We start from the raw sequence: 143089 nt of genomic DNA on the forward strand, positions 1-143089 counted from the left end.
AAGGGCATCAGCAAGTGCTGTTGGCTTTGCCTTCGAAGCATTTCCATAGTTAACCACTTTCTTTTATTCCTATTACTGTAGCCAAAAACATTGCCACATCATCCTATCACTACAGACAACTGTTTCCCTTCTTTTTAAAAAAAAAAAATCCGTTTTAGTTTTATAAGCTTTTACTTTTATTTTTTTTTATTGTATATAGGGGAGGGCATCTTGCCTGCGTGTATCTCTGTGTCCTGTGTGTATGCCTGGTGTCCCAGGAGGCCAGAAGATGGATTCAGGTCCTCTGGGGTTAGAGTTACAGATGGTTGTAAGCTGCCATGTGGGTGCTAGGGACTGAACCTTAGTCCTCTGATTCAGTTAAAGTTAAGACTGGTGCTCTTAACTGTTGAGCCATCTCTCTAACCCCATATTTATAATAAATTACAGGTGTATGTGTGCCTGTTGGTGGTAGTGGGTTCTGTCCACATAAATGCAGTACCCACAGACACAGAGGCCGGAAGAGAGCATTGGATCCCGTGGAGCTGGAGTTATGGGTGGCTGTGAGGTATTTGACATGGGTGCTGGGAACAGAACTCAGATCCTCTGGAAGAGTGGAAATCACTCCTAACCACTGAGCCATCTCTCCAGCCTCAGATACCTGCTTCTTAATACTCAAACTCCTTTTTTCTCTTCCCAGGTCAGACGGTGCTTGTTCTGGTCTACTTCTGGATATCTCCACAGAGTCCTGCCTCGCGTGTTTGTTCACAGCCTTGTTCTGGGAGGCTTCGGGAGATGGGGAAAGCTGAGGGAAGTAGTCCGGGTAAACCTATGCAAAGCCCTGATTCCCCATTGTTTTGCTTCCTCCTAAAATCCTCCTAAAATTCCCCCCTAAATCATGAGCCAAAGTAAATCTTGCCTCTCATGCATCATCAGGTGTTGTGGTAGCAATGACAGGAATGCTCACTAATACGTTGTTTCTTCTAAAGTTGAAGTAAATTTGAAAATGACCAATATGCATGACCAATATGTTTTTGTGTTTTCTGTATTGCCCTATTTAAATAAACCTTTTTTTACTTTACATCCAGATCAAAGCTTCCCTCCCCCCTCTCCTCCTAGTCCCTCCTTCTCACCTCCATCTTCCCACTCCCCCTTTCCCCTTCCCCCTTCCATTTCTCCTCAGGGAAGGGGAGACCTCCCATAGATATCAACCTGCCTTGGCATATCAAGTTGCAGGAAGTTGCAACTGAAATGTAAATTAATTGATTGATTGATTGACTGATTGATTGACTAGTTAATTAATTAATGGAAAAACATTTTAAATTATTTTTTTGAGACAGCCTCATGTAGCCAAGACTGACTTCAAACTCACTACATACTCAAGGATGATCTTTGAGCTTCCTATTTCCTGCCTCTACTCCCTAAGGGCTGGGTTACAGAATCATGCTATGCAGGAGATCGAACCCAGGGTATCAGTGGGAGAGAGTGACTGCATGAAGGGGGTGGGTGGATGGGTAGGCAGGCATATGGAGGGATGCATGCATGGTATTATAGGTGGGTTGGCGGGTGGGTAGATGAGTGAGTGGATGGATGGATAAGTAGATAGATGAGTGGACAGGTGAGTAGGTGAATAGATAATGGATGGATAGATGGGTGAATGGGTAGATGAATATGTGGATGAATATATGAGTGGCATAGGTGAATGGGCGGGTGTGTGGATGGATGGATGGATGGATGGATGGATGGATGGATGGATGGATGGATGGATGGAAGGATGGATGATTATGAGTGGAAAGCTATGGGTGGTTTGTGTCCATAAAGATACACACATATCATATGGTCGTGTGTGGGGTGTTACTATGTCTGATCATCACAGGAATGTGGAATATCTCCCACAAGAGAGCACTTGGAACTACTGAGCAGAGAAGTCATTCCAGGCTGAGGAATGAAATGTAAGAACTCACTGGGATCCTCAGGGTAACATTTATAATAAAGGAAATAATCCCTATACACACCTGAGAATCCTCTGACTCCTCATCTTCCTCCACTGAGCTCCACTCCTGAGAAAGCCCAGTCTCTTGAGAAGACAGATCTGTGAGGCAAAAGAGCAGAGAAGAAAAGGGCTGTGGATGAGCAACCAGACTCGGGGGTCAGCTCACCAAGCTCTCTCCATGGCGTCCAACGACCTGACGCGTTTAAACACACACACACACACACACACACACACACACACACACAGACACACACACACACCAGAGAGAGACAGAGAGAGAGACAGAGAGAGAGAGAGAGAGAGAGAGAGTACTTGTGTGGCTAATAACATTATCATGATTTGTTCTGATCCTACAGCTGACTATATGACTAAAACTGGGCCATCTGATGGGCTCCTCCGTTCACCTGTCCGGAAGGTAAAAGTTCCCTAATGGGCTTCCAGCTAAGATCTGAGTGAGGCAACAAAGAGAAATTATTCCAGGATCTTCCCTACCTTCCACAAGAGAAACTTCCAGGGAAGAACTCCTCACACAGTTACTACCCATGCATCCTTCTCAATCCTGAGCTGAATGAGGTTAGCAGAGATTGTTTTGTTTTATGAAACTCAGGTTGGCCTGGAAACCTCTCTCTGAGCCAGGTGAGCCTCACACGCATGAGCAATTCTCCTGCCTCAGCCTCCTAAGTACTGGATTACAAGAGTCAGTCACCATGCCCAACTTAGAGTCTACTTTTTTTTTTCTGTTAACACTTTGAGGGGTGAGTGGAGGCACACACCATAGCACACGTGTGTAGGTCAGTGGGAATCAGTTATCTCCTACCGTGTGGAGGTCAAACTCAGCCCGTCAGCCTTAATAGCCAGCATCTTTATCCACTGATCCAGCATGTTGGCCCAGGGGTCTGTCTTAACTGATCTCTTACCTTTCACCTTTGACTTCCTAAGCCAACCTGTGTTCTAGAAAGCAGCTAAAAACAGGCTTGATGCCCTCAATCCATCTGACATTTAAGCTGCATAATTATTAGAATAAGGGCCTGAATCATTTGTTGTGGGTTTAACAACACGTTGGCCTCTGCCCATTCATGTTCTTGTTAGTAACTTCATTTGTGGGTTCCCTATCTGAGATAAGTAGGTAAGGGTGCGTGTGTGTGTATGTGTGTGTGTATGTGTCTGTCTGTGCGTGTGTGTGTGTGTGTGTCTGTCTGTCTGTCTGTGTCTCTGTGTGTGTCACTGTGTGTGTTTTTCTGTGTGTGTCTCAGTGTGTGTGTGTGTGAGTGTGTGTGTGTGTGTGTCTGTCTATCTGTCTGTCTGTGGGGGGGTGTCTCTGTGTGTGTCACTGTGTGTTTCTCTGTGTGTGCCTCTGTGTGGGGTGTGTGTGTGAGAGTGTGTATGTGTCTGTCTGTGCGTGTGTGTGTGTCTGTCTGTCTGTCTGTGTGTGGGGGTGTCTCTGTGTATGTCACTGTGTGTGTTTCTCTGTATGTGTCTCTGTGTGTGGGGTGTGTGTGAGAGTGTGTGTGTGAGTATGTGTGTATCTGTGTGTGTGTCTGTGTGTGTCTGTGTGTCTCTAAGTGTGTGGGGGGATGAGTGTGTGTGGGTGCACGCATGCACGCAGGCACGCACGCACGCGCACATGCATGTGTGTTGTATCTCCACGTGGAGTTTCATACAATCACATAGGATCATCAAGCTGCTAGCAAAGGCTTAAAAGTGCCTAGGAGGGCTGGAGAGATGCTCAGTGGTTAGAAGGGCTTGAGGGATGCTCAGTGCCTAGGAGGGATGTGAGGATGGATGAATGGAGAGATTCTCGATGGTTAAAAGCAACCACATCAAACATAAATGCCTTTAACTCCAGCTACAGAAGACCTTGCGCCTTCTTCTGGCCTCTGTGGGTACTTGCATACACTTGCTCATAGACACACACACACACACACACACACAATTATTTTTAAGTTTAAGTGTTTGGGTATCCCAGCATTCCCTGTTCCTCACTACTCTCCAAGGACCCGTGAGAACAAACCTCTTGGAGACACAAGGCTCGAGTATTCCAGATAGTCAACCAAGCTGTGTGTGAAGAAAGCCATCTAAGAAACAGCTCTGCCGGCTCCCTATGACCCCACAGGCACATGCAAAAACAGACAACAGGAGAAATGTCCCCTGAGGTCACGTCAAACTGTTGACCTACAGAAGTATAAACCCATAGATGCGTGTTGCATAATGTGACTAAATGTTATGCAGAGAAAAAAATGACCAGTTCAACATTCCACAAGTCAGTGAGTGACGAATGGATGTTCAGCTCCTCCTAAGCTCTGCCGAGAGCATCTCCCTTGCCCAGCTCCCACAGGACCCCTCACCTTTCTCATCACTGTCACAGCTGGAGGCCCCGACCTCCACAGCCTCCCAGTCCTTGGGGAAGGTGGAGTGGCATGGCTTCTCCCAGGCCTTGCTGTCCCGAGGCAGTAGTCCCTGTGTCTGCTCAGTCCTGAGGCTCTGCATCTCCTCAGGAGGAGGCGTGGCTTTTTTCTTTTTACTTCTCCTGCTTCAGTGTCCTGTGGGTGTCTTCAGGTACAGGATTCAAAACCTAAGGACTGAGGGACAGTGGTCAGACAGTGAAGGGTGCTAGGCAAGGTGCTGAATGTTAGAAAGACAGCAGGGGCCCAGAGAGATGGTTCAGTGGTTAAAAAGGAAGGGTTTATTTTTGACTCACAGTTTGAAGAAGCAAGCTACCACTGGGTGTGGGGAGGGGCATGCTGCAGGAGCATGAAGCAGCAGGGAGCATTGCGTGCACAATCAGGAAGCAGAAAAATGTCGGATGCTAGTGCTGGCTCACTTTCTCCTCTTTACTCAGCCCTGTACCCCACTCCCTGGACTGCAGGTGTCATTCATGGTGAGGTTTCCTAATCTGTTAAACCAGTCTGGAAACATCTTCATAGATATAGCCAGAGGGTTTCCATGGTGATTCTAAATTGCCATCATAGCTGGTGATTTAGATGACAAGATTAACCATCTTGGTGGCAGATTCCAAGCAGTGTGCTATGAAACAAAACAATACTTATTGAAGAAAAATCTAGAAAGTGTATGTGGGCTTGGGATTTGATTAAACCCAGTGTACGTCACAGACATACATTGATTGTAGGGGAGGCATACAGAAATGTAAAAAGATGTCTGCCTGCCTATTGGTTTGTCTGTCTGTCTGTCTGTCTGTCTGTCTGTCTATGACAAGGTCTTGTTATATAGAGCAGGCTAGCCACAACTTACTGTATAGCCAAGTCTTGACTCCAAATCACAATTCTCGCATCTCAGCCCACAAAGTGCTGTGATTACAAGTGTTTGTCACCACACCAGGAATACCCAACTTTGTTTTATTAAAGGTGTTCTTGAAGTAGCTAGGGGAAAATTGGTGTGATGGCTACAGAAACACTTTTGCAAAGATAGACACCTCATGATAACACTTATACACTGGGATGGTCAGCTTTATTAGCTTGACACGACATAGAACCGCCCGGGGATAGAGTACTAGCGAGGGATGGTCTGCGTTGGGTTGGCCTGTGTGCATGTCAGTAGGGGATCATCTTCGTTAACTGAGTGGGAAGATCTAGCCCACTGTAGGTGACACCATTCCCTAGGCAAGGATACCAAACTGTGTAAGAATGGAGAAACTGAGCTGAGCATCATCAAGCAAGTGAGCACGCAATGCACTCATTTCTCTCTGCCTCTCCACTATAAATCTGATGGACCACAAGTCTCACGTTCCCGTCAGCGTGACTTCTCTGTAGCATGGGATTGTGTTCTATAGTAAACTCTCCAAGAAGCTGCCTGTTGTTAAGATATCCTGTTGCAGTAACAGAAATGAAACTAGAACATATGTGGAAGCTAAAAAGCTGATGTCGTGGAAGGGCATTGTTATATTGGTGTGAGGTAGTATCTGGAGCCTGGGGAGAGTGCAGGGGAAGGAGACAAAGTAAGAGGATGAAAAACAGACTAAAGTGCTTGGTTTTTTATTAATACAAATAGCTGTTGGGTAACTGTAGTTGACCTCAGTTAGTTAAATGATTAATGCAATTAATTAATACTTCAATTAATTAAAAACAAATAGGATTTTGAACATTCTTGTATAAAGAAATAGCCAGTATCTGAGGGGATAGACAACCAATGACCCTGATCTGGTTGGTCATAATATGCCTATTGTAATGCATTTAACCCCTCGAGTGTGTTCAACAACCATGTATATGTTTAAAAAATACTTCTGAAACAAAAAGGAAATAAACGGCCACCAAGCTGGCTCAGTGGGTAGAGATGACTGCCAACCAAGTCAAATGACCCGCATTTGATTCCCAGGGTTGTGTGACAGGAGAGCACTGACTCCTGTGAGCTGTTGTCTAGCTACCAGCTGTGCCTGCCAACATGCTTGCAGGATACATACACACAGATAAATAAAACACAATACAGCTAAATAAATAAAATATAACAGAACATTTAAAATTTGCACTTAAGGGGGGAAAGGAAAGGAAAGGGCAGAAGCATGAAAATAAAGCAATGACTCTGGGCATTAATACCTGAAAACTTTTCATAAGTGAGATATGTGTCCCAGGGAAGATGGCTCAGTCAGGAAAATGTTTGCTATCCAAGAATGGGGGCCTCACACCCAGGAAGGAGGCTCTCTGGGACTCACTGGCTATCCCTAACCAACAAGGCCCAGGCTTCAGAGAGACCCACAGTGGAACCTGAGAAATGACTCCCAAAGTTGTCCTCTGACCTTCATACCCCCCAACACACAAACATGCACACCCCCACACACATGTGCACTACATGCGCGCGCGCACACACACACACACACACACACAGCATACAATTTACACTAAATTATCTCTATATTAAATAAATGATATAAGAACACATATTTATGTTAAATTGTGTATACTGGCTGTGTGAACCATATATTTTCTATCTGTATGACCAGTTATCACTGAGGTTGTTTGAATAGGAAGAGTCCCCATAGACTCATGTGTTGGTAACCTTGGCTCCATAGGGAGTGGCCTTGTTGGAGGAAATGTGTCACTGTGGGAGCATGCTTTGAAGTTTCACTTGCTCAAGATACTCCCGGTGTGTCTTACAGTCTTTCTCTGCTGCCTGAGGATCAAGATGTAGAACTCTCAGTTCCTTCTCTAACACCATGTCTGCCTACACAATGCCATGATGATAACGATCTAAGACTCTGAAACTGTAAGCAAACCCCAAGTTTTCCTTTATAAAAGTGGTTTGGGGTCATGGTATCTCTTCACAGAAATAAAACCCAAACTATGACAACTACTTAAAGAGCTTTGTTTAATTTTTAAATTATATGTATGCCTGGGTGTCTTTGCGTATGTGTGCCTGAGTGCAGTGCCCTTGGAAGCCAGAAGAGGGTGTCAGATTCTTCAGGAGCTGCAGTTAGAAGAGGTTGTGAGTTGCCCAACATGGGTTCTGGAAGAGCCACGTGCTCTCCTAACCGCTGAGCCATCTGCCCACCAACCACTCTGTTTCTCTTGGAAATGTCTCAACGGCCTCTGAAACCTACAACTAAACGCATCATTTTCCAAGGAAACTCAGCTCTCTGTACCTCCAGCCCATTCTCCTCCCACCCCCTCCACTCTTGCTCAGGACCCCTCCACCCTTCTAGAAGCCTTTTCTTTGCCTCATGCTGCACACAGCCAGTCAGCAAGCCCGCCTGCTGTTCTGTTAAAAAACGCTCTGCTCTCTGCCTGCTGTCCCGGCCTTCACCCTTGTCTGAGACTTTGGTCCTTAGATCCAGAAGCTTCTGTCATGATTTTCCTATCTCCTGGGATTCGCTCACTGCTTCGCCTTGATGATGCCAACCATTAAACCTACTCCCCAGTTCACTCAATAGCTTTGTGCTGGCAAGATTGGTTCAGCGAGCAAAGATGGCGGCTGCCAAGCCGGATGCTCTGAGTTTGATCCCTGGAACACTTGGTGGAAGGAGAGAACCGCCTCCCTTAAGTTGATCTGTGACCTCCATATGTGTACCGTGACCCATCCCACCCCACTCCACCCTCCACACACAAAAGTAAACAGCTAAGTATAAAATACCTACCAGCTTTGTCCTTCTCTATTCTGGTTGGTTGCAATGGCATAGGCTTGGGCAAAGGGTACCATCTCTTTACCCTAACATCCAAAGATAAACAGGCAAAGATTTTAGACCCCCACCCCAAGAATTCCTGAAAGAAAAACACCTGCTCTCAACTGGGACCAGGAAGAATGCCTCAGCTTGGTGACAATGTATATGCTCTCTGTTTAGTTGGTTGGTTTTAAGATTTGTGTGTGTGTGTGTGTGTGTGTGTGTGTGTGTGTGTGTGTGTGTACGCACATGCACATACACATGTGTGTGTGAATCAGAGGACAGCATTCAGGAATCAGCTCTGTCCTTTTTCCATCGGACCAAGGAGTAGAACTCAGGTCACCAGGCTTGTGCAGCATATACTTTTACTCCCCAAATCATCTCGGCACACCTTGTTTTATTTTGTTTTTAAATGCTGCCTAGGTAGCTCAGGGTAGCCATGCACTCACAACATATCCCCCAGCTGGCCTCAAACTCCCGATCCTCTTGCTGCTGCCTCCTGGACACTGAGGCTGCAGGTATGAGATGTCACGCTCTGCGGCTCTGTCACCAGTCTCTTTCCTGTTGGGGTGCCCCTCGGTTAGGAAGCAGGGAGCAACTTCAGCTGCCAATGGGGCAGCCTTAGCAGGAATGCTCAGAACACAGTCTGGTATCTGCTTACTTTTGCTGTGTTTGTTTGCATTATTATTCTCAAGAACTATAAAAAACTAAAGATGAAAAGAAGCTGCCTGGCGCTCCTCCCACTGTGATAGAAAGTCTTCCTGGGAAATCCCCAGAGGTAGCTTTTAAAAGCAAGCTGACTCACAAGCTCTGGTGGGAGTGTCTGTAGCCCAACAATCACTTAGTAAAACCCCACAGCACCATCTGCTAAGGCTGATTATAGGCCTACCCTCCTGAAAGCGATGTTCCCATCCTGGGCTCTTACAGAAAACAGAGAGAAACCCGCGGATCCCGGCCCGCAGCAGCTCTCTGCTCCCAAACCCCGTGGGAGAGAGACCTCACCGCCTGATCAGGTGGGCACTCCTGAGGCTGCAGAGCGGAGGAGACCACCAATACTGCCCACCCCTGCCCACATCCCTTGCCAAAGAGGAAACTGTATAAGGCCTCTGGGTTCCCGTAGGGGAGGGCCCAGGAGCAGCAGGACCCCTGCGCCTGAGACACCGCCAGAACCTGAAGGAAACAGACCGGATAAACAGTTCTCTGCACCCAAATCCCGTGGGAGGGAGAGCTAAACCTTCAGAGAGGCAGACACGCCTGGGAAAGCAGAAGAGACTGCACTCTGCGCACATCCAGACGCCAGAGGAAAGCACCAAACGCCATCTGGAACCCTGGTGCACGGAGGCTCCCGGAAAGAGCGGCGCAGATCTTCCCGGTTGCTGCCGCCGCGGAGAGGACTTAGGCAGTACCCCACGAGCAAACTTGAGCCTTGGAACCACAGGTAGGACCAACTTTTCCCCTGCGGGAAACCTGCCTGGTGAACTCAAGACACAGGCCCACAGGAACAGCTGAAGACCTGTAGAGAGGAAAAACTACACGCCCGAAAGCAGAACACTCTGTCCCCATAACTGGCTGAAAGAAAACAGGAAAACAGGTCTACAGCACTCCTGACACACAGGCTTATAGGACAGTCTAGCCACTGTCAGAAATAGCAGAACAAAGTAACACTAGAGTTAATCTGATGGCGAGAGGCAAGCGCAGGAACCCAAGTAACAGAAACCAAGACTACATGGCATCATCGGAGCCCAATTCTCCCACCAAAATAAACATGGAATATCCAAACACACCAGAAAAGCAAGATCTAGTTTCAAAATCGTATTTGATCATGACGCTGGAGGACTTCAAGAAAGACGTGGAGAACTCCCTTAGAGAACAAGTAGAAGCCTACAGAGAGGAATCGCAAAAAAGCCTGAAAGAATTCCAGGAAAACATAAATAAACAAGTAGAAACCCATAGAGAGGAGACACAAAAATCCCTGAAAGAATTCCAGGAAAACACAATCAAACAGTTGAAGGAATTAAAAATGGAAATAGAAGCAATCAAGAAAGAACACATGGAAACAACCCTGGACATAGAAAATCAAAAGAAAAGACAAGGAGCTGTAGATACAAGCTTCACCAACAGAATACAAGAGATGGAAGAGAGAATCTCGGGAGCAGAAGATTCCATAGAAATCATTGACTCAACTGTCAAAGATAATGTAAAGCAGAAAAAGCTACTGGTCCAAAACATACAGGAAATCCAGGACTCAATGAGAAGATTAAACCTAAGGATAATAGGTATAGAAGAGAGTGAAGACTCCCAGCTCAAAGGACCAGTAAATATCTTCAACAAAATCATAGAAGAAAACTTCCCTAACCTAAAAAAAGAGATACCCATAGGCATACAAGAAGCCTACAGAACTCCAAATAGATTGGACCAGAAAAGAAACACCTCCCGTCACATAATAGTCAAAACACCAAACGCACAAAATAAAGAAAGAATATTAAAAGCAGTAAGGGAAAAAGGTCAAGTAACATATAAAGGCAGACCTATCAGAATCACACCAGACTTTTCGCCAGAAACTATGAAGGCCAGAAGATCCTGGACAGATGTCATACAGACCCTAAGAGAACACAAATGCCAGCCCAGGTTACTGTATCCTGCAAAACTCTCAATTAACATAGATGGAGAAACCAAGATATTCCATGACAAAACCAAATTTACACAATATCTTTCTACAAATCCAGCACTACAAAGGATAATAAAGGGTAAAGCCCAACATAAGGAGGCAAGCTATACCCTAGAAGAAGCAAGAAACTAATCATCTTGGCAACAAAACAAAGAGAAGAAAAGCACACAAACATAACCTCACATCCAAATATGAATATAACAGGAAGCAATAATCACTATTCCTTAATATCTCTCAACATCAATGGCCTCAACTCCCCAATAAAAAGACATAGATTAACAAACTGGATACGCAATGAGGACCCTACATTCTGCTGCCTACAGGAAACACACCTCAGAGACAAAGACAGACACTACCTCAGAGTGAAAGGCTGGAAAACAACTTTCCAAGCAAATGGTAGGAAGAAGCAAGCTGGAGTAGCCATTCTAATATCAAATAAAATCAATTTTCAATTAAAAGTCATCAAAAAAGATAAGGAAGGACACCTCATATTCATCAAAGGAAAAATCCACAAAGATGAACTCTCAATCCTCATCTTTGGTCGGTTTATATACAAGTGTGCAATTTCTAGGCTTGAAAGTAAAATGATGCTATCTGGTGCTGGATAGAGGAGCCTTATTTTTTATTATGGCAGCTTGCTATTTTTGTAACATGGTGATTTGGTTGAACACAATAAAGTACAGTAGTAACTGATCTCCCCTTCTTCCTGGATGAGTGAGGAGATGATTAAATGTTGATGTCAGCATCCTTGAGCATATTCAGATGAGCTTCTGCTTCTGTTGAAAAGGATGCTGTGTTTGATTGTGGTCCGAAGCTTTGAAGCACTACTTGGCATCTCCTTCCTTGGAGGTCTCACTGTTTAAACATAACAGATTTGATTGCTTGTTGGTAAGGTGAGGTCCAGCTTGTCTCCACTAGGTCATATTCATGTGAATTCGGTGGTTATACGGTTTTGTTTTAGGGATATTTCATTTTTTTAATAACGGTTTTAGCTGACATTCATGGAGAGAATGAATCCTTAGAACTGTGCCACTAGTGAAAGGAAATCCTGTCTAGAGTATGTTTCTTTACAAAGCTGTGTCACACCATCCTTTGGGCCCTCTGCTGGAAAAGTAGAATCAAGTCTCAAATAATGCCTTTTAAATTGTATCCTGTAGTATTATAGATGTAGGACAGTACTGTATCATACCTCTGTGGATGTAAAATAGCTTGTACCTGCTTTATGATACGTAGTAGTGACCGTGCTTTATCAGAGCTGTTTTTAATGATGTTGCTCAGAATGTTTTCTTTCCAGATGATGATTGAGAAGCTAATTTAAAAAAAATGGTGCCAGGTACCACAAGAGTAACAGAACTGTGCTGTTTTCTCGGGTTTTGTTTTTTTACTTTTTTTTTTTAATGGAGTGTGCTGGATGTCTCTACAGTTTTGTTCAGATGACTGCAGAACCTGGAAAAGCTGTTGCTGCTGTTGATGCATAACACACTGCTATTATTGGTCTTTTTATATAAATATAAATATATATATACAGATATATAATTTGAATTTTTTGAAACTTTAGCTGTGCTGTCAACTTTGGAAAAAAGTATCCCCGTTTACTGTGTTGAGTTGGCACTGTACAGAAATTAACAGCCATATTGGTCTAGAAATGTTGAACTTAAGTTTTTTCCATTTGTACAGGGGTAACACACTGTATTAAATATGTAAGGTCTTATCTACGTGGGTTTGATTACAAAAACTAATAACGTATTCTCTAAATTAAAAAAAAAGAAGAAGACAGAGGGAAAATTATCCTTTGTCCGCTTGTTTGTGGAAGCCATCACGCCTCTGTCTATGTTAAAAGACAAAGCTGTCTAGGCACACGGCTCAGTGGGCAGAGCATGCTGCGCAAGCATGAAGACTTGAGTTCAAATCCCAAGCACCCATATTTTAAAAACAAAAGTCAGGCAGCACGAATCTGTAACCTCGGCGCTAGTGGAGGAGCAGAGACAAAATTTCAGGAGCCTGCTGGCCAGCAATGCAACCAAACAGCGAGCATTCACCAGGCTCGGCAGTTTTGAAACTCTGGTTCAGTTCCCAGCACCCACATCGTACAGCTCGTGACATTCTCTAACTCCATTTCCAGGAGATCTAACATTTTCTTCTGGCCTCTGAGGGTACTTCCGTGCAAATACACGTACATACTGATTTTAAATTAAGTAACATTAAAGAAAAGGAATTGAGGAAAACAGCCTTTGGTTTTTGTGTGCCAACATGGGCTACTGTGTGTGCACATTTGCATATGCTATACACAGAAGAACAACACAAGAGTATTTGTATTCAGAATTGGAGCTACAGCTTTATAGCTAACTGGAAAAAATGGTTCAGTGGTTACAAGCACTGGCTGCTCTTGCAGAGGACCCCGGTTCAGTTCCCAGCACCCACATCCGACAGCTCACGACATTCTGTAACTATTTTCAGGGAATCTAACATCCTCTTTTGGCCTCTGAGGGTACTTGCATGCACACAGATACGCAAACAAATACAATTTTTAAAATGCAAACATTTTAAAAATATTACCTGCTGGGGCTGGGCAGTGGGCACTTGCCTGGCATGCTCAAAGCCCCAGGATCACTCTCCAGTTCTACAAAGTGGGCACAAGCTGCGGTGGTGCAGTCCTCTAATCCCAAATTTCAGAGAGTGGAGGTAGCAGGAAAAGAAGTTCGGCTACATAGCCTGTTCATTATACCAGCCTGGGCTACATGCGACCAAAACAAATCTTAACAACCACTGGATGCAGCCAGAACATCTGTAATATCAGCATCCCGAAGACCAACACAGGATCTCAAATTTGAGGCCAGATTAGACTGTGTAGTGTCTCTCAAGAAGTTAAAGCATTATAACTTAGATGTCTATCAACAGGAAGTGGGTAAATAAACTCTTATTCATATATACAATGGAAACCAGTGTGGATTAACTTGAAATATATATTTGCCTGCATATTACCTGCATTACCTACACATATGTATGTATACGTGTGAATACATGTTATATATTTAAATATATAAAGACCCAAGTTCAAATCCCAAGCACTCATGTTTTTAAAAACTGCCAGTACAGTGGGAAGAGAGTGGCTACAACTTTCTGGCTGCTGACCATCACCGGTGGCAGGTAAAGCCCAGGGATAACTTGTGCCCTTGAATGTAACCTCCACCATGCACTTGCTGTGTGTCCTGGGACACACAACCTCTCTGAACTTCAACCCCCTCATCCATGAAAGACGCCGGTGGCAACAGCAGCCAACCTCGTGCAGGCATTTTGAGATTTCTGCAGGGACAGATCACCCACTGATCAAAAGTTTAAAGGGCACGTTCCTTCTCCTGACATAGTGGGCTGCACCCTGCCTTCAAGGCTAACTGTCTTAGAGTTTCCATCACTGTGAAGAGGCACTGTGACCAGGGCAACTCTTGCGAAGGAAAACATTTAATTGGGGCTGGCTTAGAGCTTCCAAGATTCAGTCCATTATCACCATGGGGGAAGCATTGGGAGCATCCAGGCAGACATGGTGCTGGAGGAGGAGCTGAGCGCTCTACATCTAGAGCTGCGGGCAGCAAGGAGGAGACTGTGTCCTACACTGGGCAAAATTTGAACAAGAGAGACCGACCTCAAAGCCCGTCCCAACAGAGACACACTTTCTCCAAGGCCACACCAACTCCAATAAGGCCACACTTCCTAATAGTGTCATTCCCATTGAACTGATCATTCAAACATATGAGTCTATGGGGAGGGGAGGATACCTATTTAAACCACCACACTACCCTTAATTTAAACATCACCTCTCCTTAATTAAATACTTGCACCCATTTTGAAATTTCCCAAAGATTTCTCAACAGAACTTTGGGTCAGGCCCCTGTGGAATCTTGAGAGCCTATGGATGCACCGGTTGCACACTGGATAGCTCCAGACTTCCTGGAGGTGAGCGGGCAGGACCATCCAGGGCAGCCCATGTGTCTGTGCAGCAGATGGAAATGCTGTCCCCAAGGATCAGAACACAAGCACCTCCGGAGCACATCAGAAACGGAGCAGGAATAAAATAAATCAACCAACAACCTCCCTGTGGCTTTCACTTCCACAACTGAAAAACAAAATGCAAACCCAGAGGAATACGTCACAGAACAAATAAGAATGAACAGGCACGTCGTGGCGTGGGAGGAACAACTGAGGATGGTAGGAGACCAATCAAGTGTCCTTTTGGGAGGGGCTGCCCTGCCTCTGCAGCCTAGCAAACACAAGAGACACATGGCTGCCACCTGATTTCTCAGGAGACCGGAAAACAATCTCAGATGACATCGTTTGCACTTTTAAATTGTTTCAACAACAACAACAACCAAAAAAAACGTTTTTTTTCTAATGAACTCACAAATAAAAGCATTGCAAGGTCAGGTTAATGAAGCCACTCAAATACATGCCCAGCCCCCCAACTATGTTGGTTGGTTGGTTATTTATGTCATGGTTCTTATTGCTTCAGTATCCAGAAAGTCGAATTCACTTATACACCATTTAAAAAACAAAACTAAGCAAAACAAAACAAAAAACTAAAAAAAAAAAAATCTTTTTAACATCTTTCTAACTCATGTCCTTTTGCCTACATTCCACCCTTCCCTTCCTCATCTTCATATTACCCTCTTGTGGTCTTCTTTCTTCTGACTTTCATTTATTCATTCATTCATTCATTCATTCATTCACTCTTTTAGAGACAGAGCCTGCAGTTTATAATATCCATTTTTTCAAATGACATCTCATGAAACAAATAGCAATGTCTGACTTACAGTAGACCCTAGGGCTGACAGTTTGCAACCTCAGTGAGAGTTGGGGTGTATGTGGTGGGGAGGGTGAAAAGATAAGACTGTTGGTGTGGACATAACAGGGATAGGGATGTAGCTGGATGGCAGAGTGCTTGCCTAGAACTCCGTCCCCAGCACTGTGTTGGTAAACACAGCACAACTCCCCAGCAGCTCCAGCACTTAGGAGGTAGAGGCAGGGGGTCAGGCCAAGATCATCCTCACCTACATACATAGAGACTTTTGAAACCAAATTAAGATACAAAAGTGCGAATGTGAACAATGGTTTCTCACAGGTTCAGGCTGAGAAGCAGGAGCTGAAGAAGAAAACTACAGGTGTGGGCAAGGGAGAGTGGCAATATGGCTCAGCCAATAAGAGGCACTTGCTGCCAAGTCTGACAGCGTGAGTTCAATTACCAGGAGAACCAACTCCCATGAGTTGTCCTCTGAATTCTGTGTCCCATACAAATAAATGTTACTTTAAAAAAAAAAATAAGAAAAGGCAGGTAGGAGCCAGTGGCACATGGGGAAACCTGGGGGAAAGATTAGACCCTGCAAGTACAGTGTGTGGAAGGGGCAGAGAGCGAGGAAGTGAGAGGGAACCAGGGGGTTCATGTCGCACTATCTGTTGGATTCTTTGTGAATTAGAAAACGTATCACCTGCAGATGGATAAGGATGAGAGGCGTGAGATCGAGGAAAAGCCTCATGATAGTGGTGATGATGATGACGATGACGACGACAATGACAACAGTAACAGAGCACTGTTTCCTGGGGTAAACGTTCTGATTGTAGGCCCTACTTAGTAGTTACAGTTACGGTTCCATTGCACGGATGGGCAAGGGGGCTCCATTACAGCCTCAGAGCTCTGGAGAGTTGAGATTGTCTCTTAAACCCTGCACCTGTGGTACTTCACGACCCATGTTCCTGGCCTGTTGCAGGATACCACACAAAGAGCTCAGGGCAGACACAATGCATGCATGCAATCAGATACCCAGGTGCAGCAAGCCCAACAGAAAAATGGGAACCTCCCTTAGGGGACGGAGAGACAATGTGCACGTGCACAGACCCACGAAGGACCACAGACGCCAGAGTGTAAGCTCCCTGTAGGATCCCTTCTCCCTGGTTGCTGAAATTCCTGTTCGATGTTCAGACACCGAGTAAACGACCAGGTTAGCAGAAAAGAGGACCCAATCTAGTTAGGCGCCCCTCCCCGCCACCTTCTCCCACATGGACCCTCCATTCCCATACCCCAGACCTAGAGCAACTCTACTATGAACCCGCCCACCCCAGAAACACGCATGCACACGCATGCACAGTCACACGTGAATGCACCTCCCCGGATCACTGCCCACGCCCCCAGCCCAATCTCCCGCCCCCTTCCCGCCTGCGGGGTCCCTCTAAGGACTCACCCTCCCCAATCAGACCCTTCCAGGCACTGCAGAACTGGAGCTGCAAGGACTGCGGCTGCGCAGACGCGGAAGCTGCGGGTGGGAGGTGGGACGTCGGGGGAAGAGAAGGAGGCGGCCTCCTTTCTTCCTCCTCCTCCCTGCTGAGAGCCTGCGTTTGAAGAAAACTGGAGACAGAACGCAGTAGTGACAGAGGCCGCTGGCCTGTGGTATAGTTGCCGGGAGAACGGATGTAGTGCAGGTCCTGAGAGTCTAGCCAAGGTGGAGTTTGCCCTCCATCCCCAATTAAGTTATGTCACAGTCCAGCGTGCAGACACCTGCTATGCTCAACATTTTTGCACATGCCTTTTCTAGGTTCTCTCCTCTAAAAACCCCCGGCTCTAGGATGAGAGAAGACTGGAAGGAACTAGGGCAAGGGCCTGGCAGCCCGGAGACCCTGAGGTTCCAAAGCTGGAGTTAGGAACTGTCATCTAGGGATATTACTTAAATTTCTATGCCTCGGTTTTCCATTCTGCTAAGTGGTAATAATAGGAATAACTACCACCACTCTCAGGATTTCTGTGAAGGTAAAAATAAGAAAATAATACATGCAGAGTTGTTAATTGTTGTTCTGTTTTCTCCGAGGTCAGATCTATAGCCCAAACTCTGAACTCAGTATGTGGCCTTGAACTTCTGATCCTCCAGCCTCTACCACCCTATCGTTGGGGTTATTAGGGATGTACCACCAAGCCCCATTTAACATTCAGAGTTCTTAGAAAGTGTCCAATAACTGTTAGTGGTATCGTAATCACCATCATTCGAATTTTACAACAGAGACCATTGCCAAGTTGCTCTCAGAAAAGTCACATCAAAAATATTTTAATTCAGGTGGATGGAGAGATGGCTCAGCAGTTAAGAGCACACACTGGGGCTGGAGAGATGGCTCAGAGGTTAAGAGCACTGACTGCTCTTCCAGAGGTCCTGAGTTCAACTCCCAGCAACCACATGGTGGCTCACAACCATCTGCAATGAGATCTGATGCCCTCTTCTGGTGTGTCTGAAGACAGCTACAATGTACTTATATATAATAAGTAAACAAATTTAATAAAACGAGCACCCACACACAACCATCCATAACTCCAGCTCCAGGGGATTTGACACGTGAGCAAATGAGCTCATATGAATATAATTTTTAAATAAATGTTTAGGGTTATAACTGAGCTGTAGACAAGGAAACTTATTTTCTTTTTCCCCCTTTTTTCAAGGTCCCTGCAGTTGTTTATTATATATTTCCAATACTTTAAACTGGAATGTAACCACATAACTAATAGTCATAATTCTCAAATAGCCCCAGGATTATATTGAAAGGACAAACTGCCCCTGACTTCTTTTATTTTTTAAATACTTTTTATTAGATATATTTCTTTATTTACATCTCTCTCTTTTTTTTTTTTACTGTGTGGAGAAGTTTATTAGGGCACTATAAATAAGATAGAATTGATCTAGGAGCCCACCAAGGACACAATGAAAAAGATAACAAGTGTGGCAGGTAGGGGGTTGATCTGTACTCAAATTAGAATATATATGAACGGTTGTACAGCATCCTTTTACTCACAGATAAACTTGAATTGGAGAGCATTTTACTAAGTGAAACGAACTGAGCAAATTGAGACAGTGCTGTCTTTGTCTCTTACGTGGAAACTTTGAATTGGAAAACTGGGCGTAGAACAGTAAATACTTTACTTACATTTCAAATGTTATTCCCTTTCCCGGTTTCCTGTCCATAAGTCCCCAACCCCTCCCCATCCCCCATACAGGTGTTCCCCTCCATTCATTCCCCTTACTGCCCCCTCATTCCCCTGCACTGGGGAAGGGGGGTCCAACCTTGGCAGGACCAAGGGCTTCCCCTTCCACTGGTGCCCCAATAAGGCTATTCTCTGCAACATGTGCAGTTGGAGCTCTGGGTCAGTCCGTGTATAGTCTTTCGGTAGTGGTTTAGTCCCAGGAAGCTCTGGTTGGTTGGCATTGTTGTTCATATGGGGTTGCAAGCCCCTTCAGCTCTTTCGATCCTTCCTCTAATCCCCCCCCCAAGGGGTCCTGTTCTCAGTTCAGTGGTTTGCTGCTAGCATTAACCTCTGTATTAGACATGCTCTGGGTGTGTCTCTCAGTGTCAACGAGGTTGCAGAGGGTACCTGGAAGAGAATGGGGGACAAGAGATGCAAAGAAGGACGCCAAGACAAGAGTCTGATCAAGGTGACAATTTTATTTTTTCCCAAGACTGAATTTATACCATAACAGGGGTAACAGAGAGATGGGGGAAATGGGAAACATTTATGCTGGCCAAGGACATAGCTCTCTTGTGGTCAGGCAATCGGCTGACGTTAACAGGATGTTAGAAAGGTCACAGGTTTGTCATATCTATTAGTCAGCAGGATGTTAGTATTTCAGAAAGGTTACAGGTCATCACGTTGGGCATCTTGTCATCAGATGTATTTCTCAGCAAGGTCACAACTTTATCATATCATTATTCATCCTGACCACCAGATTTGTATTAGTCTTCTGCAGCTGGCTGGGGATTTTCCATGAACCCAGTCATACTTAACTCTAACCATACTATTAACATCAATAATGGAGGGTTTTAAGGGCGTCGCTCCCAACATCTCAGGAAAGATCTATATCCCGTCCCTTTCAGCATGCACTTTTTAGCTTCATCAATCTTATCTAGTTTTGGTGGCTGTATATATATGGGCCACATGTGGGGCAGGCTCTGAATGGCCGAGGAAACTTATTTTCACTTATGTCCCTGGAAAATGTATTATCACCTCTCTAATTTGTAGTAAAATAGAGCAAATGTGACCATCAATCAGATTAATTTTCTCTAAGAACAAAAACACTCTAGCCAAATCCAGGTGACAGGAAGAAAGGATTTGTTTGGCTTACAGTTCCAGGTCACAGGCCATCAGTGAGGAAGGCTAGGACAGGAATCTAAAGCAGTAACTGTAGAACACTGCCTGCTGGTTCACCCTCAGGCTCATCTCAGCTAGCTTCCTTACACAGCCCAAGGTCACCTGCCCACGGAATAACAGAATAACGATGCCCACATTGGGTTAGCCCCTCCCAAGTCAGTTAACAATTAAGGCAATCCTCCCACAGACACGCCCACAGATTAACAGAACCTCTAGTGGTGGTTCTCAATCTGTGGGTCTCAAACCACTTGAGGAGCAAAAGACCTTCTCGTGGGGGTCACATATCAGATACCCTTCCTATCAGATATTTACATTTTGATTCATAACTAGCAAAACGACAGTTATGAAGTAGCAACAAAAATAATTTTATGGTTGGGGGTCACCACAACATGAGGAACTGTGTTAAAAGGTGGCAGCATTAGGAAGGTGGAGAGCCGTTGCCTCTAGATAATTCCTCAATCAAAGCTTTCCTCTCTAGGCTGTGTCAAGTTGATGAGTTAAAGATGACCAGGACACCTAGGAAACAAGGGTCTGGGCATGCCTGTGAGAGATTATCTAGATCAGGTTAGCTGTGGTGGTAACAGTGGTCAGTAACATCCCATGCTCTAGGGTTCCAGACAAAATGAAAAGGGAGACGTGAGCTGGGCACAAGCATCCATCACTCCCTGCCTCTGAGTGTAGATGCAGTGTGACTAGCTGTTCTAAGCTCCTCCTCCTGTGGCTGTCCACACCCTCAAAGGGTGGAGCCAAAATAAACCCTTTCTTCCTTTACTCGTTTTTTTTTTAATTTATTCATTTATTATATATAAGTACACTGTAGCTGTCTTCAGATACACCAGAAGAGGGCATTGGATCTCTTACAGATGGTTGTGAGCCACCATGTGGCTGCTGGGAATTGAACTCAGGACCTCTGGAAGAGTAGTCGGGTGCTCTTAACCACTGAGCCATCTCTCCAGCCCCCTTTATTCATTTTTGTTGGCTATTTTGTCATGGCACCATTGAAAGTAACTAAAAGAGGTATGCGTTCTCATTGGAAGATGATCCAAATGGAAGATTTTATCAAGTACATAGCAAACAAAAGAAAAAGAAAGAATGAATGAACAAATGAATGAATGACAAATAGCAGACAGACAGCAAGACACATCAGGTGTTTCCAACACCCAGTGGGCAACTGAAGTCACCTGACAGAGGGAGCAAAGGTGGCTTCAAGCTGACAGTTCTAACATTCAGCAGAAGTGACACATAAAGGCTTTAACAGGGCTTAACTACTAATTGCTTTAACTGTGGTCACTGATTGAGAGTCCCAGGAAGAGTTCAGTTTACTCACTACACGACCTTCCAACATCTCTTTCCCACCATGGGCATTTGTTTGGTTTGGTTTGGTTTGGTTTGGTTTGGTTTGGTTTATACCACAGAATAAACAACAGTAATGTCTATTACTAATGGTTTACCTGCTGGCTTTTCTCCAGGACAGTGTGGTTGGCTGGCTGGCTGGCTGGCTGGCTGGCTGGCTGGCTGGCTGGCTGGCTGGCTGGTTGGTTTGGTTTGCTTTTGGTTTTTCATGACAGCGTTTGTATGTGTAGCTTTGCCTGTCCTGGACCTTGCTCTGTAGACTAGGCTCGCCTCGAACTTTCAAACATATGCCTGCCTCTGCCTCCTGAGTGATGGAATTAAAGGGTGTGGCACCACTGCCTGGTAAACAGTGTGTTTTTGTAACACCCTTAGCTGTTTACCATTCTCTGTCTTCCCTGTTACAGAGCCAGGGGGCCAGGCTGCCTCCGGTCTGAAAGCCTTGGAGGACATTGAAATAAATAGGATGGAGTACGGGACACGCTGCTCTTTAGCTCCGAGTCTGGTTTTAACAAGCACAGACAGCATGTGTTGGATGGAGAAGGGACACAGGGGTGGTTCTACCTCTCACTGCTTCACTGTTACTCTGTCTGATATATTCAGAGAACAGGAAAGCTACTGCCCCCTGTTCCTCCCGATGACCCCCTCCCAGGATCCAGGGGATAGGGCCCTGGTTAAAATAGCAAAACAAAATATCACAAAACAAAGCCAAAAGTCATGAACCTGCAAATTGTTGGGTCTGGGGTAGGGATTGATAATCACAGGAGGGAGATAAGAGACTGTAAGGGGGACAGAGTCATGGAATAAATATATGTATGTACGAAATGGTCAAAAATCAAAGTAATGTTTTTAAATACAAGACAATTTGCCAATATTTACCATTTATATTTCATTGTTCCATGGTTGTTGGGAGACACTTTGTGTTTTGAAAATTAGGAGATGAGCCTCCAAATGTGAACTGGAGGAAGATGAACGGCAAACCAAAACACTCCAGTCAGGTCTCACCATCTCCTTTAGTACCAAGAGGTTAGGGAAATGGCAGATTAGCTTGTGATGTTGTGAGGAATTAACAAGCCAGGATCCTGAATGGAGATTCAAGTGTGTAGTAGTGTAAAATTAAGATGTTGATTAACTGGATCCCAGTTTCTTTGCCTGAAATGAAAAATGAGGATAAGAATATTTCCTGCCTCAGAGGGTTATTCTGAGGGTTAAATGAATTAGTACTCATTTCTTATGCAAAGTGAGTGTTTAGTAAAGCATTCTACAACCAGGGACCAGGGAGGTGACTTAACAAGAAAAAGCACTTGCTACTGAGACCTGAGTACAATCTCCAGGACCCACATGGTGAAAGGAAAAATCCTCTGACCCTGAATACAAGCACCATGACACATGTGTGTGGGGACACACACACACACTAAACAAACATACTAATTAAGCAAATGAGTTTCTATCAGATTATTATTTTAGTTTTTTTCTTTGTACATGTGGTGTATGTAGGTATAGAGGGAGGAACCCTCATTTATACATGTGCTTGTGGAGAGTAAGTCCCTGGAATCCATCTGTCTCCCAAACCTCTCACTGCTAGCACTGGAGTCACAGGTATATGCCACCACCCCTGGCTTTTATACAGGTGCTGAGGACCTGAACTCGGGACATCAAGAGTTTAACCCACTGAGCCATCTCTCTAGTCCCTATTATAACTACTGAACATAGGGTCATAGCACAGGAAAGAACTCTAGTTTTGATCTTGAGAGTTCTTCGAAAATGGGCCTGGGAAAAATGATGTCACAAACAAATTCCTTGGGACAGTTTCTCTTTCAGAAAGATAAAAGGACTGAAGAGATGGCTCAGTGGTTAAGAGCACTGGCTGCTCTTCCAGAGGACCCGGGTTCAATTTCCACAACTCCCATGGCAGCTCACAACTGTCTGTAGCTCTAGCTCTGGGGTGGGCAGGTGGTGGGGGGAGAGGGAGAGGGAGAGGGAGAGGGAGAGAAGGAGGGAGGCAGACGGACATGAAGAGGGTATCTGGAACTTAAGCTAATATTTCAACTTTACTCAGACTCCAGTCTCCTGCCCGCAGGGCAGTCAGTGGAGGTTGGGGACCACCTAGGAGAGAATGGGGTACAAGCGACGAGAAGAAGGACGCCAAGACAAGAGTCTGATCAAGGCGACAATTTTATTTTTTCCCAAGGCTGATTTATACCATGACAGGGGTAACAAAGGGAGGGGGGAAGTGTGAAACATTTACGTAGGCCAAGGACACAGAGCTCTTGTGGTCAGCTGATGTCAGCAGGATATTGGTTTCTCAGAAAGATCACAGTTTTGTCATATCACTGGGCATCCTGACCACCAGATTTGTATTAGTCTTCTGCAGCTGGCTGGGGATTTTCCATGAACCCAGCCATACTTAACTCTAACTATAATATTAACATAATGGAGGGTTTTAAGGGCATCGCTCCCAACAGTCTCCCAGGCTCCCTTCCTCACCTTGGGTCCTGTTTCTCCATTAGTGAGAGATACATTCTTCATGGATGCTTACACTTCTATGTAACACAACAATACTATTTGTTTCCATTTATTTTTCTTTTGGTTTTTCTTGAGACAAGGTCTCATATAGCCAAATTAACCTCAAACTTGCAATATGACTGAAGGTAACCTTGAACTATCTATCACCCTGCCTTCACCTCCCAGGAGCTGGGATGAGAGGTAGGTGCCACTATTTGTAACTTACTTAGCATTTTTATTTTAAAGTAATTCACTTTCCAAAAACCCTTTTCAGAAGTGTAGTGGTTTGAATAAGATTGGCCCCTACAGGCTCATATATTTGAATGCTTGGGGGGGGACATCAGGAGGTGTGGCCTTCTTAGAGTAGGTGTGGCCCTGCTGGAAGAAGTGTGTCAGTGGGAGTGGGTTTTGAGGTTTCAAGTGCTCAAGGCATGCTCAGTGTCACTCTCTCTTCATGCTGCCTAGAGATCCAGATGTAGAACTTTCAGCTCCTCCTTCAGCACAATGTCTACCTGCATGCTGCCATGCTTCCTGCCAGGATGACAATGGACTAAACCTCTGAACTACATAAGCCAGCCCCAATTAAACTGTTTTCTTTATAAGAGTTGCTGTGGTCATGGTATCTCTTTAAACAATAGAAATTAAGACAAGAAATAAGTTTATTTATTTTACTTGAAGTTCTGGGGATTGAACCTAGGGTCTCAGGCATGATGGCTGCATAGTAGGCAAGTACTTTCCTATGAAGTTAGAAGCTTTCCTATGAAGTCAGCCGCTTTCTAGAAAGTGGGCTTCTAACTTGTTGAGACGTGGTGTCTTAGGGTTTTATTGCTGTGAAGAGACATCATGACCAAGGCAACTCTTGTGAAGACAACATTTAATTGGGGCTGGCTTACAGGTTCAGAGGTTCAGTCATTATCACCATAGTGGGAAGAATGTCAGAATGTAGTCAGACACGATACTGAAGAGCCAATAGTTTTACATCTTGATCTGAAGGCAGCCAGAAGGAGATTGTCTTCTACAGGCAGAAAGGAAGAAGCTGGAATTCTGTACTGGGTAGAGCTTAAGCATAAGAGACCTCAGAGCCCATGCCCACAGTGACCACTTCCTCCAATAAGGCCACACTACTTCAACAAGGCCACACCTCCTAATAATGCCACACCCTGTGGGCCAAGCATTCAAACGCATCAGTCTATGGGAGCCAAACCTATTCAAACCCCTACACATAGTCTCACCAAGTTTCCCAGACTAGCTTGGTACTAACTTTGCAGCCCAGCAGGGTTTGAACCTGTGATCTTCCTGCCTCAGTGCTGCAATTATCTTCCATTGCAGACATCTCCCACCAGGACCAGTCAAAAATGCCTTTAATGGGAAATTGAACGCATTGCAGTGTGCAGAAAGGGATTTTCATGTGCTATGGTCTAAATGGAAATGAAAGGAAAATGGATTAACCAAAGCTGTGTGCCACTAATTGGGGTGATAGATTCTATTATTGGGGTCTCTCTCTTTTTTTGCTTACTTTCCATCCCCCTTCTTTCTGAGACAGTGACTCTCCAAGATGCCTTGGCTAGCCTGAAAGTCATCATGTAGACCAGGCTGGCCCCAAACACACACATTAGCTTACCTCTGCCTCTCAAGTGCTTGAGAGGGTTAAAGTGGGTTAAAGATGTATGCCACCATGCCTAGCTCTGTTCTGTATTCCTCATTACCCTGCTGTTACATAATGTACCATGAATGGCAACACAAATTACCAAGAAACAAAGCAACAATATTTTACTCCCATGAGTCTTTTCCTTTTGATGACCGTATTGTAATTTTTCCCCACTGTGATAAATCATCGCTCAGAGTATGGTGACTATAAGATGAGGAGTTCTTAAGTCTTCCCAGTGAATTATCAAGTCAGGAGGATGGGTTGATCTTGAAAATCACAACAAGATCCCCAAGCCTTGGGCCATGACTCAACAAAGCAATGAGGCCTGTAAGTATCTTGTTGGGGTTCCATGATTAACTGACAAAAGGCTGATCAATGTGAGGCTAGAATTTCATTCAATCACTCATTTAAAACATTTGTTCAGCAAATACTTATTAGACAATTGATATGTAGTAGGTCTTGGTGATTGGGACAATGACTATCTATGGTCCACCAATAAAATGTATATCCTTTAAAATACACATAGCATGTCCTTCTAGTATGAACCAATGCCCCGAGCAGACCGTGGGCTCTGTCTGTACACCTGGTCCCACAAGGGGGAGCCCAACTCTGAAGCGCCCAGGATCATAAAAGAGGCCACATTATCTGCCCCAACACCCGGAGTAACTGGGTCCCACAGGAGCAAGAGACACAGGAACCACAACCCCTGGCCCATTGCCCAGCCAGTGGCACAGATCCCTCTGGTCTGAACCAATGCCCTAAGCAAACCTTGGGCACTGGTTCTATACCCAGTCCCACAACACCTAGAGGAAGCCCAACTCCCAGGTGTTTTAACATGCCCAAGGATCACAGTGGCACAGGTTCCGTCCCATTTGAACCTGCACCCAGAGGAGAATCTGAAATGCCCAGGATCACAGTTAAGGCTACAACATCTTTCCCAACACCCAGCAGAACTGGGACCCCACAGGAACCAGGGAAACCCAAACCCCATCAGCCAGGGGCACAGGTTACTTCCAGCTTGCAGACTCAGAGCTCTGTTTTCCAACTCACTCCTGCAACACCCAAAGAAAGCTTTACTCCTAGGACCTCTGACACAACAGGATCTCAGGAGCTGGACCACATCAGGATTTCAGGATCCTAGAGGAAGCTAGACTCCCAGGAACTCTGACACACCCAAGATCTCAGGATCACAGGATCCCTGAATCATAGGATCAGAGAGACAGCTGAACTCTGAGGAGTTCTGACACAAACAGGATCACAGGAGGAAAGGCTCCAGTCAAACACAGCAAGGGCAGGTAGCACTAGAAATAACCAGATGGCAAGAGGCAAGCACAAGAAGAAAAGCAACAGAAAGCAAGGTTACTTGGCATTGTCAGAATCCAGTTCTCCCACCACAGCAAATCCCAGATACCCCAACACACCAGAAAAACAAGATTTGGATTTAAAACCACATCTCATGATGATGATAGAGGACTTTAGGAAGGATACAAATAACTCCCTCAAAGAAATACAGGAGAACACAGATAAACAGGTAGAAGCCCTTAGATAGAAAACACAAAAAGCCCTTAAATAATTACAAGAAAACACAACAAAACAGGTGAAGGAATTGAACAAAACCACCCAGGATCTAAAAAATGGAAATAGAAACAATAAAGAAAGCTCAACAGGAGACAACCCTAAAGATAGAAAATGTAGGAAAGAGATCATGAGTCATAGATGAAAGCATCAGCAACAGAATACAAGAGGTAGAAGAGAGACTCTCAGGGGCAGAAGATACCAGAGAAAACACTGACACAACAGGCAACAAAAATGCAAAATGCAAAACCCCCTAACCCAAAACATCCAGGACACAAAGAAAAGACCAAACCTAAGGATAATAGGTACAGAAGAGAGTGAATATTCTCAAATTAAAGGGCCAGGAAATATCTTCAACAAAATAACAGGAGAAAACTTCCCTAACCTAAAGAAAGAGATGCCCAAAAACATACAAGAAGCCTACAGAACTCCAAATAGACTGGACCAGAAAAGAAATTCCTCCTGTCACATAATAATCAAAACACCAAATGCACAAAACAACAAAAGAATATTAAAAGCAGTAAGGGAAAAGGGTCAAGTAACATATAAAGACAGACCTAACAGAATTACACCAAACTTCTTACCAGAGACTATGAAAGCCAGAAGATCCTGAACAGATGCTGTACAGACCCTAAAAAAACACAAATGCCATTCCAGGCTACTATATCCAGCAAAACTCTCATAGAAAGTTTTCTTAGACTTCTCTCATAGAGAACTACAAAAGCCTACATTCAACAAAACTAGAAAATCTGGAAGAAATGGACAATTTTCTAGACAGATATCAGGCAAACTTATGAGACACAATGAAAGCAGTGGTAAGAGGAAAACTCATAGCTCTGAGTGCCTCCAAAAGGAAACTGGAAAAAAGCTTATATGAGCAGCCTGACAGCACACCTGAAATCTCTAGAACAAAAAGAAGCAAATACACCCCAGAGGAGTAGACAGCAGGAAATAGTCAAACTGAGGACTAAAATCAACCAACTAGGAACAAAAAGAGCTATACAAAAAAATCAACAAAACCAGGAGCTGGTTCTTTGAGAAAATCAATAAGGTAGATAAACCCTTAGCCAGACTAATGAGAGGGCACAGAGACAGTACCCAAATTAACAAAATCAGAAATGAAAAGGGAGACATAACAACAGAAACCAAGGAAATATAAAATATCATCAGATCCTACTCAACAATGTTGTTGTAAAAATATAAAAAGTAAAAGAAATATGGGTTGTCTTTTACCCTGCTAGGTCCTGCACTGTGGTGCCCCAAGATATCTGCTAGATAGCTTGGCAGAAACACGTCCCAACTCCTCGGCAGCCCAGTGTCTCCTGATGCCACACACTTTCCTACACTCAAATCGTCACATAAAAGAACACATAACACAATAATCTTTGACCCAATTGATAAGATATAATTGCCCACCTAAACATACAAAGCCCGGTACCATCCATCCCTTAGGAACATTAATAACAACCTGTAAATACACAGAGCAGAATCTTAACGTCAGCCTCCATTGTCCTGTTATGGCTTCTCTCTCTCCTCTTTCTCTCTCTCTCCTGTCTCTTCCTTTCTCTTCTAGTCTCCTCCTCTTCCTTCAAAATTCTCTCCTGCCCATCCTTCCTTCTCCTCCAATGACAGGCCTCCTTCTATCCTGTACCTGCCCCTCACCTGTACTTTACAAATTCAATGGAGAGAAGGTTCTGGTGAAGTCACCTGATTGCTGAGTATGTGACTAGGCAGCTGTCCTTGGGGCACTGGAATTAGCAGCAAAATACAGATAACTTCAGGGCAAACCACAACACGACAAAACTAGAAAAAGGACAATTTTCTAGACAAATACCAGGCACCAAAGACCTAATACCAATACTCTCCAGACTATTCCACAAAATAAAAACAGAAGGAACCCTACCCAATTCTTTCCATGAGTTTCCACAATGAAACTTATACCTAAACCTCACAAAGACCCAACAAAGAAAGAGAACTTCAGACTAATTTCCCTTATGAATATCAATGCAAAAATACTCAATAAAATTCTCTCAAACAGAATCCAAGAACACATCAAAACGATCACCCATCATAATCAAGTAGGCTTCACCCCAGTGATGCAGGGATGGTTAAATATACAGAAATCTATCAACATAATCCTCTATATAAAAATACTCATAGAAAAAAATCTCATAATCATCTTATAAAATATGAAGACAGCATTTGACAAAACTCAACACTCCTTCATGATAAAAGTCTTGGGGATCAGGAAGTCAAGGCCCATATACCTAAACATAGTAAAAGCCATATACAGCAAACCAGTAGCCAATATCAAACTAAATGGAGAGAAACTTGAAGCAATCCTACTAAAATCAGGGACTAGACAAGGAGGCCCACTTTCTCCCTACCTATTCAATATACTACTCAAAGTCTTAGCCAGAGCAATTAGACAACAAAAGGAGATCAAATGAATACAAATTAGAAAGGAAGAAGTCAAAATATCACAATTTACAGATGATATGATAGTATACTTAAGTGACTACAAAAATTCTACCAGAGAACTCCCAGCAAAGTGGCTGGGGATAAAATTAACTCAAACAAATCAGTAGCCTTCCTCTACTCAAAGTATAAATAGGCCGAGAATGAAATTAGGGAAATAACACACTTCATAACAGCCACAAATAATATAGAATACCTTGGTATGACTATAAGCAAGCAAGTGAAAGATCTGTATGACAAGAACTTCAAGTCTCTGAAGAAACAAAGATCTCAAGATGGAAAAATCTCCCATGCTCATGGATTGGCAGGACTACTATAGTAAAAATGGCCATTTTCACCAAAAGCAACCTACAGATTAAGTGCAATCCCCATCAAAGTTCCAACTCAATTCTTCATAGAGTTAGAAAGAGCAATTTGCAAATTCATTTAGAATAACAAAAATAGAATAGCGAAAACTATACTCAACAATAAAAGAACTTCTGGAGGAATCACCATCCCTGACTTCAGGCAGTATTATAGAGCAATAGTCATAAAAACTGCATGGTATTGGTACAGAGACAGACAGATAGATCAGTGGAACAGAATTGAAAACCCAGAAATGAACCTACACACCTATGGTCACTTGATCTTTGACAAAAGAGCTAAAACCATCCAATGAAGAAATTTTGATTTTCAACAAATGGTGCTGGTTCAACTAGAGGTCAGCATGTAGAAGAATGCAAATCAATCCATTCTTATCACCCTGTACAAAGTTTAAGTCCAAGTGGATCAAGGACCTTCACATTAAACCAGATACACTCAACCTAATAGAAGAAAAAGTGGGGGAAAGCCTTGAACACATCGGCACGGGGAAAATTTTTCTGAACAGAACATGAGTGGCTTATACTATAAGAGCAACAATAAACAAATGGGATGTCATAAAATTACAAAGCTTCTGTAAGGCAAAGGACACTGTCAATAGAACAAAATGGCCAACAACAGATTGGGGAAAGGTCTTTACCAATCCCACATCCAATAGAGGGCTAATATGAAATATATACAAAGAACTCAAAAAGTTAGACTCCAGAGAATTAAATAACCCTATCAAAAAATGGGGTACAGAGCTAAACAAAGAATTCTCAACTGAATAATATCTAATGGCTGAGAAGTACATAAAGAAATGTTCAACATCCTTATTTATGAGGGAAATGTAAATCAAAACAATCCTGAGATTCTACCTCACACCAGTCAGAATGGCTAAGATCAAGATCTTAGGAGACAGCAGATGCTGGTGAGGATGTGGAGAAAGAGGAACACTCCTGCATTGTTGGTGGGATTGCAAGCTGGTTCAACCACTCTGGAAATCAATCTGGAGATTCCTCAGAAAATTGCACATAGTATTATTACCTGAGGACCCAGCTATACCACTGCTGGGCATATACCCAAAAGATGCCAACATATAATACAGACACATGCTCCACTATGTTCACAGCAGCCTTATTTGTAATAGTCAAAAGCTGGAAAGAACCTAGATGTCCTTCAATAGAGGAATGTACACAGAACATGTAGTACATTTACATATAAAGTACTAGTCAGTTATCAAAAAACAATGACTTCATGAAATTCTTAAGCAAATGGATGGAACTAGAAAATATTCTGAATGAGGTAACCCAAACATAAAAGAACACACATGATATGCACTCACTGATGAGTAGATATTAGCCCAAAAGCTCAGAATACCCAAGATACAATTCCCAGACCACATGAAGCTCAAGAAGAATAAAGACCAAAATGTGGATGCCTAAGTACTTCTTAGAAGGACAAAATACTCACAGGAGGAAATACGGAGACAAAGTGTATAGCAGAGACTAAAGGAAAGGCCATCCAGAGATTACCACCCATGAGGATCCATCCTACATGCCGTCACCAAACCCAGATACTATTGGGAATGCCAAGAAGTGCATGCTGACAGGAGTCTGATATGGATGTCTCCTGAGAGGCTCTGCCAGAGCCTGGCAAATAGAGTGGTAGATGCTCCCAGACAACCATTGGACTGAGAATGGGGTCCCCAATGGAGGAGTTATAGAAAGGTAGCTGAGGGGGTTTGAAACCCCTTAGGAAGAACAATATGAACCAACCAGATTCCCCAGAATTCCCAGGGACTAAAACACCAACCAAAGAGTAAACATGGAGAGACCCATGGCACCAGGCGCATATGTAGCAGAGAATGGCCTTGTCAGGCATCAATGGGAGGATAGGACCTTGGTCCTGTGACAGCTTGATTCCTCCATTGTAGGGGAATGCCAAGGTGGGGAAGTGGGAGGGATTAGATGGGTGGGAGCACCCTCATGGAGGCAGGGGGTGGGAGTATGGGATAGGGGGTTTCCAGAGGGGAAACAGGGAAGGGAGATAACATTTGAAATGTAGATTAAGAAAATATCCAATAAAAAATGAAAAAAATACACATAGCATTTATTTTATTTATTGAGTGTGTGCATTACACATGTGCATGAAATGGTATGCTTGTGAGAGGCAGAGGGCAACTTGCTGGAATTCGTTCTTTCTCTCCACCATGTAGGACACCAAGCTTGGCAGCAATAACCTTTACCCACTGAGTCATGAAAGTACAAAGAGACACACAAAACAATAAAATGTAACTCATACTAAAGCCTATGAGATGGTTCAGTGTGGTAGTGACTCCAAGAGTCTGTCTACCTACTCATCTACATATCTATCATCTGTCATCTTTCTATCAGTGAGGGGGGGCTACTGGAAATAGAACTAAGGTCTCATGCATGATAGACAAGTGTTCTTACACTGAGCTACCAGAGCCCAGAGAAGACCTACGTGGCACTTGTACTAAGACCTAAAAGATGGGATGGAGCTAGTTAAATAAGAACCCATGGCAGAATGAATCAATAAAGCCACAAAGGAATAAAGAGAACAATGTGGGTAGTGAAGCTAGACAAGGGACAGAAGTGAGATATAAATTCTGAAAGGCATCCAGGGACTTGAAAGCACAAGAAGGTTGTTGGGTTTGATTGTGGGTTGCTTGGGAAGCAGTAGCAGAGAACTGAGGAGTGTTGGGATGAACTCTAATTTACATTATGAAAGTGTGCCCAAAATCTCTGTGTGGGGAATGCAACAGAAGGGAGCATGATGGAAAGACTGTATAAGAGGGTCCTGCAGTGACAGTTGTGAGAGGAAATGGTGGCCTGAAGTGCAGTGGTCATTAGATGACAAATGTGGATATATTTGACACTCACCATATCTAGCCTCACTACCCACATTGTTCTCTTTATTCCTTTGTGGCTTTATTGATTCATTCTGCCATGGGTTCTTATTTAACTAGCTCCATCCCATCTTTTAGGTCTTAGTACAAGTGCCACTTAGGTCTTCTCTGGGCTCTGGTAGCTCAGTGTAAGAACACTTGTCTATCATGCATGAGACCCTAGTTCTATTTGGTCTTGGAGCTAAGAAGGCTGATAAGCAGATTGCTTTGATGTATAAAAGCAAGGGATGAATCTAGGAAGACCTGGGCCACGAGTCCATGCAACTGAATGCCATGTAGTATATTGAGTGGTATCAGTGTTTGTTTGTTTGTTTGTTTGCAGTGAAAACCCAGACCTGTGTTTCTGTGGGTGAGGTCCAAGACATCCTTGAAGGAAACAAATATCCCCAAGCAGAAACTCTACGATTCAGAGATTGGAGAAGTAGGCTTAGGATACTGCTAAAAAATAAAAATAAAAAAGCTGCAATTTGATCTCTGATGCTGGAAGTTCCCTTTGAGCAGCATGCTGTGCTAAGCCAGTGGAATATGTCTGACCTGCTGAACCATTTGTAGGTGAGTTGTCTCTGGTCCTAACCAGTTTGGGGGTGGAAGGGAAGAGCCAGAAACTGCAGAAACCACTCACCTACTCAACCACTGCAGAAACTGCTTTCCTTCAGTGTTGGTCAGAGCTAAACAGCTTTGGGGACTGTCTGCAGTTCTGAAACCAAGAAAGTATGCTGTCCGTGGTGCTGAACCACGGTCCGTAACGCACCAGACAGCGACTACGCTATCCGTGGTGCTGAACCACAGAGCAATGTATGCGGACTAAAACGACTGCAGCTATGCGCTGTCCGCGGTGCTGACTCACAGCACCACGAATTGCCCCAACCTAGGACCAGTTACTACATGACCTATATTGGTGCTGATTTTATGCAGTATAACAGAGAGATCTCCTTAACCTCCAATACAGACACCTCAAGTAACTACCTGAGTAGGAAAAAACCCCGCTGTTGGGGCTGGGGATTTAGCTCAGTGGTAGAGCGCTTACCTAGGAAGCGCAAGGCCCTGGGTTCGGTCCCCAGCTCTGAAAAAAAAAAAAACCCGCTGTTGCTGGGAAACACAGTTCTCTGGAGACTGTGGAGAGCACAGGACAGAAGCTAATTAAGACAAAAACTGCAGAGTCACTTTAAAGAGGCAGCTTTAGTCCTCAGTAGAGTACGGTCAGATGTCTCCTTCAAGTACTCTCCACCTTCATATATAAAGGTGGAGATATATTTAAATTTTATTACACCCTCTATACATTTTTTTAACTGAATTTCTAAAACATCCTTGGAAGGCAATGCAGGAAAAAAAACTGGAATGACCTGCCTCTGGTTCAGGCTGCTGATTTTCAGTATAGTAAAGTGTGATCCTGAGTTCTTATGGTTATTTTTATGTTGTAGGGTGGGGTCATAAGAAAGGTGTAGATACTGGGAGCTAAGGAAGTAGCCCAATAAATAAAAACACCTGCCATGACAGTGTGAGGACTGCTATTCAGATCCCCAGCACCAATGTGAATGCCATGTGAGTATGGAAGCCTTCCTGTATTCCCAGCGGTGTGGGAAGCAGAGACAAGGATAACCCAGAGCAAGCAGGCTAGCCTATCTATCCAAAATGGTGATCTCCGGGTTCAGTGAGAGGCCCTTCCTTGATATATGAAGGTGAAGAGTGCTTGAGGAAGACATCTGACATCAACTTTGGTCTCCCACATGCATGTGCACCTTCATACATGCATGCACCCATGTACAGTCAAAAACATGCATACACTAAAGGTTTGCATCTGTGCGCTGTCCACGGTGCTGACACATGGCCCCTAACCTCAAACCAGTAACTAAATTCGAAAAAGAGAGGGGTGTGATTGCTAATTTATAAAGGTATATCATTACTACATATTACTTTGAACACTTGAAAAGATGAACTTTGAATGGTATTTTATTTTTTTCTAAGTTTTATTTATTTGTTACATAAGAGTACACTGTAGCTGTCTTCAGACACGCAGAAGAGGGCATCAGATCCCTGTATGGATGGTTGGGAGCCACCATGTGGTTGCTGGGAACTGAACTCAGGACCCCTGGAAGAGCAGTCAGGGCTCTTAACCACTGAGCCACTTCTCCAGCTCAAGTGGTATTTTCTTAATGATAAAAAGGTTTGCAATTTAAAAATGCTTCAGGTACCTGTACTTTAAAATGTAACCAAACCTATCTTGTAAAGTAGTAAGTACCTTTGTTGTCTTTTGTATCCCCTTAAGTGAAGAATAGGCATATCTATTACTGTCTGTCAGAATTAGCTTTGAGTTATGTGTGTTTTGAATTATGCAGGCTCTTTAAAGAAAAAGTCACTGGAATAAAATCCACTTCCTAAAAACATGAATTAATTAATTAATTAATACACACATACATACATACATACATACATACATACATACATACATACATACATACCTAAATAAATGAAGATTTGGTCACCAGGGAGAGGTACATCATCAAAGATATGAGGAACCTTTGTCCTAAAATGGCCTCACAGATCAGAACCCACTTGTAATGCAGCGTTAATGTTTTTAACTTATTTTTAACTTACATTGTGGCACTCAGAGGACAGCTTGAGGGAACCGGTTCTCTTCTTCCACTATATGGGTCCCAGGACTGAACTCAAGTTATCAGGATTGGCAGTAGATGTTAAGATATCTCACCATGCCTTGAAGCATTTTCTTCTCCTGTCTAATCCTTCTTCAAACTGCTAAGTGTCTCTCATTCTTTTGTTTCTAGAATGAGGAACTAGAGGGACAAGGGGGTCAAATAAAACTTGCTTGGAGCTACTCAACTGGGCTCCGATTCTTCTCCCTCTTGCTTCTTCTCCAACAGCACTTCAAATTTGCACACCTTGTCATAACATCTTCTGCATGGCAATGGGAGCTCCAATCGTGATGAGTTTATAAACCCTACTGTGCCTGGACCTCCACACAGCTGCCCTTGGTATCGCTGCTTTCTGTAGAACGAGCAAAGATGGAGGTTCTCTTCCTACAAGCTTTTAACAATTATAGCAGTTCTCAAAGGACTAGCAATGCTAGAGATGCTTATTAAAATATTACTCGGGATATTGACTCCAGGCCACAGATTCTCTGGGACACACCACCAGGAATCATAGAATCATAGCAGGAGTCTCAAGGTGGCAGGGACCTAAACCAGCTGGCCACATCACATCTACAGTCAAGAGTAGAACAGGATGGCTGTCAGCATACCTAATCCAGCTCTCTTTCTCTAAACTTAAGCGATCTAGGGCCCAAGCTCAGAAAATGGTGCCACCCACAGTGGGCTAAGTCTTTCCACATCAATTAATACAATTAAGAATCCCCAACATACATACACTGGGATGACCTGTGAACCAACCCAATGTAGCCAGCCAGTGTCTCTTCAAGACACTCTTCTCGGGTAGTTCAAGATTGTATCAAGTTGAATAAAGCCATCCCACCTACCTTTGTATACTTTCTAAAGAATTCTAATTCAAATGGCTTATAATGTAGTAGCATAAATAACCAACATTTTTTAAATTCTTATTTTTCATGAAGTCACTAATAACTGAAGATTGTCATATCTCTAAAATTGAAGTTGAATTTGTTGGGGGGGATATATATCATCACTCTAACATGCATTTCCTTGATTACCAGCAAATTATCATTTCCAGGAAATAATCCTGGAAATTTCCCACTAATTGCTTATATTTCCCATGTCAGTTGCCAATGTTGCTGCTAGGCCTTAGCACAGGGCCTTGCCCAACCTAGACAAGTACACTACAGGTAAGCTCATCCCCAGCCCTGTAATATGACTTTGAATATCAAGGGCCATACCCCTTTGCCACCCACATTTGTTTCTTCAGAGTGGTCTTTGTCTTGTGTGTGTGTGAGAGAGAGAAAGACAGACAGACATACAGACAGATCTTGCATCAATTTCAAAGAAACCAATGTCATCTTCTGGGTTACCTGTAATGCTTAATTACAGCCTTGTCAATTTCCCTTGTACTTCTTTTACATTTAAGTCTTCAGTCTCTTAGGCTTTCCTGTGTGAAACCACAAATCTGTGTTTTTCTAGAGAGGTAAGTGCCCCAATAACACTTGGTTAGCCCATCTCTTCCCTACTCCAAGTGAAAACCCTAAAATTAAGCATAGGAAATCTGAAAGTTCTACACACAATCTGAGTAAAACTTCCCGTATCATAGACAATTTGGGCTGGTGAGATGGCTCAGCAGATAAAAATGTCTGTGCAAATGCCCTGACAAACCTGAGGTTAATCCTGGATCTCACAGCAGCAGCAGAGAACCAATGCCTGAGAGTTGTCCTCTTACCTTCCACATGTGCTATATCACATGTTCATACATATGCACATATAACATACACACACCCGAATGCATGCACACCTAGCACACACACCTTCATACATGCACATGTTCATACATACATACACACACATCACACACACACACACACACACACACACACACACACACACACACACACAATTTAGAAACTAAACCCTACCTTCAGTTCTTTTTTTTTTAAGATTTTTTTAAAGGTTTATTTTATGTATGTGAGTACACTGTAGCTGTCTTCGGACACACCAGAAGAGGGCATTGGATCCCATTAAGATGGTTGTGAGCTGCCATGTGGTTGCTGGGAATTAAACTCAGGACCTCTGGAAGAGCAGCCAGTGCTCTTAGGTGCTGAGCCATCTGTCCAGCCCACTTACAGGTCTTTAAGCACCATGACCAACAACATTCTCATGGTCCTGCTTAGGTCACAGATTCTCCAGTAGACACTCATACCATGACTATTTACCATGAGCCTGTCATGCTCTCACCGCACCTTGGTTTTGATGGCTCTAGCTACTCCCTCGTCCTCTGCCTCCAATGTCATTCAAGGTTTCCCACACCCAGCACTCCCTACAGCCTCCTTCAAATTTATCTTTATGGCACACAGTATGTATTTATCGCACAGCACTGTGGTGTGTGTCTTCTCCCAACCAATCTGAAACCATGTCCATTTTGTACCATGTTCTATCCCCAGCACCCAAAACTCTACCTGATCATTACTAAATGTTCACTGTCACCAGAATGAGTACAGCAGTCATGAACAGTAAACTACAACCCTTCCTATAATCACAAATGTGTACAGTCAGACTCAGGCTGTCCACTGCAAAGTACATTGGAGTTATTGCACTATCAATGACTATTTAACTTGAGAAACATGTTCACCCAACTATTTCTGTGAGACACATCTCGCTTCCCTAATACTTGCTTTGAAAAGGGTCTCCACTGTGTAGACCAGGCTGGCCTCAAACCCACAGAGATCCATCTCTGTCTTTTAGGCACAGGGATCAAAGGCGTTCGCCACCACACCCAGCTGCATCCATGCTATTTTAGAGGTTAAAGCACTGAGCCACACGTTCAGTTGACGCGGTACAGCTATTCACCTGTTGAAGCTTTCTCATTTGTTTTTAATACTGTCCCCTGGGAAACCTTTCACAGTAACAACAACAGGATGCTATTCTAATTGACTGATTCTGTCAGGTGAGGAGGACTCATCATCAACAGTGTTATCTGTGATACTGACATTCTACACAAAGAGTGGTAAACCATTATTTTACTTCCTGGGGCAACTTTACTGCCACCTGTGAGAGCAAAGGCTTCTCTCTGTTCCAAGACTGTAGGTTTCCTAGTTTTGGTCCACCATCTTTTTCTTACAGCTCCTTGTAAAGCAAGGTTTCACTGCATAGCCCTGGAACCCACTATATAGACCAGGCGGGCCCTGAACTCCCAGACATTGTCCTGTCTCTGGCCCTCTGCCTTGAGAATGGTAGAGTTAAAGGCATGTACCACCACAGCAAGCTGAGGAAGCATTTACTCCAATAGCTAACGTTCATTTAGCACTAACTATATACCCAGGATTGCATAGTAAGCCTTTAATATTTGCCTATTTTATGTTAAAAATGTATTTTAAATGGAAAACAAACATCATCATATATTTTTATTTTTTAAAGATAAAACTGCACTTATTAGATGGTGTTAGAGAAGCGCAAGATGGACAATAGCTTCACATTATCACAGAAACACAGATGACAAGGTTGTATCTTGCACTACAATGATATAATGTGGATTTGAAAGGGGCATTTAGAAGGCTGAAACTACAGGCCTTGGTGGCAGGTGGTGAGAAAGAAATGCCCCAGGATGACCCTTCAGGTTGAGTGCGCTGATGGTGTGCAAGACAGGCACTCTGCCTGAAGGCTTTTCCACATCCATATCCCTAGGGCTGTCCTGTGTGCATTCTCTGATGCTAAGCAGAACGGAACCCTGACTAAAGGCTTACCTACAGTCAACACATTCATAGGACTTCTCTCCAGTACGGGTTCTCTGATGAAGAGGAAGGGTTGATATTCTGTTAAATGTTTCTCACAACCACTAAATTTTATCTGTTTTTCTCCAAAGTCTGTATGTATTTGTTCATGACAATGTGTGTTCTTATCTGTATTGAAATTAGGCATTCTCTTAGGTAAGATAATGTCGTGGTCCCTTTTCATAAGGGCTTCTCTATGAGTGAGCATCTCATGCCTAAGAAGTGCTCTCTGACCAACTGATTACATTTCACGAAGTCTTCACATCACCAGTTTCCACCTAATGCACCAGTCCAGGGCACACTTTGTAAGTCTCTCCACCATTCTCGCCTTGGAATATGTGTCCTGATTTGAATGTAATTCTTTAGTCACCCACATGTACTCCAGGTCTGAAAGATAGTGGCAGACAATTCCTCTAGTAGGTGTTAGAAAGAAACCCCGCCAATCAAATGGTTATTGGAACCCAGAAGAGGCCTGTGGCTTTTACCGTCTCTTAAGTGAAGTCAGATGCCACAACCATCCATGCATACCTGGAATGAACCAGCACTGGCCACAAGACAATATTATATACAGCCTTTCCTTTGCACCGATATTAGTATTTGGAATTTATCTACAACTTACATTTTTGGTGGTTTTGGTAAACTCTGTTGTCAAAGAGCCTGCTGTCTTTATCAACAATGATTTTGGTAAGCTTTCTTTTTCATTTTATATTAAAATAATTTTTAAAGCTTTATGTGCATGAGTTTTCCCTGCCTGTAGGTGTATGTACCACATACGTGCCTGGTACACGAAGAGGCCAGAATTGTACATCAGAACTGGAGTGACAAATGTCTGTGAGCCACCGACTTGGTGCTGAGAACCAAACGCGGGTCCTTCGCAAGAGCAGCAAGTGCTCTTAACCACTGAGCCAGCTCTCTGACCACAGCTTGCTTTCTTACTATTTACCCCAAGTTTCATTCTAAGTAATGTGGAGGGCATTTTCCCTTTAAGGGTTTATGGATTTGTGAAGCCATTTAGATTGTGGCTTATCCTCTTTTGGTGGGAGGTGGCAGCTCAGAAACAACTTCCTGTGTTGCTTTCTGATCTCTCTTGGATTTGCTGTGCTCCTCTGTGGTCTCCTACAATACCACCCTTTCCACCTAGGTTTTCAGCTTAGTGACACATGTTTATGATTTTGTTTTATTTATTTAAACTTGGGGAGGGGTAGTCACTGAGGGTCAAATCCAAGGCCTGGCATAGGTAAACCCACACCCTAACTCTTCATACGCTTCTTTTAAGTCCTTTGTGTCTGTGGATTTGTACATTTCCACTCACTTGTCCTCAAGTTACATGTTTTATTGCTTTTCTTAAAGACAAGCATACTTGATTTCATTAGATACAGTTTCCCCATTCATTTATTCCTACTCTGATCTCTACAAACACCAATGAGTATTGATAACTTATTTTGGCTTAATTCATTCTGTTCTTTATCTCGAATTAGATGCTTATTTGTCCCACTTTTCAGCTGCTGTGACAAAACACTCTAAACTTAGAAAAGAAAGGGATTTATCTCAGCTTACACTTCCAGGTCACAGTCCATCAGCAAGGGAAATCAGGGCAAGACCCAGGCAGGAGGTGAAGTAAAGCTGAGGAAGAATACGGCCCCTGACCCGCTCACCCGCTCAAGCTCAGCTCCATTCCTTGTACGACTCAAGGCCACCTGATCAGAACTATGGGAACATCAGTGGAACAGAAGTCAAGAAACAGACTTTGGTATGCATAGGAAATAAATAAACGTAAATGTGGTAGGTTGTATCAGTGGAGAAGAAACACAAGAACTTCTACTGTAACCAGTAAAGAGAGAGTCGGAGAGGAATCTGGCAACAAACAGCAAAGGGAAGAAGCTCCTGAGTATGACTTCTCCAGCTTTAATCACCGTGCGCTTGCCTGGCCACAGACCTCTGAACAGCTCTCCTTCTATTTCCCACAGCTCCTTCTCTTGCTCCAGGAAAATCACATCTGGTTTAGAAATGCAGAAGACCTCGGACTGGAGAGATGGCTCAGATGGTTAAGAGCACTGACTGCTCTTCCAGAGGACCCAGGTTCTATCCCAGGACCCACCTGGAAGCTCACAGTCCTTCATAACTCCAGTTCTAGGGTATCCAATGCCCCCATCTGACCTCTATGCACTCACAGATGCAAAAAATAAAATAAAATAAATCTTTTTTAAAAAAAAGAAATACAGAGACATGCACATAAAATATGAAAGTTGACTGTGAAGTTTGTAAGCAAGGGCTACTGTTGGTCTAAAGAGGGATAGTGTCAGAAACTGATAGAGACCTAAGAAGATCCGGAGTCACGGTGAGTGCCAGTGCTACCCTTACCCACGGCAACTGGGTTCCTGTGGTTGTCCAGCATCACCTTCCTGTACAGACTCCTCTGCACAAGATTCAGCCATTCCCACTCATCTTGGGAGAAATTTATGGCCACATCTGTGGGAGTTATTAAGCCCTAAAATGACACAAACAAAATCTTAGCCGAGGTCCCTGGGGTCATTGGCACTAGGGCAAAGAGTCGCACTGTTCTCATTTACGGGATAAAAGAATGTGCAAGTCTATGGCCATACCACCCTGAATGCGCCCGATCTCGTCTGATCTCAGAAGAATGTGCAAGCAATCCCAAAGGTCTGAAGGACCCAGGTGAGATACTCTCTCCGCTGCAGCCTTGGCTGTGTAACTTGTGTACTTTGCTGTGTGGATGTTGCTACACCACACAGTGCCAACAAAGGCTTTGTTCCAGGTACAGCTCAGGAATTGCAAGTCCTTTGACCACTTTCCCCTCCCAGCAGCGAGTCAAACTCGGCTGTTACATCCCCTACAAAGATCCGTCACCAAGGAGGCACGGAGTTAAGTGAAATGGACTTCCTGGTGGTTTGAATGACAAATGTTCCCCACAGACTCAGGTACTGGAACACTTGATTCTGAAGTTGGCAGAACTGTCTGGAGAGGCTGTGGACATCTTAGGAAATGGTAGCCTCCTGAAGAACGTACAACACTGGGGGTAGACGCTGAAAGTCTTTCAAAGGGAAACAAACATTGCCAAATCCTACAAGACTTTATTTCAGTAGGGAAAGAAGGAATATGGACTACTGACTTGCTCAATGGGGACAGGTCTTTAGCCAACTTGACTCTGTCACTTACACTTATTCCTGGTTCTTCATTTGTAGGAGGACTTCAATTAGAGAGCACACAACTGAGGAAGAAGAAGTTGTGGAGATCAAGTTGCAGATACAACTCAGAAACACACCAGCACACCACGCACACACACACACACACACACACACACACACGCTCGCACACACACACAAGCCAGACCAAGACTGAGTCCAACTGATCAGCTCTTCAGTGGAAACCTAAATATAGCTAAGAATTCCCTTCCACTCTAGATTTGCAGGTTGAACACAACCAACCAATCCTTCAATGTTTCCCCCAGCCAGACCCATTCATGAACAGAGATGTAAAGAATATGACGCATATTTAATACTTTTTCTAATTTTTAAAAAAATTGTATCTTATATATGTATGGATGTTTTGACTGTATGTATACGTGTATACCACCTGCCAGCCTGGCCCATGGAGGCCAGAGAAGAGCACTGGCTTCCCTGGGACTAGAGTTACTGACAGTTGTGAGCCATAGTATGGATGTAGACTGAAGCCAGGTCTTCTGGGTTAGCAGCCAGTGCTCTTACCCACTGAGCCATTGCTCTGGTCCTTTTAATACTCTTTTAATTTTTCAGAATCTTCAAAAAGAGGAATAACATCACCATTTTATATACGAAATCCCTAGGAAAGCTTTTCTACAAATCAAACAGCCTGTAAGTAAGAAGAAATAGTCACCAAGCTAAGTCTGCCAGACCCCAGTACTCTTTATTCAAGTAGACACTACAAAATACACCTCTCTGTGAAACTAACTAGTCCAGCTTTGATGAGCCGTGTTCCCCAAAGGCTGTAACTTTAATACAACAAATAGCCCTTGTGAGTTTCAGAGAATTGCCTGAGACCCAGTTTTCAGTTTGCTTCATGGCAAATGAGCTTTGAAGAAGTCCCTTGTTACCTACTCTGACTTGTTCCTTTAATTACAAAGGGGGAGAACAGCTGTATTAATTCTAAAGTTTTTAATGTATGTGTGCATGTGGGGGGGGGTGCGCGCGCATGCGTGTTTGTGTGTGTATGTGTGTGTGTGCACGTGTGTGTGCCTGAATTGTGTTATCTGCATCACATGCATGCAGAACCGAGGATGTCTGAAGAGAGCATAGGATCCCATGGACCTGAAGTTACAGATGGTTGTGAGTCACCATGTAGGTGCTGGGCATTGAGCCTGGGTCTTCAGCAAGAGCAGCAAGTGCCCTTAACTGCTGATATGTCTCTTCAGCCCCTGATTCTGACTGTTTTAGTACAAATTCCATCACCTTCTCAAAAGATTAGTATAATAAAATGAACTCTTAAGTGAACTCATATGTGGCAGTCCCTGCACCCAGGATGTGTGAGCTCATTTAATCTTTATGAAAGTCTTATGAAGAATATATTAGAGTTCTCCATTTAGCCTAAGAACTAAGAGTCATTGTCTTAGTGAGGGTTTTACTGCTGTGAACAGACACCATGACCAAGGCAACTCTTATAAGGACGTTTAATTGGGGCTGCTTACAGGCTCAGAGGTTCAGTCCATCATCATCAAGGCAGGAACATAGCAGCATCCAGGCAGGCATGGTGCAAGAGGAGCTGAGAGTTCTACATCTTCATCTGAAGGCTGCTAGCAGAATACTGACCTCCGGGCATCTAGGATGAGGGTCTTAAAGCCCACAACCTCAGTGACACATCTACTCCAACAGGGCCACACCTTCTAATAGTGCCACTCCCTGAGCCGAGCATATACAAACCATTACAGTCATAAAAGACAAAAACTCATGGAGTGAAGTTTGAAGTCTGAACTCTTGATGTTACTTAACCATCTGGAACAGCTGTCAAAGGGTATTAAAAAATACCTACCTTATACAGGCCCTGAGGAGATTTCATGACAGCAAGAAAAGTGGGGGGACACTGGAGTCATCATTTGCTGATTCTTAATCCTGCCTTTCACCTCCTGGTGATTACTTGCCCCCTTTGTGCTTCAGAGTCTTTATCTATTAAAAAGAAAGAGGTCCACATCAAAAAAAAAAAAAAAAAGAGTGACTAAGTAGTTTCTACTTCACACTCTTTTATTAATACTCTCTTCCCCAAAGGTCTTAGAATTACCAGGAGACCCAGTCTGTGTCTGCCACATAATAAGCACTCAATAAACACTAGCTGTTGTAACTCTGTCCAGGGAAGCAAGCATAGTGGGCTGGAATGAATGGAACAGTTAAGTGGCTCAGAGGACTATGAACAATTCTTGCCCCTCCCTCTTTGTTACTAGGGTGGGCAGTGAGAGAAAGGAAGCAAGTAACCTTGGGAAAAGTGAATAAATTCTTGCACGGAATAAAAGCTTGGAAATCCCTTGACATTTCTAAATAAAGCTGTGAGTATCCTCTCCAATCCAAGTCTTAGTCTCCCATGACAGGACAAGGAGTTGACAAGTGAAAAACTAAAAGCCGGTATCGGTGTCCTAGAACAGCAGTACAGCACCCTGAAAGAATGTAGCAGAGTCTGGTTAAATAATTCTGAGCAAGTCAAGGTACCTTCCTGAATTTGGCTCCACAGTATAAACCAAAGTGACCTTCCAAATCTTTAGACTGGAGTTTACCAGCATTAGAGACCACCGACAGACACCCTCTAACACTTGGCACTCCAAATAACATCTTTCTCAAATCTCAACTTCTCACTTTTTTAGCCAGACCCAAACTATCTCTCATTTTTACCTAAGTAAAAATTACTTTTAGAGGAGTCCTGAGCTCTGTCTCCTCCAGAAAGGTCAAGCAAGAAATACTTAAACTGCCTGCACACTATCTCTAGATTCGTGAGTTTGCCACCTGAGACCACGTATCTGAAGGTGAAAGGGTATCGCCTCAACCACGTATCAGTGTTTCACTCATTCCAGTACACACAGTAGTCCCTGCTGGAACTTAAAAGCAAGCCAGGAGACACATACCCCGCCCACCACGCATCCCGTTTCACACTTTCCCGCCGTCTCCTTCCAGTCAGTCCCACATGCCCACATTCACACAGAACACATGTGTCAGTACCACGGATGCCAGACCACACTTGCGCGGATCAAGACATCGCTCCTGGAAGTTTTCCCAGACCTATCCAATTTCCAGCCCATTTCCACCAAGACTGGGCTGAAGCGTCAGTGATTTCCGGTTTATACCGGAGGTGGGTGAGTTGCCCCTCGCAATGGCACTTGGGATATGTAGTCCTCGCTAGGTGAGTCTAGATCAAGATTTTCACAAGAGAATGACAAGAAGCCTTTCCAGTAGGTCAATTGGTCGCGGCTCTTTTCCCTAGTTGATGTCCTCCGTTTTAGAATACAGTCATTAGAAACCTCTCGGCCTCGTGTCTGGATCCAGAAGTTCAGGCGGACCGTAGAGCACCGGCTCAGGGGTGACTATCAGCTTGGGAAGATGAGGACTGGATATAACTAAAATGAGAAGCTTTAAAGCCAAGGAGGCATCTGTGGCTTCTGCAGTGGAAAATAGCTGAGAGCAGCGAGTGAGATTTAGAAAGCATCAGGGACACAGAAAAAGATAGGATAAAAATATTTGATTTTGATTTGTGTACTTGTGATTTCAATGTGTAACCAATTACATGCTTTAGCTTCCTGACATAACCCACCTTAACCCCGTGTCTACCTGCGTCTACAAGGCTGAACATTCCAAGACTACACATCTTCACCCTATTCAGGACTTTATGTTCAATGACAAAAGAGTGTTTGACACATAGGAGCTTCGGAACAGATAAGGCAGATGTTCGGTGTAATTAAAGCATACTCTTTTTTTTTTTTTTTTTTTTTTTTGGTTCTTTTTTTCAGAGCTGGGGACCGAACCCAGGGCCTTGCGCTTCCTAGGCAAGTGCTCTACCACTGAGCTAAATCCCCAACCCCTTAAAGCATACTCTTAAAGTCACTACTCGCTGGCCATGGTGGCACAAACCTTTAAACCCAGTACTCAGGAGATAAATTGGACAGGCTGATCTCTGAGTTTGAGCCAAGCCTGGCCTACATAGTGAGTTCCAGGACAGCTAGGGCTATGTAGAGCTCCTGTCTCAAAAATAAACAAACATACAAACAAAAGCCATTACAACTATTAATGTAAGGTTGTTAAAATTCATAGCAGCACCTCTAGTGTTCTTCATTTCTTGTTACTAGGCAAACATGTTTGGTGGAGTGGTTCAAGCTTCCAGATGGCAGCTTCAGTCTCTCCCCTCTCCCTCTCTTGCTGCCTGGCTACTTTAAGCAAAAGAATCATCAGTCAAAAAACTCAAATTAGACTACCTTTATGTAAGCATGGGTTGTTTTGAACACTCAAGGCATACCCCGAGTGTGCAACTATGGGAGCTGATTTCTCCAGCCCCTAAAGGCACAGACAGAGTCAAGTGTGTCCCCAACAATCCATATACCATAAGCCCCAGTGAACTCTAAATTACAGCTTCTTAAGCTGCCTCACTGAATATAAACACTGAAAAAATGCAAACAATAAGCTCCTGAATGTACAACTAAAAATTCAGATTTCAACACGTAATGAGCCTGAGGCTTTTCTGGTAGCAATCTCCAATTTTGCATTACAGCTCCGCTGCAGCCTTGGCTGTGTAACTTGTGTACTTCGCTGTGTGGATGTTGCTACGCCACACAGTGCCAACAAAGGCTCCCTGGACCACCTTGACTGAGACTTGAATGCTATGAGTTGCAGCATCTATACTACAGATACAAAGCTTGCTGCTCTTAACATAAAATGAGACAGTATTTTCCTCCTGTCATTCCTCAGCATGTATTAAATATCTTTGGATTGGATTGGCATATTTTTTTAAAATTCCTGTTCTGAATTGTTCTCTTGAGGATCCAGTGCTCTCTTCTGGCTTCTGTGGGTACACAAACACACGTGGTGTACACACACACACACACACCACATATATAAATAAATAAATAAACAGCCAAGCCTGGTGGTACATGCCTTTAATCCCAGTACTTGGGAGGCAGAGGCAGACAGATTTCTGTGAACTCAGAGATAGCCTAGTCTATATAGCAAGTTCCAAGATAGCCAAGGCTAAAAAGAAAGACTCTGCCTCAAAATAAATAAATCAATCAACAAATAAATAAACAGATCTTTCTAAAAAAATAATCTTTATGATTTTGCCTAATTATTTCCTGAAGTTGTCCACATACCTTTATGAGACCGTTTTGAAAAGATAATTTATAAACATTTTAATAATACTTCTTCTACATATATTTCTCTATTATAGGCTTTTATTTCATTTAATAATTTTACCTCTTTATAAATTGCTTTATAAGTTGTATTTTAAATATGTGTTGTATGTGCTTGGGGTACGCATGTGATAGCGCTTGTGTGAAGGTTGGAGGACTCTCCTAGTGAGATTTCTCCTTCTACCACTAGAGCTACGAGCATCCACCTCAGGTCATCAGATGGCAAGAGAGCCTTTACCGGCTGAGCCACCGCACTGGCCTATTCTTGGGCTTTGTTGTTGGTTGCTTGGCTTGTTTGGTTTGGTTTGGTTTCCGTCAGGGCTTATTACTGCTGTGGGGTTAGAAAGCTCTGTCCATTCTCCTCCATTCTTTAGCTCTGTCTGTGTCTCTATAGGGCCAGACAGTCCCCAGTGTAGCGACTCAATCCTGACACTGTAAGCAAACAGCCAAAGACCATGGGTAAACCAATGACTGGGTGTGGCTCAGTAAAACTCTATTTTCAAAAACAGAACAAACTGTTTTTGCACAGTTCAGCAGGCATTTTCCATAAAGATTCAGGTATCGTCTTTTTTTCCTCTCTGAATCAAATGGTCTTCACCACAGAACAATTTCCCGTTTGTAGACAGAAGCACCACAAAAAGTATGTAAGTGAGTATGTGTCTTCATGCCAATGCTTCACCTTCAGACAGTGAAATGTAAACTTCACATAATTATCATGTTGAAAATATTTGTCCAATTTAAAGCTACATAAAGGTATTTTCAGGAATTTAGATTATGGGCCCTATGAAAAGAGTCGGTGAAGCTCTGACTGTAAGTCGGTTTGCTGCCTCTACTGTAGATCGGTTTACCCCAGAGCTCATACTCCTTTGCAAGTATACCAAGAATGCATTCACAAAGCAGTGACTTTTAAATAGATCAAACCCTTCGATTTTCTTTCTTATTTGTTGGTAGTTTTAACTTCATGAATATAAAATCTTGTATTTTCCAATTATTTTGATTCATTTGTTCCAAGTAGCCTACATACACTTATGCTGTCTGTCCTTAAGGATATTGCCAAGTGTACAGGAGAACTTCCTCACTCACTGTCCTTACCTTACATTCACATAGTTCAAATCCACAGCCACAATACCACTCAGCACTGTAGGACCAGCTGTTTCATTTTTATTTGGATAGGGTCTCGCTAAGTTGCAGGATCGGCCTTGAATTCATGAACTCTAGCATTGCAGGTAAGCCCACCATACCCCTGGCTTAGAACCAAGTTTTCAAGGAAAAGAAGCCAATCTCATTACCAACCTAGAGAACTTCTTTCCTGTTCTAAACTCTGGTTTCTCCTAATCTTGTTCTATTGCATTGTTTCTATCAGAGCTGATTACAAAAATTTTCCATTTTCAAAAATAAATTTCAAAAGACCCAAGTTTGCTGAATACTTGGTATGGATCAGGCACTGTGCTAAGATAGGCTTTAACCAGTGAATATAAGTTTTATGTGATCAAATTAATTACATTTACACTCCAAAAATAACCCAACATGGTTGTAACATAAAGGGCTTATAAGCAACAAAAATGAACAAAGGGGCAGTGAGATGCGTTGTGGTGGAAATAGTGAGGTTTTAAGACTATGACGATGACAGTGAGGATGGATTCCAGACGAACTTGGAGAAGAGATCCACAGGATTCGATGTGGAAGGCAAAGTAGGGTGAGCTGGTAACTCTCCAGAATGAATCCGCTGATGGTGGGCAAAACGTGCAATCTGCCTGAAGGCCCTCCTGCCCTTCCTGCAGTTATACGTTCTCTCTCCGGCATGGACTCTCTTGTGTTGGTTGAGGTGTCCAATCTGAATGAAGGTTTTCCTACACTCCTTACATTCATACGGCTTCTTCCCAGAATGAATTCTCTGATGTACACTAAGGGACTGACGATGGCTAAAGGCTTTGCCACATGCACTGCACTCGTAAGGTTTCTCTCCTGTGTGACATCTACGATGACAGATAAGGGACGACTTGGTCTTGAATGCCTTCCCACATTCCACACACTCATAAGGTCTCTGGCCAGTGTGAAGTCTCTGATGTTGAGTACAAGATGAGTTGTCACCAAACGCCTTCCCACATTCTAGGCATTTATAGGGCTTCTCTCCGGTATGAACCCTCTGATGTTGAATGAGGTGAGTGGTCTGGCTGAAGGCCTTGCCACATTCCTTACACTCGTATGGCTTCTCCCCGGTATGAGTCTTCTGATGTTGTGCAAGGTGAGCCTTCTGAGTAAATGCTTTATTACAAACCTTACATTCATAAGGCTTCTCTCCTGTATGAATTCTCTGATGCGTGGCAAGCTGAGAACTGATGCTGAAAGACTTCCCACAATCCCCACACTCAAAGGGCTTCTCCCCGGTATGGATCCTCAAATGACTAGCAAGATGTATATTCTGCCTAAACGCTTTCCCACACTCTTTACATTTAAAAGGCTTTTCTCCAGAATGCACTCTCTGATGCTGAGTGAGGGACGCGTGGTGGCTGAAGGCTTTTCTGCAAATCTCACACTCGTACGGTTTCTCTCCAGTATGAATCCTTTGGTGCACAGTGAGGGATGAGCCATACCTAAAGGACTTGTGGCACACGTCACACGTGTACGGCTTTTCTCCGGTGTGAATCCGCCTGTGTTGATTGAGTCCTATGTGGTCACTGAAGGCTTTCCCACAGTCGATGCAGTCGAAGGGTTTCTCCCCAGTGTGATAGTACCTCCAGTGACGGACTAGCGAGGTGTTCTGAATGAAAGCTTTGCCACACTCCAGGCACTCATACGGCTTCTTGCCTGTATGGCACCTCTGGTGTCGTGCGAAGGAGGAACCATCACTGAAGGCCTTCCCACACTCATTGCATTTATAGGGCTTCTCTCCAGTATGGATTCTCTGGTGAACAGTAAGGGATGAGCTCTGGGTGAAAGTTTTCTTACATTCATTACATTTGAAAAGTTTTTTTCCTGAATAGATTCTGGTTTCTTTTATGACTGTTGGATTTGGGAGGGAAGTTTTACCTGAGTCACAATTATGACTTCTCTCTTCCGAACTGTTCAAATGAAACCATCTTCCAGAGTTGAGACACACGCCATCTCTCCCCTCTGAGAAGGCTCTGTTCTGGCTCTCAAATGCTGTGTCCTGCCCATTCCTTTCAAACACACACTCAGAATCCCGATCTCCTCTGAAGGCGGAGCACGCACGTTCAGTGCTCCAAGTGCTGCCTGTTACCCTTCCAGCATGTGAGTCCTGCCTTGGAAGTGAATCCTGGGCTTCCTGTACAGACTGCTGGCCTGAAACAGACCAAGAAAACACATCTCCTTTATTATGCATCAAGAGGAAGAGATCTGCTCTGTCTCCTTGCAATATATCCTCTGTCTGCCCTATCCTGCTGGCATAAAGGAGCCACTAAGAATAACACCTTTGTTTCCCTGCAATACCTGAACTTGACACTTGTCTCTCTCTCTCTCTCTCTCTCTCTCTCTCTCTCTCTCTCACACACACACACACACACACACACACACACACACACAGACAGACAGACACATACACACAGACAGACAGACAGACAGACAGACAGACAGACGCAGTTTTTCCTTTCTCCAGTCCTCTGCTGATGCCCAGCAAGTATGCAAAATGAAACCAACAGGTAACTTAACATTTAAAGATGCTCAAGAAACTGAGAGGATGACAAGCACCAAGGGGTAAGAATAAAAAGAAAACTACAGGGAAATGAGCTGTTAAAAGAAGGCAGAAAGGAAATGGAGTCACTCTGAAGTCTAAGATTGTGATTCTCTCTAGGATTATGAGACCTGGTAAGTGTGTGATGGTGAGGATTCCCATCCTGATCAGAGCTACAGTGACATCACCACGCCATCTGCATACTCACCTGAGAACAAGTTGGTGCTAGCTGTCTCTGTACCTGAGGGCTCCTTCTCTTGCCCCAATAAAGAGATAAAATGCGTTTCAGAAACACCTAAAAACGACAGTGTCTGCTTATTCTCTAGTCACTGTGAAACTGAGTAAGCAGCTTCCTGATTCTGACTGAAAACAACTGTTACTGCAAGAAGAACTAGAACGAGGGAGAAGGATCCCTCAAAGACAGACTTCTCCTGAAGAGGATCCGAGTTTGGTTCTCAGAGCTCATATCAGGCAGTGCACAATCACCTGTAACTGCAGCTCCGGGGATCTAATCTCCACAGGCAGGAAGTAAGGGCTCCTGAAGGTAAGGCTCAGACCTGGGAGGGAGCAGGCCTTACCTAAGAGCCCCAGGTCATCACAGTTCTCCCATGTCGCATTCTTACGGAAATTCTTCTGAGCTGACACAAGCTCTGGAGGACTATCTCTAGCCATATCCGAGTTGGTCTTTGAGCCCTGAAACGGTATGAACATATGTGTGAAATGGGTGGCCAGAGTATGGTGGAATGTGTCCATCCACTGGAAGTGGAAGTCCGTGTTACTGGGTGCTAAGCAATTGAGGTTAGATTGGGAATGGCCTTATTTTGTATGTGGGGGTTGGGGGATGTCACAGAGTGGGGTCCTTTGGGAAAACTCTCTGCTATCTTCATCAGATCAGCTGTCTGCTTGCATGAGACCAGCAGAGAAACCTGTGGGCTGGTGACACTCTCATAGACAGGTAGGGGAGAGTCGCAGGACTTACTTGAGATTCCAGCCCCCATCCCAGACAGCAGCCCTAACTGCACATGGTGTCAGGAAGTATACAGGCTGGAGAGGTTGGTTAAAAGTGAATTCTACGTCTGCCAGTGTGTAAGAGCCACCGTCATAATGGGTGAAGACTTTCTGGTACAGCCACTTTGGGGTCACCCACACTTCTCCCAGAATCTCCTGACCTATGCTCTGGAGTTAAAACCAGTAAGTGCATTAGTTCCCCTGGAGGAACTTTGGTGGAACCATACATTGGTGTGTTGGCTAGTTTTCTGTCAAGTTGGTACAGGCTAGAGTCATTCGAGAAGAGAGAACCTCAGTTGAGGAAATAATCCTACCGGAAAGGCCTACAGGCAAGCCTGTAGGGTATCTTCTTAATTAGTGACTGATATGGGAAGGCCCAGCCCACTGTAACTGGTGTCACACTAGACCTGTGGTCCAGATGTAAAAAGACAGGCTGAACAAGCCACGGGAAGCCAGCCAGTAAGCAGCACTCCTCTATGGCCTCTGCATCAGCCCCTGCCTCTAGGTTCCTTGACTTGTTTGAGTTTCCACCCTGACTTCTCTGGACAACGGTCTACGAGCCATTATATGAAATAAAACCTTTGTCCCCAGGTTGCTTTTGGTCATGATAGTCTATCACAGCGACAGAAACCTAACTAAGACGTTTGGTCATTAGGTCCTTATGAGGAGGGGTAGATGTCCTCATCTTCTCAGGGAAGGAATTCTCCCAGCAGAGAGGAATAGGAGGGACTACCGAGATCCTGCTCACAGTTTTCAGACATTCACTCTAAATCACATCAGACACATGAACAGCGTGTTTGTGACTCATCCCACCCCCACACTCTTGCTCTATGATTCGAGGGACTGCCATAGAGGTACTGCCATAACTCTCTCCTCTTCCATCTCTTGTGGAGAGGTTGTATTCAAGTGGAAATTTCTCTACTCTCCAAGGAGTCATAAATGCTGCCTGAAGTTTACCCCCAACTTACCCTCTGTGTCTCAAACATTAGCCTCTGACTTGTAGCATATGTATAAATACACACGGGTATATTCACCTAAACCTAAACACACCCAGGTACACACACATAAACACATACCAACTCACCCTCTGTGCCTTGAACACAGCATCTCCACCCCAGGATGCCCCTGACATGTAGCACATGGGTCTACGGTGCAGGAGCCGTCTTCTTAGCACTGCCTGGGATGTTTCTTCACTTAAGTCCTTTGGAGGGAGCTCCTTGGTCTCCTGCACAGCCTTCAAGTCTAAAAGATATTAACAAAGCAAACAGCTCAGAGTATGTGTTGTGTGGGGACAGGGTGTGCGCACGTGGTGCACAGACATGCATGCCCGCAAAATACCCACACGCGCAAGATAATTCTTTTTTTTTTTTTTTTTTTATTAACTTGAGTATTTCTTATATACATTTCGAGTGTTATTCCCTTTCCCGGTTTCCGGGCAAACATCCCCCTCCCCCCTCCCCTTCCTTATGGGTGTTCCCCTCCCAACCCTCCCCCATTGCCGCCCTCCCCCCATAGACTAGTTCACTGGGGGTTCAGTCTTAGCAGGACCCAGGGCTTCCCCTTCCACTGGTGCTCTTACTAGGATATTCATTGCTACCTATGGGGTCAGAGTCCAGGGTCAGTCCATGTATAGTCTTTAGGTAGTGGCTTAGTCCCTGGAAGCTCTGGTTGCTTGGCATTGTTGTAATTTTGGGGTCTCGAGCCCCTTCAAGCTCTTCCAGTTCTTTCTCTGATTCCTTCAATAGGGGACCTATTCTCAGTTCAGTGGTTTGCTGCTGGCATTCGCCTCTGTATTTGCTGTATTCTGGCTGTGTCTAAGATAATTCTTAAAAATAAAAAAGAAAGGCTAGAGAGATGGCTTGCTGCTCTTCCAGATGGCCTGAGCTCGATTCCCAACACCTGAATGGCGGCTCACAACTGTAACTCCAATTCCAGAAGATCTACTGTCCTCTTCTACCCTTTGCAGGCACCAGGCATGCATGTGCTGCCGTGCCCAGACACATGCACAGGTAAAGCACCCACATACACAAAACTAAGTCATACAGACACATCGTAGATAGATAGATAGATAGATAGATAGATAGATAGATAGATAGATAGATAGATAACAAAGATGATTCTATAAGAGTGGGAGGCAAAGAAGGCATGCGGAGAAAAGTAAATTGTCTACAGAGGGCCTGAGGCCATGCTGCAGAGCAGAGAGAGAATGGAGCAATTCTAAGTCTGAGGGAATAAGCTGGGCCAGCAGCAGCCACTCTGTCCACTTCCTCACACTCACCTGTGCACCGGCCTCTTCCCATCATCCAGGGGTCCGTACCTTGTTCCAGCAAGGCAATCATATCTGGTTTAGAAGCACAAAGTCCTAGATCCATAAGAAAAACAGGAAAAAAAGAAAACAAAGATGTGGTCATGCTGGGGGTCTTGACTTGGAATGCAGTCCCCTTGGCTTGACAAAAGTGGGCCCTGCAGGGACCGTGGAAGAATAAATGGAAGATTCTACTACCTCAGGCATGGATGAGGAAAAAGTAGGGCAGGAGTGGGGATTCCCTCACCCAGGGATGCCAGGTTCCTGTAGTTGTCCAGCATCACCTTCCAGTACAGACTCCTCTGCTCAGAGGTGAGCCATTCCCACTCCTCCTGGGAGAAAACTACAGCCACATCCCCAAATGTCACCAAGCCCTGAAATGACAAAAATGTACTGTTGCTCAGCCAGTGCCCATGATCACAGGTCACCAGGGGGTTCTAAAAATAAACTGTGTCCTCCCACCCTGTGTTCAAGTCCCCATCCTAGTCCTTTAGGAGGGAAATGCATGTGGAGAGTGTCTTAGTTAAGGTCACTACTGCTATGATGAAACACCATGACAAGTTGGGAGGAAAGGGTTTATTCAGCTTACACTTCCACACTGTAGTCCATAATTGGAGGAAGTCAGACAGGAATTCAAGCAGGACAGGAAACCAGAGTCAGGAGGTGAAGCAGAGGCCATGGAGAGGTACTGCTTACTGGCTTGCTCCTCATGGCTTACTCACTTTTCTTATAGAACCCAGGACCGCCTGCCCAGGGGTGACCCCACCCATGATGAACTGGGCCCCATTGATCAGTAGGTTAGAAAAATGTCCTACAGGCTTGCAAACAACCTGATCAATGGAGACATTTTCCTGAGGTTCCCTTCTCTCAGATGACTATAGCTTGTGTTAAGTTGACATAAAACAAATCAGTACAGGCATGTAATCACATAAAAAAAAAGTCATCAATTTCTAACAATACAGAATGAAAGCTGAGTTGTCCTGGGCACTCCAGGTTCTTAGAGTCTGTCTCGATCTTGTGACACATGTCACAAGACCAAGGACCGGGAAAGAATCCAGGACAGGTCATCCCTCAGCAGGGCCTGAGGGATGCTACTGCCTGTCACTTTCACTGGAGGCTCATTAAGAAGAAAACAAGAGCAACCGTTTTAAAATGTGAGTGTGCAGCAAGAATGAAAACCACTATCAGTTTTTAAATAAACAGAATGCATTCAGGTGCTGCCATGGAGGCGCAGGCCTGAAATCCCAGTACTCGAGAGCAGAAACAGAAGGATTTCAAGTTTGAGGCTAATGTGACTCACAGTCACACACGCATGCACGCACGCACGCACGCACACAAGATCCTGTCTCAAAACAAAAGACCAGGAAGAAAGATAGATAAGCCAATCTTTTCAGCCTTCCAATCTGAGTATCTCTCACTGTACCAAACCTGATGACACCAAACCTAATAAATATAATAAAAATCGCAGCACTGACCAACACCTGAGCTCTTCTACTGGAAGGTCTATACACTACAAAGCAAAGTTCCCACAGAATGTCAGTCTGTGAATAAGACACCACCGTAACTTTAACCTAAAGGCACCTTACTCAATCTTGGAAAAACAGGACCAAATGGCTCTTAAGTGGTTATCTTTGAGTGAGTGAGTGAGTGAGTGAGTGAGTGAGTGAGTGAGAGAGAATGTGTGTGAGTGTGAGTTGGTGTGAGTATGTGAGTGTGTGTGTGAGGGGGTAGGAGTGGGTGTGAGTGTGTGTGTGAATGTGTGTGAGTGTGAGTTGGTGTGAGTATGTTGGTGTGTGTGTGAGGGGAGTAGGAGTGTGTGTGAGTGTGTGTGTGTGTGAATGTGTGTGAGTGTGAGTTGGTGTGAGTATGTGAGTGTGTGTGAGGGGGGGTAGGAGTGGGTGTGAGTGTGTGAGTGTGAGTTGGTGTGAGTGTGAGTGTGTGTGTGTGAGGGGGTAGGAGTGGGTGTGAGTGTGTGTGTGTGAATGTGTGTGAGTGTGAGTTGGTGTGAGTATGTGAGTGTGTGTGTGAGGGGGGTAGGAGTGTGTGTGTGTGTGTGTGTGTGTGTGTGTGTGTGTGTGTGTGTTGGAATGAACTCAGGGCCTTGTACTTACCTAGCAAACACTTTACCTACTTAGCCATCTCCTAGTCCAATGTTAGTAAACCCCTGATAGAGAAATTTCCTTAGCTGGAGACTGAAAAGAGCTGATGCTGACAACACTTGGAGAGCTGAGAATTGCTCTGTGAGCCTGAGCAAAGCACAGCCTACCATGCCTGTCTGAGCCATCTAGCCTAAAACAAATGCTTCTTGGCTCTCACCATCCTGCCTGCCAGTGTCCTGTTACAAAGAACAGAACTGAGTGCCAACAAGAGCAGCAGCACTCTAGCAGACGGCACTAACTGGATACAGTGGAAATGACGTGAAGTTGGGGGACGGGGGTGGGGCTGGGGGTAAGGAGGCTATCTTCAAGGTACATTGATTGCACACCAAGAACTGACAAAGAGTAAGTAAAGATACTCTCTTTCAAAATAAACAAAGAAAGCAAGGAAAATCCTGGTCTCAGACCACTGCTGACCTTTTGTTTTATGTTTTGTATTTTCACACAGTCTCCCAGAGGCTGTCTACAGCGCCCAGTCCTAGAGTCCCAAGTTCATGATTCTGGAAAATCAATCTTGTACTTATTATTTTCCCCTTCAGATCTTCTAATACTTTTCAGATTTGCTTTAGTAACCAAACCAAGTCATATTTGTATTTTTAGAAATCTGTGTTTTTACAAAAATAAGAGAATGAGAAGATGGTGCCTAATTTTGGGGGTAATATGAAAAGCCACATTCTGTGTGCAGTAATACAGTTTACATGTTAAGTGGAACCACAATAGAATGATTTTATAGTTTTTAAACAAAATTTTTTAAAAAGGGAAAATCTTCAGGTTACAAAACTCATCCTAAAGGTGTTTTTTTTTTTTAAATCACTTTTCTAAGTGGGTCAATGGGACAAATATGTTCAGTGTCTCCTTATGCCTGAGTCCTATAGTGCTTGTGTCTATTTCTCTAGCAATTGTTGCTACTTTGTCACCATCAAAGAGAAGAGAATTGCATGACTCCCGAGGGAAAGAAAAGCAGTAGGGTGTCTTCTCATAGCTGGCAAGAATTTGTTTTGACTTTTCCTTCTTGAAAAAAAAAATCTCACTCTGATGCCTGGCTTATCTCAAACCCCTAGGCTCAGTGCTGCTGGTCCTACTCATCACAGCATCCTTAGTGCCTGAGGCAACAGCCCATGACCGCACACCTTGCCATGCCATCCTTCCTCCCTTTTGATTTTTTTACATTCATTTTCTCTCCTTCATGTGTGTGTGGGGCGGGGGGGTAAGTGTGAGTGTGTGTGTGTGTGTGTGTGAGTGTGTGGGGTAGGTGTGAGTGTGTGTGTGTGAGTGTGTGGGGTAGGTGTGAGTGTGTGTGTATGTGTGTGTGTGTGTGTGTGTGTGTGTGTGTGTGTGTGTGTGTGTGTACCCATGCACCTGTGCCTGCAGAGGCTAGAAGTAGGCATCAGATCCCAAAGCTGCCTGATTTCCATGTTGAGATCCATACTCTGGCCCTCTGATACAGCAGTAAGTACTCTTAACCACAGACCTATCTCTCCAGCCCCAATATTTGAGATTTTAAAGGCTCTGATCATGAAATGTGAAGGCAATTTTCCAGACACAAAGAGAATGAAGATGACAGGCAGAAGTCAGAGGTAGTGAGAAACCACGTCTCAGTCATCTATCTGCTCTGTCACTTTCGGGATGGGCCCTTTCTTCAAAGACACCTTGGAGAGTTTTGAGCAAGAGCTGACCTGTGGTGAACTATCTGGCATTCAGAAGAGAAAGGAGTAGAAGCATATATCACAGAAACACAGTCATGAGATCAACAGTAAGCAATAAGGTTAATCCTAGCATTAGGAAGACAGAGGCAAGAAGATCTCCATGATTTCAAAACTGTCCACATAGTGAGCTCCTGGTTAGCCAAGACTATATAGTGAGACCCTGTCTCAAAATTAAAGAAATGAGAGAAAGGGGTACCAGACCCAAGGTAGGGAATCTGGACTCTTACATGCTACCTTGACTTTCTGTGAACTTTTCTGTTGTAAGCTCCTAGAGATCAAGAAATGTTCTTTAAACTTAAAATCAGTTTCAAAAATCTCATTACATTTATGTGTGTGTGTGTCTGAATGGGTCTACAAGTGCATATGTGAATGTCAGAAGAAAACTTTTCAGGTTCTCTTCCTCCTTCCTGTGGCTCCTGGGGATCAAACTCAGGTTGTCTGGCTTGGAAGCAAGTAGTTTACCTCTGAGCTATACTACCAGCCCAGTCAAAAACTGTGGGTGGGGCTGGAAAGATGGCTCAACCGTTAAAGGCTAGGTTCACAACCAAAAACTGTGGTGTGTGTGTATGTGCATGTGGCGTGTGCGCGTGCGCGTGTGCGTGTGCGTGTGTGCGCGCGCGCATGTGTGTGTGTGTGTGTGTATATGCGCGCGCGCGCAGGTGTGCTGTATATGTGTGTCCCTGCCATAACCAGCATGCTGAGCTCTTTCTTTATTGCTTTGAGACAGGTTTTCTCACTGAATTAGAAGTTAACCTTTTTGGCTAAGCTGACTAGCCAGAGAGCTCTATAAATGGATCTGCCTCTGCCTGGAAATTCCAGTCTATAGGAACAAACCTGCCGTCTTACACAGGTACTGGGTATTCAAACTCAGGTCCATCTGCTTCAAGAGCAAGTGCTCTTACTCATTGAGCCTTCTCCTCAACCCACTAAACAAGCCCCAGCCACTATATATTTCTCCTCCCTTGTGAGCATCATAGAAACCAGGTAGGACTGCTACAGTTCTGAACACAGGAATCCTTCTGAAGTAGGATATGGTGGTAAACCCCTCTAATCCCAGCACTTGTAAGAGGCAGGCAGAGCTCTGTGAGTTCAAGGCCAGCCTGGTCTGTATAGTCTACATAGTGAGTTCCAGGGCAGCCAGGGCTATGTAGATAGACCTTATCCAAATCAAAACAAACAAACAAAAATCCTTCTGAAATAAATGGAACAATGAAGGGGATGAGTCATTTCCTCAACCAAGAAAGAATAGCTGGGATGAAAAGGAAGGAGAATCAGTTTGAAGCTATCCCTATAGCCCATCACTCACCAGAATAGGAAGAAGCAGCAACCAGAACAGGTCTCTTTAACTGAAAAATTTTCAGAGAAAATAAACAACACTAAGTGTTGTGAAAGCAAGACTATTTCAGGAAGCAGAGAGGAAACGTGACTCACCTGAGACTTGGCTTTAAGTTTAGTCCCTGTAGGGGCAGCTTCCTCTTTGCGGTTTATCTCCTGGAGGAAGTTGGTATCTCTGGAAAGCAGAGCTGGGGGAAAGGAAGGACTAGATACCAAGTCTACACAAGACTACACCCTGCATGAGCAGAGCAGGACAGTTTTTAAAAGAGAGATGAAATCCCCCTATTACACTGTGCGGGAGTAAGGAGAGGGTGGGATGTGGAGTGGGATTGTCTCTCTTCTCTTTTTTGTCTTGCTTGCATGAATACATGTGCACCACGTATGTGCCTGATGCCCATAAAGTTCAGAGGAGAATGTTATAGCCCCTGTAACTGGAGTTAGGGATGGTTGTGAACCACCATGTGGATACTAGGAACCAAACAAGTACTCACAACGGCTAAGCCATCTCTTGTCCCACTGAGAGTTTCATTTCTTGAAGCATGGACGTGGAGACAAGTCTAAACTAAGTTGACCCTGGAGATGTCAATGTCCCTCCAGTACCTCTGCCTGACTGCTCTGATTCAAGTTGAGCTTTCAAGGACTGATTCTTATTTAACCATCACAATCAAGAACACAGAGACACCATCTCCAACACCAGGGCCTCGAGAACCCTCGAACCTTAAGCTTCCTTCACACCCAGAATAGATTCATCTTGGTCCACTCAGCCCGGACACATGACACTTACCTTTGTGCGCAGGCCCCGAGGTCACTGCTCCTTGCCTGCCCTGGGAGGCCAGGCTGTTCCTGGAGCGCGGCCTTCCCCGGGCGGGACGCCCACGAGCAGCTGTAGTCCCCGCCGGACCTCCACCAGGCCAGGGCTTTGTGCAGAGCACGCCGCGCCCCAGGAGGGCCCGAGGTTCGCAGGACCCCATACTGGCCACTCCCCGCATGTCACGCGAGGGGCGCACGCTCTCCTTGCCAGGCTGCAGGCACCCCAAGACCGCTGCTCAGGGACACACCCCCGGCAACACCCACGCCCGCCACGCCCCGGCCAGCCACGCCCTCACCCCCGCCGAACCCGGACCTGAAGGATCCGACCCTCAGACAGTTCGGCCGGAACGCGCCGGAAGTGGACTTTGCTTGAGCGCAAGGCCCGCTGGGAAGTGTAGTCCCCAAGGAGAAATCTGGTTGGTTGAGCCCAGCAGGCTCAGTGGTCTTTGAAAGACAACCTAGGAGAACCGTGGGACCCTGCCGGAAACATAGGTCCGGCGAAATACAAAACAGTTCCTCAGAGGCTTCTGGGAGTTGAGGTGCAATCGGAGCGTACGTGTGCAGCGGCAGGGCTAGTGGAGCGTGGTTTGAGATCGATTTGAGGGAGGGCAGTTGGAGGATGGTGTGAATTGGGCGGGGGTAATGCCGGGCTTTAGACAAGTCCACAGTGGTTCTGGTTGCAAGTACTTTTCAGTTTGGGATTCAACTTCTGCCATACTTTCAATACTCTCCAGACCACCTCAATTCTAGGGTCTAATGTTCAAAATGCCCCTCTGTAAGTACTACCAAGTCCTAGGTCTGCAGGCTTCCCCCAGGTTTTCTTCTTGGGTGTTCCTTTAAAATATTTATTCTTGCCTTTAATCCCAAAACTCAGGAGTCAGAGGCAGCCGGATCTCTGAATTTGAGGCCAACCTGATCTGCAGAGCAAGTTCTAGGACAGTCAGGGCTACACAGAGAAACGGGGTGGGGTGGGGATAGATATAGATATAGATATAGATATAGACATAGACACACACACACACACACACACACACACACACACACACACACACACTGTATCTTGATCATCTCCAGCACAAATCTCCTCTCCCAACCACCAGCAACACTTCCACATTCTTGCCCCGCTCCCCAACACTGGATATAGCCAACTAAATCCAGTTAGTGCTGCCTACCAGTACAAGGGTGTAACACTGCCCACTTGAGCTTGGACAATCTACCAAGGGCCACATCCCAAAAGAAAAATGACTCCCTCTCTCCCAGGTGCCTTCAGTTGCCTATAGTTCCTCAGCTAGGTGTGGAGGCGCAAGCATGCTAGAATAGTGATTGACTCCATCTTGTGCTGGTAGTCACAGTTCCTACGAGCTCATGAGTACAACAGTCATGACATGTCCAGAACCATTCCCCAGCACTCATTGCCATTCTCAGTCTTACACCTTCCTCCTCCGTATAGTAAGATGTCCCCCGACACTTGAGAAGGTATACATAAATGTCCTGCTTAGGGCTGCGAGCTGCCTGTTTTTGTCATTCGATTATCATCTGAGAGAGTGCCATGTAGCCCTGGCTGTTTGGAACTCTGTAGACCAGGCTGGCCTCGAACTCAGATCCGCCTGCCTCTGCCTCCAGAAGTGCTAGTTTTACAGGTGTGTCATCTCTGCCACCAAGCAAGTGGCATGTTCTTTATATAAAATGTTTGAGACCGGGGTTGGGGATTTAGCTCAGTGGTAGAGCGCTTGCCTAGGAAGCACAAGGCCCTGGGTTCGGTCCCCAGCTCCGAAAAAAAGAACCAAAAAAAAAAAAAATGTTTGAGACCAGAAGTATTCATTTTTTTCTGAGTTGGAGATATGTGCATACCATAGGGAAATATTTTAGAAAGGAAACCAAAGTCTAAATATAAAAAGCATCTATGCTTCACAAATACCCCATCAACCTGAAGGAAATGTTACACTAAAAAATTTTTAAGCAGAATCAGTCTTGCAGGATTGATTGTTGCCTGAAAGATTTTTAAAGGGTTTATCTGTTTCTTTATGTAAATGAGTGCTTTATCTGTATGTACATCTGCTTGCTAGAAGAGGGCATCAGATCCTAGGAGTGTGAGCCCCCATGTGGTTGCTGGGAATTGAACTCAAGATCTTGGAGAGAGCAGACTGCTCTTAACCTCTGAGTCATTTCTCCAGCCCCTGAAAGATTTGCTTTTATTTTATGTGTATGAGTATTTTGTCTTTGTGTATTTATGTGCATTGTGTGCCCACAGTCCTTGTGGAGGCCAGAAAGCAGCATCCCCTGGAAGTCGGGTTGCAGATAGCTGTGAGCTGCTAGATGCTGGGACCCAAATCCAAGTCCTCTCTAAAAACAAGTGCTCCTAGCCACTGAACCATCCCCAGCCCTGGCAATTTTAAAACAAAATTTTATTTTCTTATTTTTCTTATTTTTATTGCAACCTGTTACATGGGATTGGGAGTAGAATTTGCCACTTGTGATGTCCTGTAAGCATTCAGAAAGTTTCAGACTTTGGAGCATTTTAGATTCTAAACAGTCACGTTAAGGATGCTCAACTTGGCCACTAAAAGACTACCTGGGGTTCATTCAGGGATGGAAGGCTGGTTCAACATTCAAAACTCAATTTACCTAATTTACCACAGTTAACAAGCTAAACAAAAATCACACTCAACTCTAGAGTCTTAGAACTGTGGTGTTCAACCTTCCCCAATCTGCAGCTCTTTAATACAGTTCCTCACATTGTGGTCCTTATAAAGTCCAACAGAACCTACCATGAGATGGACATTACAAAAATCACCCGTAGTCCTCTAGAACAGCTAGAATAGAAGTGTGAGTCCCTGTATTTTCCTATTTCTGCAGTGTGTACTCATCTTGCATGTGATCTTTTCATTTTGTTTTTATTCAAGGTCTCACTATGTAGCCCTGACTGCCCTAGAACTCTGTAAACCAGGCTGGTCTCTAATTCAGAGATCCACCTGACTCTACCTCCAGAGTGCCACCAATCCCAGCCACAATCACCCTTTTAAATTTTATTTTTATGTATTTGTATTTGTGCGTTTGTGGGTTTGATCACCCATGTGGGCATGTGCAGAGAGCAGAAGTCGTTATTGGTTATCACCCTCCACCTTATATTTTCAGATAGGATCTCTTATACTTTCAGATAGGAGCTATTTCAGCTAAACTGGTTTGGGGAGTGTGTGTGTGTGTGTGTGTGTGTGTGTGTGTGTGTGTGTGTGTGTGTGTTTCCAAATAAATCCTAAAATTTATTCCAATCTCTAACTTCTAGGCACTTCCAAACAGATTCTCCATATCAGACCATATTTAATTTCTTTACCAAGAAGGAGCCTTAGAATCATTAGAAAGTTTCCATCTTAAACACTGCACATGCTAATTGTCATCCACCTGAAGACACTTTCAGTTTCTAAATTACTCGCATCACCTAAGCTGTATCCCAAGTCCCAGAGGCCCTGGTTTAGAAATAATATTTCTGGCCCCACACATTTTCTAGGCACTTTGTACGGGTCAGTGTGCTGAAGTCCTATCATTTTATGTTCTCTTGATATCTATTTCCCAGGCTGGAAGTGAAGGTCAGTCACCCTTGACACTTCCGACTATCATGCTGTCCACAGATGGCTCAAGCTGGTGCCAAGAATAAGAACTTAGAAGCACTTCTGCCAAACTGGGATCCCTGGTCTCAGGGCTTCCTGTCAAACAGACTGCTGAAGGTGGAGGGGGCACGTATGTCACAACGATCACATTCCACACGTGAGATGACCTCCCAGCACTCATGCCTGCTTGTTGCCACTGAGCAGAGGAAATCTGTAACCCTGGCCCCCATGAAGCATCGGCTCAGGGATACCCCGCCCCCATGTCCCTTTGCCCCTGTGCGCGGCCTCTGTGCTTTGGGCCGATCTGTCTCCTGTTCATTGGAGGGATGTTTTCCATCCAAACTTAATACAGTCAGTCTCATCGCCGAGCATTCCAAATGCATTAAACGTGTCACAAGGAGTATTAGAAGAGTTACATAAATAACATTTATATTTTTATAAAGCGTTTTTCTGACTGTAAGACGAATGAATAATAAACTTGAAGGAAACAGGACAAGCTACAGACATTTGGAAAAGTCCAAGCGAGACAATCGTGCTTCGGAGCAGGCTAACAGGAACAAAAATAAATGGGAATACTTAGCAAGTATACGCACAGGACTTGGTGACAGAGGGATGCCCGAGATGACAGTGTCAAGTACTCACCAATGATGGATGGTTTAAGAACATTTGTGAAGACGTCTCCCCATCCCTCGCATTCCCAAGAGCTCTCTGGCTTCTGTGAAATCTTCCACGTGAACAATCTGGTTGGAAGCTAAATTCTCTGGTGAATGCTCCAGGTTTGTCAGCGGCTAAAGGGTTTGCCACCGGGGACACAGTTTTGCGGTTTCTTTCCGGTGTGACAGCTCTGGTGGCAATTAAAGGATGACTTTGTTCTGAACGCCCTTCCACATCTCTCACACGCGTAGGGCCTCTCACCAGAGTGAAGTCTCTGATGCTGAGCGCGGGAGGAGCCGTCACCAAATGCCTTCCCACACTCAGAACATTTGTACGGCTTCTCTCCAGTGTGAACCCTCTTATGTCGTATGAGGTAGGCAGTATGCGTGAAGGTTTTGCCACATTCGTTACACTCATAAGGTTTCTCTCCTGTATGGATTTTCTGATGTCTGGCAAGATAGGTACTTCTTTTGAAAAATTTACCACACTGCTTACATTCGAAAGGTTTTTCTCCTGTGTGGTTTCTCTGATGACTGGCCAGTTGGGAACTCTCTCGAAAGGCCTTCCCACATTCCTTACATTCGTAGGGCTTTTCTCCAGTATGAATTCTTGAGTGAACGACAAGATGTATACTCTGCCGAAAAGCTTTCCCACACTCCTTGCATGTATAAGGTTTCTCTCCAGAGTGTACTCTTTGATGGCCAGTGAGCGACATGCTGTGGCTAAAGGCCTTCCCACAAATGTCACATTTGTAAGGTTTCTCACCTGTGTGAATCCTGTGGTGTACAGTCAGGGACGACCCACTGCGGAAAGCTTTCCCACAGACGTTACATGGGTATGGTTTCTCTCCGGTGTGAATTCTCCTGTGCAAAGTTAGTCCTATGTGAACACTGAAGACTTTCCCACAGTCAGCGCAATCGAATGGCTTCTCGCCGGTATGATAATGCCTAGAGTGACGGGTTAGGGACATGTTGTACCTGAAGGCTTGACCACACTCAGCACACTGAAAGGGTCGCTTATCATTATGACACCTCTTATGCTGAGCAAAGGTAGAACTGTCCCTGAAGGCCTTCCCACACTCTTTACACTTATAGGGCTTCTCCCCAGTGTGAATCCTCTGATGCTGAGCCAGGTGGGCGGGCTGCCTGAAGGACTTCGTACACTCCTTACACTTGTACGGTTTTTCTCCGGTGTGGATTCTTTGGTGCACAATAAGGTATGAATTCTGGCTGAAGGCTTTGTTACATTCCTTACACTCAAAGAGTTTCTCGTGGGTGTGTGTTGTGTGGTGCTGAGCCAGGTGGTGGCTCTGCTTGAAGGCCTTTCCACAGACTGTGCATTTATACGGCTTTTCGCCCGTGTGAATTCTCTGATGCACAGTCACAGATGAGCTGTGGGTGAAGGTTTTCTCGCATTCGTTACATTTAAAAATGTTCTTCCCTGCCCAGATTTTCTTGTATTTCCGTACCTTGGGATTTTTGGAGAAGCTTTTCTTATTTGTCTTGTGACTATAAATATTCTCTTCTACACTATCCAGATGGACAGATTTGAAAGATTCCGTGTGTTTGTAGCCTATTTCTTTAGTGTGAGTTCCTTTGTGAGTGACTGTTTCTTTCAGGTTAAATATTTCCTGACTCATCTTCTGTCTATCAAAAAGGTCTTTGCATTTCTGCTTTTTTCCAGAAGTGGGAGACTCACAACCGAGGCTTGCAATGTTCTCCACTGACACGGCATCAAAAGCCAATTGCCTCAGAGATAATTCTTGTGTCTTCTGTACAGATTCTCCACCTGAAAAAATGTAAAACAAGGGGGGTTGGAGATTTAGCTCAGTGGTAAAGCGCTTGCCTAACAAGACTAAGGCCCTGGGTTCGGTCCCCAGCTCTGAAAAAAAAATAAGAAAAAAAATGTAAAACAAGGAGTCTTCTTTATCATGTGTTATTAACAAAAGCAGCACTTCAAGTGAAGCAATTCTAAACAATTTAATAAATTCCATACAATCGCATGCAAGTAATTCAAATGGAAAAGGTGCAAGGATGTGCCTGAGAATAAGAGCTTTGTGTTAATTAATCTTGACTTTATTGGATGAAAAACTGAACAGGAGACTAGGAAAGCACACTTCTGGGTGTATATGTGAGGTTGTTCCCAAGGCCATTAACTAGGAAGGTAACGCCTTCCCTGGACATGGGTGTTACTATCCAATGCACTGAGAGATTGAAATAAAGGAAAAAGAAGGAGGACATTCCATAGCAGAGCCAGGCTTCTATTTGCTTTCTGCCTGCCATGACTAAATAGGTTTCCTCCACCATGCCCTTCCTCCATTCTTCTTCATGGCCACCAGTCCAAAAGCAACAGAGCCAGCTGACCATAGATGTAAAACTCTGAAAGCATGGGCCAAAAAAATACCCCCCCTTAGGCTGTGCTAGAAACAACTGTGGCAGCAGGGAAGAGATACAGAACAACATGGGGAAATGACAAGGAAAACTATGATAAGGTCCTAGAAGTCATCTGTAATGAAAATGCTAATTTGGCCAGAATACAAATTAAATTCACTTCTATAATATTTCCTACCTTTAAAACCTATTTATTTACTCATTCAATATGTGTGGATGATTTGTCTGCATGTATCTCTGTGCACCCTCTGGATGCCTGGTGCCTTCAGAGGCCAGAAGACTCTGCTAGATCTGGAGTTACAGATTGGAAGCTGCCATGTGGGTGCTTGGAATGGAAACCAAGTCTTAGCCACTCAGGTAACTTCACAGCCTCCTGTTTCCTACTTTTAATTAATTAGTATATATAGTTAAGTTCACTTAGTTTAACTGCCAATATATTAATTACTACTGTTTCTCGGAACTCTCAAGAGATTCCAGCACACACACACACACACACACACACACACACACACACACACACACTATGCTTTATGACTTCCCTTGGGATTTAAAGGCAAGCGAGTGAATATAATTCCCTAGTCAGAAGACAGTGCTCTTAAGTAAGCCCTTTATGTGTTAGTGTCTCAGTACACCAAACGCTTTATTTCTCATAGAACTCAGGCTTCGTAGCAAGGAATTTTTTTCATTCATTTTCTCACTTTCAACAACGTAGGAAAGGCGTCACTTTTCAGGCCAGTTAATATGGGGGTTTAGAGACTGGAGAGATGGCTCAATTGTCTGCTCTTCCAGAGGTCCTGAGTTCAATTCCCAGCACCACATGGTGGCTCACAACCATGTGGACATGCAGAAATAGCATGTTGTATACATAAAATAAATGAATGACTCTTAAGAAAAGATTGCTTTTTAAAAAAATATGGGGTTTTGTTGTTATCTGATGGTTAGGAAAAGGTGTCTCAGTGAAGGACTATGGAGCTGAGATTGAATCGTGAGCATGTCTGTAGGGGATCGTCTTGACTGAATTGATGTGGGAAGATCCAGCCTGAATAGAGGCCGCACCATTCTGTGTTGCAGGATATTTGATCACATTGGCAACTCCAAGATTGTGAACTGGGAAAACCTTGTTGTAGTATGGCTCAGCTCTAGCACACACCTTTGATCCAAAAGCTAAATAAAGTCAACCCTAGGTCAAGAGGCAAAGCAAGTAACCAGCCAACAGGGAGTGAACATAAGTAAACAGAAAGGAGGGACACTGAGGAAAAGGGTATTTTTTAAGACAGCATGGGGAGACAGAGGCTTTTTTGTTCTGGGACATCAGTGAATAGGAAGGTCAGCTGGGTGCTTTTTCTGCCTCTCTGAGCTAGCAGACTGTCACCCCAGCAGCCAGTTGGAATCTTCATTGGTAAAATGGAATGGCTAGGATGTTTGCTTTGAAAACAACAGGACTGTATCTGAGTAGAGAAAGCTAACTTCGTAGCAGGCAAGCATGCTTCCACTGTCTGTGACCAGCTGTTTCAATGTCGTGCCTATATGAATTCCCCACAATGACGGACTACAATGTGGAACTACAGCTAGAATAAACACTGTCCCCTTTAAAGCTGCTTTTGTCAGGGAGCTTCATCACAGCACCCAAAGTGAAACTAGGACATTCTCCTTTGTACAAAGTGACTTACTACCAAGACAAGAGGAAAGCAGAAGAGACAAGCGTGAAGAGAAGGGAATCCATGCCAGGCAAGGAAACTTCAATTCACACCCAGGATCCTCAGGCTTAGGAAGAGTTTCTGGCAGCTTCAGCCCAGGTAAGGACCTCTGAAGATGGTGGAGCCATTCCTTACAAAGGTTTTTCAATCTGCTTCTTGAATTCTCACCTTGTACCGGGCTTCTTGTCACCTGACCCTTCACCTCCCAAGGCTCCTTCCCATGCTCCAATAAAGAGATTAGAGATGGTTTGGAAATGCAAGCTCCTGCATTTAAAAAAAAAAACGACATGTTTTGGTTGTTTGGCTTCCTAGGTCAGCTCCTTAAATATGATGCAACTACAAAATAAAAGGATCAAACACATTTGAAGGATAGACAGCATAAAACTCTGAAATCGTCTGGTGGCAGCTGTCAACAGGCAATCCTACAGCAATTATACTGTTTCTTATGGAGTGGGGGAAGGGCAAGAACTTAGCTCAAGGTAAAGGGCCATCACAGTAATAAGTGAGATTTTTTTAAATAGCCCGACAGGAGATAAGTGTAAAGAGATAGCTCAGTGCTTGGGAGCACGGGCTGTTCTTGAAGAACTAGGTTCAGTTCACAGCCCCCATAACTAGCGGTTCAGCCACACCGATAACTGCAGCCCCAGGAGATTTAAGACCCTCTTGTGCATGCGACTACACTCAATGTACACACCTCCAGATAGACACATATACATATACATTTTTGTTTTGTTTTTTGAATCGAGGTTTCTCTGTGTAGCCCTGGCTGTCCCAGAACTTACTCTGTAGGCCAGGCTAGCCTCTAACTCAAGAGATCCACCTGTCTCTGCCTCCCAAGTGCTAGGATTAAACACATGTACCACTGCTACCTGGCAGCATAGACATATTTTTTTTCCTTTTTCTTTTTTTTGGAGCTGGGGACTGAACCCAGGGCCTTGTGCTTGCTAGGCAAGCGCTCTACCACTGAGCTAAATCCCCAACCCCCATATTTTTTAATGAATACTTTAAAACACAAATGAAATCTCTTTTTAAAATTAAAATAAATAAATTTTTTTAAAGACTACTAGAGACAGTTTGGCGTTTGAGTCAATGAACTACCTGTCTAAAACAGAACACAGCATAGGAGTTTGTGGTTGTAATCCCAGCACTTGAAACTCTGCATCAAAACAACACTCTTCAGAGGAGAAGGGCAGGATCCAGAGCCTCTGTAGTTTTTACTTTCCCTGTATTTCCCTGGCTTAGAAGGGCCCATATTAGTATCTACAAGAGCAAGCATCTGAAGATATTTTAAGACATTGGATTTCACTTGTTTATCATAAATTAATAAAAATACATATTTTGGGGTCAGTGAGATGGCTCAGAAATTAAAGTCATTTGCTACCAAGCCTGATGACCTCAGCTGATCCAGGTTCTATACAAGTCATACTCTAATGTGTAGGTGACATACACATGCCCCCTCCACTAATAAAAATCAATGTCATAAAAAAATTTAGGATATATATTTGAAAAGTGATTTTCTATATTTTTAGTAACCAGGCCCTATTCTTCTCTATCCCTGTTACTTCCTACCGGTTTTGAGACTCTCCAATGGCCAGGCGCAAACCTCCAGGTTCCACATACAGAACACTCTAACTGTGCTAACAGCAGGACTAGTCCAACACACACACACACACACACACACACACACACACACACACACACCACACCGCACACCACACACCACACGCCACACACTCGTGTGCACAGTAAAAAGCCCCAAGCTCTGAACTCGAAATCCCAGCAATCCCCAGCCTGGAAATCTCTGCCACCACCCTCAGGCCCACCCCCAAGTCCCCACACTCCCCCCCACCCCCGTGTCTCCAAGAAACACTACACAATGCCCACCTCCCCTCAGTTCCCTGCTGCTTCTCACCAAAGCAAAGGCAGTCACCCTCTTGTGTCTCTCCCAATAAATCTCTTTTGTGAGATTTGCTGTGCAATGTAACTTTTTGGTATTCCTTTCGCTCCTGACTGTCAGGATACCTTTCCCTTGGAGAAATCTCCCTGCCTCCCCTTTCCCCACCCCCAGAGCTGTTAAACTTCGTGGGTGCCTTTCCCCTCAGAGCTATAACACACTGGGGAAACCTTTCCCCTCAGAGGTGTAACAGTTACACTGTTGAGAATAGCAGAACTGTAACATAAAGGCAACATAAAACAGAGGGGCCTGCCACAGTTCCCACCATGTCTGCAGTTCCAATTGCCTGAAGATATACCTGCCAATATCTGATGTACATCAAATTCACAGGCTGCATCTGAATTTTTCACTAACCCTGACACAATAAACTCAGCTTTGGTAATAAAAGTAGGAAAGGATTATCCACAGGGAAAAGTATTGCTTACCCACTGAAACCAAGTTCCGATAGTTCTCCAGCACCACGTTCCTGTACAAACTCCTCTGAGCAGGATTCAGCCACTCCCATTCCTCCTGAGAAAAGTCTATGGCAACATCTTTGAATGTCACTGCGTCCTGAGATGATACAAATACATTTGCAAATTTTTGTTAGGTTTTTATTCTTTTGTTTGGGGGAGAGGGAAGAGTTCCCCTTGCAAGTCAGTTGCTAAGAGAGAAGACACAAGGGACTGCATCTTGCATCACTGCACTTATTAGAAATGTCTGGAAAGTTTGAATATGTAGATAGAAAACAAACTAGTAGTTGGCTGGGAGCAGGACAGAGATTAAGTGTGATCGTTTAGGAAGTGAAGATGTTTCTGTCTAGGAGTTTAAAGCCAGCTTGGCCAACATGTTGGGCCACCTCCTGCCATCTCAGAACAAAAAGAAAAAGAGTAAAATGACTCGTGATGAGTGACAGAATATTAAACAAACAAACAAAACACTCCTTTTCTCCTCCCACACTCTCAAAACATCCATGATCTTTGATGATCAAAATAGGTCGGATCTGCCTACCTGCAACCAGTCAGCTCTGCTTGACATACATTCTCCAAATAGTGTGAGATATCATAGGCTGAGGGTTGAATGTCACAAGACTTCCTCAAATTCAGTTGCCAATTACAAGCTCCATGTTATAAGAGACTTGGACTAAAATTCATGTGGACGGATACACGGGAGGGGCTTTGTATATCCATCTAACCCGGAATCCAACTCATACTAGTACTGAGATACCTCTGTTTGATTTAAAAAGGAGACAAGTCTTTTGACAAGGCATGGCGGTACACACCTTGAATCCTACACTGGAGCAGGGGGCCGGAGGGTTGCTACAGGTTTGAAAGCAGCCTGAGCTTCATAATCAGACTCTCTCTCTCATCTGAGTACTAATCAGGCCCAACCCTCCTTAACTTTCAGGATCCAATGATACCAGGCACATTCAAGACTACCGTGTCCATGAACTAGTAAGATTCTACATCATAAAAGTGTATATATGAGGCATGAAGACAAAGGGGTTCTGAGTGGGCTCTACACCTTATCATAGTTATTCGTCACCTACTAGGCAGTTAAGGTTTAAGGATAATGTCCTGTGGAGAAGGAACGACCAAGCCCTGGAACAGACTTGGTCAGAATTTCCCAAGTATCATTACTTAGTGGTAATCAAGACCCCTTCCCATGGAAGAGAGCAGACACAAACTAACCTGTAGCATGGCTTTCATTAGTTCAACGGTCATGTTCTGTCTCCCCCTGGTTTCTCTCTTGGAGAACAACTGTGTCCTGGGAAGTCCAGCCTAGGGGAAGAGAGGGTAGTTGAAAGCCAAGGTGTTCATTGTCCTCCCAGATTTACCAGTGTAAACTGTTCCTTGTCTTTCCTCCCAGTTTAGGTGGCTAAGAGCAGGCATGACGCTTCAACTCCACTGTCAATGTGACTGGATCTAAAATAATCTATGACACCAAGCTGGGAATCGGATCTGTGTGATTCTCACCCATTATCAAAGAAGCTTCCTTCCATGGGAGATGGGAACTAACACAAAGACAAAGCTACTGGACAGTGCACAGAGAGAGAGACTTTGGAACTCTTGGTCCTAAATGGGATGTCTTCCTCCAACCCATCCTCTCAGGGATTAGGTAAATATATGGAAGAGGAGGTAGAAGATGGTAAGAGCCAGTGGGGATAGAGGACACCCAGAAACGAGTGTCTTCTAGTGTCTTCTACACACAACAGCACTGATGCTCGCATGAACTCGCAGACACTGTGACGGCATGCACAGAACCTGCATGAATCCAAGCCAAAAGGGGTCCCAGATTTGACAGTGGAAGCAGAAATGAGCCACTGTCCTTAATGCAGGAGCTATCTCCAACTGTCAACCTCCACCAAGCAGTCTCACCAGGGTACAAACTATGCTCAAGGGCAGGCTTCAAGGCAGTAGATGGCCAACACAAAATGAACTCCGTGGAAAGGTTATTTAAACCTCATAATGTTTTGCTATGTCTGGGCATTTTCTATATCTTACTGATCTGTGGCCTATATATCATTATGGTTTCTGATTTGGTGTTTTTCGGGGGTTTGTTTGTATGTGTGTCTGTATGTCTGTGTATCTGTGTATCTGTGTGTCTGTGTGTCTGTGTCTGTGTGTCTGTGTGTAGGTGTTTCTCATACCTTTTCTTTGCTTTTTTTCTGTTTTGTTTTATTTTGGTTTATCTGTTTTATTATCTGCCTGGTTTGTTTTGTTTCCTAAAGAGAGAAAGAGAAGGCATGGTGTTGGATGGGTGAGGAGGAACCGTGATCAGAATATATTTATGAAAAAAAATTATTTCAAATAAATAAATAAACCACAAAATCTCCCAGGAGACATGATACTTGACATGTCTGTGAAGGTTTTTCCAGTGAGGTTTAACAAAAGAAGTAGATTCACCCTGAGGGTAGCACCATCCTACGGGCTGAGATCTCATGTTAATTTAAAGCAAACAACAACAACAACAAAATGACAAAAGAGGCAAGTCAGCTATCAGTTCATGACTTGTCTCTACCCTTCAAAGGCCATCTGACCAGTCTCCCCACACTTTGATACTGTGACTTCTGTGCCGTGACAGACTGTATTCAAGTCGTGAGTCTTTTTTTTTAATATTTATTTTATTTTTACGAATACTCTGTCACTGTCTTCAGACACACCAGAAGAGTGCATTGTATTCCATTATAGATGGTTGTGAGCCACCATGTGGTTGCTGGGAATTGAACTCAGGACCTCTGGAAGGGCAGTCAGTGCTATTAACCACTGAGCCATCTCTCCATCTTGAGTCTTTTTTTTTTTTTTTTTTTTTTTTGGTCAGGAATTTTTGTCAGAGCAATGAGAAAAGTAACTGCTAAGCTGGCAATGCATGCATGGATGCATGCTCACTAGGAGAGTAGAGCAAATCACTCACTCAGTCACTCCCTCCCATACAGTAGAAGTCCTACATTGTTATCCCTAAGGCCCCTTCCTGGTATCTGGTCTGACTGTAGATAAAAGGTCCTACAAATAGTTATTCCTTCCTTCCATTTTCTAGGCAAAGGAGGAATAGTTCCCTTTGGAGGTTTCTGATCTATGACTTAGCACAGTCGGTTTGAAATCCCACACCTAATGCCACAAGGGTTTCTATCTGTGGAAGTTTTAATATGATTGGCCCATAGGAAATGGTGCTGTTAGGAGGTGCGGCCTTGTTGGAAAAAGCGTGTCACTGTGGGAGTGGGCTTTGGAGGGCTCCTCCTACGCTCAGGCTCCACCCATTGCAGAAGAGCGCTTCCTCCCTACTACCTGAGGATGTCAGTCTCACCTGGTTGCCTTCAGATCAAGAGGCAGAGCTCTCAACTCCTCCTCCGGCAATATGTACGCCTGCTGCCCTGCTTCCCGCCATGATGATAATGGACTGTACCTCTGAACCTGTAAGCCAGCTCCAATTAAATGTGGTCCTCTGTAAGAGCCGCTTTGGCCATGGTGTCTCTTCACAGCAATGGAAACTCTAAGACACTATCTTTCTCTACCCCAAACCCCAGTGCCTTCACTTCCTTCTCACTCTGGAACAACAGAACTTTGGGAACCAGTTGCATCACATCTGCCCTTAGCTCACCCATTGCTCCTCCTTTCTGAACTAGATTGGAAGGCTTCCCTTTCCCTAGATGGCTCAGCCCAGCTATTGCAGCTTCTCAAATGCTTAGCTCTAGGATTCTTTTTTTTTTTTCTATTCTGTTTTTCGGAGCTGGGAACCGAACCCAGGCCCTTGTGCTTGCTAGGCAAGCACTCTACCACTGAGCCAAATCGCCAACCCCTAGCTCTAGGATTCTTAACCCACGCCACACACCATTGCAAACAGCCAAAAAGAGAGAATCTAATGCTGGGGGCCAGAGAGATGGCTCAGCAGTTAAAAGCACCCACTGCTCTTGAGGACCCAGCTCGGTTCCCAGCAGTCATACAGCAGGGCACAACCATCTGTGACTCCAGTTTCAGGGGGACCAATGTCTTATTCTGGTCTCCACAGGAATGCCTGTGGTACAAAGATAAACATTCAGACAAAACACTCATACACATAAAACAAAAGTAAATAAATCTTTAAAAAAAAACTTTAATGCTTATGTACTATTGTACCATCGTAGTGAATACCTGCAATCCCAAATATTAGACGTCTGAGGCAGAGTACTTCCCAGGAGTGCAAGACTAGCCAGCAAAACCCTGACTAGATAGATAGATAGATAGATAGATAGATAGATAGATAGATAGACAGACAGACAGACAGAAAAATAGCTCAGAGAGGTAAAGGTATCTGAGGATCTGAGTTTAATACCTGGGACTCACATGGTAGAAGGAGAGAACCAATTCCTAAAAGTTGCCCTCTAACACACACACACACACACACACACACACACACACACACACACACCACACACACACCACTCCATGCTGTGGCATGCATAAGCCCCGGCAACAAAACTAACAGACAAAAATTTAATTCAAAATATTTTTTCTTTTTTTTTTTTTTTCCCGGAGCTGGGGACCGAACCCAGGGCTTTGCGCTTGCTAGGCAAGCGCTCTACCACTGAGCTAAATTCCCAACCCCTTAATTCAAAATGTAATAGTTCTTTTATGTTTTAAAAATCTAATTCGGGACTGAAGAGGTGGTTCAGCAGTTAAGAACACGGGCTGCTCTTCCAGAGGTCCTGACTTCAGTTCCCAGCAACCACATGGTGGCTCATAGCCATCTGTAGTGGGATCGGATGCCCTCTTCTGGTGTGTCTGAAGACAGCCACAGTGTAGTCTTATACGCAAAATAAATAATTCTTTTTTTAAAAAAATCTAATTCTATAAACTTTCAAAGTAGTCATCCCATGCACGTAGGGCTATGATTACAGCCTAAAAGGGGAAATGCAAGTACCCACCTGATCTCACCTGCTGACTAATCTCATGCTACACACACCAGCAAGGACCTTCCAGACAGAAGACACATCACAGATACACACACTGTGATCTCAGGGAGGCCTACGGTACGCACATCTTCACAGGCACCTTAGTCTCTCATGCCCACACCAAGCTCATAGCCTCTTATCTGTTCCTCTCACATGCTCAGACTCTACAACTTCAACAACCCTACATCCCTAAAGTCTTCCAAATACCACACCATGGTTCCGAGTATCCCTTTCATCCAAGCTGATCTTACGCAGAACTGCTCGTCCTTTTCTCCCATTCCCACCCACATGAATGTGATGTTTTCTGGGCACAGAGGTATACTACTATAACCCCCCCCCACATTTGGAAGGCAGCGTCTTAGTTAGGGTTTTATTCTGTGAAGAGACACTAAGACCCTGGTAACTCATTTTTGAAAAGCATGTTGTTGGGGCTGGCTTACAGTTTCATCAGTTTAGTCCAGTAGTACCGTGGCACTACACATGGTGTGTGTGTACCATGACCCTTCTCATTCAACCTCTCCAAGGAGCTTCATGCATTTCTTGATATTTAATATATTAGTATATCTGGTTCTCATTGCATGAGCTTTTTCTGAGGAGATATAGAACAAATTCTGTTTACCTCAAACAGGGGTACCAGCGACAGAACAACATAATGATCCCACAAAAACCTAACCTGGGGAAAGAGCAGGTTTATTGGGTAAAGAGTTACTTATAGGAGCATGGGTAACCCCCAAACTTCTGTATCACCCCAAAGTCTCACCCTGTCATAGATGACAGCTTCATGAATTCTGCATCTGAGTTGCCCTTTCAGTTAACCCCTCACGTGCTATATCCTCTAACATCTCCCAAGAGACACTGTGACTATGGCATTCCTGTAAGAGAAAGCATTCCATTGGAGTCTGCTTACAGTTCCAGAGGTTTAGTCCATGTTCATCAGGGTAAGAGCATAGTGCCACACAGACATAGTTCTGGGGAAATAACTGAGAGCTCTGCATCCAGAGCCACAGGCAGCAGGAATCCCCAAAGCCCACCCCCAGTGAATCACTTCCTCCAATAAGGCCATACCTACTCCAACAAGACCACACCTTTTAATTCTTCTCAAGTAGTACCCTGATGACTAAGCATTCAAATATATGAGCCTATGTGGGCCATTCTTATTCAAACCACATTTCACTCCCTGGCCCACATAGGCTTATATCATAATGCAAAAATGCATTCAGTTCAACTTCAAAGGCCTTCATAGTCTATCACAGTCTCCACACTAAAGTCCAAAGTCGAAGTGTCTTCTGAGATTCATGCTTAACTCTAACCACTGCAGATAACATAACTTCCAACATACAATGCCAAACATTATTATTTCCAGACATGGGGCTGGAGAAATGACTCAGTGGCTCGGAGCACTGGATGTTCCTCTAGAGGATTAGGGTTCAATTACCCGAACCCACATGGCAGCTTACAACTTCCTGCAACTCCAGTTCCAGGAGATCCATCCATGGTACCAGGCATGCATTTGGTATATATATATATATATATATATATATATATATATATATATATGTATATATGTATATATGTATATGTATATGTATATATGTATATGTATATGTATGTATATGCATATGTATATGTGTATATGTATATGTATGTATATATATGCAAATGCCCATACAAGTAAAATAGATAAATCTTTAAAAACACATTCCAAAAGGGAGGAAAAGGAGCACAGTGAGGAAATCAATACTGGATCAAAGAAAAGACCGAAAACAAGCAGGGCAAACTCTAAATTCTGCATCTCCATGTCAGTCAGATCTCCAAATCTTTTCACCTTTGTTGACCACTGTGTACTTCTCTCTCTCAGGCTGGTTCCATGCTTAGGATGCAGCTATCCCATGACTCTACCATCTTCAACATCTTGAAGTCTCCAACACAATCCAGTCTTCAAATTCCCAGCTTCACTCAACCGTCTCTCAAGATTTCTATGCAGGGATACCCCTGTCAGAAAGCTCTTTGAATCCTTTCCTTTTGAGTTTCTATGGCTGTGTAATTCACTTATCTGAGTGTGGGTTGCACCTGCCAGTAATCACAGACAGCATTTGAAAGATAGACTTAGGAAGATCAGGGTTTCAAAGTCATCTTCTACTTACATAAAGAGTTTGAGACTGCCTGGAGTATATGACACTCTGTCTCAAAACATCAACAAAAGGGCTGGCCTCTAGTGATCAATTTACCCTTCAGCCCCTCTCCTCTCCTCTCCTCAATGGGGTTTGGGACCGATCATCTAATCCCGTTTAGTGAAGCTACCTTGAGTCTGTCAGCCACCAATCAAGAGCGGTCAACAAGATCTTTATTACTTTGGAGATTCCAAGCATTTAAGTGTTGTAATGCAGATCACCAGAAGACAGACCTACCATACGTTTCACACTCCTCTCACATTCACAGCACTTAATTCTCTGAGAGACTTGTCTCCCTCTCTCACACTGAAAACTCACAACCCAGTCCGTTTCAAACACACGCCGGCCTGGCACACCCAAGCACAGACTTAGTTCCGGACGCCTGTCGTCTGAGCCCTCGCGCCCCCCAGATTCCACGCAACCGCCCGCCTACCTCCAGACAGAAAACACAGGGACCACGAGGATCTCCCCTCCCCGCAGCGCTCGGGCTCCTACTCCCTAACAAGAGCCTCAACTCACCCGCCAGCTACCTTATCCAGACGCTGTCAACCGAGGGACGCTGGGAGGTGTCATACAAGCTAAATGTGCGCAAGCGCAGCCTGTGCCAGCGACAACAGAAAAACCTAATCTGAGAAAGGCGGGGCTTAAGGGGCGTGTACTCGGCGAAGTCTGCGGTGAGAAACTGGTCTTACGGAGAACAGTTTCTTAGTCTGAGGGTGAAGGCAAGGCTAAGCAGAGAAGAGCAAGGATCTCAGAAGTTTATTGTGAGGGGCTGTACTTATTAGGGAAGGTTCCCAGCAGAATCTGGAGTAAGGGGCGGGGCTTGGTGGAGAAAGGGCGGACTCTCAGCGGAGTCCCTGGAGAGGGCTGTGCTAAACTGAGAAGGGGCGTGAGCTTATCAGTATTAGTGAGGGGCGGGGTTATCAAGTAGGGCGGGTTCTCAGCTGTCTGAGGTGAGGGCAGGGCTTGGGAGAGGGGCAGGTTCTCAGCCGAATCCGAGGTGAGGGCGGGGCTTAGGCAGTAGGGTTGGTACTGGCAGCCCGAGGTGAGGGCGGGGCTTGGGGGAAGGGGCGGTTCTCAGCAATCCGAAGTAAGTGGTGGGGCGAGTAGGGCGGTTCTTCGCTCAGTCTGAGGTGAGGGCGCGGCTAGGAGAAGGGGCTGGTTCTCAGAATCTAGATTGAGGGTGGGACTCAGTGGAGAAGGGCGGGTCCTCAGCAGAATATGAGGTAAGAGGCGGGGTTTGAGCCCAAAGAGCAGGGTCTCAGCGTAGTGTCTGGTAATGGAGGCGCTAAGCGGAAAAGGGGAGGATTCACAGCACTCTGAGGGGAGGGGCGGAGCTTAGCCAGTAAGGCGGTCCTCCTAGCAGTCCTAGAGAGAGCACCGGTTTGAAGGAGAAGGGGCGGGTTCTCAGACGAGTCAGAGGAAAAGGACAGGGCTCGAGGAGAAGGGCACAATTTAAGGCTGTTCTACTACAACAGGTGGCAGAAGGGATGAGAGCTGGGACAGTGTGTGGCTGAGTGCGTGATTATGCAGAAGTGTTGCCTAGGGTTCCTGGCCTTGTCGCTTAGGGCGACTCTTGCTCCAGCTCTTCATTAGGCTTCCCATCTTTCATGGAGACCAGCAATGTCTCTAGGTACCAGCTGCTGCGGATCCTCACACTATTCATCCATCAATCTCCTTGATGTCACTGTTCATTACTTAACTATGCTCGATCTTTATTGTTAGATTTTGAGACTCTGATTTTTTAGAGAGAGAGAAGATTTGAGGTGGTTAGCCCAGACTAACTTCTAAAATGGGTAAACAGCCAAAGATGACTCTGAACTCTTGATCTTTCCGAATCCATCTTCCAAATTGAGATTAAAGGTGTAAGCCTCCACGACTCCAGGCTTGGAATTTTGACCTTTGCAAGCTAAGCTTTGCCACAAGAACAGCCACTATTCTGTATCTGATTGTCTCCTCCCTCTCACTCATGTTCATCACCTCCGTGACCAGCAAACCAGCATATGTTTCACCTACAAAATGGAAATGTCATTATTAGTGTTGGAAGCAGCGAATGTGACAACGTCATAGGAACCAAAATACAACAGTCAGATTTTTTTCTGCCTTTTGCCAAACTAAAAAGTATCCCTGTTTTGAAGGATCAAGAAATCAATAGTTGTATTAAAAGCTGAAACAAATAAGACAAGGTCACTTGGGTGAAGAGAGGGGGGAAAAAGAAGCAAACATAATTCCCTGGCTTCTTAAATCTTAATTTCGACAGATACAGACCTGACAAGTAGGGGAGGGGCTATAAAGAAATATAAAGTAGGAAGGGTGTATCAGATATTTCCTAATTTCTTCAGATAACATTTCAACATCTTTGAAAACTTATTCCATAAAAGATATATCCTGGTTGTCATCAATTCAATCTTGATGCTACCTGGAGTTGAAGGCTTGTCCCTACAAAACTTCCCACTGTTTGTGATGGAACTCCCAAACTTCAGTTGTTTTGCCTGTGTTTCTGACTCTAAACTGGGGTGTCTACCACCCTCGCTTCTCGAGTTCTATTAATTTGCTAGCATGAAAGATATCAAGGAAATGCAGGATTTTTCTTCTTGTTGTTTACTATAGGAGACCTTAAAGGACACAAATGAACAAATCGAAGACAAAGTCCAGAAGGACCCTAAGAATTGGAGCTTCTCACCCCACAGGGTTGAAGTGTGTCACTCTCCTAGCACATGGCTGTATTCTTCTTGGTCTTTCTGAAAGCCTTGAATTGCTAGGGGGTAGGGGGCAGGAGAAGCTGAGGCTTCATTAGATATGATTGATGAAGTCATAGGCTACTGTAAGTCAGTGTTACCTTTATGCACCTCATGGCCCCCACACACACACCCTCACCTCCCATCCTCCCCCATTCCAAAGATAGAGCTGTGAGTTACAGCTGTCTTAGCCCTTGATTGGTTCCACTGGCAACCAGCTAGCTCCCTGTAATCACCTAAAGTACCTTAACATAGTGGTTCTCCACCTTCCTAATGCTGCGACCCTTTAATACAGTTCCTCATGTTGTGATGACCCCCACTACAACATTACTTCCATTGCTACCTCATAACTGTGATTTTGCTACTGTTATAAATCATAATGTAAGTATCTGATATGAAGTATATCTAATATGCAACTCCTGTGAAAGGGTGGGCTGACCCCCGCCCCCCAAAAGAGGTCTCAACTCCCCAGTTGAGAAAAGCCTCCTTAACAAACCATGTTGAGTGTAGGGGCTGATTCCTGCAATCTCAGCACTCCACTCAGGCAGGAGAATTGCCACAAATTCAAATCCAGCCTTGGTTTCATAGTGAGTTCGAGGCCAGATTAGGCTAGCATGAAATCGTTTTTCCAAACACTTTTAGCTCCCGGGAGCTGGAGGTGCAGAAGTGAAGAAAACATAAATTAGCAAAGCAAAATATGGAATGACTTCATTAACAGAAACTCATAAATGATTGAAATGGTCTTATAAATAACAAAAGGCTATTTTCCTTGCGGAAATGTTGAGAGAACATATAGGTGAGTGAAGTATGGTAGATGAATAGACATGAATTACTGATAGATGGGGAGGCAGATGGTAGGTGGGTAGATATGGATGGAGAGAGAGAGAGAGAGATGGATGGATAAAAGCCTCCTTGTTGGTCTCACCATCTAGACATCTTTCCTGACTTTCTATACTTTTTTGTGTTCCTAGACAGAGAACAATATGAATCTAACCCTGCAACTGAGGTAAAGAGTAGATGTATTGTAAGGGTCCACGACTTGCAAACACTGATACCCCATCCTCAAATAATCTGCCATGTCGAAGAGAATTTATTCTGCAGAGAACCTGCAAGCAGGAGTCCACCATACATCAGGATGGAAGACACATGTGGACTTTGCAGGGTCAGTTTTTTTTTTTTTTTCTTTTTTTTTTTTCGGAGCTAGGGACCGAACCCAGGGCCTTGCGCTTGGTAGGCAAGCGCTCTACCACTGAGCTAAATCCCCAACCCACAGGGTCAGTTTTAAGCCTGTTAGGGTAAGAGTGGATGACTTTTATCTTTCTTCCCCTTGATTGGTTAGCTCTTTCTTCAGGGGTATGGGTGCCTTTGTGATTGGTTAAGGCTCTGGAGGATTTGGGGAACTTTTGCTGATTAATTATACTTGGCTCAAGCTATGTGTTGGGGCAGCTTCTACAGCTCCTAATTGGCTGCCTGTAAGGTTGGCTCAGGCTACGTCGTGGGGCAGCTTCCTGACTGGCTGCCTGTGAGGGGTGGTTTTTCTTGGATTTGACTTATTTTGGACTTTTCCAGTTCTGGCAAACAAAAACGTGGGCCTAGTCTCTCAAACTGCCAGTTTGCAGCCTGCCATGGAGTCAGCTTGGCTCTGGCTAACTCTGTCCTTTAGGTATTAAGCTCCTTGGGCTCCCGCTTCTACAGTGGGGGCTGGGGATGCCAGAATTTAACTGACACACAAAAACCACGTTTGTAGGGAAGGAAGGTAAATTGCACTAGATGCAGTGTCTTACTGAACTTGCAGAGGCAGCTCAGCGCTAAAGCATGAAAGTGGGGAGGTCACAGATTGGATCGAGGGGGAAAAATACCAGGGAGGGACGTGCTTACCTGCAATCCCAGCCTTAGCTACGTAGTGAGATCCTGTCTCAACAAAACAACATCACTATTTCTGTCCTGCAAAGCCATACGCAAGGGATCAGAAGATATTGACCAATCTGGGGCTAACACGTGAAAAGATGAAAGGGTTTTTAATAATCTTTAAAAGCACCAGGGTATTGAAGGATGTTTCACAGTACTCTACTGCCACCTACCGGGAAAAGGGTTCAGATACACCTTCTCTCTCTCTCTCTCTCTCTCTCTCTCTCTCTCTCTCTCTCTCTCTCTCTCTCTCTCTCTCTCTCTCTCTCTCTCTCCCTCTTTCTTTCTTTCTTTTTAAGGTGGAATATTGTTCTCTGGAAGTTCGAGGTCCCAGTGATGCTCTTGTATTACATGCCACCACGCTCAGCCAACCTGTTTTCAAAACATGGGATAGTTTGGGTCCTACTACTACGATTTTGCTCTTTTTTTCCATTTTCATTTATTTTTATTTTATGTGTGTTGGTGTTTTGCCTGCACATTTGCCTGTGTAGCGGTGTTGGATCTCCTGGAACTGGAGTTAAATTGTGACCTGCCATGTGGGTCACATGGGATTTGAACCAGGGTCCTCTGAAAGAGCAGCCAGAGCTCTCTCAATCACGGATTCATCTCTCCAGCCAGAGATGTTGCTCTGTTAAGCCAAAATTTTCTCACATGCTTCCCCCAGGTAGACATTCACATTTTGGGACAAGTTACTCCAGACTCAATGCCTTGAAAAGAAGGGACTCCTTAAGCCACTATTAATAGTGTTTTTATGAACTCAGTAGGCTGGGCTTCCAAACTAATCCTAATTTTACTGAAGGGATCATGAGAACTCCTAAAAGGCCACCAGATCAATGGATTTTCTAGTCAGAGGTCTCCCTAAGTACCCGAGTCCAATTTCCTGATGTTCTGACTGAGAGCTCGACAGCTCGTGGCAGCTGGATGGTGGCTACTGTCCAGACACAGCAACAGTTCTCAAGTTGGGCTGCAGTTGTTGGGGTAGGCTCGCGTCTGGACAAAACTCAACGGGCCAACATTGTTCCACGCGGAAAGGTTTAATGAGAGAAGAGTAGGAGAGGAGTAAAGGCCGGCCATGAGCACACGGAGGGAGGAGAGGGAAATGGGGGAGAGAAGGGACACAGGGGAAGAGGGCAAGAGCAAGAGAGTAAGAGAAGTGGAGGGGCCAAGCAAGCCCCTTTTATAGCGAGTCAGGCATATTTGGCTGTTGCCAGGCAACTGTGGGGCGGAGCATACCTGACTGTTGCCAGGTAACTGTGGGGGTGGAGCTTAGACAGAATGCCAACAGCAGTGAGTAAAGCTGCACGATCTAGGTATCTCCCATTAGACCTCTACCCTGGAAATATTCTTGTGGATGTAACTCCCCAAGTTCCCTCCAAACATGGATGGATAAGATGCCCATCAGAGTGTTTTAAAGCTGAATATTCTGCAACAGAGAAATGGAGACAATCATTGCTGGGCCTCAACAAGGCAGTTAACACTGCGGTAACAGCAAACAATCAGCTGATGTATCAACATAAAAAATCCTTTTTACTCCTAATAGTGGGGAACACGGGGCCTGAACCAACCATCTTCTGTAACCAGGCAAGGCTGGTTGGGACTAGAACACCAATCCTGCCACAAAAACTTCAACCTGCAGTCTGCCCTGCCTGCAGACTGGGGCCTAGCAGAATCGCTTCAAAGAGACCAAAGAGACTCCATCCAGCAAATGATGGGAACAGATGCGGAGTCCCAGCCACACATTAGATGGAGCTTAGGAGTCCTGTGGAGAAAGACGAAGGGTCAGAGAAACCAGCGGGATCAGGGACACAAGAACACAGCCACAAAATCATGGACTCGTGGGGCCTCTCAGAGATCAGGCAGCCTGTAGGGTTCTGACCTAGGTTCTGTGTATGTTATGGCTAAGCAGATTGGTGTCCTTGCAGAATTTCTAACAGTGCTATCAGGGCCCGTCTCTGACTTTTTCCTGTTTATAGGATCCTTCTCCTCCTACTGAGTTGTCTTATCCTGCTTTGATGCGATGGCATGTGCCTGGTCTTATTGTAGTTTGTTATCCCGTTTGTTTGATGTCCCTGGGAGGCCTGCTCTTTTTTGAAGGGAGGAAGGGTTGGGTCTAGGAGAAAGGTGAGGTGGGAGGGAGAAACTAAGGGGAGGGGAGGGAGGAGAAATGACAGTTGGGATGTAGTGTATGAGAGAAGGGAGGAAAAGACCGAAAAAAAAGAATTTTTTTTTAAACTTTTGAAGACAAAGCTAGGAAGTGGTGGCTTATACATCTCATCCCAGCACTCAGAAGGCAGAAGCAGACAGATCTGTGTGAGTTTGAAGCTAGCCTGATCTACAGAGTAAGTGTTGGTATTCTGTCTAAGCTCCACCCCCACAGCTACCTGGGAACAGCCAGGTGTGCCCCGCCCCACAGTTGCCTGGCAACAGCCAACAGTGCCTAACTGTAAAGCGGACTGCTTGCCCCCTCCTCTCCCTCTTACTCCCCTCTTGCTCTCTCTTTGTTCTTCTCTGCTTTTGCCCTCTTCCCCGTCCCTTCCCTCTATCCCCTCTTCCCTTCACGTGCTCATGGCGGCCTCCTTTGCTTCTCCCTTCTGTTCTTCTCTCATTAAACCTCTCCACATGGAACCATGTTGGCTTGGTGTGCTTTTTCCAGGCTCGAGCCAAGATTTAAATAACAGTAACTTCCAGGACATCTACTTAAAGGGCTACATAAAGAAACCCTGTCTTGAAGAACAATAACAACCAAAACCAAAAAAAAAAAAAAAAGAAAGAAAGAAAGAAAAGAAAAAGAAAAAGAAAGAAAGAAAGAAAAGAAAATCATGAAGACACAAGTCAGAAAATATTGGGTTGTGGACCCAAAAAATGTCATGCCTTTGGGAATCGTGGTACTGTGGTACTGTGGCAAAACGACAAGGAAGAGCCTAAGACTGCAACATAATTTCACAAACTAGATACCCACAATAGAGTGTTCTGGCTAGATTGTTTTTCAACTGGACACAAGCTAGAATCTTCTGGGAAGAGGAACCTTAACTGAGGGAATAGTCTCCATCAGATTAGTTGGTGGACACGTATCTGCATGGAGCATTTTTTAAATGATTTTTTTTTGAGCATTGGTGTTTTGACTATTTGTATCTCTAGATGGGGGTGTAGGACCCCCTGGAACTGGAATTACAGACAGTTGTGACTAGTGCTAGGAATTGTAACCAGTGCTCTTAACTGCTGAACCATCTCTCAAGCCCCGGGGTGTTTTGGCTTTCTGTTGTTGATGGTGTTGTTTTCTTTATCTGTTTTTATTAAAGACTGGTGTCTGAGGGTTCAGCTGTGAGTGGTGCTTCCCTTGAGCAGATGGTCCTCTGTAGGAAAACAAAACATCTGAGCAAGCCAGTAAGCCAGAGAGGTTCATGGTCTTAGCTCCAGTTCTAGCCTTGAGTTCAGTTCTCAGTAGACTGTAAGCTGGAGGGTGAAGTTAACCCTTTGCTCCCTGTGTTGTTTGCTCACAATGTTTATCACAGCAATAGAAGGAAAACTAATACAAAGAACAAGGAAATAGCATTTCAAGGGCACTGTGGGGATTTTCTGGTGCTGGCACTGTTCTCTATCATAGATGTTAATGATGATCTCCACCCCACTCCCATAAACTGACGCCTATAGTATTTCAAGGTGCGTTGAAATGTTCAATAGGAGCCTCTATCTCTCTTTCCCTCTTGATGTTCATCAGTCCCTGAGGTCTCTGCCATCTATCTAGTCTTGTTCACGGGTAATAAAACACAGCAATTAAGATCTTTAAAATAACAGCAAAATTATAGGATCATATAAGAAAAATCAAGTGCATTGTAATCAGAGAGTGCAAAGCTAGATCAGGGAGTGGGTTGGGGCATCACTTTGAGGATGCAGTGGTAGCTGTTTGTTCCTTCTCACTGCATGGCCTCAAAGGCCCTCCACCCTGAGGTACATTTTCTGTTGCAAATCGGTTTGATAGGCTAACATCTCTCGTTAGGACATGAACTTCTTTCCAGAAGCCTCCATTAGATTCCAGGTGGAAAAGCCCACAGCGACAAGACTCTAAAGCAAGAGGCAGGGTTGGGGATTTAGCTCAGTGGTAGAGCGCTTAAGGCCCTGGGTTCGGTCCTCAGCTCTGAAAAAAAAAATAAAAAAAATAAAAAATAAAATAATAAAGCAAGAGGCAGATGCTACCAATAACTGGGTACCACTGACAGGCGAGCAGCAAAACAGGTGAGCACTAAAATTCTACCTGTGATACAAGTCAAATGAGGACCCCAAAACAATCGAACTACGTAGAAATTGAGAAACTCTCCAAAATCAAGGCTATACCTGAAACAGGAAGAAATAACTGAGAGGAATATAAGACTCGGGCATAGGACAGGAAGACCTTTTACTCTAGATTTTTATGCCTTCTAGTTTGGAAGCCATGAAAATATAGTGTCTACAGAGATTATGAACATTTCAGATTAGAAATAGAGTCAGACTTTGGGTCTCATGCCTAAAATCCCAGATCTAGTGAGGACTGCCCCAAACTGGAGACTAGCCAGGACTACACAGTCATATCTTGTCCAGGCCCCAATCTTATAAATAACCGAATTTAGAAAAATTCCTTGGACTATTAAACAAAACAAAACACGAGACTACTACCTTTTTTTGTTTTAGATCTATTGCCTGGATGTTTGGTACTTTGTGTTTTAGTGCATCACCATGTAGCCCAAGCTGGCCTTGACTTGTGGCAATCCTCCTGCCTCAACTTAAGAGCTAAGATTCCAAGCACTCACCACCATGCATAGCTGTTTTGTAATTCTGACCCCTTCATTTAGTGTGTTTGGATACTCATTTGAATTTTCATATACAAGCATGTATTTAAAACTTGCAAACCATTCATTCCTCTGGGAGTTAAATTTTTTTTTAATTATTAAAAAGGCCAGTGAGGTAGCTCAGTGGATAAGCCTGATGATCAAAGTTCAATGTCTGCAACCCTCATAAAGGAAGACAGAAAGACGTGACTCCACAAGTCTGCCCTCTGATCTCTCTCTCTCTCTCTCTCTCTCTCTCTCTCTCTCTCTCTCTTTCTCTCTCTCCACACACACACACACACACACACACACACACACACACACAGAGAGAGAGAGATTTCTAAACAAAAAAAATCTTTAAATTCCTCTGTGCTTTTGGGGATGGAGTTGTTGTTATTGTTTGGAGACAGGGTCTCACTGTGTAGCCAGCTGGGCTAGAACTCAGAGAACCTTCTGCTTCTGCCTTCCAAGTGCCAAGGATTCAAGGTGTGGGCCACCACACCCTAGTTATAGCTTCATCTTACCTTTCTTAGCATGTAAAAGTATCAAGCCATTCTTTTTCTTGCAGTTCATGGAGTTTGAAAAAATACTAAATGAAGAATGATTTGGCTTTCTTTTCCTTGTTGCTAAAACTGGGTGTTGTGGCACACACATCTAATATACCCTGAAGGGAGAGGCAGGCAGATCTCTCTGAGTTTCAGGTCAGCCTGGTTTACATAGCAAACTCCAGGCCAGCTAGGGCTGCAGAGACAGACCTTGCCTCAAAACAAACAAACAACAAACCTTAAACAACGCAAAAATCCCACGACTAGGATTGTGTTGGGAGACAACATACACATTTTTTCATTTAGAATAAATGGGATAGTGGTGTCTCATGTGCAGCGTGCTTATCTACCCTTCCTTGAAGATGCACAACCTGTGATTACCCTAAGCTAATGGGCTCTTTGCATTACTTCCACTCACGTGGTTGCTTGCCAACCAATTCCCCGATGATTAGTAGTGGGTAAGTGCCAAGGGCTGGCTTTTCTACATTTACTATGTTCACATGTGTTCCTCTATCACGCAGCCTCGGGGCTCGGATGTTGGATCATGATTTATGCTCTCCCGGCATCCCTTATGCTTGTAGGGCTTTTCCTCGGAATGGATCATCGGACGTTGAGTCAGTTGTGAGCAGTGACTAAAGGCGTTTTCCCATTCCTCACATTCGAACGGCTTCTCAGCCATATGAATTCTATAATGTACTGTGAGATGTGAGACCCGCTTGAAGGCCCTTTTGCAAACCTTACACTGGTACGACTTCTCTCCAGTGTGAATTCTGTGATGTTGCTTAAGCTGTGAGTTCACTCTAAACACCTTGCCACATGCCTTACACTTGTAGTTTCTCTCCCGTATGAATTCTCTGGTGTTAGATTAGAATGGACCCTTGATTAAAAGCCTTCCCGCACTCTTTGCACTCAAAGAGTTTCTTGCCAGTATGAACAGTGTGATGTTGAGTCAACTGAGACCTGTGACTAAAGGTCTTCCCACACTCTTTACACACATAGGGCTTTCCCCACTATGGATTCTGTGATGTACTTTGAGATGTAAGATACGATTGAAGGCCTTGCCACACTCCTTACATTGATAGGGTTTCTCCCCAGTATGGATTCTCTGATGCTCAATGAGCTAAGACCTTCGACTGAAGGCTTTAGCACAGTCTTTACACGCATAAGGTTTCTCGCCTGTATCAACTCTCTGGTGTTCTATGAAATTAGAACCAGAATTGAAGGCCTTCCCACACTCTTAACACTCATAAGGCTTCTTGCCCGAATGAATGTTCTCATGCTGGATTAGTCACAAGCCGTATTTAAAAGCCTTCCCACACTGCCTACACTTGTAGGGTTTCTCATTCGTAACCAAGTTCTTGGTTAATAAGGAACTGCTCTTTACAGAAGTCTCTTCTGTGTTTTTTATACCTACGGGACTTTGTCTGGTAAAAAGTAAGAGACATGTGCTGGTTTAATGCGGGCATTTCTTGGTGACAGATTAACACTGGCCCGGCGTTTCTGGCTGGATTGCCTGCTTGTCTATCAAATAGGCCTTTGCCTTCCCAGTCATTTCAGAGACTTGCGCTCTCAAGACTGCAGCTTGGAAGGCTTTCTGTTGTCGCCCACTGTGGGGAGTCCTCCTCATGAGTGCGTTGCTTGGAGGGCGTTATCTTGGTACCACATCCAGACTCCAATGCTGAAAAAGGAGAGAAGCCAAAAGACAGCTATTTTTTTTTTCTTTTTTCCAGAAGAAGAAAACTATGGTGAAAACTGGAAGGCACTCAGGAGGGTCACCAGCAAGAAATGTACGCCTCTGCTTGCCCCCTTCCTAGTCACTGCTCAGCATTCTTGTCAGGGTTCCCGGCATGGTGTATGTGGGTCACACACAAGTATCCCATGGTGACAGCTGGAAAGGCAGTGGCTCTGTTGTGTGACTCCATGGGGGAAGATCTTCTTTCCCACACTCTAGCCAAGCAATCTGTTGGGGAGCATGGAGAGCCAAATGTTTGTTTGTAGGCGACCAAGACATTGCCAAGATTACCCTTGGAAGCATGCTGATGTTTACTACACTCTAACTTGTGTTATAGGCCCAGTGCCTACAATTACCATCATTTCCTGGTTCGTCTTTTATTCACTGTGATTAATTATCTTTCTAATATATCCTTGCCTGATGAGATTTTGTGTGTGTGTGTGTATGTGTGTGTGTGTATGCACACACATATATATGGAAGATATATATATGTATATATATACACACATATGTGTGTACACATGCGCACATGCGCACGCGCGCGCACACACACACACACACACATATTAAGGCTTGACATCTATACACCCTTGAAAATGGCTAAGCAATTTGAAATTAGACAAACAGAATGGAGGGGAAGGCAGCACTAGAAATGAAAAGTGGATAAAGACAGAGTGTTATACTAGTTCTAAAACAGTGTAACTCTGAACCATGCTTAGAAAAACACCAGTAGAGCCTATATCAGCAATTCTCAACCTGTGGGACAAGACCTCTCTGGGATCAAATGGCCCTTTCACAGAGTTCACCCCCATAGGAAAACACATGTTTACATTACGGTTCCTAACAGCAACATTACAGTTAGGAAGTGGCAAGGAAAATAATGTTATGACTGGGGTCACCACAACATGAGGAAGCATGTTAAAGGGTCGCAGCATAAGGACAGAAATATAATCAAGAGTAACTTCTGTAAATGGCAGGCTTCCTGGGCTGGGGCTTCAGGGGTTGTGCAGAGCAGGGTACAAATCTTGACTGTGGCAACACAGGTGCACGAACTTGCCAATATCCAGCATGTAAATTATACTCTAGTAGAAACGCATCTACAAAAATCATAAGGATTTTGCCAGATGCTCTGAAGATCAGGTGATGGAATGTGGGTGGAATCACACAATGTGAATGATCTTAATATTGCTGAACTGTGTGCTTTAAATAGCAGTTAACATGGTACTTTGGTTATGTATATTTAACCAAAAATTTAAAAAGTGATGGAAGCCAGGTGGTAGTGACACACACCTTTAGTCCTAGCACTCCAGGCAGAGGTGGAGGCGGGGCGGGGCGGGGCGGGGCAGAGAGGCAAAGAGGCAGAGAGGCAGAGGCGGACAGATTTCTGTGAGTTCAAAGCCAGCCTGAGCTACAGAGCGAGTTCAAGGACAGACAGGGTTACACAGAGAAACTCTATCTCAGTTAACCAAAAGGGAAAAGAAAGTGATGGAGGGGTGAGGGGCTGGGTCCTTGTCCTGTGTCTGCATTTAAAAGCATGTGACCTGGGCCACAGCTCCCTGCTCCCAAACCCTGTGGGAGAGAGAGCTCACCACCCGGCCAGGTGGGCACTCCTGAGACTGCAGAGCAGGAGAGACCACCGATATTGCCCACCCCTGCCCACATCCCTGGCCAAAGAGGAAACTGTATAGGGCCTCTGGGAACAGGAAGATAGGGGCACTCAAGCTGCAGGTCCCCTGCCGTGCAGACACCACCCGGATCTGAAGGGACCCAATCAACAGAACCCTGCACCCAAATCCGGTGGGAGGGAGAGCTAAACCTTCAGAGGGGCAGACACACCTAGGAAGCCAGAAGAGACTACACTCTGCCCACATTTCTGACTCCAGAGGAAAACACCTAACGCCAACCAAGGCCCCGGGAAAAGGCAGGGCAGGCCCTTCTGGTTGCCACCCTCATGGAGAGCTCAAACACAGCCCCCCAGGAGCAACTTCAGCCCCGGGACCAGAGGTAAGACCACCTTTTCTGCTCCAAGTGACCTGTCTGGTGGACTCAGGACACATGCCCACAGGAACAACTGAAGACCAGTAGACAGGAAAGACTACATGCCTGAAAGCAGAACACTCTGTTCCCATAACTGGCTGAAAGAAAACAGAAAAACAGGTCTACAGCACTCCTGACACACAGGCCTATAGAAAGGTCTAGCCACTGCCAGAAATAGCAGAACAAAGACAACCTGATGGCGAGAGCCAAACACAGGAACCCAAGCAACAGAAACCAAGACTACTTGGCAACATTGGAGCCCAATTCTCCCACCAAAGCAAACACTGAATACCCAAACACACCAGAAAAGCAAGATCTTGATTTTAAATCACATTTGATCATGATGATGGAGGACTTCAAGAAAGACATAAAGAACTCCCTTAGAGAAACGCAGGAAAACATAAACAAGTAGAAGCCTATAGAGAGAAATCACAAAAATTCCTGAAAGAATTCCAGGAAAACACAAACAGGTGAAGGAATTAAAAATGGAAATAGAAGCAATAAAGAAAGCACAAAGGGCGACAACCCTGGATATAGAAAACCAAAGGAAGAGACAAGGAGCCATAGACACAAGCATCACCAACAGAATACAAGAGATAGAAGAGAGAATCTCAGGAGCAGAAGATTCCATAGAAACCATCGACACAACTGTCAAAGATAATGTAAAACAGAAAAGGCTACTGGTCCAAAACATACAGGAAATCCAGGACTCAATGAGAAGATCAAACCTAAGGATCATAGGTATAGAAGAGAGTGAGGACTCCCAGTCTGGTGAAAGGACCAGTAAATATCTTCAACAAAATCATAGAAGAAAACTTCCCTAACCTAAAGAAAGAGATGCCCATAAACATACAAGAAGCCTACAGAACTCCAAATGGATTGGACCAGAAAAGAAAATCCTCCCGTCACATAATAGTCAAAACATCAAACGCACAAAACAAAGAAAGAATATTAAAAAACAGTAAGGGAAAAATGTCAAGTAACCTATAAAGACAGACCTATCAGAATTGCACCAGACTTCTCACCAGAGACTATGAAAGCCAGAAGACCCTGAACAGATGTCATACAGACCCTAAGAGAACACAGATGCCAGCCCAGGTTACTGTATACACCAAAACGCTCAATTAACATAGATGGAGAAACCAAGATATTCCATGACAAAACCAAATTTACACAATATCTTTCTACAAATCCAGCACTACAAAGGGTAATAAATGGTAAAGCCCAACATAAGGAGGCAAGCTACACCCTAGAAAAAGCAAGAAACTAATCGTCTTGGCAACAAACAAAGAGAAGAAAAGCACACAAACATAACCTCGCATCCAAATATGAATATAACAGGAAGCAATAATCACTATTCCTTAATATCTGTCAACATCAATGATCTCAACCCCCCAATAAAAAGACATAGATTAACAAACTGGATACCCAATTAGGACCCTGCATTCTGCTGCCTACAGGAAACACACCTCAGAGACAAAGACAGACACTACCTCAGAGTGAAAGGCTGGAAAACAACTTTCCAAGCAAATGGTCTGAAGAAGCAAGCTGGAGTAGCCATTCTAATGTCAAATAAAATCAATTTTCAACTAAAAGTCATCAAAAAAGATAAGGAAGGACACTTCATATTCATCAAAGGAAAAATCCACCAAGATGAACTCTCAATCCTAAATATCTATGCCCCAAATACAAGGGCACCTACATACATAAAAGAAACCTTACTAAAGCTCAACACACACATTGGACCTCACACAATAATAGTAGGAGATTTCAACACCCCACTCTCATCAATGGACAGATCATGGAAACAGAAATTAAACAGAGACGTAGACAGACTAGAGAAGTCATGAACCAAATGGACTTAATAGATATTTATAGAACGTTCTATCCTAAAGCAAAAGGATATACATTCTTCTCAGCTCCTCATGGTACATTCTACAAAATTGACCATATAATTGGTCAAAAAACAGGCCTCAACAAGTACAGAAAGATAGAAATAATCCCATGCGTGCTATCAGACCACCACCGCCTAAAGCTGGTCTTCAATAACAATAAGGGAAGAATGCCCACATATACATGGAAGTTGAACAATGCTCTACTCAATGATAACCTGGTCAAGGAAGAAATAAAGAAAGAAATTAAAGACTTCTTAGAATTTAATGAAAATGAAGGTACAACATACCCAAACTTATGGGACACAATGAAAGCTGTGCTAAGAGGAAAACTCATAGCTCTGAATGCCTGCAGAAAGAAACAGGAGAGAGCATATGTCAGCACCTTGACAGCACACCTAAAAGCTCTAAAACAAAAAGGAGCAAATACACGAGGAGGAGTAGAAGGCAGGAAATAATCAAACTCAGAGCTGAAATCAACCAAGTAGAAACAACGAGGAACATACAAAGAATCAACAGAACCAAAAGTTGGTTCTTTGAGAAAGTCAACAAGATAGATAAACCCTTAGCCAGACTAACGAGAGGACACAGAGAGTGTGTACAAATTAACAAAATCAGAAATGAAAAGAGAGACATAACTACAGAATCAGGAAATTCAAAAAATCATAAGATCCTACTACAAAAGCCTTTTTTCAACAAAACTTGAAAATCTGCAGGAAATGGACAATATCCTAGACGGATACCAGGTACCGAAGTTAAATCAGGAACAGATAAACCAGTTAAACAACCCCATAACTCCTAAGGAAATAGAAGCAGTCATTAAAGGCCTCCCAACCAAAAAGAGCCCAGGTCCAGATGGGTTCAGTGCAGAATTCTATCAGACCTTCATAGAAGACCTCATAACAATACTATCCAAACTACTCCACAAAATTGAAACAGAGCGCTACCTAATTCCTTCTATGAAGCCACAATTACTCTTATACCTAAACCACACAAAGTGGACCAATTTCTCTTATGAATATCGACGGAAAAATACTCAATAAAATTCTTGCAAATCGAATCCAAGAGCACATCAAAACAATCATCCACCATGATCAAGTAGGCTTCATCCCAGGCATGCAAGGATGGTTTAATATATGGAAAACCATCAACGTACTCCACTATATAAACAAACTGAAAGATAAAAACCACATCATCATTTTATTAGATGCTAAAAAAGCATTTGACAAAATTCAACACCCCTTCATGATAAAAGTCCTGGAAAGAATAGGAATTCAAGGCCCATACCTAAACATAGTAAAAGCCATATACAGCAAGCCAGTAGCTAATATTAAACTAAATGGAGGGAAATTTGAAGCAATCCCACTAAAATCAGGGATTAGACAAGGCTCTCACTTTCTCCCTATTTATTCAATATAGTTCTTGAAGTTCTAGCCAGAGCAATCAGACAACAGAAGGAGATCAAGGGGATACAGATTGGAAAAGAAGTCAAATTATCATTTGCCGATTATATGACAGCATATTTAAGTGATCCCAAAAGTTCCACCACAGAACTCCTAAACCTGATAAACACCTTCAGCAAAGTGGCTGGGTATAAAATTAACTCAAATAAATCAGTAGCCTTCCTCTACACAAAAGAGAAACAAGCTGAGAAAGAAATTAGGGAAACAACACCCTTCATATTAGTCCCAAATAATATAAAATACCTTGGTGTGACTTTAACCAAGCAAGTGAAAGATCTGTATGATAAGAACTTCTAGCCTCTGAAGGAAGAAAGTGAAGAAGACCTCAGAAAATGGAAAGATCTCCCATGCTCATGGATTGGCAGGATTAACATAGTAAAACTGGCCATTTTACCAAAAGCGATCTACAGATTCAATACAATCCCCATCAAAATACCAATCCAATTCTTCAGAGAGTTAATCAGAACAATTTGCAAATTTATCTGGAATAACAAAAAACCCAGGATAGCTAAAACTATCCTCAACAATAAAAGGACTTCCTGGGGAATCACTATCCCTGAACTCAAGCAGTATTACAGAGCAATAGTGATAAAAACTGTATGGTATTGGTACAGAGACAGACAGATAGACCAGTGGAATAGAATTGAAGACCCAGAAATGAACCCACACACCTATGGTCACTTGATTTTTGACAAAGGAGCCAAAACCATCCAATGGAAAAAAGATAGCATTTTCAACAAATGGTGCTGGTTTAACTGGAGGTCAGCATGTAGAAGAATGCAGATCGCTTCCTGGTTGCTGCCGCTGCAGAGAGCCCGTGGGCAGCACTCCACGAGCGAACCTGAGCCTCGGGACCACAGGTAAGACTAAATTTTCTGCTGCAAGAAAGCTGCCTGGTGAGCTTGGGACACACGGAAGCAGAATTTCTCTAGGACCGGGCACGTTCTGTGTTTACCGGAAGTCCCACACCCGCAGATCCCGGCCCGCAGCAGCTCTCTGCTCCCAGACCCGGTGAGAGAGAGACCCAACCGCCTGGTCAGGTGGGCACTCCTGAGGCTGCAGAGCGGAAGAGACCACCAACTCTGCTCACCCCTGCCCACATCCCTGGCCCAAGAGGAAACTGTATAAGGCCTCTGGGCTCCCGTGGGGGAGGGCCCAGGAGCGGCAGGACCCCTGCCTGAGACACTGCCGGAACCTGAAAGAAACAGACCGGATAAACAGTTCTCTGCACCCAAATCCCGTGGGAGGGAGAGCTAAACCTTCAGAGAGGCAGACAAGCCTGGGAAACCAGAAGAGACTGCTCCCTGCACACACATCTCGGACGCCAGAGGAAAAAGCCAAAGACCATCTGGAACCCTGGTGCACTGAAGCTCCCGGAAGGGGCGGCACAGGTCTTCCTGGTTGCTGCCGCTGCAGAGAGCCCGTGGGCAGCACCCCACGAGCGAACTTGAGCCTCGGGACCACAGGTAAGACCAAATTTTCTGCTGCAAGAAAGCTGCCTAGTGAACTCAAGACACAGGCCCACAGGAACAGCTGAAGACCTATAGAGAGGAAAAACTACACGCCCGAAAGCAGAACACTCTGTCCCCATAACTGACTGAAAGAGAGGAAAACAGGTCTACAGCACTCCTGACACACAGGCTTATAGGACAGTCTAGCCACTGTCAGAAATAGCAGAACAAAGTAACACTAGAGATAATCTGATGGCGAGAGGCAAGCGCAGGAACCCAAGCAACAGAAACCAAGACTACATGGCACCATCGGAGCCCAATTCTCCCATCAAAACAAACATGGAATATCCAAACACACCAGAAAAGCAAGATCTATTTTCAAAATCATATTTGATCATGATGCTGGAGGACTTCAAGAAAGACATGAAGAACTCCCTTAGAGAACAAGTAGAAGCCTACAGAGAGGAATCGCAAAAATGCCTGAAAGAATCGCAAAAATCCCTGAAAGAATTCCAGGAAAACATAAATAAACAAGTAGAAGCCCATAGAGAGGAGACACAAAAATCCCTGAAAGAATTCCAGGAAAACATAAATAAACAAGTAGAAGCCCATAGAGAGGAGACACAAAAATCCCTGAAAGAATTCCAGGAAAACACAATCAAACAGTTGAAGGAATTAAAAATGGAAATAGAAGCAATCAAGAAAGAACACATGGAAACAACCCTGGATATAGAAAACCAAAAGAAGAGACAAGGAGCTGTAGATACAAGCTTCACCAACAGAATACAAGAGATGGAAGAGAGAATCTCAGGAGCAGAAGATTCCATAGAAATCATTGACTCAACTGTCAAAGATAATGTAAAGTGGAAAAAGCTACTGGTCCAAAACATACAGGAAATCCAGGACTCAATGAGAAGATCAAACCTAAGGATAATAGGTATAGAAGAGAGTGAAGACTCCCAGCTCAAAGGACCAGTAAATATCTTCAACAAAATCATAGAAGAAAACTTCCCTAACCTAAAAAAAGAGATACCCATAGACATACAAGAAGCCTACAGAACTCCAAATAGATTGGACCAGAAAAGAAACACCTCCCATCACATAATTGTCAAAACACCAAACGCACAAAATAAAGAAAGAATATTAAAAGCAGTAAGGGAAAAAGGTCAAGTAACATATAAAGGGAGACCTATCAGAATCACACCAGACTTCTCGCCAGAAACTATGAAGGCCAGAAGATCCTGGACTGATGTCATACAGACCCTAAGAGAACACAAATGCCAGCCCACGTTACTGTACCCTGCAAAACTCTCAATTAACATTGATGGAGAAACCAAGATATTCCATGACAAAACCAAATTTACACAATATCTTTCTACAAATCCAGCACTACAAAGGATAATAAATGGTAAAGCCCAACATAAGGAGGCAAGCTATACCCTAGAAGAAGCAAGAAACTAATCGTCTTGGCAACAAAACAAAGAGAATGAAAGCACACAAACATAACCTCACATCCAAACATGAATATAAAGGGAAGCAATAATCACTATTCCTTAATATCTCTCAATATCAATGGCCTCAACTCCCCAATAAAAAGACATAGATTAACAAACTGGATACGCAACAAGGACCCTGCATTCTGCTGCCTACAGGAAACACACCTCAGAGAAAAAGACAGATACTACCTCAGAGTGAAAGGCTGGAAAACAACTTTCCAAGCAAATGGTCAGAAGAAGCAAGCTGGAATAGCCATTCTAATATCAAATAAAATCAATTTCCAACTAAAAATCATCAAAAAAGATAAGGAAGGACACTTCATATTCATCAAAGGAAAAATCCACCAAGATGAACTCTCAATCCTAAATATCTATGCCCCAAATACAAGGGCACCTACATACATAAAAGAAACCTTACTAAAACTCAAAACACACATTGCACCTCACACAACAATAGTGGGAGATTTCAACACCCCACTCTCATCAATGGACAGATCATGGAAACAGAAATTAAACAGTGATGTCGACAGACTAAGAGAAGTCATGAGCCAAATGGACTTAACGGATATTTATAGAACATTCTATCCTAAAGCAAAAGGATATACCTTCTTCTCAGCTCCTCATGGTACTTTCTCCAAAATTGACCATATAATTGGTCAAAAAACGGGCCTCAACAGGTACAGAAAGATAGAAATAATCCCATGCGTGCTATCGGACCACCACGGCCTAAAACTGGTCTTCAATAACAATAAGGGAAGAATGCCCACATATACGTGGAAATTGAACAATGCTCTACTCAATGATAACCTGGTCAAGGAAGAAATAAAGAAAGAAATTAAAAACTTTTTAGAATTTAATGAAAATGAAGATACAACATACCCAAACTTATGGGACACAATGAAAGCTGTGCTAAGAGGAAAACTCATAGCGCTGAGTGCCTGCAGAAAGAAACAGGAAAGAGCATATGTCAGCAGCTCGACAGCACACCTAAAAGCTCTAGAACAAAAAGAAGCAAATACACCCAGGAGGAGTAGAAGGCAGGAAATAATCAAACTCAGAGCTGAAATCAACCAAGTAGAAACAAAAAGGACCATAGAAAGAATCAACAGAACCAAAAGTTGGTTCTTTGAGAAAATCAACAAGATAGATAAACCCTTAGCCAGACTAACGAGAGGACACAGAGAGTACGTCCAAATTAACAAAATCAGAAATGAAAAGGGAGACATAACTACAGATTCAGAGGAAATTCAAAAAAATCATCAGATCTTACTATAAAAACCTATATTCAACAAAATTTGAAAATCTTCAGGAAATGGACAATTTCCTAGACAGATACCAGGTATCGAAGTTAAATCAGGAACAGATAAACCAGTTAGACAACCCCATAACTCCTAAGGAAATAGAAGCAGTCATTAAAGGTCTCTCAACCAAAAAGAGCCCAGGTCCAGACGGGTTTAGTGCAGAATTCTATCAAACCTTCATAGAAGACCTCATACCAATATTATCCAAACTATTCCACAAAATTGAAACAGATGGAGCACTACCGAATACCTTCTACGAAGCCACAATTACTCTTATACCTAAACCACACAAAGACACAACAAAGAAAGAGAACTTCAGACCAATTTCCCTTATGAATATCGACGCAAAAATACTCAATAAAATTCTGGCAAACCGAATTCAAGAGCACATCAAAACAATCATCCACCATGATCAAGTAGGCTTCATCCCAGGCATGCAGGGATGGTTTAATATACGGAAAACCATCAACGTGATCCATTATATAAACAAACTGAAAGAACAAAACCACATGATCATTTCATTAGATGCTGAGAAAGCATTTGACAAAATTCAACACCCCTTCATGATAAAAGTCCTGGAAAGAATAGGAATTCAAGGCCCATACCTAAACATAGTAAAAGCCATATACAGCAAACCAGTTGCTAACATTAAACTAAATGGAGAGAAACTTGAAGCAATCCCACTAAAATCAGGGACTAGACAAGGCTGCCCACTCTCTCCCTACTTATTCAATATAGTTCTTGAAGTTCTAGCCAGAGCAATCAGACAACAAAAGGAGATCAAGGGGATACAGATCGGAAAAGAAGAGGTCAAAATATCACTATTTGCAGATGACATGATAGTATATTTAAGTGATCCCAAAAGTTCCACCAGAGAACTACTAAAGCTGATAAACAACTTCAGCAAAGTGGCTGGGTATAAAATTAACTCAAATAAATCAGTTGCCTTCCTCTATACAAAAGAGAAACAAGCCGAGAAAGAAATTAGGGAAACGACACCCTTCATAATAGACCCAAATAATATAAAGTACCTCGGTGTGACTTTAACCAAGCAAGTAAAAGATCTGTACAATAAGAACTTCAAGACACTGAGGAAAGAAATTGAAGAAGACCTCAGAAGATGGAAAGATCTCCCATGCTCATGGATTGGCAGGATTAATATAGTAAAAATGGCCATTTTACCAAAAGCAATCTACAGATTCAATGCAATCCCCATCAAAATACCAATCCAATTCTTCAAAGAGTTAGACAGAACAATTTGCAAATTCATCTGGAATAACAAAAAACCCAGGATAGCTAAAGCTATCCTCAACAATAAAAGGACTTCAGGGGGAATCACTATCCCTTAACTCAAGCAGTATTACAGAGCAATAGTGATAAAAACTGCATGGTATTGGTACAGAGACAGACAGATAGACCAATGGAATAGAATTGAAGACCCAGAAATGAACCCACACACCTATGGTCACTTGATTTTTGACAAAGGAGCCAAAACCATCCAATGGAAAAAAGATAGCATTTTCAGTAAATGGTGCTGGTTCAACTGGAGGGCAACATGTAGAAGAATGCAGATCGATCCATGCTTATCACCCTGTACAAAGCTTAAGTCCAAGTGGATCAAGGACCTCCACATCAAACCAGACACACTCAAACTAATAGAAGAAAAACTAGGGAAGCATCTGGAACACATAGGCACTGGAAAAAATTTCCTGAACAAAACACCAATGGCTTATGCTCTAAGATCAAGAATCGACAAATGGGATCTCATAAAACTGCAAAGCTTCTGTAAGGCAAAGGACACTGTGGTTAGGACAAAACGGCAACCAACAGATTGGGAAAAGATCTTTACGAATCCTACAACAGATAGAGGCCTTATATCCAAAATATACAAAGAACTCAAGAAGTTAGACCGCAGGGAAACAAATAACCCTATTAAAAAATGGGGTTCAGAGCTAAACAAAGAATTCACAATTGAGGAATGCCAAATGGCTGAGAAACACCTAAAGAAATGTTCAACATCTTTAGTCATAAGGGAAATGCAAATCAAAACAACCCTGAGATTTCACCTCACACCAATGAGAATGGCTAAGATCAAAAACTCAGGTGACAGCAGATGCTGGCGAGGATGTGGAGAAAGAGGAACACTCCTCCATTGTTGGTGGGATTGCAGACTGGTAAAACCATTCTGGAAATCAGTCTGAAGGTTCCTCAGAAAATTGGACATTGAACTGCCTGAGGATCCAGCTATACCTCTCTTGGGCATATACCCAAAAGATGCCTCAACATATAAAAGAGACACGTGCTCCACTATGTTCATCGCAGCCTTATTTATAATAGCCAGAAGCTGGAAAGAACCCAGATGCCCTTCAACAGAGGAATGGATACAGAAAATGTGGTACATCTACACAATGGAATATTACTCAGCTATCAAAAACAATGACTTTATGAAATTCATAGGCAAATGGTTGGAACTGGAAAATATCATCCTGAGTGATCTAACCCAATCACAGAAAGACATACATGGTATGCACTCATTGATAAGTGGCTATTAGCCCAAATGCTTGAATTACCCTAGATCCCTAGAACAAACGAAACTCAAGACGGATGATCAAAATGTGAATGCTTCACTCCTTCTTTAAATGAGGAAAAAGAATACCCTTGGCAGGGAAGGGAGAGGCAAAGATTAAAACAGAGACTGAAGGAACACCCATTCAGAGCCTGCCCCACATGTGGCCCATACATATACAGCCACCCAATTAGACAAAATGGATGAAGCAAAGAAGTGCAGACCGACAGGAGCCGGATGTAGATCGCTCCTGAGAGACACAGCCAGAATACAGCAAATACAGAGGCGAATGCCAGCAGCAAACCACTGAACTGAGAATAGGTCCCCTGTTGAAGGAATCAGAGAAAGAACTGGAAGAGCTTGAAGGGGCTCGAGACCCCAAAAGTACAACAATGCCAAGCAACCAGAGCTTCCAGGGACTAAGCCACTACCTAAAGACTATACATGGACTGACCCTGGACTCTGACCCCATAGGTAGCAATGAATATCCTAGTAAGAGCACCAGTGGAAGGGGAAGCCCTGGGTCCTGCTAAGACTGAACCCCCAGTGAACTAGTCTATGGGGGGAGGGCGGCAATGGGGGGAGGGTTGGGAGGGGAACACCCATAAGGAAGGGGAGGGGGGAGGGGGATGTTTGCCCGGAAACCGGGAAAGGGAATAACACTCGAAATGTATATAAGAAATACTCAAGTTAATAAAAAATAAAAAAAAAAAAACATCAGAAGAATGCAGATCGAGCCACGCTTATCACCCCGTACAAAGCTTAAGTCCAAGTGGATAAAGGACTTCCACATCAAACCAGATCCACTCAAACTAAAAGAAGAAAAAGTGGGGAAGAATCTCAAACACATGGGCACTGGAGAAAATTTCCTGAACAAAACACCAATGGCTTATGCTCTAAGATCAAGAATCGACAAATGGGATCTCATAAAACTGCAAAGCTTCTGTAAGGCAAAGGACACTGTGGTTAGGACAAAACGGCAACCAACAGATTGGGAAAAGATCTTTACCAATCCTAAAACAGATAGAGGGCTTATATCCAAAATATACAAAGAAGTTAGACCGCGGGGCTGGGGATTTAGCTCAGTGGTAGAGCGCTTACCTAGGAAGCGCAAGGCCCTAGGTTCGGTCCCCTGCTCCGGAAAAAAAAAAAAAAAAAAAAAAGAAGAAGAAGAAGTTAGACCGCAGGGAGAAAAATAACCCTATTAAAAAATGGGGTTCAGAGCTAAAGAAAGAATTCACAGCTGAGGAATGCTGAATGGCTGAGAAACACCTAAAGAAATGTTCAACATCTTTAGTCATAAGGGAAATGCAAATCAAAACAACCCTGAGATTTCACCTCACACCAGTGAGAACGGCTAAGATCAAAAACTCAGGTGACAGCATATGCTGGCAAGGATGTGGAGAAAGAGGAACACTCCTCCATTGTTGGTGGGATTGCAGACTGGTACAACTATTCTGGAAATCGGTCTGGAGGTTTCTCAGAAAATTGGACATTGAACTACCTGAGGATCCAGCTATACCTCTCTTGGGCATATACCCAAAAGATGCCCCAACATATAACAAAGACACATGCTCCACTATGTTCATAGTAGCCTTATTTATAATAGCCAGAAGCTGGAAAGAACCCAGATGCCCTTCGACAGAGGAATGGATTCAGAAAATGTGGTACATCTACACAATGGAATATTACTCAGCTATCAAAAACAATGACTTTATGAAATTCATAGGCAAATGGATGGAACTGAAAAATATCATCCTGAGTAAGGTAACCCAATCACAGAAAAACACACATGGTATGCACTCATTGATAAGTGGCTATTAGCCCAAATCCTCGAATTACCCTAGATACACAGAACACATGAAACTGAAGAAGGATGACCAAAATGTGAATGCTTCACTCCTTCTTTAAAAGGGGAACAAGAATACCCTTGGCAGGGAATAGGGAGGCAAAGTTTAGAACAGAGGCAGAAGGAACACCCATTCAGAGCCTGCCCCACACGTGGCCCATACATATACAGCCACCAAACTAGATAAGATGGATGAAGCAAAGAAGTGCAGGCTGACAGGAGCCGGATGTAGATCTCTCCTGAGAGACACACCCAGAATACAGCAAATACATAGGCGAATGCCAGCAGCAATCCACTGAACTGAGAATGGCACCCCCATTGAAGGAATCAGAGAAAGGACTAGAAGAGCTTGAAGGGGCTCGACACCCCATATGAACACCAATGCCAAGCAATCAGAGCTTCCAGGGACTAAGCCACTAACCAAAGACTATACATGGACTGACCCTGGACTCCAACCTCATAGGTAGCAATGAATAGCCTAGTAAGAGTACCAGTGGAAGGGGAAGCCCTTGGTCCTGCCAAGATTGAACCCTTAGTGAACATGATTGTTGGGGGGAGGGTGGTAATGGGGGGAGGATGGGGAGGGGAAGCCCATACAGAAGGGGAGTGGGAGGGGTTAGGGGGATGTTGGCCCGGAAACTGGGAAGGGGAACAATCGAAATGTAAATAAGAAATACTCAAGTTAATAAAGATAAAAAAAGAAAAAAAGAATTATAATTTTTGCTCCTTCTTAGATTTGTGAGGAGCATTCCTGATGGCCTTAAAGAATTATATTTTTGTTAATTCAGTCTCCTCATTAACATCACAATAGCAAAAATTCTGCCCTGTTTAGCTGTGTCTATACATAGTTTATAATTAAAACAGTATGTGAAATAGTCATCAAAATATAAGAGTTCTTATCGATAACAGTAGACCTAGTCCTTGAGCAGGTACAGCAAGTATGCCTTGTAAAAGTAAGTTACACAGTTGTTTGTCCAAAGAAAAGATTACACCTTGTGGGAAGACAATGTTTTATATACTAGATAAATCTCTAAGAAAGAAGATTATGCAAAAACCCCTCCATGAAGGTAGACATATAGTAATTCTCCACATAATGGTGCATTGGTTCTAGAAGCCAAGAGGATATTAAAATCTGTGTATGACTACGTTTTATATAAAATAAATTGCATTTCCATATACCATATACTATATGCTTAATTATCTGTGTACTTTAAATAATCTCTATAATGTTAATAATATATAACGTGATGGAAATAGATATAACACTATATTTTAAATAAATAAATAATGGGGGAAAAAAAAAAGCATGTGGCACATCTGTCTTCCGGGACTTGGCAACAGCACAGCACCAATCCTCAGGCACACAGGGTCCTCCCTCTCTGCTGTGGTTTCCTGTTCCTGAAATTTGACTAACTGCTGTGGCCATTGTCAACTCTGGAGTAGTCTCCCTTAGACTTTTCCAAGGCTTAAAGGGAACTGTGGAAAGGATGACCTCGTGCCTTGCTTAGACTGCAGTTTACCGGGTGTGAGACTTCTGCGGCAACACGCGTTGATCTTATTCAGATTATAAGAAGAAACTGCACTGGAGAAGGCAACATAGTTCCGTGCATAAATGCACCAAAGCCTCACAACCTGAGTTTAATCCCAGGACCTAGAAGAAGTCAGATGCACTAGCTATGTCTGTAATCCCAGCACTCCTACAATTAGATGAGAGGCAAAAAAGGAAGGGAGGGAGGACACAAAACAGTAAAGAATCACCTGGAAGCTCCTGGAATAGCCTGGATTATGCAGTATGGCCAAAAACTAAGAGAAACTCTATCTTAGTCAGGTAAGGGATCCACTCCCAGACGTTATCGTTTAACCTTCACACAATTGCCTCAGCATACAGGCATTCACACACACACACACACACACATAATTTTTAAAGGCTCCAGGGTGTAGTCCATCCAGTTCTACCTGGCACGTGACTTGAGTCACAGTAGCAGCTTAACTGCAACTGACATCAATAGTAAAAAGGCTCATTTACAGTCTGATGCAATGAACCATGGGTGAAAGCAGCAACTGCTCCTGAATATGTTCATAAAGTTCATGAAGCAGATGACCCCAGAGGACTGCACAATCACAGCAGCACCTGAAGTCCACTCACTCTGTTTGAGAATGTACTGGGTGAAGGCAGCAGGAGAATAAGACGCTTCTAGATTGGAAAGTAAGAAATGCTGTCAAAGAGGCATCAGAGTCTGTGAGGAAGACATTGGCTGCTTTCACCTCGAGTATGTATGCCACAAACATAATCAATCCCTAGGACACTGAAGGACAAAGCAAGGTGAAAAAGTCACAGAGTAGGACCAGCAGAAAGAATGGAAACAGAGGTCGGGAGGACCCTCTAGAATGTGCCAAAGACCTGGGAAGTGAGAGACTCTCAGGGCTCAAAGTGGGGGGGGGGAGCTAAATGAAATGCCTACAGTGGGGAGAGGGAACTGACTGAACCTACCTCCAGCAGAAAGACAGGGCATCAAGTAAGAGATGGGTTTGCTATCCCACAGTCAAAGCTCTGACTCATTAATTCTTCCTGTCTGAAAAAAATGCAGGATAGAAATGGAGAAGAGTGGGGCTGGGGATTTAGCTCAGTGGTAGAGCGCTTACCTAGGAAGGACAAGGCCCTGGGTTCGGTCCCCAGCTCCGAAAAAAAAGAACCAAAAAAGAAAGAAAGAAAGAAAGAAAGAAAGAAAGAAAGAAAGAAAGAAAGAAAGAAAGAAAGAAAGAAAGAAAGAAAGAAAGAAGGAAAGAAAGAAAGAAATGGAGAAGAGCCTGAGGAAAAGAAGGTCCAGTGACAGGCCCAAAGTGGGGTACAGCACAAGGGGAGTCCCCAAGACCTGACACCATTACTGAGGCTATGGGGTGTTCACAAAAAGGGATCTAACATGACTGCCCTCCGAAAGACCCAACAAGCAGCTGAAAGAGTCAGATACAGAGATGTCCACCAAAGCAATGAACAGAAGCTGCTGACCCCTCTGGTTGAATTAGAGAAAAGCTGGAGGAAGCTGAGGAGGAGGGAGGGCAACCCAGCAGTCTCAATTAACCTGGACCCCTGAGCTCTCTTAGACATTGAATCACCAACCAGGCAGCTTAGACCAGCTGAGATGAGGCCTCCAACACATATACATCAGAAGACTCCAGGGTCTGGGTTCAGTCAGAGAAGATGCACCTAGCCCTCAAGAGATTGGAGGCCCCAGGAAGTTTAGAGGTCTGGTAAGGTGGGGACATCCTTGTAGAGACGGGGTGCGTAGGGGGTGGCAGGGGCGGGGAGGAGGTATGGGTTGTGGAACTGTTTTAGAGGGTGAACAAAAGGGGAATAAAATCTGCGGTGGAAAAATAAATAAAATTTTAAAAAAAGAAAAAAGAAAAGGTCACAGAGTAAAGTTTTTTTTTCTCAAACACCAGTTAATTGGTCAAGAGAAAATTGAGAAGTATCTACTGTGGTCTAACCACCTGGTGAGACAGACTCCAAATATTAGGATGCCCACTTATATACTGACCCACTCAAAGGCTAGAACAGCTGCCTATCATCTTAAGAAGGAAGGGGGCTAAGAGTAGAGCAGGCCATGGACATTAAACTACTGGCTTGATGGACGAGCAATCTACACCTTCATGGACAGAGCTGTGGGAACTCCGGTGACCCCAGAGTGCTTGTTCTATTCTGGTCATGTGGAAAAATTACTTTAGCTACTTGTAAAGAAATAGCTTTAGAGCTAGAGGTGCAGGGAGTGGCACACACCTTTAATCCTAGCACTCAGGAGGCAGGGCAGGCAGATCTCTGAGTTCAAGGCCAGCCTGGACCAAAGAGCAAGTTCCAGGACAAGTAGGGCTACACGGAGAAACTGCCTTTCAAAAAGCCCACCCACCACCCCCCCCAAAAAAACAAGCTTTCAAAGGCTCTCCTTTCTCCAAATTGCAGTTTTCTCTACCGTATCCACTTCAAATAACTGAGTTTTGTAGGTTCATTCCACGTTTCTACTCTTCTAAGTAAGGCCATTCCTAATTCTATACTATACAAAGCCTTCCAAATACTGGGGATTTCTAATTCTGCTTAACTCTAAAGGTGCAAAGTGGCAACATTAGTGAGGTGTTCTGAGCCTCTGGCTCCTGACGAGGTCTGGCACTCACCTGAACCCAGCACTACTGCTGTGGCCCTTTCCTGTACCCAGGGCTCATTACCTTGCTCTAGGATGGATATCACATCAGGTTTGGACATGGCAAGACCTGGAGAAGAGGAGAGAAAACCACCAGGTGGTTACACTGAGAGGCCTTGGAATTCAGATCCAGGGACCTGTCACTGAGTAGGGAGATAATTGCAGGAAGGGCCAAAACAAAGAAAAAACAAACAACAAAACAAAACAAAAAATGTAATAGTGACCTAAGAGTAGCAGAAAACATGGCTTCAAACAACTGGCTGCCTTTTGTTAGCTCAAAAGTAACCAGACACGGAATTGAAAGACACCCAATGGTTAACTGACCGGGAAGGGCTATGCCAAGGATACCCGATAACTAACCACACCACTTTACCCAGTGAGACCAGGTGGCTGGAGTTCTCCAACATCACATCTCTGTACAAATCCCTCTGAACAGGCTCCAGGCACTCCCACTCTTCCTGGGAGAAAGTTATGGCTGCATCCCTGAACAGTTCTGAACCCTGAAACCAGAAGTATGAATGAGGTGTGAATATTTCATTCAGGGACTGGTTCACGGTGGGATGACAGGAGCTGGAGATCTCTGCAGGAAGGGGTGGTTCTCGCACACCACAGCTGGAACCGGCTGTCAAGAAGAAAATGAGCACAAGGAAGACACAGTGGTAAAATATTTTCACATAGCCCACCTTGCTGCGGGCCAACATTTCTGTGTATAGGTCTGGGATGAAAATTCAAAGGTTAGATGATTTTTTCTCATGGTAGCAAACATTAGAAGGCATAAATGTTCAATTCAGGGAAGAAGTGTCACGTCTAATTTATGGAATAACAAATATTTGATGAACTGTTCCCTAAATTGTAGAGGGCTGGGATTAAATATTTCTACAACACTAAATATTTTAAGAAAATATTTCAATATTTTATAACCACCACGGTATCGTGTACCTATAACACCAGTACTCCAAGAGCCAAGGCAGGTGGATCACTGCGAGTCTGAGACCAACCTGATCTACAGACCGGGTTCCAGGCCAGCTAGCGCTATGTTGTAGGACCCTGTCTCAAAGTGTATCTTAGGACAAGGAGCTTCACATCTAGTCCAGAGTTTGTTGCCAAGCTCAGCTCACCATTACTCAGAACACAGCATAAGCATTATACTTTTATGAACTACACATAAGTGAAAAGAATGACTAAAACGTCCTCATAGTGGGCCAAAGCAGACATCAGATCTCTAAAGCGCTTCAAAGCTCTGAGAACTCGCGCACCAACCCGCGGTCTGAGAATCCCACTTGCTATTCCTAGGATCCTCAGCTCTGTACTTCTCTCGTGTTACAACTGAAGGAGCTGGTGGAGAAAGACACGAATGCTTAGTGTGGTGGTTTGAAAGAAAATGTCCCCCATAGGCTTGTAGAGAGTGGCACTATTAGGAGGTGTGGCCTTGTGGTGGGCATGGCTTTGCTGAAGAAGGTGTGTGAGTAGCTTCTAGCATTGTCATGGTCATGGCATCTCCCTCACACCCAAACATCAATCTCTTCCAAGGCAGGGCCATAAACCAAGGGCTGAAACGGTGATCAACACCACCTCCCCATTTTCCTGTGTGGTCACTCTCTCCTTTCAAATTTGAGTTCCCACTTCATGAGGGGAAAGAAAGATCTGCTAGGAAAATCTCTCTACTGAATTAACAAATCGCATTTGTCAGAGAAAATGGAACAACAAGAAAGGGCCTAGCTGACCATGTTTTTTTTTTTTCACTTAAACAGATCTCAGGGGACCAGATTAACTCATGGAATCCGAGTGGGAAGTCTCGGGATAACAAATATTTACATGACTTTAAAACTCACGAGCAGCATGACTTTCAGGAATCCAAGGACTGATGGATCTTCCTCCAGGTTTCTCTCTTGGGGAGAACTCTATGACAGAGTCCTCAGGTGTCAGAGCTGAGGAAAAAGCAAACATGGAGGTCTAAGCTTGCCTCGAAGCTCCCTGAATGCCATGGTATGTCCCCACCTGTTTTTCTCTAACTGCCCATTATAGAGAGCTAGGTTAAACTGTCACCCATCACCAGCAGGCCAATTTAGCTACTGCAGAAGAGGTATAGAATGAGTGGTGCTTCCTCTCCTGTGTCCTGAAATACCACAGGTAGTGCAAAGCTCAGACAGAGGTCCTCAGACCTATTCCAGACCCACACGGTACTCAGAAGACAGTGAAGGCTCTCCTCGACCAGGGAGCGAGGAGAGCTTGCAAAATGTGCACAACCCAGACTCCACAGGACTTCCAGCATTCACAGCACTCGGCCATTTCATTCTCCCATGCATCAAATGGAACCACTCTCAAGTCAACCCAGCCATTTCTACAACTTCCAAACTCACAAAGAACGCCACAGCCCAAACTCGACCTACTTTGAGTGGAGAAATAGGGTGACACTGTAGAGAAAAATCGCCCAATTAGATGGAGCAGACACAGTTGTGTGCAAAGCTGCGCACACAATCATATCCGCTGAAGAAAAAAAACCCACAAAATCAGTGATTCCACAAGCAGTTAAGTGTAGAATCTTTTTTGGCACAGCCATAATAATAGAATATGACACCCAATGATCAAACTTGATTTCAAGGGGCAAGAGATGGCTCAGTGGTTAAGAGTACTCGCTGCCCTTGCGGAGAACGTGGGATCAGTTCCCAGCACCCACAACTGGCAGTTCACAGCTGCCTGTAACTTCAGTTCCAGAAGACAGCACACCCTCTTCTAGACTCTTCAAGCAACCACACTCACATGTACCAATACAAACACACACATGACACAAATTTTTAAAAATCAAAATCTAAAAATATGATACTGAGGGCTGGGCACAGTGACACAGACTTTTAATCCCAGCACTCAGGAGGCAGAGGGAAGTGTATCTCTGTGAGCTCCAGGCCAATCAGGGCTACATAGAGACTTCCCCTCTCAAAAAATAAATAAAGCCAGGCATTGGTAGCTCATGAATTTAATTCCAGCACTTGGAAAGCAGAAGCCAGCCGGGCCTACAGGGGGAGTTCCAGGACAGCCAAGGCTACACAGAGAGACCCCGTCTCAGACAAACAGCAGTTATCAAGGGAAGTTACTCATGACTAGCACAACTGGATCCTTTGCACAACTTTGCAAAAAGAAATCAAACTACCAAGCTACTGAGAGATGGGTTCAAAACATAATAAAACAAAGCAACAGAACAGAAAAGCATCGTAGGTAGCCAATGAAATGGCGCCGTAAAGGGTAAAGGCACTAGCTGTGAAGTGTGACAAGCCGAGTTTGACTTACATAGAAGTCTGACACGGTGGGAGGAGAGAATCTACTCCTGCAAGTTGTCCTCTGTCCTCCGCTCCAGTGTTCATGGCATACAAGCCCCGCTCCCCAAATGAATAACAACAAAAACAAAAACAAAAAAAAAATCCAAGGTTTTGTTTCATTGTCATTTAACTACCTCTTGAGTTCATTGGACAAATGCTACCTCGTAAAGGGTCATAAAGGAATCCCTGTCACGTTACAAATACTTCTAACTTGTAAGTACTAAGTGTGATGTAATAGGAAGCACCTCCTTATTATAAGCACCATTTACTGGTACAACATCCGATTGCGCGAATAGCCTGTGACTCACTCAACGGTTGGACAGTGAACCTAAACCTAGATCATTTAGATGTCCTGAGTACTGTGTCTACTCTAGTGTGCTCTGGTTCTAAAATGTTTTGGAACTCCTGCAATATATATATATATAATATAAAACAAGATCTCCCTTTAGAAGACTATACTCGCACTTGGGTATGTTATTCTTTCCTAATCGCTCATTAACCCCGGTGCTTAAAACTGTTAAAATTTTTAACTGAGATGGCTATGAGAATTTGCTGCCCCTGGGGAGGACTCAGATTGGAATCTCAGCACACACATGGCGACTGCCAACTTGTATGTAACACCACTTCGAGATCCAACACCTTCTTCTGTTCTCTAAGGACAATACATGCATGCAAAACACCCACACACACATGCAAATGAATAAATGCTTTTTAAAATTATTTTACTGTTTTAAATGTATCGTAATCAACGCCAGCTCTCCTTTAATATGCAATAGATATAATAAAACAAGATTTCGTCTCAGAATAAATAAGGGCAAACATAGTACTGAATGCAAAACATCCCTAATTTCAGAAGGTGGAGAACACTTCCCAAACTGCCCTAAATCTACCAGTTGGCTGAGAAACTGGGCACTGAATTGGGGGTACCAACATAACTCAAGCCCGCGAGGGACAATGGGAAATGTAGTCCAAGACAGGGAAGACTGGAAACGGTGGGGCCAAGCATCGCAATTAGTCTGAAGGCTGAGACTCTTTGTTCCGCAGCGCCTGCTCCTATACTCACTGTGGAGCTTCCGGATAGCTCCGGATCCTTTACCTGTTACCTCCATGGTCCAGCTGCCTGCTGCCCACAGAAAGATCCCCCTCCTCAATACCAGCAGACTCTGCCCGCTGCCGAAAAATGGCGCAAGTGTAGAAACGCCGCTGATGCTGCTAACATCGCATTCCTTTCTGGGAAATGTAGTCTCGAGGCAAGTAGACCCCCAACCCAGCTGTCAAGCAGCTGTTTTGATGTTGTGTGAAGGGTGTGCCTATGTACTAAGAGGTTCCGATCCTGTAGTCTTTTGAAAGTCACATGTGGTTCCCTCTCTGGCTATGAGAGCATGGCCATGGCTGTGTATGCAGTAACTCCTGAGAACAGGTATGGTGTTTCGTTTTAATCCTGTGCAAGTAGTTGAGTGTGCAACTGGGACTGGTTAACCGTGATGCACACTTGTGAAAATGTGACTGAAAAGTTTTCAATTTGTTGAAGATCTACAATTAACATATCACTTAATATGGGAAAAGAACAAAACAAACAAAACGATAGCTTTAACCTAAGATTGAAACAAGGCAATGTGTAGATCAGAAGGTAAATAAAAGATTCTTTTTACAGATGATATGAGTAGCCAAATAGAAAATCTCAGGAAATCTGGACTGGAAAGATGGTTGAGTAGTTAAGAGCTCTTGTTGCTCTTGCAGAGGACTGGAGTTTGACTGGAACCATAACACAGTGGGTGACTTACAACTTCCTATAATTCCATCTTCAAGAAATCTGATGCCCCCTTATGATCTCCTTGGGCACCCGTGTACACGTGCATATACACACATACACATAAATAAAAACAAATTTTAATTAATAAATAAAATCTCAAGAAAACCCAAATATGCCAGTGTTCCTAGAATTATTACATGAGACCAGCAAGGTGTCAAGATATAAGTTCTCCAAGAATTGATCACGTGCCCCTATGCTCAACATGACCGTGTGGAATGTGAAATTTCAAAATACTGTTTGTGTGTTCACCCAAATAAAACACCAGTGGTACACTGTAACTTCAGCATTCGGAAGGCAGAAGCAGAAAGGTTACACAGGGAAAACAGGCAAGACCTTACCTCAAAAGAACAAGGGTTGTAGATGTAGCTCAGTGGCAAAAGAGATTCTCTAACTTGTGAAACGCCATTGATCTGCCCCAGCACCCAAAACAACCAAGCACCAACCGTATACATGATGCATATGCATATAATCAGTCAAAACACTCAGACAAATTTTTTTAAAAAAAATGTTTGTGGTGTTTTGAATACCAATAGCTTCATAGGCCAGTATATTTAAATGCTTGGTCATCCCAAAAGGGTGGCACTACTTGAGAGGGATTAGATGGTCTGGCCCCTTTGGAGGGGGTGTGTTACTGTGGGTGGACTTTTGGGATTTCAAAAGGTCAAGCTAGGCCCAGTGTCTCTTTCTTCCTGCTGCCTGCAGATCCAGATGTAGAACTCTAAGCTCCTTCTCTGGCACTATGGCTGCCTGCATGCCACCATGTTCCCTGCCGTGATGACAATGAACTTAACCTCTGACCCTGTAAGTCAGTCCCAATTAAATACCTTCCTTTATAAGCCATGGTCATGATGCCTCTTCACAGCAATAGACCACTGACTAAGACAATGTTTTATTTTATGTATGTATGGGTGTATGTATGTGCATTCTATGCATGTGGTGCCAACAGGGACCAGAGAGAACACACATGCCCCGGAACTGGAGCCATAGACAGTCACGAACCACCTTATGGGTGCTGGAAACTAAACCCAGGTCCCCTGCAAGAGCAGTAAGTGCTCTTTTTATTCCCCCATCATTTATGTGTTCACTTTACATCCCAATCTCAGCCCCGCCCCACCCAGTCCCACCCTCACAAGTCCCTCCTCCCATTACCCACTCCCCTTCTCCTCAGGGAAGTCCCCTTAAGGACTACCTCATCCTAGGACATCAAGTCACAGCAAGACTAAGTGCATCCTCTCCCACTGAGGCCCAACCAGGCAGTCCAGCTAGGGGAAGGGGAACCAATGGCAGGCAACAGAGGCAGGGACAGCCCCCTCCCAATTGTTAGGGGACCCACATGAAGACCAAGCTATACATCTACTACAAATGTGTAGGGGGTCCAGCCCCTGCAGGCTTCTTGATTGGTGGTTTAGTTTGTGAGCCCCCATAGGCCCAGGTTAGTGGGCTCTGTAGGTCTTCTTGTGGTGTCCTCGACCTCTCCAGATCACTCAATTCTACCCCCAACTCTTCCATAAGATTCCCCAATCTCTGCCTGCTGTTTGGCTGTGGGTCTCTGCATCTGGTTCCATCAGCTGCTGAACGAAGCCTTTCAGGAGACAGTTATGCTAGGCTCCTTCCTGTCTACAAGCATAGCAGAGAACCATTAATAGTGTTGGGGGTTGGCTCTTTCCCATGGTCCCAAATTGGCCAGTCATTGGTTGGACCTTCCAACAATCTCAGCTCCATCTTTATCCCCGTGCATCTTGTAGGCAGAATAAATTTTGTATTGAAGGTTAGAGTGGTAATTACTCTTAATCACGGAGCCATCTCTCCAGGGTGAAAGTAAAAATAACTTTAAAAAAAATACAAGTTACACAGTTTTAAATACATGTTGGACGTTTTCTGCTTTTAGACACAGTGTTCCTGTTTATTTTACTACAACTTTCTTTACAATCTTTGTAAATATAATTGCATTTTCACTCAAGAGTAAACTTCTTCTCATAGAATGCTTGCTATTTTACCATAGTAACGTTGGTAGAACAATTAAACTGAAACATTGAAGTCTAGTCAAATTCCAAAGAAATGGAAAGATGAATGAGATATTAATAATAATGATGGCTAGAGATAAGAGTTAGTAAACTACTTTCAGAGAGCTGGAGAGATGGCTCAGCGGTTAAGAGCACTGACTGCTCTTCCAGAGGCCCTGAGTTCAATTCCCAGCAACTACATGGTGGCTCACAACCATCTGTAATGGGAGTCGATGCTCTCTTCTGGTGTGTCTGACAGTGTACTCACCTACATGAAAACAAACAGATTAACTTCAGAGAGAAGTTGAGTATCTAAGAGGGTATAACTGAACAATCTTGTTAGATGCTCTTTTGTTTGTTTGAGTCAAGATCTATGTAGGAGGATAAGAGCCTGGGCCCTGGAAGCCCTAACAGTCTGTGCTCAACTTCAGCAATAAGCCAATTAAAGAGACAACAGCGAAATGCAGAAGAAGGGGGTTTATTTAGCATGGCCATGTTTGGAAAATTGTTGAGGCCTGCCCCTCTAGCATAGCTGTAGCCATTTTGTTCCATGCCCGCCAACTATTTCTCATTGCTGCTATAATATGGTTGCCAGTCACCGACAAAGACAAATAACTTGACTCAGAGCAGGGTCGTGCTGACCATGTGATACTCTGCATGTTATGAGGTTCGTTGATATTAAGAAATTCCTCAACCAAAAGCTTCACTTAGCACCCATCAAATTAAAGGACAATATAAACTGCTATGTCTAAAATGGCTTGAGTCGGTACCAACCACCAGGAAGCACTTCATGCCCCTGCCTATGAGCTCATTGTGGTTTTAGCCTTTTAAGCTGGTCCTGAGAAATGTTCGGAGCACAGCTTTCAGCTGTTGCCCTGACCAATCTGTCTTTAGGTGTCTATGCTCAAATGAGTCATCCATGTCTGACTGAGACTAGTGTTCAGATGGTTTGTGTGAGGACTCCTGAACTCGAAGAAGAAGAAGAAGAAGAAGAAGAAGAAGAAGAAGAAGAAGAAGAAGAAGAAGAAGAAGAAGAAGAAGAAGAAGAAGAAGAAGAAGAAGAAGAAGAAGAAGAAGACGAGGAGGAAGAGGAGGAGGAGGAAGAGGAGGAGGAGGAGGAAGAGGAGGAGGAGGAAGAGGAGGAGGTGGAGGAGGAGGAGGTGGAGGAGGAGGAGGTGGAGGAGGAGGAGGAGGAGGAGGAGGAGGAGGAGAAAGAAAGAAGTGTGGTGACATCCTACACGCACAGCCCCGAACTCCATTTCAGAGTCCTAACAAAGGTTTGGGTTTACGTTCCTTGTCTGGCAGGCACCAGGCTTTGAGCTTTTCCCACTTCCCCAGCATGAGATTCCTGCAGGAAATTCCAATGTCTTGGGTTCAACAGTCTGATCACTGAGAAGAGTGATTCCTCTCAACCTGTGGGTTGTGACCCCTTTGCATGGTGGAATGACCTTTTCACAGGCTTTGCCTAAGACCATTGGAAATATCTGCTATTGACATTACAATTCATAATAGTAGCAAAATTAGAGCTATGAAGGAGCACCAAAAATAATTCTATGGTTGGGATATCTGCAACAATGAACTGTATTCAGCATTAGGAAAGTTTAGGACACTCTTGTTCTATTGCCAAGCCTGATCTCCAAGTCTTCTTCTGTTTGCTTGTTCTTTGAAGACAGTCTCTCCACATAGCACTGGCTGTCTGGGAACTAACTGGAGACCAGGCTGGCCTTGAACTCACTGAGATCTGCCTGCCTCTGCCGCTGAGAGTGCCGGGATTGAAGGCGTGCACCACTATACCTAGTTTGTATATCCAAACCTTTGTTCATTTGTTTACTCATTCATTATATGAGTACACTGTGGCTGTCTTCAGACACACCAGAAGAGGGCATCAGATCTCATTACAGATGGTTGTGGGCCACCATGTGTTTGCTGGGAATTGAACTCAGGACCTCTGGAAAAGCAGTCAGTGCTCCTAACCACTGAGCCATCTCTCCAGCCCAGGATCTCCAAATCCTAATCCTTCTTTCTTCCAACTCAAAAAGTCCCGCAGGGATTATAGACGTGGATCACCACACCTGGCTTAACTGAATGACCTTAATATCTTGTTAAAAGTCTATTTCCTATGTGTTTAGTATCATTTAAAATTTTTAATTCCCAGAGGTGAGTGGCACAAACCGTCCCCAGAGCCCCATTGTGTAACTCTGGCCTTGCTCCTTGGTCTAGAGGAGCCCCTTAGGACTCCAAGAGCATCCTGCCTCCCTGTGGAAACCTTTGGGGAGCCCAAAACTGTTGGGCTCCCCAGCCTCGAGACAGGATCGGAGTTCTCAACTGGAAGCAGGGATACCTGGAAGGCACACAATCAATAAACACAGACTATTTCGGGGGGTACAAACTGACAGGCAATTTTTCAAGGCTTAAAGTTACTCTCTCTTCTGTCTTTCTGCTCTCTTTCTCTCTTGCTCCCTCGCTCTCTCACAGCTTGAGGCAGAACATACTCTGCATTCTCCTGTGCCCTCTGCTTTTCTCCTGTGAGCTTTTCTCAAACTTCCACACTCCTACACACCTTTGTGTGTTCCCCTTTCACTCTCTCACACACACAGTTCACACACACCTCACACACACCACATGCACTCTCCTTTCACTCTTCACACACACCTCACACACACCACATGCACTCTCCTTTCACTCACACATGCCCTCTCCATACATGCCTCACATGCTCTCCTCACCCCCTCTTCACTTCACATGCTCTCCTCATGCTCTCCCATTCTCTCCAGTTGCTCTCACTGGCTCTCTTGCCTTTCTCTTGCCCCAGTCTTTTATTGATACTCCAAAAACAGGTAGAAAAAAGACATTATATAATCATTGCCAAATCAAACTCAAATCACATCCACAAAGAATCAGAATTACAATGGTTCCCCAAAGTTTCAAGCTTCTCCTATTCCCAGGCCTGTGGCCAAAAATAATTCCAAACTTGTCATTATTTAAACTTTAAATTTTGATTTATTATACTTCAGAGCTCAGAGTTCTGGTTAGCTACTTGCATTTTCTTGTGAAGCTTTAATGATAAATGACTGCCAAAGAGTGGCCAGAAAGAACCAAGTTAACCCTTAACTCAGTAGTTCCTCTAGCTTCCTGCTTCCGCACATTACACACAATGACTCTCCTTCGAGTCCCAGTATCTTGACTTAGTTTTACTAGTATATAATTTTAAGCACTCTATACTTTCTTATCCAGGAACCACTCTCAAATGTTGTGCAAAACTTATTTCATAACTTCAATAACTTTTTCCTTTCTTGGGGTCCCAGTATGGATCTAATTCATTTTCTAATAATTTCTTCAAACTTTCTTTGCAAGTCAAGCACTAATCTGGAACTACCACTGTGCAGTTATTACATTGTTTCCAAGATGAGAACACACAGCACGCACCTGGGCCATTAGGGCTGTGCTGTGCCCCTTCGACTCAATTTCTAATTGTTTAAGAATCATTAAATCAAGGAACATCTAGTTTCACAGAATTCACCAGAGCAGAAGGAGAGAGGAGTAAGAAAGTCAGATATAATAGAATAATTATGCACAACAAGGCCAACTGAAAAGCAGTCACACACAAATGAAGTCTATACAGCCGCTGTCCAGGGTTAAGGTTAGGAGAAATCGGAACAACCGTTTTTGTTTTTTTACAAAGAATTGCCATGGGCTACTGAGATGTCTCCATCCTGGCCCACTGCAGGCAGTCCCTTCCCTTATTTCAGATGACTGGTTCCCTGGAGGGATGTGTCTCCTGCTTCTCAGGGTCCCAGATGCCATCCTTTTTTTTATAAGGAGCTGCTGTGGGCTTCTGAGGTGTCTCCATCCCAGCCTACTGCTGGCAGTCCCTGTCATGGTATGCTGTCCAGCACGAAACTCACCAACTAACCCTACCTGACTTCCCATCTTAGTGGGATTGATTCACCTGCCACTCAAGCTGGTCTACCTGGGACAACCTGCAGAGTGGTATCTGCCTGAGGCGCAGCCAACAGAGTAAGGGTACCCTGACCCCCACTGTCTGGCCCATGGCTTCCCCCACCTTCCAAAGAAGTCCTGCTGCCATCAGGATCATCCAGCCAACACCAGGGAAAACCAGATGCTTAAAGAACACTGTAAGAACACAATCAACAAGTCCCAGGGCAATATGGCACCACCAGACCCCATATCTTGCCATAATAAACCCTGAATATCCTAAGGAAACTGAAGCACAAGAGAAGGATCATAAAGCCAGTCTTATAAAGATGATGGAAGACTTCAAAGAGGGCATGGATAAACCACTTAAGAAAATACAGGAAAATACATCCAAACAGGTAGAGACATTAAAAGAGGAAGCAAATAAATATAAAGAAATATAGGAAAATAATCAAACAGGTGAAGGATATGAATAAAACTGTCCAAGACCTAAAAAGAGAAATGAAAGCAATAAAGAAAACACAAACTGAGATGATGCTGGAGATGGGAAATTTAGGAAAGAGAACGGGAACTACAGATATAAGCATCACCAACAGAATCCAGGAGATGGGAGAGACAATCTCAGGTATAGAAGATACAATAGAAGAAATTGATGTATCAGTCAAGGAAAATGCAAAATCGAAAAAGTTCATGACACAAAAACATCCAGGAAATTTGGGACACTATGAAAAGACAAAACTTATTAATAATAGGAATAGGAGAACAATATTCCCAGCACAAAGGCCCAGAAATGTCTTCAGCAAAAGTCATAGAAGTTCCCTAACCTAAACAGAGATGCTTATAAAGGTACAAGAAGCTTACAGAACACCAAACAGATTAGACCAGAAAAGAAAATCCTTTTGCCACATAATAATCCAAACGCTAAATATAGAGAACAGAGAAAGAACTTCAAAAGTAGCAAGGGAAAAGGCCAAGTAACATATGAAGGCAGACCTATCAGAATTACACTTAATTTCTCATCTGAGAATTTAAAAGCTAGAAGGGCCTGGGCACAGTTCTTTTTTTTTATTTTTATTTTTTTTTTATTAACTTGAGTATTTCTTATATACATTTCAAGTGTTATTCCCTTTCCCGGTTTCCGGGCAAACATCCCCCTCCCCCCTCCCCTTCCTTATGGGTGTCCCCATCCCAACCCTCCCCCCATTGCCGCCCTCCCCCCATAGTCTAGTTCACTGGGGGTTCAGTCTTAGCAGGACCCAGGGCTTCCCCTTCCACTGGTGCTCTTACTAGGATATTCATTGCTACCTATGGGGTCAGAGTCCAGGGTCAGTCCATGTATAGTCTTTGGGTAGTGGCTTAGTCCCTGGAAGCTCTGGTTGCTTGACATTCTAGTTCACTGGGGGTTCAGTCTTAGCAGGACCCAGGGCTTCCCCTTCCACTGGTGCTCTTACTAGGATATTCATTGCTACCTATGGGGTCAGAGTCCAGGGTCAGTCCATGTATAGTCTTTGGGTAGTGGCTTAGTCCCTGGAAGCTCTGGTTGCTTGACATTGTTGTACTTTTGGGGTCTCGAGTCCCTTCACGCTCTTCCAGTTCTTTCTCTGATTCCTTCAACGGGGGACCTATTCTCAGTTCAGTGGTTTGCTGCTGGCATTCGCCTCTGTATTTGCTGTATTCTGGCTGTGTCTCTCAGGAGCGATCTACATCCGGCTCCTGTCGGTCTGCACTTCTTTGCTTCATCCATCTTGTCCAATTGGGTGGCTGTATATGTATGGGCCACCTGTGGGGCAGGCTCTGAATGGGTGTTCCTTCAGTCTCTGTTTTAATCTTTGAAACGTCCACTTTTCTGCTTGTTTATTTTTTTTTTTTTTTGGTTCTTTTTTTTTTTTTTTTCCGGAGCTGGGGACCGAACCCAGGGCCTTGCGCTTCCTAGGTAAGCGCTCTACCACTGCACAGTTCTTGAAAACCCTAAGAGACCACAAATGTCAGCCCAGACTACTATACCCAGCAAAACTTTCAATCACCATAGATGGAGAAACCAAGATATTCCATGACAAAACCAAATTCTAACTATGTTTCCACTAACCTAGCCCTACAGAGGATATTAGAAGGAAAACTCTAACACAACGAGGCTAACTGTACTCAATAAAATGCAAAAAATAATTAATTACACACCATTAAAACCAATAGAAGAGAAACACTCACAAACATACCATTCAACCACCAACAACATCAAAATAACAGGAATTAACAATCATTGGTCATTAATCTTTCAGCAGCAATGCCCTCAATTCCCCAGTAAAAAGGTGCAGGCTTACAGAATGGATGCGTAAACAGAATCCATCATTCTACTGAATACAGAAACTCATCTCAACAAAAGATAGTCATTGGGGGTTGGGGATTTAGCTCAGTGGTAGAGCGCTTGCCTAGGAAGCGCAAGGCCCTGGGTTCGGTCCCCAGCTCTGAAAAAAAAAAAGAACCAAAAAAAAAAAAAAAAGATAGTCATTATCTCAGTATAAAGGGCTGGAAAAAGGTTTTGCAAGCAAATGAACCTAAAAACTAAGCTGGATCAGCCATTCTAATATCAAATAAAAAGCTTTCAACCAAAAGTAATCAAAAGAAATATTGAAGGATACTTCATAAATCAACAAAGGAAAAATCCAATAAGAGGACAGACATACTGCTGTGAACAGACGTCATGACCAAGGCAATGCTTATAAGAACAACACTTACTTGTGGCTGGCTTACAGGTTCAGTCCATCATCAAGGTGGGAGAGCAGTGCAGCATCCAGGCAGGTGTGTGTTGCTTGTAGTTTTAAAAACATGGCTTCCACCTTTGCTCAGGAGTTGCTTCCCTGCTCTGGCCCCAAGCGGGCTTCCTTTTCTAACTGCCTTTGCTCTGGCTTGGCTCCAGGATCAGCTGCCTCCAGCCCCAACCCTGCCTCTCTCACTACCTGCCTTTGCTCTGGGAGAGGTCACATTGCCCACCCACTCCTGAGACCCTAGAATCTGAGGATAAAGGACACACAGACAGCGTTATTATCTTTAAACTTGCTAGCTAGCACAATTTCTGGGCTCGCTATCTCCTGCTTGGAAAGGCATGCTCTTATCAATTATCTCTGTTTCTCATCTTTTTTAAAAAAAATTGGGCAGTGTTTTATTTTCCTTTACAATTTAATAAATACTTCTTGATGACTGCACATGGGGTAAAGCTGATTTAGGTAGTTCAGAAAGATCACGGCGATGGTGTTCTCCTGACAGTGTGTAGTCTTCCATAGTGAGTGGAATGACTTGTATGACGTCACTTGTTTCTCCTCTTACCCTAAACTTAGTAGCTTGTATCAGCTAGCCCCCGCCAAACTTCAGCTTGAAGGAGGAGAGCACAGGTGCTAGCTGCTCCAAGGCCTTACGTGATTGAAGTGTCATATTTCCTCCAAAGCATGGCAGAAAAGCCCTCTCTCTTCCCTTGTGTCTGCCTTTTCCTCCTGTGATTCAGAAGTCTCACCTGTACCTTCTATCCAGCAATGGGCTCTCGAACTTCTTTATTGACAAATCAAGAACCAATTAGGGAACTAGACCTTAGCGACAGAACCTCTCCTTACAGGAATGGTGCAGGAGGAGCTGAGAGTTCTACATCTTCATCTGAAGGCTTCTAGGAGACTGGCTTCCAGGCAGCTAGGATGAGAGTTTTAAAGCCCAAACACACAGTGACACACCTTCTCCTACAAGACCACACCTACTCCAACAAGGCAATATCTCCAAAGAGTGACACTCCCTGAACTAGGCATACTCAAACCACCACAAGGACATATCATTCTGAACGTCTATGACCCAAATGCAAGGGGACCCACACTCCTAAAAGAAACATTACGAAAACTTAAATCACACACCAAACACTACACATTAATAGTAGGAGACCTCAACACCCTACTCTCACCAATGGACAGGTCATTGAGACAAAAACTAAACAGAAATAATGAAACTAACAAAGGTTATTATTCAAATGGACTTAATAGATTAATAGAACATTTCACCCAAACATAGAAGAATATATCCTCTTTTCAACATCTCACAGAACCTTCTCCACAACTAACCAATCAGTCACAAAGCAAGCCTCAACCGATACAAGAAGATTGAAATAACCCCTTATCAGATCACTATGAATTAAGGCTGGACTTCAACAACAGAAACGACAGAATGCCTATATACTCATGGAAACTGAATAACTCTCTACTCAATGATCAGTGGGTCAGGGAAGAAGGAAAGAAAGAAATTAAAGACTTTTTAGAATTCAATAATAATGAAAGCACAACATAACCAAATTTATGGGACACTATGAAAGAAGTGTGAAGAGGAAAGTTCATAGCACTAAGTGCCCTCATAAAGAAACTGGAGAGTTTTCATACTAGTAAATTAAAAGTACATCTGAAGGTTCTAGAAAAAAAAAAGAAGCAAACACACCCAGGAGGATAAGATGGTAGGAAATCAGGACTGAAGTCAATCAATTAGAAACAAAAAGAACAATACAAAGAATCAATAAACCAAGAACTGGTTTTTTTGAGAAAATCAACAAGATGAACAAACCCTTAGCCAAACTAACCAAAAGGTAGAGAGACAGTATCCCAATAAACAAAACCAGAAATGAAAAGGGAGACGTAACAATGGACACTGAGGAAACTCGAAGAATCATTAGGTCTTACTTCAAAAGCCTGTACTCCACAAAAATTAGAAAGTCTAAATGAAATGGATGATTTTCCAGATGGATAGCAATTACCACCAAAGCTAAGATCAGGTAAACTATCTGAACAGCTCTATAATCCCTAAGGGAGTAGAAACAGTATTTAAGTCTCTCATCCAAAAAAGCCAAGGACCAGATGGTTTTAGTGCAGAATTCTACCAGACTTTCAAAGAAAAGCTAATGCCAATACTTCTCAAACTATTCCACAAAATATAAACAGAAGGAACACTGTCAAACTCATTCTATAAGGCCACAGTCACCCTGATACCTAAACCACACAAAGACTCAACAAAGAAACAGAATTTCAAACCTATTTCTCTTATGATCATTGATGCAAAAACACTCAATAAAATACTCCCAAACAAATCCAAGAACACATCAAAGTAGGCTTCATCCCAGGGATGCAGGGGTTGTTCGATATATGAAAATCTAAGAACAACAATGCCAACCAACCAAAGCTCCCAGGGACTAAACCACTACCCAAAGACTATACATGGATTGACCCATGGCTCCAACTGCATAGGTAGCAGAGGATGGCCTTGTTGGGTACCAATGGAAGGAGAAGCACTTGAACCTGCCAAGTTTGGACCCCCAGTGTAGGGGAATGTCAGGGGTGGGAAGGGGGATGGATGAGGAGGGGAACACCCTTATAGAAGAAGGGGAGGGGGAAGAGATAGGGGGCTTATGTCCAGGAAACCGGGAAAGGTAATAACATTTGAAATGTAAATTTAAAAAATCCAATAAAAGTAATATATGTAATAAGAAAAAAAAAGAAAATCCATCAACATATCAACATAACTACCATATAAACAAACAGAATGAAACACACACACACACACACACACACACACACACACACACACACACACTTACTAGGTACAGAAAAAGCATTTGAGAAAATTCAACACTCCTTCATGATAAAAGAATTGGAGAAGACAGGGATACAAGAGATAAACCTAAACATAGTAAAGGCAGTATACAGCAAGTCAATAACCAACATCAAATTAAATGGAGAGAAACTTAAAGCATTTCCACTAAAACCAGGGACAAGACAAAGCTGTCCACTCTTGCCATATGTCTTCTATATAATACTTGAAGTTCTAGCTAAAGCAATAAGAAAACTAAAGGAAATCAAGGGGATACAATCATAAAGGAAGAAGTCTGTTGTGGTTTCCCTGAAGTTATCTGTATTTTGATTCTAATTCCACTGCCCCAAGGACAGCTGCCTAGTCACATACTCAGGACTCAGGTGACTTCACCAGAACCTTCTCCCCATTCAATTTGTAAAATACAGGTGAGGGGCAGGTACAGGATAGAAGGAGGCCTGTCATTGGAGGAGAAGAAAGGATGGGCAGGAGAGAAGTTTGAAGGAAGAGGAGGAGACTGGAACAGAAAGGAGAAGAGACAGGAGGGAGAGGGCGAGAAGCCATGGCAAGTGACGTTAAGATTCCACTCTGTGTATTTACAGGTTGTTATTAATGTTCTTAAGGGATGGATGGTACTGGGCTTTGTATGATTAGGTGGGCAATTATATCTTACCAAGTGGGTCAAAGATAATTGTGTTGGGTGTTCTTTTATGTGATGGTTTGAGTGTAGGAAAGTGTGAGGTGGCAGAAGACATTGGGCCACCACGGAGTTGAGATGTGTTTCCGCCAAGATATCTAGCAGATATCTTGGGGCACTGCAGTGCTGGACCTAACGGGATAAAAGACAACTATACTTTTTTTATTTTTTATATTTTTACAATAATAGAGATCAAAGTATCACTATTCACAGATGATACGACATTTATACATAAGTGACCCCAAAAATTATACCAAAGAACTTCTACAGCTGACAAACAGCTTCCGCAAAGTGGCTGGATAGAAAATTACTCAAAGAAATCAGTAGACCTCCTTTACACAAGCAATAAATAGACTGAGAAAGAAGTTATGAAAACAACACCCTTCACAATAGTCACAGATAACATAAAATACCTTGGTGTAACTCTAACCAAGCAAAAGACCTGTATGAGGAGAACTTCAAGTCTCTGAAGAAAGATATTGAGGAAGATACCAGAAGATAGAAAGATCCCCCTTGCTCATGGATTGGTAGAATTAACATAGTGAAAATGGCTGTCTTACTAAAAGCAACCTACAGATTCAGTGCAATCCCCTTCATAATCCCAACCCAACTCACAGATCTTGAAAGAACAATTCTGAACTTCGTATGGAAAAACAAAAACCCAGAATAGCTAAAACGATCTTGAACAATAAAAGATCTTCTGGAGGGATCACTATCCCTCACTTGAAGCTGTATTACAGAGCAATAGTAATAAAACATTGCATGGTATTAATTATTATAGAAATAGACAGATGGATCAATGGAATCAAATCAAAGACCCAGAAATCAAAACCCACAAACCTACAGACAATCGATTTTTTTTAAGATGTTTTATTTATTTTATGTATACGAGTGGTCTATCTACACCTGCCTGTCAGAAGAAGGCATCGGATCCCATTACAGATGGTTGTGAGCCACCATGTGGTTGCTGGGGTTTGAACTCAGGACCTCTGGAAGAGCAGTCAGTGCTCCTAACCACTGAGCCATCTCTCCAGCCCCGACAATCGATTTTTGACAAAGAAGCTAAAACCATACAATGGGAAAAAAAGCATCTTCAACAAATATTGAATCTTCAACAACTGGATGTCTGCAACTAGAAGAACTCAAACAGAGGCACATCTAGCACCCTGCATAAAACTCAAGGCCAAATGAATTAGAGAACTCAACATAAAACCAGACACATTTAATCTAATAGAATAGAAAGGGGAAATAGCTTTGAACTTGTTGGCACAAGAGACAACTTCCTGAACAGCACACCAATGGCTCAGGCACTAAGGTCATGAATTAATACATGGGACCTCGTGAAACTGAAAAGCTTCTGTAAGTCAAAGGACACCATCATTAGGAAACAATAGCCTAGAGATTGGGAAAAGACCTTCACTAACCCCACATTGGGTGGAGGGCTAATATCCAAAATATACAAAGAACTCAAGAAGTTAGACATCAACAATCCAAAAACCTCAATTAAAATATGGGGTACAACTTGTTTTCTCTCTCCTAATGCTCTCCCAGGTTCCAGACGACTCGGTAACCATTCTCCTCAGAGACTTCTCTAGGTCTTAATCTTGGTAAAGAGTCCCTCACTAAGAATAACATCATGACTGTAGGGATGACTTCATTTCTGTCTGACTCTCTCCCTCCTGCTTAAAGAGAGCTATTTAACTGTGGGGGAAATAAAAATTATTAACCTAAATGATTTTCTTAAAATTTGTAAATGTCGATTATTCATTAGTGTGTGACATAGGTTTTTTTTAAACACATATTTATTTCAAATTGTCTTTTATTACAAAAGCCTTGATGTTGTGTGTCCATTCATCATGCAAGCTCTGATCAGGTAAGCTTTAATAAATTGTCAGCACACACACAAAACATTAAAAAAAAATATGGGGTACAGAGCTAAACAGAATTCTCAACAGAGGTATCTCAAATGACCGAGAAGCACCCAAAGAAATGTCCAATGTCCTCAGTCATCGGGGCAATGCAAGTCAAAACAACTCTGCGATTCCACCTTATACCCATCAGAATAGCTAAGATTAAAAACTCAAATACCGGTGAGGATGTGGAGCGAGAGGGACACTCCTCTATTGCTAGTGGGAGTGCAAACTTGTAGAACCACTCTGGAGATCAATTTGGTGGTTTCTCAGAAGATTTGGAGTATTCTACCTTAAGACTCACCTGTACCACTCCTAGGCATATACCCAAAAGATGCTCCACCATCCCACAAGGGCACTTGCTCAACTTTGTTCATACCATTTTTATTCATAATAGCCAGAAACTGGAAACAACCTAGACTTCTCTCAACCGAAGAATGGATGCAGAAAACGTGGTATGTCTACACAATGGAATACTACTCAGCTATTAAACAAGGACATCATGAACTTCACAGGCAAATGGGTGGAACTAGAAAATATCATCCCGAGTGAGGTGACCCAGAGCCAAAGGACATGCATGGTGCACACTCACTTATAAGAGGATATTAGCCATAAAGTACAAGATAACCATGCTATAATCAACAGACCCAATAAAGCCAAATAACAAGGAGGCCCAAGGGAGGATGGTAGACTCCTTCTCAGAAGGGGGAACAAAATAGGTATCAGAGGTTGATGGAAGGAGGAAACTAGAAGGAAGAGGGGATGGATGGGGAGAAGGAGATCAGATGTAGGGAGAGCAGGGGGCAGAGAAGGGAGATCAGCTGGGTGTGGGGGTGGGAGCAATCTCTAGGACATGCCAGAGATCTGGGATGGGGAGAGGCTCCAGAGGGCCTCGTGAGGAAACTCTAGCTGAGATTCCTAGCAGTGGTGGATATGGATCCTGAAGTGGCCACTTGCTGTAGCCAGGCAGGACTCCCAAGGGAAGGATAAGGGTAACAACCCACCCCCAAAGCTTTCGATCCAAAATGTGTTCTGCCTACAAGGTGTGCAGGGACAAAGATCGAGCAGAAGTGGAGGGAATGGCCAATCAATGACTATTCCAAATTGAGACCCATTCCATGGGCAAGAACCGATCTCTGATACTATTAAGATACTCCATTTTGCTTGCAGACAGGAGCCTAGCATAACTGTCCTCTGAGAGGCTCCAACCAGCAGCCAGTTGAAAACGATGCGGAGAGACTCACATCCAAACATTAGATGGAGCTCTCAAGAGTCTTAAGGAAGAGTTGGAAAAAAGATTGAGGGACCCGAAAAGCACATGGACTCCAAAGGAAGACCAACACAAGACCCTTGGGATCTGCCAGAGACTGAATCACCAACCAGAGAGCTTCCAGCTCGACCTAGGCCCCCTGCTCATAGGTAGATGAGCGGCTTGGTCTTCATGCAGGTCCTCCAACAATTTGAGCAGGGGCTGCCCCCGAGCCTGCTGTCTGTCTGTGGATCCCTGTCCCTAAATGGACAGCCTTATGTGGCTTCAGTGAGAGAGGATGTGCCTAGTCCAGCAGTGACTTGATGGGGGTGGGGGAGATGATCATACCCAGACGAGTGGTCTCGCCTTCTCAAAAAATGGGGAAGGTAGGATTTGCGTGACGGGGTACTGGGAGGAGAGGAAGGGCTGATACTGAGTTGTAAAGAGAATAAATTAATTTTTAAAAAGAATATTATAAAAAATATTTAAACCCTTCCCCCTTCTTTTTTCTAGTAGTACTTTTTTTTCGTGGCTGATTTAACCTAGGGCTTCAAGCGTGCTAACTAGGCAGGGGCTCTACCATTGGGTTATAGCCCTAGCCCACTTCCTTCCCAGTCTATGTTGGTTCCATAAGGACAAGGATTTTAGTCAGACGGAGTTCACTGTTATGTCCATGGTGTCCACACTAGAGTCTGATATACAGAAGGCACGTGATGAATGATGCGTAAAAAGGTAAGGCAGATAGAAGGTAAACAAACAAATGAGAAAGAAACCCAGCAACATGGGCTCTGAACCACAAAACGACCAGTTTCATTCACTGCTCTAGACAGGGCATCTGCCAGGCCAGCACTGCGCATGCGTGCTCGAGCACTGCCCCCCACCCCCGGGCTAAGGGACCCGGCAGAGCAAGCAGCTCCTGCGCAGCCTGAGTTCTGGTTCTTAAGACCGGAAGGAAAGGAAACGAATTCAGCAGAGACTCTAGGACCCCCCGAAAGCCGCGCCCTGAAAGGCGTTCCCAGCATGCCCTACGCCGCTCCAGTCAAGCGCAGGACTCCACCTCCCAGAGGTCCGTGCGCGGAGCCGCTCCTCAGCCGCGCCTTTGTGAGCTCTACCTGCTCCGCGAGATCGAGCCCCGGCCCCGGCCAGACCTGCCTCGGCGCTGCGCGAGGTGTGACTAGGACTGAGGAGACGCTCGGTGAGGAGCAAGGTACCGTGAGAGAGAATGTGTAGCGGGACCAGAGTGACCCTGAGAGACCACACCACCGTGTATGAGGGGCCTATGATGTAAGGTTGCAACTGTATGAGACTGAGGCTGTGACAGCGGCAACATATGTGACATTATGTGACAGCACCCCATGTGGGGTGGGGGGGTCCTGTGACTGTGAGACTGGATATATCGTGAAACTGAGAGAGGCTTGTGCCAGTGTGTGATAGCGCTGGGGGATGTGTTTGGGGACCTGAGTGAATGTGGCTGAGCCTGCGCGCACTGTGTGAGACTGAGGTGGTTATAATGTGTGTGACAGTATGAGACCACCCACTTGCATGAGGGGACCTGTGATTGAATACTCTGTAAGACTGAAATACTGTGACGATGTGTGTGATTATACTGGGGAGGAGTCGACTGAGTGATGGTGTTAGATCAGATCACTGTATATTAAGGGCTTCTGACTGTGAGACTAAAAACTGCGTGAGACTGAGGCTGTGACATCGTGTGTGACAGTATGTGACGATATAAGGAATCATGTGGGAGAATGTGTTTAGAGACCAAGCCACTTTGTTATGGAGGCCTGGGGCTGAGTGCTTTTTGAGACTGTGCCAATAGCGCTGTCAGGGACTGTGGCAGTTTGTGAGACTAAATACTATGACCCAGAGAGAGAGGGGCTAGGACAGGGTGTGGTACTACGAGACCTTGTCACAGTGTTGAAGGGCCTGTGACAGGGTATGAGACTGTGAGAGGCCATAACAATGTGTGTGACTGTACAAGACGATGCCACCGGGTTCAAGGAGGCCTGTGACAGTGTGTGAATGTGTGAATATCGAGGCCAGGAGAGGCTTTGTATGGGACTGTTGTGCGATAGCACCTTGTGTGGGTGTCCTGTGGCATGGGAGACCATGGTACACTGTAAGAGTCACATTTGACTGTGCCACTGTGTATGTCAGCATGAGGCTGCATTTGGGACTATGTGATACTATTACAATGAGGCTTTTGCTACCGGCCGGGATGGAGCCTGTGACAATGTATGGGCCCGATCCAGTGTCTTCCAGATCCCACAGTCCCTCTGCTGCCCACTCTGTGCAAAGTAGCTTCACTCGATAGCCTATATTGCATCCTTATAAAAAGGGTGGGGACATTAAAAACATCATCACCGGGCTGGAGAGATGGCTCAGCAGTTAAGAGCACTGATTGCTCTTCCAGAGATCCTGAGTTCAAATCCCAGCACCCACATGGTGGCTCACAACCATCTGTAATGAGATCTGATGCCTTCTTCTGGTATGCATGAAGACAGCTACAGTGTACTCATATATATAATAAATTTTAAAAATAAAAAAAAACCATCATCACCTGTACACTATAGATTGCACTCTAGTTTCCAGTTTGGCTCGGTTATTTTCCCAACTGTTGCCTTGTGTATCTTTAATGATGATACACATTCGTGTGTGATATCTGATAATGCCAGTGTTTAATTGCTCAGCCATAAGTGAAAGAGATAACTTAGACATAAAATACATGTTAGGTCCCGGAGCTATGAAGTACGTAGGAAAAGCATGGTTAAGTGTAAGCATACCTCAAATGCATGTCTGTGGAGGGAGGAGAAGGACAGAGGCGTGGTGCTGGGGCTGCAGGGTACACCTGGAACTTACAGTTTCTTTTTTCTGTCCAGCTCTACTTTCTCAGGACATCGACTGGCTCCCAGAAACACAGTCATATATTCTTGAAGCTTTAACGCCATGTCCAAGGTAAGAAGTGTTTCTTATCCCCTGGAATGCCACCTCATTTTTCAGTCAGGCTAAAGCAACATATTGATTTCTGAAATTCAGGAGCCCGGCAAAAATCTCATCTCTCCATTGACTTGCTCTTGTTCTCTGTTGCAAAACAAAAGAAAGTCCCTCAAAGTCTAAGAGCACACTTATCCTCCAGCCAGCATTTGCTTCCTGATTCAGGGACTCGTTCAGCCTCGCCTGTGGGTTCAGTGCTCTTAGGAACTCTAATGAGGCAAAAATACATTCTTGGGATTATGTAAGCTCAAATTGTGGATATTAGAGGTGTTCGTTTGTGACTAGTAGCAAGGAGCTTTTCTCTACAGTCCCGGGTTTGAAAGGAAATAGGAGGGCTTTTGGGTGCCCACCTGAAAAGCCTGAGAGATTTTTAAACAACCCTAGCATACAGGCATATAAAATGGTTAGACAAATCAAACCTCCATTAATATTAAATCATTAAGAATTATTTTAAAACTGGGATACATGTGATTTTTACCATTTATTAAAGGCACACATAGTAATGAGATTAATGTACCTGTTTATTTTTACAAAAACAGTTAAATCTTGGCTTGATTCTGCAGGACATTAAACAGAGTTAATCAGTATCTTTATTTTATAATTGACAATGCTGAGAATTCTGCTTTGTTTAAATATACAGTACAAAATGGCAGAAGTATGTTTAGGGCCTTCTTATAAATTGTTGGAAGTTCTGTTGTAACCCCAAGGCAAAATTCATTTAATGATTTAAAAAATGTATATTGTCTGTGTCTGTGTGCTGTGTCTCCATGTGTTTATGTGCAACATGTGTGTACCTGGTGCAGGTAGAGACCAGAAGAGGGGCATCTAATTCCCTAGAAGAGTAGCTGCACAACTAGAAAAAGTCGTGGGTGCTGGAAACTGAATATAAAAACAGCAAGTGCCCTTAGCCGCTACGCCATCGCTCCAGCTCCCATTTCATGTTTTCTGTTTATTTGTTTGTTTGTTTGTTTTCAGTGAAACAAGTCAGCACCTTAAATGGTGCCTTAGTTTCTTTTCCTGGTGCTATGGTAAAATACTCTGACAAAGCAAATTTCAAAGGAGAGCTTATTCTGGTTCATGGTCTAGTCCATCATGGTGGGGAAATGAAGGGTGGGGAGCTTGAAACCCCCCCCCCATCACATCGTGTACACAATCAGGACACAGAAAACAAGGAAGGCATTCTGTTCATGTTTGCTTGGCTTACGGAGACTCTCGGATCCCAACCAGGGAGCGGTGTCACCTACACCGGGTGATCTTCTCACCTCAAGTAACACAGTCGAAGTAATCTGCCACAGGCATGTTGCTCAGAGGTCCATTTCTAGCTGTGATGGTGTCTTAGTTACTAGTGTGTTGCCGTAAAGAGAAGCCATGATCACCTTTGTGAGTGTTCTATTGCTGTGAAGAGACACCATGACCAAGGCTACACACTTAACTGGGACGTTGCTTATAGTTTCAGAGGGTTAGACTATCATGGTTATAGACTATACATTGCAGCGTGTACTGGTGCAATAGCTAAGAGTTTTATATTCTGATCCATGGGCAACAGAGACAGGGCCTGGTGTGGACTTTGGAAACCTCAAAGCCCACCCCTAATGACACACCTCTTCCAACAAGGCCACACCTCTTTTAATCCTTTCCAAACAGTTTCTGTAACTGGAGACAGGATCTATAGAGGCAACTTTCATTCAAACCACCACTGATGGTTAATGTACGATAGGAATCATCTGGGAAATGTACTTATCTGATGTTTGTTGATGCAGGAAGACATCCACTACAGGCAGCAGTATTCTCTGAAAGGGATCCTAGACTATCTAAATTAGTCTGAGCATCCATAAGTTTCTTAGTGTAGGATGATGTCATTACGCAGGTGAAGGCAGATGTGAAGGCAGACAAGATGAAATGAGGCCTGCGATGGGACAAGAAGGAAGGGAGGCAGAAACAGAGAAGGGAGGGAGAAGACGAGAGAGAGAGAGAGGCTGGAGCGAGGAGCGAGGAGCTGAGAGAACATGGCGGCAGATGTTAAGATTCTTCATAGTTACACGTTGTTATGACTATTCTTAAGGAATGGGTGTATACAGGATTTTGTGTTGTCTAGATGGGCAAATTATATTTTATCAATTGGATCAGAGGATAGCGTGTGATGTGTTCTTTCATGTGGTGACTTAATTAAGTTCAAGAAAGTATATGGTAATGGGACACACCAGGGTGCCATGGAACTGGGACATGTATGTCTGGTGTAGTAACAATGTGCCCTGGGAACTAGATGGGTAGAGAGATTGCTGCCTGGGTCAGAGGGTTCTTGGGGACAGGGTGGAGCTGCTGAGATAAATTAGTGCTAGTTCCAATGGCCCAGTGGAGCTGGAATTATCGAGAGTGTTACCACCAGGGTAAATGCAAGAACGGTTTTATTTTTTGTTTTTTGTTTTTTTACCACAACATCTTAGCTACTGTTCTATTGCTGTGAAGAGACACCATGACCAAAGCAATTTTTATAAAAGAAAGCGTTTAATTGTGGGCTTGCTTATAGTTTCAGAAGTTTAGTTCATCATCATCATGGCGGGGAGCATGGTGGCCCACAGGCAGATATGGCGCTGGAGAAGTTGCTGAGAGTTCTACATCCTGATCTGAAGGCAGGGAGAGAAGAGAGCCACTGGGCCTGTTTGGGCTTTTGAAACCTCAAAACTCTCCCCATTGACACACTTCCTCTGACAAAGCACTACTCAAGTGGCGCTACTCTCCTGGGACTAAGCATTAAAATATATGAACCTATGGGGGTCATTCTGTTTGTTTTGAGACAGGGTTTCTCTGTGTAGCCGTAGCTGTCCTGGAACTCACTCTGTAGACCATGCTGGCCTTGAGCTCAGAGATCTGCCTGCCTCTGCCTTCCAGTGCTGGAATTAAAGCTATCACCTGGCTATGACCATTTCTTTAATGTGGATGCAAGTGACCAGGTATCTCAAGCTCCTACCACTGTTGCTTCTTCCACAGTGGTGGACTGTAACCTTGAACCATGAGCTGAATTAAATCCTTTCCCCTTAAGTTGTTTTTGTCAGGGTACTTATCTTTTTCCTTTATGGTTTATTTATTTTTGTGTATATGAATGTTTTCCCTTCATCTATGTCTGTGTACCACATATGTACCTGGTACCCAAAGCAATCAGAAGAGGGGGTCAAGTTTCCTGGAACTGGACTTACAGATAGTCGTAAGCCACCATGTTGTGAGTTTCCCATGCTGGAAACTGAACTGAACTGAGCCATCTCTCCAGGCCCTTGTCAGGGTATTTTTTAAAATAATAACAAAAGACTGTTATGACACCAAATGATTCTAGAGTCTGTCAAGTTGGCCACACCACACACACACACACACACACACACACACACACACACACACACATGCACACTAAGTCTCTTCTTCCAAAAGAAGTAGAAGAGTTTGATTCCCAGCACCCACAAACATCTGCGACACCAATTCTAGGGGATCTGATGCCCTTTTCTGGTCTCAATGGGCAACAGGCATACACATAACAAACAGACATACATGCAGACAAAACACTCATACACATAAATAAGATACATAAATTTAAAAAATAGTTATCGTCAATAAAGATTGTATCTTAAAGTATTCTTGTTATAAAGAGACTGTAATTGATTGGGTTTTGAAAGTCAAGCCTGGGGGTTGGGGATTTAGCTCAGTGGTAGAGCGCTTGCCTAGGAAGCGCAAGGCCCTGGGTTCGGTCCCCAGCTCCGAAAAAAAGAACCAAAAAAAAAAAAAAAAAAAAAAAAAAAAAAAAAAAAAAAAAAGAAAGTCAAGCCTGGAATGCCAGCAGCAAACCACTGAACTGAAAACGGGACCCTCGTTGAAGGAATCTTAGAAAGGACTAAAAGAGCTTGAAGGGGCTCGAGACCCCATATGAACAACAATGCCAATCAACCAGAGCTTCCAGGGACTAAGCCACTACCCAAAGACTATACATGGACTGACCCTGGGCTCCAACCTCATAGGTAGCAATGAATAGCCTAGTAAGAGCACCAGCGGAAGGGGAAGCCCTTGGTCCTGCTAAGACTGAACCCCCAGTGAACGTGATTGTTGGGGGGAGGGCGGTAATGGGGGGAGGATGGGGAGGGGAACACCCATGTAGAAGGGGAGGGGGAGGGGCTAGGGGGATGTTGGCCTGGAAACCGGGAAAGGGAATAACAATCGAAATGTAAATAAGAAATACTCAAGTTAATAAAAAAGAAAAAGAAAAAAAAAAAGGAAGTCAAGCCTGATAGTCTTTAATTAGTACATTTTCACTTACTGTTATTACTTATAGGTGTACATTTAAACCTAACATTCTCCTGTCTGTTGCCTTGTCTGGATACATCTAATTAATTACACATAATCTCCATAACTTCTTAAGTCTCTATGATAATATGTATCCATTACTTCCTATATAACACTTTTTTTTTCCTGCCCCAGTATATCCTGTTTTCCTCAAGAGGAGTTCTTTGTCATTTAGTATGAATCCCCTGTTACTGTACAGTATGGATTGCAGTGTTACTTATCAGTGTACATATGGTGAATCAGCAGTGGTTGACAGTTTATCAGAAGTCATATACCCCTCGTAAGGAAGCACCAAAGCAAGTATGGCATTACTTGACGTGCATTTTTTAGAATATAAGGTACAGGCCGATGGTGGCTGAAAGAGCCGCAGCTCTGAAGGGAAAGGTATCCAAGAAACACCAGAAAGTCACACCACAGAGAGAGAGAGAGAGAGAGAGAGAGAGAGAGAGAGAGAGAGAGAGAGAGAGAGAGAACCCCTGCTCCAGTGAGAAACAGCAAAGACCTGAACAGAAGACCAGATTTATGTAGGGTTTCTTGGTGGTTGGGGGTGGAGCTTTCCAGGGCGGCCTAGGATTGGTGGGATTTTTGTGATCTGGTTTTGGGTCAAGCTCAGGGATTGGTGCTTTTGATCTTGGGCTTGTGTTACCAGGTACTGGAAATGGCCGTTATAGCAGCTAGAATAGTGGTGGTGGTGGAACGGGTACTTGCACCTTAAGGGACATAGAGTGGCCATACCTGTAAGTCCAGCACTTGGGAGGCTGAGGCAGAAAGACCAAAAGGCCAGCTTGAGAGAAAAAGAGACAGACAGACAGGCAGGCAGGCAGGCAGGCAGACAGACAGACGTACAGAATCTTGGAAAGCTGAGACAGAAGGGTTGTGATTTCAAGTCAGCCCTGAACCTCACACTGAGCTGTCTTTTTAAAAAGTTGGGGTTTTTGCCTCTACAAAGTATGGCCAATTTAGTTAGTGCTGACTCCTCCCTGCTGTGTTGTGTTGTGTTGTGTTGTTTGCTTATTCGTTTGAGACTGGGCAGGGTCACAATGGAGTTTTGAACTCACTACAGCCCAGGTCGTCCTGGAACTCGGGGCATCTGATCTCTGCCTCCTGAGTGCTGGGATTACGGGTGTGTGTGCTGTCTCCAGTTTTAACTGTTTAACCTGTGTGAACCAGAGTGCATTTATATCATTTCAGGACTTGCTGACATTTGAGGATGTGTCTGTAGATTTCACTCAAGAGGAATGGCAACAGCTGAGTGACACACAGAGAGACTTGTACAGGAAGGTGACATTGGAGAACTATAGGAGCCTGGTGTCGCTGGGTAAGGCAGTCTCTACAGAATCCCAAGTCTGTGTTCTGTGAAGTGTCTCTGAGATGCCTCTGGGTTGTTTTACTAAATGTCCCCCTTTTATTAAAAATTTTAAAAATGATATTTAACTCTATCTCTCCCTTTTTCTTTGTGTGTGTGTTTGTTTTTGTGTGTGTGTGTATTTGAGTGTATGTGTGTATATGTGTGTGAGTCTATGTCTATGTCTATGTGTGTATGTGTATATGTGTATGTGTGAATGTGTGTCTATGTGTGTATATCTGTGTATATATACATGCGCTTGTATGTGTGTGTGTTTTATATGTGCGTATGTATATGTGTCTATGTATGTGTATGTGTGTTTGTATGTGTGTGTATGTGTATATGTGTGTGTATATGTGAGTGTGTGTGTATGTGTATATGTGAGTGTGTGAGTGTGTGAGTGTGTGTGTGTGTGTGTGTGTGTGTGTGTTAGGGAGTTGTGTGCACATGCCATTTTATTTGCCCAATTTCTCTGTAGTGCTTCTCAACCTTCCTAATGCTGCAGTTAGTTCTTTAATACAGTTCCTCATGTTGTGGAGACCCCCCCCCATCATAAAATTATTTTTGTTGCTACTTCTTAACTGTAACTTTGCTACTATTATTAATTGTAATGTAAGTATCTGTTTTCTGATGGCTTTAGGTGACCCCTAAATCCTAGAGAGGTCATGACCCTTAGGTTGAGCACCATTGCTCTAGGGGTACACAACTGATAGGAATAGTGAATATATATGTATATGCATATATGTATCCATACTCATATATACTTGCACATATATATGTGCATTTATTAGATATAGGGATTATATATAGGGATTTATTAGATTGGCTAATCCAGCAATAGTTGTCTACCAACCAAAGGTCCAAGGATCCCATAGTTGTTCAGTCCGTGAGGCTGGATATTGCAGCTGCTCTTTAGTATATACCAGAATTCCAAAGAAGCTCTAACGCCAATGAAGAAATGAACATGCCAGAAAGGAAGATCCAAATTAAAAGTGGGTCTTTCCACAGGGCGGTGGTGCCACATGCCTTTAATCCCAGCACTCAGGAGGCAAAGGCAGGCAGGTCTCTGTGAGTTTGTTCATCGAGGCCAGGGTAGTCTACAGAGCAAGTTCCAGGACAGCCAGGGCTACACAGGGAAACCCTGTCTTTAAAAAACAAAAAAACAAACAAACAAAAAAACGCAGGTCTTCCCACTTCAAATGCTTTAACAAAAACAATTCTTCACAGATGTACCCAGCCATGTGGGTTTTAGTTAATTCCACATGTGGTCAAGTTGTCCACCATGAATAACCAACACAGTCAGGAGTAGGGGAACTACTCTGAGGAAATAGCCTGGTCAACCTAGCAAACCTAGTTCCAGAAGTTCAAAGAGAATCCTTCCCCTCACCTCCTAGTTTCTGCTCTCCAAATACGTTACATTTTACAGAATTACAGCTTTTCTTAGACTACTCCTTCTTGTCATTTATTCTAAAGAATATTTCCTATCTTCCTCAGCTCCCACCTATAGTGCCTCTCCTTCCTGATGAGCAGCAAACTTGACTTGATCTCTGAGAGTGGCTAATTCCTCTTCTGTTTCTTGGAAACAGGAATTCCTATTTACAAACCAGTCGTGATCTCATTACTGGAACAAGGAAAAGACCCCTGGATGGTGCAGAAGAAGGGGGCCAGAGACACATGCCCTGGTGAGTGGGGATGAGCCAGGGAGGTGGGTGCCTTTGCAGTAGGTTTTGTTAAAGCATCTGGTCCATTTAGATCAGTGGTTCTCAACCTTCCCAATGCTGCAGTCCTCAAGTTGTAGTTACTCCAAACATAAAATTATTTTTGTTGCTACTCCATAACTGTGATTTTGCTACTATTATGAATCTTAAGGTAAATATCTGTGTTTTCCAACAGTCTTTTTTTTTTTTTTTTTTTTTTTTTTTTTAATTTCCAGAGCTGGGGACCGAACCCAGGGCCTTGCACTTGCTAGGCAAGCGCTCTACCACTGAGCTAAATCTCCAACCTCGTTTTCCAACAGTCTTAAGCCCCTGTGGAAAGTAGGAGTTGGACCCCCCCCCAGGTTGAGAACCACTGGTGTAGCTGGTACTCTGTTGTACTGAGTTTCTGGTTTAGAGTGAGTGAGTTATTAGGTACGCAGCCTGGGGCAGTAAAAGAAGAAAACAGCAATCTTCAGAAAGACATTGGAGCATCAGGTCAGAAGCCAAAATCAGCGGGACCTCCTGATTGACATGGAGGGTCCAAGCAGAGCGCCTCCTGCATGGAGAGTTCTGGTCGGCCGCTCCCACCACAAGCAGTTTTATAACATAGGGTAGACAGTAGCTGCTTTGGGAAGGTGCTTGGGAGTGTTTACCTCCTAGCTGTGTTCAAGGACACAGTGCTTTCTCTCTAGCAGTTCTCTCTCCTTCTCTTCTCATGGTGTTCTTTTATAGGATTTAGTTTTATTTTGTGTGGATGAGTGTTTTGTCTGCATAGTATGTAAGTACACCATGCAATACGTGCAGAGGCCAGAAGAGGGAGCCATGCCTGGATCTGGATTTACTGCCAGTTAAAAATCACTTTCTGGGTGTTGGTACTTAGCTCAGTGGTAGAGCGCTTGCCTAGCAAGCGCAAGGCCCTGGGTTCGGTCCCCAGCTCCGAAAAATAGAAAAAAAAATCACTTTCTGGGTGCTGGGAACTGAACCTAGGGCCTTTGCAAGAGCTGAAAGCACAGTCACCTGTGGAGCCATCTCTCCAGCACCGTGAATATGGTGTTTCTCTTGGAGGCTATTCAGGTTTAAATTGGACAGCCTAGCCTATCCCCAGCCAAGGGGTCTTAGGGGATACTCTTAAGTCATGCGTGCTTAAGTCTGGAATTAGCTTCTTGGTGGGTTTACACAGCATGTGACAAGTTTCTAAAAAATTCATTCATTCTTATTATTATGTGTGTGTGGGTATTTTGCCTGAATGAATGTCTGTGTAACACATGTGTGCACTGCCCACAGAAGGCATCAAAACTAGTTACACCTGGTTGTTACGTACCTCATAGTTGCTTGAGGTCAAACTCAGTCCTCTGGAACAACAGCAAGTGCTGTTAACTACTACGCCATGTCAATTTAAAGACTGAATGTAGGATACATTGTAACATCAAGGCCTGGGAAGAGATGCTGAGCATAAGCCCCTGAGCTACTCTCTCGCTCCCCTATCTCAAAAGATCCTGACAACCCATTTCCCTCTTTCCTGCATCCATTGTCACAACCGGAATCCTTTGGGTTCTTCCCAAGCTTATAAACCATCGGAGACAGCCAAGGCTACACAGAGAAACCCTGACTCGAAATACCAAAGAAATAAGTATAAACCATCACAGAAAAAAAGACAGCACTCTCCAGGTTTGGGTGATGACATGAAATAGAGATAGTCAGAAGAACCTGGGTTGGTAGGAGGAGAGATGAGCTGGGCTAGAGGTATGAAGACCCCCAGAGCGTGTAGCTCAATCTGTACAGTGATTGCCCCGCTTGGTGAAATCCTGGGTCGATCACCAGCACTGCCTAAGCCTGCCATGGTGGTGCACACCTGTAGTCCCAGCATTGGGAAGACAGAGACAGGGGGATCAGGAGTTAGAGTTCACCCTCAGATACATAGTGAGCTCCAGACCAGCCTGGCTCTAGGAGATTCTGTCTTAGACAAGGAGAGAGGCGAAGAAGGGACAGATGAGAGAGAGAGATTATGGGTACAGAAAGCAGACTGCAGCTGAGCTGAAAGGCAGACTTAGAAAGTCGGATTTAGAGACACTAACTGAATGGTACATCTATCCTTAGGGGCTGAGAGGTAACCTCCAATATTGAGGCTTTGTGGGGAAGCAGATGTCTGAGAATTTTCTCGGCATCCTCTTTAGTAAATAGTCTCTTTTCATATAAGTCATCAGGTTTGTGTCCATGAACCTGAGCAAAATAATCTCATAACTTTTTTATATCGATGATAGTTTGTGGTTTTAATTTTTTGTTGGATATACTTAACATTTAGAAATGATGTATTAGGTGGCTAATTCATAAATTCGTTTTATTTTTCGAGATCCAGCACATGGTTTATTTTGTGTTTCTATTCTCTCTTTCAGTTTAGCGTGCTGAGCTCACGCTCTCTTGTTTGGTGATGAAATTGTCCAGGCCTGTGAGATTTCCTCTGTCTCATCAGCTGTCTCCTGTAGGCTCTGTAGATCGTGGATTTTGTTACTATTCTTTCCTATAGTTTTAAGTTTCTCTTTCACTTGAGTTGTTTGTTTTTGTTCTTTCAATTTGGGGTTTCCTCTGTGTAGCCCTGGCTGCCCTAGGGCTATGTAGACGGAGCTGTCCTAGAACTCACAGATATCTCCCTGCCTCTTCTTCCTGGGCGCCACCACTGCCCAGCTCACTCGAGTTGTTTAAAAGATAATGTTAGGGTTCAAGAATCCCTGAAGGAAGACCCCAAACTCAAATAGTATGCAAAGGTGAAGAGTGTTTATTCTGCAGAAATGACCAGCATGCATGGGTCAACCATTTTGCAATATAGTGACCAAGGAGTGTGATCTACTGTGTCAATTTAAAGCCTGTTAGGGGAGGAGTGGGTGACTTTTACCCTTCTTTCCCTTGATTGGTTGGCTCTATCTCCAGGGCCATCGGTGCCTTTATGATTGGTTAGGGCTCTGGGCACTTTCCAGGGTGGCAAAGCATTCTCGGATCGGCTGCCCACAGCTGTGGTTGGCTGACCACAGGTTCCTGGATCTGGGTTCTCACTTCTAGGAAACAGAAACTTAGAGGCCTCGTCTCCCAAACTGCCAGTTTACAACCTGGCATCAACTGGGTTCTGGCTAACTCAGTCCTCTCAATAATTTTCTTGTTTCATTACATTTTGGTCAGATTATTTTATTGTATTTGATCAGATGGTGCTAACATTGTAGACAGTAAACCGCATTCATATAACTCATACAGTCTGAGGCGTTTTGACACCGGTTACGTTATACTAAGTTTAGACATCATGTAGTACCATTTGTAAAATTGCTTCGATTATTTCAGAACATTTGCATTTCATATAAATTTTAGAATGAAAATGAGAATATTTACTCAAAGAGCTTTGTTTGGGACTATGTTTATATATCAGTTGAGAAAGAAATGACATTTAGCCCTGTTAAATTCCAACAACATGTTTTAATTTTCTCTAGTTGGTCATAGGAATATTTTATAATGCCCAGAATAATAGTCCGTTCTTCCTTCTTTCCTGCCTTCCTTCTTTCCCTCCTTTTTTCCTTCCTTTCTTTTTCTTACTATCTTTTTTTCTTTTTTGAGATAGGGTTTCTCTGTGTAGCCCTGGCTGGTCTCAAACTCAGAGAAATGCTTGCCTTTGCCTGCGCCCCCACCTTCTCTCCCCTCCCACCTCACCTCTGCCTCCTGAGCACTGGGATGAAAGGTGTGCCTCACCACCATGCGGCCTCAGTGTGGTGTTCTTACTGCCTTTTGCACTTTTTTCCTGAAGCACTGAGGACTTTCTATGTAGTCATGCCATCTGCGGACATGGGCTGTTTTA

General features: G+C 43.9%; 4 protein-coding genes, 2 long non-coding RNA genes and 1 pseudogene across 22 annotated transcripts in view; 3 read left to right on the forward strand and 4 right to left on the reverse strand.

The window, feature by feature from the left end:
- Positions 1 to 17042, reverse strand: part of Smim17 (small integral membrane protein 17) — a 20665-nt gene extending 3623 nt beyond the window's left edge. The window contains 3 exon segments of one of the 2 annotated variants that reach the window (NM_001440154.1): positions 1992 to 2068; positions 4315 to 4548; positions 16971 to 17021. In NM_001440154.1, the coding sequence (NP_001427083.1) occupies positions 1992 to 2068; positions 4315 to 4456 (219 nt within the window). In that variant the 5' untranslated portion in view covers positions 4457 to 4548; positions 16971 to 17021. 2 annotated transcript variants of the gene reach the window in all.
- A 30199-nt stretch (positions 17043 to 47241) lies between these two features.
- On the reverse strand, positions 47242 to 60764 carry Zfp28 (zinc finger protein 28). 12 transcript variants are annotated; one of them, XM_087551672.1, is made up of 9 exons: positions 60493 to 60764; positions 59805 to 59896; positions 59680 to 59719; positions 54759 to 54885; positions 54485 to 54568; positions 53291 to 53448; positions 51777 to 51891; positions 51407 to 51493; positions 47242 to 50810 (listed from the first exon to the last, which is right to left on the reverse strand). In XM_087551672.1, exons 4-9 carry the CDS (start codon positions 54790 to 54792, stop codon positions 49123 to 49125), a joined length of 2166 nt encoding a protein of 721 aa, XP_087407798.1. In that variant the 5' UTR covers positions 54793 to 54885; positions 59680 to 59719; positions 59805 to 59896; positions 60493 to 60764; the 3' UTR covers positions 47242 to 49122. The 12 variants fall into 12 exon arrangements, with proteins under 12 accessions (XP_087407798.1, XP_087407877.1, XP_087407780.1 ...); XM_087551751.1 differs by having other exon boundaries at positions 54710 to 54885; XM_087551654.1 differs by lacking the exon at positions 59680 to 59719.
- A 157-nt stretch (positions 60765 to 60921) lies between these two features.
- Positions 60922 to 65000, forward strand: LOC148007212 (uncharacterized). Its single transcript, XR_015649705.1, has 2 exons — positions 60922 to 61070; positions 64090 to 65000. It is a non-coding gene; the product is annotated as an uncharacterized LOC148007212 (long non-coding RNA).
- Zfp78 (zinc finger protein 78) lies at positions 64527 to 78986 on the reverse strand. Of its 3 annotated transcripts, XM_087559780.1 has the most exons (6): positions 78916 to 78954; positions 78051 to 78295; positions 72489 to 72578; positions 71244 to 71370; positions 69033 to 69128; positions 64527 to 66565 (listed from the first exon to the last, which is right to left on the reverse strand). In XM_087559780.1, exons 3-6 carry the CDS (start codon positions 72519 to 72521, stop codon positions 64905 to 64907), a joined length of 1917 nt encoding a protein of 638 aa, XP_087415906.1. In that variant the 5' UTR covers positions 72522 to 72578; positions 78051 to 78295; positions 78916 to 78954; the 3' UTR covers positions 64527 to 64904. The 3 variants fall into 3 exon arrangements, with proteins under 3 accessions (XP_087415906.1, XP_087415943.1, NP_001414718.1); XM_087559817.1 differs by lacking the exon at positions 78051 to 78295 and having other exon boundaries at positions 78927 to 78971; NM_001427789.1 differs by lacking the exon at positions 78051 to 78295 and having other exon boundaries at positions 64530 to 66565; positions 78916 to 78986.
- On the forward strand, positions 78882 to 90547 carry LOC134482884 (uncharacterized). Its single transcript, XR_015649703.1, has 3 exons — positions 78882 to 79070; positions 82106 to 82296; positions 90120 to 90547. It is a non-coding gene; the product is annotated as an uncharacterized LOC134482884 (long non-coding RNA).
- Positions 87419 to 112861, reverse strand: Zfp582-ps1 (zinc finger protein 582, pseudogene 1; annotated as a pseudogene). Its single transcript, NR_175270.2, is given in 5 exon segments — positions 87419 to 90067; positions 108341 to 108436; positions 108750 to 108866; positions 110199 to 110294; positions 112777 to 112861. The product of NR_175270.2 is annotated as a zinc finger protein 582, pseudogene 1 (transcript).
- A 16910-nt stretch (positions 112862 to 129771) lies between these two features.
- Positions 129772 to 143089, forward strand: part of Zfp583 (zinc finger protein 583) — an 18808-nt gene continuing 5490 nt past the window's right edge. The window contains exons 1-4 of one of the 2 annotated variants that reach the window (XM_087581269.1): positions 129772 to 130099; positions 131775 to 131850; positions 137404 to 137530; positions 139144 to 139239. In XM_087581269.1, coding sequence (XP_087437395.1) covers positions 131842 to 131850; positions 137404 to 137530; positions 139144 to 139239 — 232 coding nt within the window. In that variant the 5' untranslated portion in view covers positions 129772 to 130099; positions 131775 to 131841. The remainder of the gene's footprint in view (positions 130100 to 131774; positions 131851 to 137403; positions 137531 to 139143; positions 139240 to 143089) is intronic. The other variant, NM_001134609.2, reaches the window with a different exon arrangement.

The sequence above is a fragment of the Rattus norvegicus genome, chromosome 1 (genome assembly GCF_021556685.1).
Source record: "Rattus norvegicus strain SHRSP/BbbUtx chromosome 1, alternate assembly SHRSP_T2T, whole genome shotgun sequence".
In the NCBI taxonomy this organism is placed as follows: Eukaryota; Metazoa; Chordata; class Mammalia; order Rodentia; family Muridae; genus Rattus; species Rattus norvegicus.

Coding starts and splice junctions, on each gene's coding strand:
- Zfp28 (XM_087551654.1), bottom strand. CDS start 60,697: ATGCGGGGAGTGGCCAGTATGGGGTCCTGCGAACCTCGGGCCCTCCTG. Junction 54,886..59,804: donor AACTTAAAGCCAAGTCTCAG/GTGAGTCACGTT, acceptor TTGTCATTTCAG/GGCTTGGTGACATTTGGGGA. Junction 54,569..54,758: donor CAGGAACCTGGCATCCCTGG/GTGAGGGAATCC, acceptor TTATGGATCTAG/GACTTTGTGCTTCTAAACCA.
- Zfp78 (XM_087559817.1), bottom strand. CDS start 72,521: ATGACCGTTGAACTAATGAAAGCCATGCTACAG. Junction 71,371..72,488: donor TAATGAAAGCCATGCTACAG/GTTAGTTTGTGT, acceptor GTATCATCTCAG/GACGCAGTGACATTCAAAGA. Junction 69,129..71,243: donor TCGGAACTTGGTTTCAGTGG/GTAAGCAATACT, acceptor TTTTAAATGCAG/GAGCTTGCATTTCCAAACCA.